Below are 144,179 nucleotides of genomic sequence, written 5' to 3'. Positions count from 1 at the left end.
CATCCTCTCTACCCCTTGTCTCTCCCCGCCCCCATCCCCTCAGGCCTTGCCACGCGCTGCATCTGGCAGCTCCAAGCAAGACCTTTCTCCATCCCTAATAAACCTGATATCCCAAGAGCAGCCTGCAGAGATCTCTCGTCTCCATTCATCTAAGCCGTCCTGGAGCTCAGCGTTCCCTACACTGCAGTTTGGCTGCTCAGGGTCTTCCAGTGTCTGACATTGTTATATATCAACTCAGTACACTTTGTACACTGCTTCATATTTTATAAGGCAGCTTCCACCCTGGTGTCTGTATCAAGCTACCCACACTTTAATTAAGTTACTGTAAAAACAAGTTAGAGAAAAATACAAAGTTTAAAATTGAGAGTAGAAATGTCAACAGTATTAAATTCAGTCAAATAGACAAAGCTGACTAGACAGAGCAAATCACTTTAAAATGATCCACAAGTGATTAACATTACTTTTGTTTGAATCAGGCTCTGTGTTTTTTAAATCCACATCCTTAATCTGTAAAGCATTTAGCTACACATGACAAAACAAGATGTCTTCTGTCTTTAGCTCTGCCTAAAGTTACTTGCCATCTTGAAAGCTTTTATAGAAAACACTGGTGAAGCATTAGTGCTTATTTTCAAAATGTGTCACCTAGAAGTAGATATTTCAGTATCAATAATTACATCTTATAAGTTAATAAATAGCAGCTCTTCTAGATGATTTCTAATTGTACTATAAACTGGAAATTCTATTCCTGTTTACTCAAATCACTTAGGATTAAAGACTTAAAGTGTTACATTAGTACCTTATTCTACAAATTATTTCACTGATTACTTGTAGATACATATTCCATGGAGTATGCTCATCAACATTGTTACTGAATCAGAGAAAAAAGGATTAGAAAGAGCTTAAAGGTCACTCATTCCATTTTCTTGTCTCAAGCCATGATCAACCATACTTAGAAAACTCTGATAGTTGAAGGAGCTTTTTCTCTCTGCAAAATCCCTTTCAGAAATGCTTATTTTAATACTTAGAAAATGTTTCCCTTATGTTTAAACTTAATTTTCTTCTACTTCAGTTTAAGTCCACCGCTTCTAATTGAGCAATGCTTGTAGATAAAGCTCATTTGTCTCTTTTCTTCTACTCATTTGTTGAAGACAAGTTATCATCCCTCCTATAAGGAATTTTTTTTTTTTTTTTTGCTAAAGAAAGCAGTCTGAGTGCCTTCAATAGATGAGGTTTTCTGGCCAGAACACAAATGTAGAACTCAGTAGGTCTGAATTTCTCTGAGCAACCTCATCAAGTCTCCAACCCTTGGCCCAGCACTATGGAAGTCTCGAGGCCAGTGCTTGCCGGGCATGGTGAGGGTGAGTGTGTGACCTGTCCCCTGCCCATCCTGATCTGTTCACTTGACTTCCCTGTTGACCTTGGACATTTTGTACTTGTATGATGCTTACCAAACTTTCACTGGGGAGTTTGACTGCACAGACCTAACCCTGCTTGAGTATTGCAGGTCAGCCAGGCCACCAACCTATGCCTGATATGATCACCTTTATGGCCAACTTGGCTTCCCTTGCTCTACAGTCCTACAGTCCTGTTCCTGCTACTTCTTTGTAGAAACATTTTGTTTCTCTCCCTTTAAAACTGTCTTGAATTTTTGGGTTTTCTTCTTTTTTTTTTTTTTTTTTTTTTTTTCATTTGTAAAAATCATTTTGTATTCTAGTCCTTCCCTCAAATCTTAGTGCAGCCCCTCCTGGCTTGGTGCTGATTAGTAATTAAATAAGTATACACTTCATGCTTTTGAAATAATTAAGGGAAATATCGAGTGGTGACAGACTGAAGACAGACCTTGTGAAATTCCACTTACAGCATATACTTCCAACTTGGCAGTGAACCTAATAGCTACTTTCCCCAGTATGATATCCTTCCCTTCCAGCTGTGCCACATTTCTTCAGCTGGTTTAAGAGAGACCTGAAGTTTAGCTGAAGTTTAGCCAAATTATTTCTGTTCCTTTTCTCTTCTTTTTTTCAGGAAAGCACTTAACTTCTCACAGAAGGAAGCTGAAATGACATTATTTGTTCTTGGCTGTTCTTCATCTCCTTATAACATGTACTAGCTGTATACATGCAGTTCAATTATTTATTCCAGTATTTTCACAGGAACTGAAGGTCAGCTGCTAGGTTGCTCCTTACATCCATTAAAAATATACAATACATTTTCCTTTTCCAGGCTTCTGAAGCCACAGTAGTCCTTAATAGTTCACAAAGTTGCTGACCCTGAGACTGTTTGAGTCAGTACCATAAAGTGATTTTCATCAAGTTCAGACAATTCTAACTTATCTACCTGCTCTCTAATTGGCTCATGTCACTGCTGTTCTGGCCTGAGATTTTACCCCTCATTGTTCACAGTGACGTAATGAGCTGCCTGATGAACACTGTTATTGTCAAGTGAAGGCTAAAGCAGAAAATGCAGTAAACGCTTTGACTCTTCTTTGTATCACCTGTCAATAGCTCTCTCCTTGGTTAGCATCAGATCAACTCTTTGCTTGATCTTCTTCCCTGGTAACATATTGCACTTACAGAGGATTCTTGTTTTCCTGTTGCCCTTGCTAGAACATTTACTACATTTTTTCTTGTTAAATGTAAGTTTCTAAATCTGCTTTTAGCTACCTAAAAGGAGAAGACTGGTTTTTTTCAAGGGTGCTAACTGGATTATTTGAGTATCTAAAGATTCTGTTCAGGTGCTGAAATGCAGATTTACATCTTCAACTTTAAACTTTGAAGTCTGAAGTTGCTGGCTTACGTAAAGTATCATATCCATTTACCTGCTTTCGCTAGCAAAATAGGAGATGGGGAAAAAGAAGTACTACATCCAATTTAAAGACAAATACTATATCCAATTTAGCAGACTTCCAGTCTTTTCAAAACTTGTTGTTTTCTGAATTCATTTAAAAAGCATAAGCTCTTTCTTTTAATGCTTTTGTTAATTCTTTGAATAAAACAGCAATTTCTTTTCCTTTCACACATGTCACAGTCAGAAGCTTATTTCTTGATTTAATATTAAAGCAATTACTTACAGCATTATTTCCTTCATAGAAAACCCTTAAAACTACCTCCCAGTTTAGAGTGCCTCAGTGATTTCTATAAAGTGGTTATCAATGGTTCCTAGCTTCATTTTTGCTGCAAAATAGAAGAATCTTGTTAATATTAACACATCCTACTCTTTCAGGCATTCTGAACATCTTAAAATTATTCCTTTCCCCTTTAAAATACTGAAAGAAATAATTATCTTATGCCTAGGGCTACAAACTAGGTTTCCAACAGAAATAACTCCACATGCCTACTGTTCATGAGCACTTCATGACCAGAAAAAATCAACTTCTGGCTTGTCCACACACACGTTTCTCTAAGCTGCCTAAATGCAAGAGTACTCTGTTAGAAGAGTTAATTAAGCAAATTACTGAATCCACAGACTGCAAACTCTATTGTGCATACATTATCCTATCCATCTGTGAAGACATTGGATTTGCTGTATGGGTAGTTTTTCATTATGTGTCAGTGTAGTAACAAGCTTAATGTCAAGGTCTTATTTAAGCCTTTTATATTACTTATACAAGGCAATCTTATCAGGATTTTTATTCTTGTATACATAACTTGTTTCCCTGGATTCAACTTTTCCCATTGATAGATAATGCCAGTTTGTTTCCTTCATCCTCTAGACCAGACAGACTGCACTGCTGTGTCACGTTGTGCCAGAGGGTTTCATGTAAAGGTAACTGTGACACAACATCTGGATGCAATCATCGAATGTCTTGCAATGTTATAAAAGATATGTGGAGTTTTTTTCTCCTCTTAACTCATGCTTCAGAGGTAAAAAGCTATTCTGCTTTATGTTCCAAACATACTGTCAGAAACAGTCACCCAGGCTTCTTAACTTCAGCCTGAAACGTAAAGTAAAGAAATGGATTAGAGAATTCTCTAATGAAATGCACTGGGATCAGCTCACATCCTTTTCTGATTCCTGCATAGGGTAATCTCTATATACAACTTCTTTCTTCCTATTATTCTGGGGGAACCAAAAAGAAAAGGAAGGAAAAAAAAAACCAACAAAAAAAGACCAACACAAAATCAGGTATAAAGAAGAAAAATACCTACCAATAAAGTAAAATATACTATCATGGCTAGAGTAGGTATGCATAATAAAACTGATATATATTTAACATACGAAAGGAATTGAGTCTCTCACATATATTTTAGCACACTAAAAATAATTGAGCATTTAATTGCAAGAATAAGACAGAAATTGTTCATTAAAAATATGTTTAAGGATTTGAAATTCTGTTTCTCAAACAGTAATCATTATACTGAAAGAAGAATTATTGTTCTGTGTATTGATATCTCACTAGTCAAATTTTTCCATTCTGGAGTTTAGGGTTGTTTGTGGATGGGAGGAGCTGAAAAAGTGATAATTCATTTTTTTTTTTTTAAGTTATTGCTTGAAGGCTTGTTGAATATTGCTTGAAGAATTATTGATATTGGCCATTTCTGACACTTTCCACTGGGATATTTCTACACTTTCAGGCAAAGGCATGATATTGCTTCTATTTCAGTCACACTAGTATTTCAGAATGAATAACATTCTCAACTTAGTATTCCTAAGCAATTTGAAATAGCCATGCTCTGGAGAGGAAGTGAGAAGCTACTGGGAGCTCTCACTGATGTGGCCCATTTTTTACCACTGTTGTGGGTGAGCCAATAGACTCAGGATGAGATGCACCTTCTCTTTCTATTTGTCAGTATTTACCTTCCACATAGACTCCCAGTAACACCAGTAACTCACTGAGTCCCATTCAGCCTACATGTTGGTTCTGCTTTGTACCTGACATGTTACAGATCAGGGGAAAAATTATTTCACAGGGAAGAAAGGAATTTTTGACAAGGTTGGGGATGAACTTCAGTCACTGTAAATAAGAGAGTCTGTAATGACTTTAATATCACATTATTGCTATGACTATGACAAAATCCATAAAGTGTTTCCAGAAGTTTCAGTATCTTATCCTTTCAATGACAATGGTGACAAAATATGTAGGTGAAGAAATGTTCCTATGCAGGAGATGCACGACAATTTATAAGCTCTCAGTGTCCTTCAGACAGACTCTAGATGCAATGTTTTCAACTTATAAGTATTCCAGAGTGCACCTGTAATAAATATATCCTGGCTTGTACAGCTTTTTGAACATGAAATTGTCTGGAAATCAATAGGTTTCTCTGTGATGAAAAAATGATCAGTATCAATAACAACTTCATTTCACCCACAAGCTTGCTGCTAGTTTAACTCAACATGGGTAGCCAGTCTTCAGGAGTTCATAATTCAGACACATGCACATCCTAATCTTCCTGCAGAGAAGACATCAATCCCACATAACTGAGTGTATGGAAGAATTAGGGACAGGCAGAAGGAAGAAATCCAAGTGTGCTTCACACCTGGAGTGTGGCAATCTCAGGAATCCTGAAATTTTAGAGCATGTACCATGGATCCAGATGGACCTATGCTCCCTTTTCAAGAAAGAGTTTGGAACACAAGGGGGTTCTTTCTGATCCTCACAACTCAGTGGAAGTGTTCTCCCTGACAATTTTGTCTGACTTTATTGTCTAATAATGAAACAATTAAGTGTTTCTTGTAATTGAATTTTGTTAAACCATTGCTGCATTTACCATCAAACCTTAAAATTGCTGGTTTATATAAATAAACATAGGAAGGGCATCACTCCATCCACAACACTTATTAATTTGTCATCCTACAAAATGTTGTTAAATGCACCATTTTCCCTAGAACCATTGGTTCGGAACCTGGCTTAAGGCATTTTCCAGTTGAACTGAAGCTGATCTTGCATACCAGCTTTTTGTCTTCTCCCTGAGTAGGTCCCTTAATGCCGAATTTAAGTTTCTATTCCACTAATATCCCAGCATCGGTAGCTCTGTGTGCTCTACCAGTGATAATAATTATTTATCCACATGCAGGAGAACTAGCAGTAAAAAAGCAGGTGGTGTTTTCTGACAATTTGGCAGGCAAATAAATCTTTGCAAAAGTGGAGATAAGAATTCCCACTTTCGTCTCTGACCCAACTCCTGGGGGCAGTGCTACTTTTCAGAGAAGGAAAATGTTTATTCCTGAAACACAAAACCCTTTCAAAAAGACAGATTATTCTCAGCATCTGATCTACAAATGAAGAAAGAACTGTCAGGGATAAAACCAAGGTGGAGATGTTCTCCATACATTCAGCTCCAAGGATTCAGTCCTCTGAGTATGTCAATGTCTTTTCCAATGCATCCTAATATCATTCCACTTTCTGTATCCCATACCATCACTTTGCTTGCTTTCACTGATAATACAGACATGTAAACCTTTTGCTACTTCTTTTCCTCCATTCCCTTTAACAGAAGAAATTGAACATTTTACCCTGTCCAGTGCAAGATTGTCCATTGACTAAGTAGCAAGTGGTGTTCCTCAAAGTTTGCTGCTGTATTCCAAAATTTTGGATGCTTTTAGAGATAGCCATGAGGGTGGCTAGACAGACTTTACTTGCTCTCTCAGGACTCAGTGTCCAGATAATACAGCTCCTTAAAGGGTGCATTCCAGGTTTTCTGAATGCATCTGTCTCTCTGCTGGGCTAGTAGAGAGGGCTGCATAAAATTATGCAGTTAGATGAGTGCATGAGTAAGGCTTAATTAAACAAATATTACAATAGAATTTATGCAGGGCTTTTCTGTGAGCTGGAAAGGGTTACTGACCACTTATGAATGCTTTCCTTTTTTCCAAACATTAAGTAGAAAGTGCAGGTCCTAAAAATTCATTCATTGTTTGTCCTCTCTGAAAAGATGGAAATAGATTTAAAAAGCAATGGCATTGATTCTTCATTAGACTGTAAGATTATGAGATCTTAGCCATGAATAGCTAAGGGTCATTTCAGCACATATTGGATTTATAGTCAATAAAATAATTATTTGATTCATCCTTAGGTACTAGGTCAATTAATTATATTTAAAAAATATGTCTGGCTTCAAGGATTGTTTTATTTATATTGCATAGCAAAGCAATGATATAATTAGGAAGAAATTATGACTCTGGCAATGTACATTTCCATTCAAATGAAAAGTAGAATGAATGTGTTTCAGTCAGGATCATTTATATACATTTTTGTGCACCAAGTCAAACTAATCAAGTCTATCTTCCCTATGTCTTAGGGAGAAAGGGAGAAATTCATATTGTCTAAATCAAATCAGGATCGAAGCAGTTAATTGAATTACTAATGGCATGTAATTAACTGGCAATCAGTGAACTATACATTCAGGATCAATATCAGGAAATCAACGCATAAACCATTGTCCTGGTTAGGGTATACTGCGCACCTACAAAATGTTAATATATGGAGAGTATTTTTTAAACATCCTTTTACAGCCAATTCAGAAGTGTATAATCACACACACACACATTTATTTACACAGTTATGCAGACAGTTCACTCACCCAGACACCTCATAAGCCATGCTGCTCCCACCATCCCTCTCTCTGGGGGAGTGCAATCGCTACTTGCATCCCCCTCTCATGGGAGATGGGGGTGCTCCAGCTGGATGTGTGCCTGTGCTCTCCATGCAAACCCTCATGGCCATGCAGGAACACCCCCTGTGAGACCACAGACACCCACTCGAGTCCCTGCTTCCCACCCCTGGCTGTTCCTCACTGGGGGTACCTTTTTCCCTGGAGTCACAGTGGAGGGAGGATGTTTAGCACGGTTTGGGCACGGGCCGCTGTTACATGGTGACTTCTGGCAACACCAAAAACCAGGGTCAAACCACTGCTCTGTTACAGTGACTCTTATTTTCATGCTAATGACTGTAGCATCAGCTCCAGGTAGATTCTATTTCCATTTACACATGGCAAGTCTGGTATATAAAGGTAAATGTTTAATTTTGTGCATTTCTGTGCTGTTGATGGAATGACAGGTCCTTCTATCCTTTCATTTATTTATTTATTGTTTATTTATTTATTCATTAAAAGACCAAACTTTCACACGTGTTCAAAAATATCTTATTCTGAAATTGTTCCTAGCTGTTTTCTCTGTTTCTTACAAAAAAATAAAAGTTCTTTGTCTACCTTATAGGTGTTTTTTAGTAAACCAAAGTAAAACTAGCTGCCTCAGCTTTGTTAAGGGCTGGCAAACTGCTTTCTAGCCTCAGCACTGACTGACATGGTGTGGATTTATCTTTGCAGACTAGCTTCAGGCTGACATTACCAGTCCCCTTAGTACAGCTTTCTGATGGAACTGAATGATAGAAATAGGAGACTTACATAGCAAGGAGTGAGGGACTTGAAAGAATTTGCCCTGCTTAACATCTTGAAACACATTGACTTTCACCTGAATTCTTCAGTAAAAATATATAAACTAGAAAATCTGGCACAGATTTTGGGATTCCCCTTTTATTAAGTTACACTGAAATAGCAATTTATAGCAAAGGCAACTTGCAAAACCAGGAATGTGAAAATTAAGGAAAAATAGCTATTGTTTTGCATACCATATATTATTAATTTTTATGTTTAAGAATGTATGGGCTTTGAATGAAGATTTTTCACCATGGCAGGCATCTCAGGTGGCTGTATTTTAAGAAGATTTTCTACTGTCTGAGAAAGAATAACAGCATCCTGAAGCATTTTTCTGAGTGGAAGCCTGTGAGAGATTTGTCTGCTCTACCTAGCTGCTATATTTAATTAAATTTGGAGCAAATTCATAGGTCTCAAATGTTTACTTTCCCTGTAGAACTCAATCAACAGGATTAAATTTCATAAAGGAATTGTAGGGACAGACAGGCAGACACATAGACACAAACTCTGTGATGATTTTTAAGATGTTAGCTTTAAAAAGAAAAGATAAAGGGGAAAATACTTTGAGGATTTTGCAAGTAGGCATTTTTTTTCCTCGTCATTGTTTGAAGACACAAAACAAAAATAAATCCAAATATAAAATTTGAATTGAAAAGTGTGGGAGTTAATCTTGGTTGGTGTTTTTATCAGAAACAGCCACATCAACACTATCTTTTAATGATCCAGAGCACTAAGTATTGGAGGATTTAAAGCATACTAAATTTTATTTAAAACTGTTCTGCAGATACCTTTTGTACTACCAGCATTTTAATTTCAGGCAATCTCCCATCATATTGAAAAAAATCCTGTGTGATTTGAAAGAAATAAAATTATGGTAGTTCTGTAATATGTAAATAGAGATTTAGATTAACTAACCCAAGACTGTGTAAAAATTAATGAAGAATATGAATATGAAGTTAAAATCCATAAATATGATATAGTAATATGTCTCTAGTAAGGCAAAAATATCATTATTAAAGGTCTGCAAGTGTTATGCATATGTATACGTTAAGAATAATTTTTCTATGGAATTTCATAGTTATTAGGAGAGGACAGCTAGAAAACACAGAATTCTTTTATAAAATATCTGCTTTCTCACAGTCTTCTTTTTATTTCCTCCCTTATCTCCTCTAAATTGGCAGCAATATTATTCTTAAGGACAGAGATATCTCCAGGTTGTAAAAATCTTCTTACTAAGTCAGTGGATACTAAGCTGCAGTTTGTTAGGTCTTCCCATGATTCAAAAAATAAACCAGTCACTCACCCATCTGAAATAATTAAGGAAGTAGTTCAGTGTTGTACCCGCACTTACAGCAGTGATACTACTTAGTTATCATTGGAAAATTACTTTTTTCTGTAGAGGCATAAAAGTTGATTGCTTAGGATAGACTTTTTTTTTCCAGACAAGCAGCATTCTGCTCTTTAGGCAGAATTTTTTCAGCTGTTTACTTCAAAAAATTAGGTTATTTTTTCCACTACTGGAACTGTTGTCATCAGCTAAAAGTCTATGTTATTCTATCCATTTGTTTCCAGATGATTTCAATGTATATTGCAGCACATTTGACTTGTACATTTCCTTCTCAGCAGCTTATTGACCCTTCCTTTTGCTGAGACATCAGAAATTATTTTAAACTCTTCACTTTGTGCAAGTGCCACTGAACCCAAAATGAAATAACACCAGTGAAATGTCAGAAATGGGTAGTGTCAAACTTTCAATCAGATGGAAATCATGACAACATTAATTCTAGCTAAACTCTAAGGATTACCTAGGAAGAATATTTCAGTGCTACAGCCCTTCAAATTTAGAAAAAAAATTCACAGACTTTTAGTGCTTTGTGTTAATTTGTATTTAATAATAACAATGTTATAATTTATGTAAATGTCAAATTTGGACAACTTTATTCATCGTGCCCTACGCAACTTAAAAGTCTGACAGAGATCATCAGATACCCAAGTTCCTAAATAATGTAGCAAATAGACAATCTTTTTCATGCCACGAAGAATGAAATTACAAAAAGGATGTCCAAACTGTGCTATCATCCTGTTAATGCTGAGTTCTGCTGAGCAGTCTGATTACTAGACTTTTTCTGATTCTTCTGGAACGTCTCACTAGTAAGAAGAAAGTGACTCAGCTAATCCAAAGCTGAAGGCACAGTTGAAAACTGGTTTTTGTTATGTCAGAAAGAGCTATACAGACCACAATTACACATGGACAGTGCAAAGCAATAAAGGATGAGTCTGGGCTGCTTGGGTCACTGCCAAGCATCTCTCATTGTCACCCTCAAAAATCTTAGGGCCCTTGGTGTCTGATTAGCTAAACAAGCCATTCTCTTCAGTTTCACTTTTTCTGCTCTGATCATTCCTCAAACTCTTCTTCACATTTTTTTTCACTGAGTTCTCACTTCTTGATAATGAGTAATACACAATCAGGCAAGGAAAATGCCTTGGCTGTGCTCTGCTTGAACACTTGCCTATCATACTAAATCTCCTTTTACTGATACAATATAAGTTTTCAGACTGATTATGCAAACAGGCCATCAACTAAAAGCATTGTCTTCACCCAAAAATGTTGTTCATGATGCTAATTCTTGTTAGTAGCAATTAAATTTCTCACAATATTTTTATATTATTAATTGTCTTAGCACAGACCTTATTTCACTGCATGCACTTAGTTTTGTTTCTGCTCATGTTTTGCACTACCTGTAATAATGCCATATGCTCAGTTAAACTGCACATTTTTATGCCAACAGCATTAAAGCAGATAACAGCTAAGTTTAATATCAAAACTTGAGTAAAACAAAAAACTTCACTTCTTTTATTTCTGAATAACCTCTATAATTTCCCCTTTAGTCTGTTTCCATTCCACCATTCAATTTCTACTACTCTAATCCAGTTTAACAAGTAGTCTATTATAGAGCGCCAATTTCCTATGCTTTGTCAAAAATATAAGGGACATTTTAAAATTTATTTCTCGAGAAAATCAATTACTTTTTACAAGCAAAAGTTGTCATGTCAGACTGCCAGTTCCTCTGCATTGCATTTCCCCCCTTTTTACATATCTCATTTTTTCTAATTATTATTTTCCACAAAACTTGCTAGTTTTCCAAGTGACCAAGGGTAGTTCAGCACCTTAGTACCAACCTGAATTACTGCCCTTTGTAAATATTTGTCATATATGTAGTTCTCAAATCAAGTGTTTATATTCTCAGTATAAGAAATATTGGTACAAATTTTACAATTTATCCAGTATACCACTTATTTCAGAATTCTGGTGTTTATCTATTTTACAATTCAAGCATGAGATTTAGTGATTCAGATTATTACCTTTTTACATATTTTTCTCAACTGTGCAACCTCTCTTACCTTTGTTTCATGTCTTCATTTTTAATGAAAAACAAGGTATTTGTTTAAGGTTTAGATAGTATATAATTTTTTAATTTTCTTTTTTCTTTTCTGCATATTTCAAAAATCTTTGTTAATCGTGTTCACATTCTGAACTCAGGGTGGACTAAGCTTTATTTTTGATAGCTTGCATTTTGCCCTTATTTTATCTGAATCACCTTCTGATTTGTAGGACTTTTGTGGTGTTAATTTGCCTTTTCACATTCAGAGTAGATGCTCAGTTAATGCCTAATAACTTTTGTTACATTATATTTATCTAAATATTTTATCTAAATCATTATATTTATCTAAATCCATATTCCTTCTCTGTTTTACTCCCTGATAATGGCCTGAAATTTTCATATTTTATTCCCCCTTTTATTTTTTTTAATTTTTTTTTTTTTTTAAAGATACTTAATGCTTCTGGTAAATTCCAGCCTTTGACCTTGTTTTGCTAACTGATGTTCTTGATTTTTTAAAAACTTACTGATTTGAAATAAGAAAGGGAAAAGAGAGGAAATATATTCACTGATTAAGAAAGGCTAAATTTATATCCAAGAAAGAGATTGTTTCACAAGTACAAATGTCCATGCCAATTCAAATCCAATAATGCTGAAGACAAGCTTAAGGCTATTTAAATACTATTTTCTACTTCATGTGTGTGAGGCTGTTTGTCTATCCCTCTTAGAACAGTTTGCAAAATTAATTGATTAAGAACCATAATTCCCTACAGGGTAGACAATTATTATCCTCAATTAGAGATGGGTAAACAAACATTCAGGTTAAGCAACACATCCACAGTTCATCTTTGGGGTGCAACTTCACATCCCTGAGTGATATTTGTATAGATTATGCTACATTCCCAGCCCATTTACTGTTATTTTGGGGAAAGAAGTCTCCAGGGACACCTCACTGGGACCTACCTCACTACCTATAGGGGGCTTGAAAAAAAGAGGGAGAGTGACATTTTACATGAGCAGATAGTAGTAGGACATGGGGAACGGTTTTAGTCTAGATGAGGAGATATATATTTACATGAGAATGAAAAAAATTTCAATGTCAGGGTGGTGAGGCACTAGAACAAGTTGCCCAAAGAATCTGTGGATGCCTGTGGATCCCTGAGATGTTCAGCCCCATGTTGGATGGGGCTTTGAGCATCCAGGGATAGTGGAAGGTTTCCCATAGCAGGGGAGTTGGAACTAAATAATGTTTACAGTCCCTTCCTGCCCAAGTCATTCTGTCATTTGCATGTATCTTTACTACTACCCACCTCTACCTATCATGCATTTAAATTTACCTGTTCCAAATGGACCCTGATCAACAATTATTATCACAACAATAGCATGAACTTTCAACAGAGACCTTTGCAAAGTCAACAAAGAAAGCTCCATGGTGACTGAAAATCAATAGGGCAGAGAAAAGAATAAAAATTATTTTTGTAATGACTCTTTTGAAATGAGTATTCGAGTTGCATGAGAACTCATGACTCAAATAGTGTTGCATGGTCTTATGAATAGTAATGAAATCAAATCCTAAACAGAGGTATTAGATTTTAATTGAGCTATTCTTTCAAAGATTTTTTTCACAGTGTCAAGGTCATATTCTCACAGATAAGTTTATTATACAAGAACAGTGATAATAGGCACTGGAGACACATTGAGTATATGCTGCATGCTACACAAAAAAAGAAAGAAAATATACTAAAAGCAGTAATTGAAGTATGCACAGAAGACATTCTCATTTATAGGTAGTTTAAATTTTTAGGCATACAAGAGGTTGCTAAGTAGAGCGTGTATATTTTTTCTTTTCCACATAACTTTTGTTCCTCTTCAAAACTTCTTTTAAAATGAAGTTTAAGTGCAATTTAATTTTTAAATACATTTTGAAATTTCTTTGAAGATGAAGGTGTTATTACAAATTCAATCCTAATGCATTATCTAAACTTGCATGTACAAGACCTTGATTTTCTTTAACTGGGAATCTGAATAGCACTGTTTTGAATAGGACAAACATCTTGTCTTGGATGACTTCCCAAGGCTTCTCTGGAATCTGCAAAGCCTATAAGTATGACCTAAACTTTAAATATATTAGTAATATCATCTCCTTAAGATGGTTTGAATAATTTACTACTGAAGCCAGTGAGATTTAAACAAGTGCATAAATATTTTTGTATTTGTCCATTTGCTTTCTTATTCCCTTACATGATACTTGGACTCATGTTGGTTTATGTCACCCCGTGGAGTACCTTAGACATTTAGTGACTACTATCTCCAGAATTTCCCCCCCATATAGCTGATATCATTAATATTGCATCTGATGACTTTTTAGGTTTCATAGGAGAACATTCTTTCAGTGTTATTGTTTGTCAGCCATTATAGTTCACGATGGTCCATTCCAGAGGGAAAATATCAAATCATATGGGTCTGTGACAAACAGTTTCTAAGTTAGCTGTGAAGCCTGCAGAAAAGTGCACAAAAATAGGGTTTTCTTTGTTAAACTGGCTATATCAAATGAGCAGATATTTTTTTTCCTGAAATGGAATCCATTTTTAACTTCTTCTTGAAAATCTTCCACCTGAATTCACACTAAAACACCTGACTCTCAATTTGCAATGCTTCAGAGATAATGTATTTTAAACAATGTGTGTGTCACAGTCCTTTCTGATTCACATTGCAGAGAGTGTGCCATTGTCTTTTAACCTTCTAATAATAATATTTTGTTTATTTCATCCATAAGCAGCACTAATAATTATAACACAATGTGACCATACAAAAAGAACAGATAATATTCATAGAACAAAATTAGAAAATAATCATGTGCCCATATGGCTCACAGAAATTGCTATCCCATTAGCTATTAGCTTTCTGTTAGTCAAAATTGGAGTCAATTTACTCCTGACATGTCCATGTACACAACCTAAGTTCTATAATAGCTTATCCATAATTTTCTATTCAGGAATAATTTCAAACACCAAGCATTACAAAATCTGTGTCAAGATTTCACTTCTTGCAGTCTCATGTCTTCCCTGTTGACATGCATTAGTAATCATAATTGACATCATCATTTGTAGAAAAACTGGTCTCATCTTATTGTGTGTCTCATTCCACTACTTGAAGAATTCTGCATGCATCTCCTGCATTTGTTTTAGCTCAGTAATAGATTTGGAACTCTATGTCAGTTTTCCATTAAAAGTTAAATATCAATACAGACACTTAACCCAGATCTATTTCTAGCATTCAAGCAGAAATCTCCTTCTCTGAATTCTGAGTTTTTCAGGAAGTATCAAACGTCCATGTTAGACCTTCAGAATAGTTTTTCCTCTTATATCTCACGTTTCATGTATTAATTATTTTAAAATGTGGATATTGAATTAATTCATTAGAATTAATTTGATAGAATTAAACAGAATCTAATTCCAAAGACATAAGTCTGATTACTTTTTTTTTCACACACTGGAATAGTTAGCTATTTAGATTACATATGGAATCCAAGCATTAATTCTTATCGTCTAAATACATTAGGATTAATATCCCTTTCTGTTTTTTTTTTTTCTATTTTCACTAAATATATAACTTCTTCTTGACAATCTGAATAGTTCAATAAATTCTGAAGCAATATAGATATTGTCAAAACATGCTGAAGCCCCAAATTTCATTTGCAAAGAGTTCTTATCTATTGCTTCATGGCTATGTAGGAATTATCTGAGCTATGAGACAAAGATAATCTCCAAAGAGTTCCTTCAAGTTCCATGGAATTTTAGGTGGCAGTCAGAAGGATTCCCATGTACATAATCCCCAGTGCATTGAAAAAATCTGATATTTATTTCAAACTGCAATTTTTAGCAGTTAGCATTAACTTTGGTAGGTTTTTTCACCTCCCATAGTCTATTGCAGCAGATTCAATTACCATGGGAGTGAGGAAACTTTACAAAACTTTTACAATTACATATTCAGTATTTGCTTTGAACTTAACCAGAGTTTCTAGTGGTTTAAATGTACTGCAACTGGAAATGCCACAGTTTAAACCTAGCCTAGAAGTGAATGTATGTCCACAATGCCTTATATACTATAAGGTATTAAGGACTAATTTTAAGTAAATACTATTTATTAAATGTTATTTCTTTTTTCCTACATTTTAGCCTGGGACACAATGTTATAATCTTACTGCTAAGGGATATTTTATTGTCACTGCTTGCAAAAGAACATTTTTTTTTCTCAGCAATGTTATTTATTCATGACCTATCATCCATCTTCTTTTATGCTTATTAATATGGTATGTTTAAAGTCACTGATGTTTGGATGGATGGAATTTATAGGAAATGTAGCATAGCCAGTTTTCACAGCAGGAAGAGTTTAAAACCCACAATGATCTATGTAGCAGAGGAAACATGACTGAAAGCATTTCTGCTTACACTAAACCAGGGAAAAACTTTGCTATTAAATATGAACCTGTTCATCTGAGTAAAGGTGTTCAGCATTGCATTTAGGCCAGATGATAGACAAATAATACACATTTCAATTAAAGTGGTTGACAACCATATAATGGCTTTGATAAAGGAAAATTTATATCCTTTATCGTATGTCTTTTCTAAATTCATTGAAGTTTTAGTAGATATATGAAAAACTTTGATTTGGTGTTCAGAAGACATAATAACTTGCATTTGATCTTAAAACCCAAACAAATTAAACCATGGAGTAATATTGCAAATAATGATATTCATATTTCAAAAACAAAATTTCTGGTTTTGTTGCTGAACACAGTCTATATGCCAAAAATGCTAATATATCCTCCAAGGTTTATTAAGAGAATCACTAGGACTTTTTTATGCATCTCTCACCCTTTTTTTCCCCTACAATTTTTAAAAATAAAGAGGATGCTTTCTAAAGTTACTATCAATCACCCTCCTGTGTGTTAAAAAGGAAACGTTTCTGAGGAGCAATTCTCTGACTTTCAATTTCATGACCCTTGTTTGAAGAAATTGTTACAGCACAGCAGATTATCTGTGTCCTAATTGCTCCCTGTAGTACTTGGAGAGTGAGAGGGTCTTTCAGAGAATGGTTCAGTTTGGGAACATAAGCTTTGTTCTTGTGAAAGGTTACCCAGCTCCACCATCTCAGAAGCTGCCCTGAATGCCAGCAGTCAAACCCCCAGGAGCAGGGGAAGAGATTGCAGACCTGCAGGAGCACTCAGAGCCCCAAGGCCACATCCATGTGATAGCCAGAAAGTTTGGAAAGGACACACCTGGTGTTGAACCCTCATGATTTCAGTGCTAAAGCACAGAGCTCACAGATTCATGGAATCATAGAATGATTTGGTTTGAAAGGCGCCGTAAAAGTCATCTACTTCCAGCCCCACTGCTTTTGATGCAGTTCAGGACACAGTTGGCTTTCAGGGCACACATTATCAGATCACAATGAGCTTCTTGTCAACCAACATCCTCAAGTCCTTCTTCTCAAGGGCTGCTCTCCATTCATTTTCCACCCGTTTGTATTTGGCTTGGGATTGCCTCAGCCATGCAGGCCTTTTTGAACTTCGTGGAGCTCACACGGTGCCACCTGTCAAATCTTTCCAGGCCCCTATGGATGGTATCCCTTCCCTCCAGCATGTCACCTGCACCACACAGCTTGGAGAGATGATATATTGCAAATGAAAGATGCTTTGCTTCCCACATCCCTTTGAGGTCAGAGGTAGGTTGTGTTCACATGCATATATAATGGAGTCTTCTGCATATGACATGCTGAGGTTTTACCTATATGCTTTTCATGTCTCCTGTCATCTGTTGAAGAATTGCAGGCAAATTAACTCTCAATCAACAAGATTGACAATATGCAGATATTACTTTGTTCTCTATGACAGAAAAAATAGGCTACAAATCAGTCATTCCCCTAAATGTTTTTTCCTTTAAAGCTATTGTCCATATAGGTGGTAGTCTTCATTTACATGGTTGTTGCAAACAAATGTCAAATGAACCTGTCGAATAAGGATTTTGCAAGAGCTGTTTGAGGCAAGCAGTCAACATTTGGCTTGTGTCATTTATTAACTACTCCAGGATTTTCAGAAATGATGAGAACTTAATGCTTAACAACCAGAAATGGGAATGAATTTTTAAAGTAACTAAGAACGATAAATAAAAGGTTTTCTACACTTTCACCCTTCTGAAAGCAATTCAGGATTTTAATGTCTGGACCTTATTTTGGACCAATTAATGGCCATTTTTTCCACAGCTTTCAGGTGCACTTACTGCTGCTATGATCCATTTCTGAAAAAAGATTGCAGCCTCTGCTATGTTTATACCACACTGAAAATTAGAGTTTCATTTAGGTACCTAAAGAGTCCCTGAGTGTGTTAAAACTGTGACCTTAAATGTGACATTTAGGGAATATTTATTGGAAGTTCAAGCCAGAGATCATTTCATTCCGGCAGTCCTGTAATAGAATTTTTATAAGACAGCAGAGATCTTAGTTTTTTGTACGATTAGTTGTCCAAGGCACACAGAAGAGATGGAGATTATAATTAGATGATAACCAGAACTATGAAAAAAGAAAGCACTGTAATTTTTTCCCTTTTTCCTTTTCTTTTTTATCTTTCTTGTTTCCTTTCTTTTTACTTTCCTCTTCATTTTTTTTCCTATTCTCTGTTCTCCCTTTTATTTTTTTTAACCTTACCTTTTAATGATATGTGCAAGAGCATTACCAAAATGTCTGATTCCATCCCTGAATGAATGAGAAAGGAATCAGGAGTTTTTAAATTTCATATTTTTCTTCATACATTTACTCAAAGTAATTGCATTAGAGTGCACTCAATTCTTTTTTTTTCTTCAAGTTGTCTTTCAACACTGTATTTTTATAGTGATTGAATGTATGTAAATATATGCAGTTGTATGAATAAATGTTATAAATGAACATTTTCCTTCACTGAAGGCTCTTTCTTGAGAAAATAAAGTAACATTTCCAGGAAATACATGGGCATTCTTGCAGTCATCCACTGCAGTCACCAAATAATACAACTGGGACAAATTTTTACCTCTTCACCTGTACTTTGCAGACCAGTCACAGCATTGCCAAGTCCACTACTAAACCATGGCCATCTACACATCTTTTAAATATCTACAGGGATGGTGATTCAACCACTTTTTGGGCAGCCTGTTACAATGTTTGACAAGCCTTTTAATGAGGAAATTTTTCTTAATACATAATCTAGAGTTGCCCTGATGCCACTTGAGACCTATTGTCTTATTGCTTGTTACTCTGAAGAAATAAACAACCTCCATCTCACTACAGCCTCCTTTCATGTAGTTGCAGGCAGCAATATGCAGCCTTCTGTTCTTCAGGCTAAACCCCAGCTCCCTCAGCTGCTCCTCATAGAATTTGTCTTTCAGACCTTTCACCAGCTTTGTTCCCTGGACTTGCTCCAGCAGCTCAATATTCTTGAAATGAGGGGCCCAGAACTGGACACACCACTCGAAATGCTTCCTCACCAGTATCTGTCCTGTTGACCCTCCCCCTGATTCTTACCCAAAAACATTCAACCCTCTTGTCACCATCATTAGCATCTGTGTGACCAAACCACTTTCTGACATGCAGAGCTACCCCACCATCTCTTCTTCCTTTTCCATCCCTTCTGAAGAGATCATAGCCTTCCACTGCAGAGCTGCAACCTCTTTTCCCTTTCATTTGATGACATAAGAACAGGGGATGTGTCTTAAATGCTCTTTTTCTTTTCTGGCTGTGCTCAGATACACAGACAAATAAGCATACTGATCCTCAGTTTTGAAGTATTACACGGTGAACATCCATGTTCATGCTGATAGTTGTTTTGCATATTGTCCTTTGCTTCCTCCACAACAGCTGCTCATTTTCCTGCAGGCTTTATGGAGAAAGACATACTTGCTATTTGTCTGCCAAAACACTCCTTCTTTCCTTTTCCAGTTCTCAGCCCACAGAAATCTTTCTTAAAGGTCATGCAGGCACATGTGATATCAATGTTTGCGTGAATACATGCTTGTATGAATATTCATAGGACTTTCACATTTGACAACTGTTCCAACAAACAGAATTTCTCTCATATGAATGCTTTAAAGAAAATAAATGTGGTCATAACTAACAAGAAAATATTCAACATGTATTTGGGGAGAAATATTTACAGTTACAAAAGTGTTTTTGCTGGGCAGCAACTAGTACAAGGGAATTTGTCATGTGGTGAAGTCTGAAGGCAATGAGCAAACAGTCCATGAAGCTTTACCAGCATATAGACCAGCCAAACATTCTTAGATTACTGAGCATATACTACATTTGGGATTAACCTTAAGAGAAGCATAATTTGCCTGTACAGCAGCTCAGATATTTCAAGCCTGTATCACTTCAGGTTTTTATTTGTGGTTTTTTTTTGGTTTTTTTTTTTTTTTTGGGGGGGGGGGGGTGTTTGTTTGTTTGGGTTTTTTTGTTGTTTTTTTTTTTTTAACCAGGAACAAAGTCTGCGATAAAATGTCATAAATCAAAATCCTTTTCAAAATTGATACCTCTATTGTTTTCCTTGTTTCCTTGAGGTTATGAGATGAAAATATAGAAAAAAATTATGCTTATGACATAAAACTTCCTTTTTAAATACAGTGTGTTACAGGAAATTACCATGGAAAAACATAGATCAACAGGAGGCAGAGAGAAAAAAACTGTTCAAAAGAGTTCAATTTCTTCCCTACAAGTATGTAAGATCCATAAGTCTTTAAGGTTAATTTCTCTGTAGGGTTCCATGGTCTTCAGACAAAGATACAGTGTGAATACCTGCAATTTCTGTTATTTTGTCATACTTTTGTAGAAACTAACTAGCATTGCACTTATGCTAGTATAGTCTGGCATATGAAATCTTCACAAATATTAATTACAATTTTATTAAAAAAAAAATAATAAGCTAGAGACTCAAATAACAGACATTTTTATTAGCCCACCAGAAAGTCTTTAAGAAAAGGCATAAGTTAAAAGCCAAGAGATAGATTTGGACATTTAGATGTTTTTCCATAGCAAAAACCAATGATTTCTCTATTGTCTTTTTTTTTCCCCTCTCACATTTGGTCTATAATTGCTTACGAGGGAAGTTTGCTGAACAATTGAATGGCATATTAGGGTCTAAGTCTCATTATGTAAATATTATGCAGATTTCTAAAGAACCAAATGCAGTTTCAAAGTAGAGAGAATGAATACAAGGTTAAATGACTGCTTTCAAATTATGGGAGCATCTGTACATCTTTATATGGTGATTTTTAAAGACAAGTTGGAAGATAAACTCTACAAGCTTTGCTTTTTGGAGTATATCTCTACCAATTAGTTTGTGGCTGAGAAGAAATTTCTTTCTTAATTACTAATTTTTTTCCAAATATTGTTTCCATAATTTCATTTTATTTACTCTTATCTTTCTCCTTCGGCTCTTTCTTCCACGCACAGCAGTCTCATCAGAGTCATAACTTTTTATTATGTTTTCTTTTCCAATATGACTAACTCACATTCTCCTTCTGAGAACATATTTATTACTCATTTATAACTGCAAAATACAAGCCAGTCTGTTGGATTTCAACAATTTAAATCAAGGGCAAAAGAGTCTTTAGTGTGCTCTCCTCTCAAACATATTTGAAAATGAACCATTTCACAAGTTAGAAGGTAAATTTCTCTACATTCTCAGATACCTTTTTGCAGGTGAATTTATTCCACAAAAGAAAATATTAAAACCTAATTTAAATTTAAAAGAGGAGCATTTTAACATTTACATTTATTAAGCAGCCAAAAAGATGAAACAAAAACTTCAATTTCATCATCATGGCCTGAGAAAAAAGAAATGGTCTTCATGAGTGAGGAAGACCATTTTACACTAACCTGGTAGAATGTTACAAGTGGCTACTTTTATTGCATTCAAAAGAATGACATGATGTGAAAGTTCTGGTAGCATAATATGAATGTACTAAATAATAGAGGTATTAGTATTCTTTTACTGTAATTTGTCTGTGCTGCAAGAAGCAATGAAGTAGCTGTCTTTAATCTAAGTACAGCTTTTCTCTTTCTCAAAGCTAAGTAAGACTTAATTAATCTTATGGACTCCATGAAAAACTCAAAACACTAATCTTTTCTGAGACAAGTCTGCCTTATTTTTGTATTTCTCTTCTCCTTTTTATAGCATGCAGTATTTGCATACTTCTCTCCCCAGGTGAAGGCTTCACCTTGAGTTGTGACAGCATCCGAATCTCATAGCAATCAAGGCTGAAGTCACCAACAGGAATTGAATTCCTTGTAATTAGTAAGCTGTTCTAATGCAGTGCTGTGAGGGCAGGGAAGAGATATCTGAAGAAAGCAACATTTCACAGACTCAGTGCTGGTAAGAATATTTACAAGGAAGATAAATTCTTCCATCGTAGACAGTTATATATATCAATCAGAATATGATTTTCTATAAAGCAACAGTTGCTTATTTAGGACCCAGTTAGCAAAATATTTAAGAGAGTGCTTAAATCAAATCCATTTCTTGAGTGAATGCTCTTTGTAAGTGCATGCTTAATTTATGTTTAATTAGCTGGCTTTTACTGATTTCTGATTTCAGTAAGTTTTCAAGGTCCTTTGACTGACACTGAAATAAACTGACATTGGGTGTATCTGCATTGATGAATGAAGAAACAAAAAGAAACAAATTTTTGTGCTCCTTGTCCACACAGACATGCACTTACTGAGCACATTTCAGCTCCATGTTTCAAGATAATCTGTGATTATCCTTGTAGGAAACAGTCAATGTAATGTGAATTATTGTGTGACTGAAAAGATAGTTTAGAACTCTCTTTTCATATGTGTCAATAACTTGTGAATTGTGCATGCAGGACCCATAGAATCCATACCACTATCTCTTGTTCTACTTTCCAGGTAAGTGTTAAAGGTGGGTATCTTGCAATTTTATTGACTAGATTTGATTGGTGCAGTGTTCTCTTGTAGTTTAACCAAAAGCTAGAGAGCAGACCAGTGTATTAGAACTACCAGAAACACCTCTGCATAAATGGAAGTGTCAGCAGCCATTTGAAGTCAAAATGTTGCCTCAAGGAATATTAGTCAGGACACAATGGCAGTGTAAACTTTTTCAAATAGAGTTGTTCCTTTTTAATATCCCTCCCACCCACATGGAAGCAGCTTGAACTGAATATCCAGACTTTTTCTGTTGGGATCACATTTATAATTATTTGAGTCAGTATTGAATTGAAGAACTGTCATCTCTTAGTTCTGTTCAACATGCACCTGTTGTATGTTGACATTATTTATTCAGATCACACTTCCTGGTTCCCAGGTTTCTTAGATGAAACAGCTCATTGCTGAAAATTGGGGTTTTCTGTCCATGTGGAATTGTTCAGTGCTACCCTTAAACAAAAGCATGTGTATTTTTTCAGTAGTACAATATTTGTTCATGTAGTGAAGAACGTGATTCCATCAAGTAAGCAAGAGGAATGAAATAGCTGAATGTGTAGAACATATAAACTTTAATACTGAAGAAGCAGAACATGAGTTTCTTTCACAATACTGTGGCCCACTTACTAGGCTTCTTTCTAGTTACAATAAAATAAATGTTTTCTGAAGGAAAGAAATATTTGTTGTGGACTCTGAAAATTGCCACACAAGATATTATTGTTCTAGCTCTCAGTTCTCAACATCTGTTGTACAGTTTAAGGACTATCACAATACATACCTAAAGCCATACCCTTTGTCAGAAAGGAGAAAAAGGTAAAAGTTTTTGTTCTCTTATGCTATGTTTTTATTAAAACACATTTAGCTTAGATAAAATGCTATTCAACAAATGCAAGGCGGTGATTTTGCTGCTTTGGCATATAATTTATTCAGCTCATTCTTGTAGTATTCAGACACCATGAACAGAATACATTATTCAACAAATACCAACAATTACTCCTTGAATAATTTAGTTGATGAATATTTTATTCTTGTGTTAAAACCAGATCCATGTGAGGGAACTAATACTTGTGCACAGCCTGCTGGACCTTTATGGAAAGTTGATAGAATCCCAATAGCTGATATAGAATTTGCCTTGTAGTTTGGGGGTACAGTGAAAGGTAAAACACATGATGGATTCTAAACCTTGCAGAAAAATAAGTGAATGGATATCCAGGCATTAATGTTTAATTACTGTCTGGATTTGATTGTAGTAAGCAATGAACAATCACAAAGTACAGAATGACTGACATCACATGTGTTAATTATGGCAGACAACTAAGGGAGAAACATGAGTAAAAATACAGCTCATTTGAAAAACAGATGAACTGAGGGGAAAAGACCTAAAATGAGAGCTCAAGAAATCTCAAAATGTCAGGACTTAATGGACTCAAGTTTTATGATTTCTTCTTAAATAAAATACATAAAGAACTCCATGATATAACTGCAGCTACATCTTCATCTATTCAGTGTGTGACTAGGTCTTCCTGCCTCTGTCCAGATATCCCCTTTCAAAAGACAGAAAATTCCTATGTACTCACATGAACAGTATTCTCTATATCTGACAAAACATTTGCTAGATGTAGATTAACAGCATGAACCACAATCAGCTGATGCATTTGCCTGTCCCAGAACAGCCAAAAAATTTTGTACTGCACCACATCAGAAGCATGTGTGCTTTTTAGGAGGATCCCTCTCACAGTGCAACCTCACTGGAACCACAGTCCCATCTGGGAGGATCTGGTACATCTGGAAACACACTTTCCAGACAGTAGGGCATATATTCATATAGGAATAAAATAATCAGGTACATCAGATGCTTTCAGCATGGTCTCCCCATGTTGTATGACCCACCAGATATAATCTCACTCCGTGGGTCTCTATGTCAGTGAAAGGCCAGCACACAAGTAATCTGGAAATTAATTAACCTAGAAATTAAAATAGAATTTTGTAAATCCCAATCCTATGGCATCATCACAAAAATCAATCCTTTTTTTCCCATGTACTACCATATGAATAGGTTACGTTCCTGCAAGACATTCTATATACAGCTGGCTTGTTATCTACTGATAGATAGCTTATCAGGTATCTTCCTTGAGAGTGCACTGACTGCTGCCTTAAAATGTTCACTAAATGCAGACCTTCATCAAGGTGAGGCTGTCTTCTGTTTAGATAAAATGATTATAAATGTTTGCTTTTGAGATCATAATATCTTCTGTATCAGTTCTCCTGCAAGTACATAATTAACCTGTCAGCCCACCCTGCAGTAATAAGTGTGATAGACGGGAAATATATTTGGGAAGAGCCCATGTGTGATATGCTTGCAAGCTTTACTTTCTCCTTCAAATATTTTTCCTGTAATTAGCACTCAGGTAAAGTCAGACCTTAATGAATTATCATATGACTATTATCAGTATACATTATGTTTTCATTCTGAACTGTTCACTCAGATGAGGTATAAAAGACCTCCTAAGGGTATACCAGGGCAGGGGAGCAGGGGTGTTGTGGGGTCAGAAAGCAACTTAAGATAGATTGATACTCTTTGAAAAGTCCTGAACTTACAGTATTTACAAAGCCTGTCTTGATAAATAAGATATAGCATGAACTGCTAAGTAAAAAATCCTGAAGGAGAAAAATTGACAAAAAACATTGTCTCAAAAATGATAACATGGGAAAAAGAAAATGCTTATGAAAGTGGCTATGTATATGGAAAATAAACAAAAGTTCTAGCTGTGACTTCAACTCTGTCACAATTACTGGGAGAAAAAACAAGTAAAACAAATATTAGGTGAAACTGATAATCTAAAGATATCTGAGTGATTTGGGAGTTTGTATCTCCTGCTTTTTTAAGCACTGCAGCAATCAATGTCAAATTTAGATTAGATATTAGGAAAAAGTTCTTTACTGTGAAGGTGATGAGCCACTGGAACAGGTTGCCCAAAGAAGTGTTTCTTGGGCTTTATTCCTCTCTCTTTTTATTACTACTATTATTATTATTATTATTATTATTATTATTATTATTATTATTATTATTGTTGTTGTTGTTGTTGTTGTTGTTGTTGTTTTGTTATTGTTATTGTTATTGTTATTGTTATTGTTATTACAGTTTTTCTTTCAACCCATGAGTTTTACCTCTTTTTTTGAATTTTCTTCATTTCATTGAGAAAAGGGTGTGAGTAAGCAGCTGCATAGTACTCAGTTGTTGGGTGGGGTTAAAACATGACATTTTCTAAAAAGGGATGCTCTCATCCAATTATTGGGAAAAAAATATGTAGTGAAAAAAACCCAGAGAATCAAATTTAAAATTTTAGTTTGTTATTGAGAGATCTTTATGTGTTGCTGTAGCCAGTGTCTTCTAGAGAAAGTGAGTATAATAGACATAAATAATGAGAGACAAGGTCAATTCTTGTGGGTGTTGAGCCACACTAGGATGGCTACACTACCATTGAATAATCCAGATGAATATACACAGTTCTACACACTGCATTGCAACAAAATGGACTTTTGTATCCAAAAAATATCTTTGTAAACTTTTACAGTGAATGTGGAAAATGTGTATTTCACTCTAATATCTCCTGATAGCATCATCAGCTTTACTTCTAGCAAAAAATTGTAATTTCCAGAGCAGTAATTGAAATTCTGGCCCTTCTAAAAGGAATGGTGGATGATCTTCTGGGTTGTTGTACATTTTAGTACACCAGCTGGAGTGACCATTCCTTGTGAGGCTGTGTTAGTTCTGCCATGCCAATCCAGGCTACCTTTTATTCTTTCACCTATATTTCAAAAAAGACAGTAATTGTTTATCTTTTCCTCTAATAAATAATAAAAAAATAAATAGTTATTATAAATACAGATGTTTTAGCTATTCCTGACAATATTTTCCTGATCAAGAAAAATAAATATATCTGAAGAGCTTTATATAGAATATATGTCATATTTTGGATCACTTACTTGGCCTTGGATAGACATTATAGTGTTTTTTGAACGAGATTTTATATTGTGATACTACATGATATTTCATCTACTTAAAAATTGTGCTAGGTAAAGAAGATATACCTAAAACCTTCATCTTCAACATGGTGTATGTTTAGCAGTAATTGTCATCTCTTTTCACATCTCCTTTCTAGACTGTAACTGGGAAGTTTCACTAAACTGGGAGGAAAATTATTAAAAAACTCTCCCTTCTGCACAGACCGTCATAACAGAGTCTGTCAGAGTAACACATCATTCACATCACACAGAGACTGAAAACCCTGAGACTGGAATTCATGGCTGGGTTCCCAGATGGAGCTGGGCAACATAGAGCAGTCTAGGCTTTCACAAGTCCTGTAAAAATGATCTTTGTAAATCTCAGCTGTGCTCTTATTGCAGTATAAGAAAAAGAGTCTGAGAAACGCCGAGAAAGTCAAAGGATGCTGAACAGGGACTTCACTGAAACCGTGCCTCCGCAAGGATTTCTCTTGGACTTACTCTTCACTTTATGTATCTCTGGAACAACAGAACCTGCTAAGTTCAAGGAGCTTTGAGGACAAAAAACCATTACCTAGAACCAATGTCTTAATCTTCTTCTCAAAGGGCTTGTCTTGAAGAATAATGATGAAAAGGAGATGAGCACCTCATGCATATTTGTCACAATTAAAAAATACTTGAATTACAGGAGACATAAATTTGGTATATTCTAATCAAAGCTACAAAGCAGAGAAGGAAGAAAATAATAGTTTATTTTTAGCTATTCCTATTATTAAAATTTGCATTTAAAATTACAGAAGGGGCAGTCAAGAGGTTGTCTTTTTAAGAGTTCCCCAGACATGACAGGCTACAGCAAATGGATGGATGACTCATGTGCCTTCATATGACACCCATTATTTTATACATAATGTTTGTCCTCCAAGGTGATTTTATTTTTCTTTTTATTAATCCTTATTAATATTAAAGAGAGAATAGTAAAACACTTTCTTTTTTTTTTTTTCTGGAATGCATAAATGCTATAGCTAATCATTTCCCCACAATTATCATAAAACAGCAGTGACATTTTCAGCTCTTCAAAATTATGCAAATTATTGAGTGGGTTAGTACAGTAGCTCTTTTCTCTATTAGAGCACTGCTGTTTAAAGTGGTATTGCATGTCAAGGAGGGCAAGGTGTGAGTAGTTTGATTAGAATTATCCAGCCTCAACCAGCATCTCTCTCTGCTTCACGTATCTGCACAGTACAGACACCCACTGTCCTTTATTAAATCACATTTGCATTTGCAAATTCATGGATATGGGCTAAAAAAGAAGAAACACCCAAAGGAAAGTGGGCAATCTAGATCTGCCTTGTTTTTTGTTCTGTAGCACCATCATTCAGCACACAGGTAGGCAATCTCCACACTACTTTGTGTAAGAAAAGAAAAAAAAATAGGAGATGAGGATTTGCATTTCTAAATATGGACTGGATTTTGAACCCTGACGTTCATTTTGTTCTTCAAAAGCCAAACTCTGTATCTTCTTGAAAGTTATATGTTCATGTAGTTACTCAGCTGAGGGGTGGTAGAACTGAATGAAAAAAACTAGAAAGAATGGATCACAGTCTTTTCTTGTTCAGTTCAGCTTTGAAATAGTGACAATTCATTTCTATTCACCTGGAGATCAGTTTCAAACATTACTGCTAAAAAGCATTTCCACTATATTCCAGCTTAGCAGGCTTAGTGCAGTAGTTCTTCCCAAATCCCTCAAAAAAGCAGTAACTTCCTTCCTGTGTTCTTTTCTGTAGTGCCTTCGTTACCCAGCCTATGAACACTCACAGCAGAGCTGCTGCTCTAGACTGCTCCACATCATCCCAGTAATGCTCACCCTGCTTGGGCTCTCCCATCTGTTTTCTGGAGTGTTTGTGTGTATGTTTGTTTGTTTAGAAACCATCTGCTGTCTCATACCTTCCTCCTCAGCTCCAGCCCTGGAGGAACACTGACGCTCGAGCTCACAGCACAGCTTTGGTGCTCCAGGCACTTGTGTGGACTCTGGTGCCCAAAGCCCTGCATGGACTGGTGTGCCCACAGAGAGAATGCAGCTTTCTTGAGAGGCTCCAGAATGAGGAACAGAAGTGGTGTTGGCATGAGGTTGTGCCTTAGGGAACAAGCCCTGCTCATTAGCAACACTCTTCATCTCAAGCCAGTCCAGTTCCTGGCTTTGGAGTTATTGAAGGATGTCTCACTGACATTCAGTATGCAACACAAACATACTTTTAAACTGTATATTATCAGAGATGGCATTTCTATCTTATTTTTTTTAATATAATCCACTACTATTGGTCCATTCAAGAGACATTTTACGTGGCTGTAAGTCTACATACAAGTAACAGCATGAAACCAAAGGAAGTCAAACATGAAAATGAGTTCTTCATTTTTAAAAAATTAAATACTGGTTGCTTTTCATGTCCTTCTAAGCCAGTTAAGTGGAAACCTGACTCCCCTTAACAATCTACAAGTGAAGGCTCAATGCACATTGCTACTCTCTTTCAATGTTTCACCAAGATTTTAAATTCTAATAGCTACACAGTCTCATTTCCTGTCTAGCATTTAGACAGAGGGGGTTTTTACAGGTTTTTAAATAAAAGAAATAAAACCAACCATATTCTTATCTCCTATTTTCAATTTAGCTTCAGAAATTAAAATTTCTACCATATAATTGGACCAAAATTATCTACAGCTTTCCAGCGCTTTTCATTCTGTATACCCATGCTTCAAATAGAAATTGAATGCTATAATCAAGTACAAATCACCTATTGTCATTGAATAGGGCATTATAAAATATTGATGTATTTCCTCTCTTTTAGCTGTTTTTCCAAATGGTTTCATGGTCACAATGGACACCAATGAAGTCAGCTTAGAAAAAAAAAAAAAAAAAAAGGAAAAAAAGGAAACATCTCTCCTTACAAAATGATGCTGTAGTATTCTTTGCCAGTTCTTTGCTAGTCCTAGTCACAAACACAAGCTGGACAGGGAATGAATTGAGATCAGACCTGGTGAAAACAGCTTGGGGATGATGAGTGATGAGAAGCTGAACATACCATGGTAATGTATGTTTGCAGCCTAGGAAGCCAACAGTGTCCTGAGCTGCATCAAAAGCAGATTGAGGGAGGTGACTCCACCCCTCTGCCCTCATGAGACTCCACCTGGAGCGCTACATCCATCTCTGGGATCCCCAGCAGGAGGGGGACATAGACCTGCTGGAGAGAATCCGGAAGAAGCCAGGAAGATGATCAGAGGGCTGGAGCACCTCTCCTATGGAGACAGGCTGAGAGAGCTGGGGTTGCTCAGGCTGGAGAAGAGAAAGTTCCAGAGAGACTTTTTAGCACCTAAAGGGCATATAAGAGAGCTGGAAAGGGACTTTTACCAGTACTGACAGGCAAGGGACAATGGCCACAAGCTGATAGAGAGCAGATTTAGATTGGACATGGAAGAAAACCTTTACTGTGAGGGTGGGGAGGCCCTGGCAAAGGCTGACCAAAGTCGTGGATGTCCCATCCTTGGAAGTGTTCAAGGCCAGCTCAGGATGCAGCCCTGCGGTATTTGATCTAGTGAAATCCCTTCCCATGGCAGGGGGCCTGGGACAGGATGACCTTTAAGGTAATTTCCAACCCAAGCTGATCTGTGAGTCATGCAAGTAGAATCCAATCTATAACATAAAACTCTTCTTGCATTAGAAAAAGTACTAGTTCATTCAGGAATAATTAATATAAAGAGAAAATGATTTTGTACATTTTTATAGAAATATACTGTACATTTTAAGAGTCTTGGGATGTTCTTTCCCTTCATTTTTCTTTCTTCTATGTTGAAAATTAAATTCTGTAATAGAACTGCCAAGCCAAACATTGATATATGCTTAAGGGAGAATATAGGAGCCTTATTTGCATCTTCTTTTGTGTGCCCTGTGTTATACTAATAATTTTCTGAAATAGTAGTTAATGGCTGCCTTGCAGCTATCTCCTAGCCTCCTCACCTCCAAAGCCTTGGCTGCAGAACTTGAGCTCGATAGTGAGATACAGAGGAGACAGAGAGCAACACCTGAAATCCACAGAAGAGCATCAAGGCAGGTTTACCTAAGTGAATGGAACAGTGCCAGGGCTCAGACACCAGGTGGTTCAGTCATCCATACTTTTAACTTATTACCCAGCTCTTGGCATGCTTTTGTCCAGGTCCAGGTTAGCACTATCCCATGGAGTTCTCAGGGGTGATCAGAGGGTCAGAAGTAAGCAATGGCAATCCCCATTAGACAGATGAGACACAACCTCTTCGCTTTAGAAGATGAGAGTTTAGTAGAATAGATGGGACTAAATGCTGCCAGTTGGCCTCAGGGTCAAAATAGTGTTGCCCTCACTATTCAATTTACTGGTATAGATTCTGCCTCAGGCTCCTGTCTATTTCCAGAGATGGAAATAAATTCTGTACAGGCTTGTCTTTTCCCTATGATAAGGACACAACACTGCTGTTGATGACATTTTTGTTATATGTGAAATTGGCAGGACGTAAACAAATTGGAAAACAACAGAAGGTATTGTCCAGGCTCCATCACTTGAACAGCTGGTTCAAAGAAAAAATGTTGCTGTGAATAAAGAACTTTTGAAACTGGTGATATGGAAGCTTGCCTACCCCTTGCAGCCTGTTCTTTGAGCCCCATGCAAGTGAAACTGCCATGTTTCAAACAATAAAAACAAATATATACCTTTTTTTCTCTTCCCTCCAGTCTCCATCACCAGTAGTATGTACTCCATGAAGCAGGCCAGGCATGGGATGCTTGTGCTTTCATCACACCCTGATGATCTTTCTCTGTCCATTGATTGTGCTGGAAGCAATGTTACATCAACTCTCTGTGCAGGCACCAACAAAGATAAAAAATGCAAGTAACATTGTTACTAATACCACACATGCTTTAAGACATCTTGGTACAGCTACAAAACTCTTTGATGAATGGAGGGTGAATAAAAAAGACCTAAAAATATATTTTTCACAAAATATTGAGTTAAGGGGCAAGAAAAAGTTCAAGACACAAACCGCAAACCTTTAAAGAGCAGTAAGTACCCTGGGGGAAGGAGGGGGTGGGGACTGCTAGGAATATTCTCTATGCTTAAGCAAAAGGCTATAATGGTTCTTTTGTGTCTTAGGACAAGAGCATTTATCCCATAAATATGCTGGTTCCGATTATTTTTGAAATAATTCAATTTTTCATGATTACTTAGAAATAGGCAGAAATGTTCTCACACTTTTAATTCTTTTTTGAGGGGGGTCAATATTCTCTGGAATTTACATCTAAATTCTCAATTTGAAAGGTAGTTGTGTTCTCTTCAGGAAAGCAGAGGAGAAAACAATAAAAGAAGAAATGTAGAAATTAAATTTACTTAAATTTATTAAATTGGTCTTACAAACCTAGACCCTCACTGATGTTCTAATAATGAACCTTCCCACCTGCTCTCCAACAGTGTGTGCCCTTGTAAGCACCCAAAATTTAACCACACATTCTCATCACCCCCTAGCTTTTCTTCAATTAATTTATGGGGAATTCATTTCCCACTGACATTGCAGCTGAAGTACCACCATATCTAGGTGTCTGGGTTACACACACTGCAGACAATAAGGAAAAATTCAATTTCTTGGGAATCATGTTCTAAGCCAACCCTCTGTTTTTGCTCCCAAAAGAACAGGGAAATAAAAGTACTTCACCAAATAATATTTTCACTAGATTCCTTTAGTCAGTTTTAGTTTCTGTTAGAAGCACATAAACTTCCAGAAGAAAAATCAAGGAAAACTCCAAACTCCATTCAGGGTTTTTCAAAAATGTTTATATTTTAAAAGTTCCATGATAAGGCCATTTGTATGGCCTTTCGTACAAATCACTTTTGACTGAAATGCTAATCACTATTTTTTTAAAAATCAAATTCTCCTCAGATTCAGTGAGTTAGAGAGTGAAATCTAAAAGCCTTGGAGAAAAATGTTGTAAATAAGAAATGGAAAAAAAGGTTAATATAATTTTCTGCGAGTCAAGTTTGTTTTACTGACTTTTCTTCCATACTGAATTTTTTAAACATGAGGAAAATAAAGTATTTGTCTTAAAATATAATGTTGCCTTGATAAAATTATTGGGATTTTTTTCTTTTTTTGTGATGTTCTACATGGCTTTAAATCATAGCCATCTTCAAACATGTTATCATTGGTTACATTTCTTCATGGCTTTGCAAACAGCTACAGCCTCTTGTGCAGACATTGTGCAGACTCTGTAAAAAGGATACAAAATCCTGCTCACCTGAGGGTATGTCCCAGCCCAGCACAGTGGCATTAACAGCAACCCAACATAGAAAGCTGGGGACAGGTAGGTTTTCTCTTCCTAATGAAGGACTGAAACATGATCATGCTCATTATACCATTATACCATTACAACTCAGTGGGCTTCAGTGGAAATCCTCCTGAATTATTTCAGATAGATTAAACTTAACTCTCTAAATGTTATATTTACTGAATAGCAGACATCCAGCAATTTTAAAGCACCTTGGGAACATTAGTTAAGCTCCAGAATCTCTCCTCCCATGGTTTCCCAACTGGAAAATAAATTAATATGGTTTATGGACATTTAAATCATTACCCAGGAATATTCCCCAAATTTGTGCAAAATCACACAGCAAATCACCATCCAGGTCAGATACAGAACCTGTTCTCTTGGGCTTTGCTACTACACATTTTACCCTCTTTTAGAACAATAGATTTAAACTCTTACAGATTATTACTTTTATCTTAAACACTCTCTTACTTCAAATGGCTGCTCAGTTCTCAGTAGGGCCATTTAACATAAGTGCCTGCTCTAGTTATTCAGTCCATTAAAATAGAAATCAGACTACATTACCCAGAACACACTTAAGCCTCCCACAGCCCTGCTCAGTCACAGAGGCAGTCTGCCAATAAATAAGTTCTCTACAGTGTCCCCTACTAAAATCATTTAGGAGCTCTATGTTAAAATATATGAATACATATGTTTATAAAAACCCAACAGCCAATATCTGAATTATAAGGTAATTTAGGTAGACAAGCACTTGCTTATGCATGTTGGGTTGGATATTTCATTAGCCATGACTAATTCCTGGGATGCTGTTACTCTGCTTTGAAAACACATATATTATTTTCTTTGGCTGTAGGATATTTGTGCTTTTTGAATTTATCTGGCCATGGGAAGCACAGGATGTTTTGTGTGTGTGTTTTTTTTGAACACATAAAGAGAGTTAAATCACACATGAGCAAGGTAGGCAATAACCTAAACTAATAGACAGGAGAAAAGACAAGTGAAAAAATCCCCAATGCCTGCTTTCCTAAATTCCTAAGAAGCTAGGTTGCTTTTTATCATTGCCACCACTGGAGAAAGTTCAGAGCTGTGAGAGGAAGCAGGTGGTGTGGGAAACTATGTGTTTAAAATTACATAGCTGGCTCCTCAAGGCAAAGTCACAGTTCTTCCTTCTCTGTGGAGGCAGCAGAACCAGCAAAACTGATTTTGAAGTTTTCTTCCCCATTTCTTCATTCCACCACTTTTGCTTCACCTGCTGCCATGGCAGAACATGACAGTCCCAGGTCTTTGTCTCCAGAGCAGCAAAATGAAGATTTGCCTGCTTTGCCTTGAAGTGACTAAGCACACCTTTGCTTAGTAAATTCAGGAGTCAGTCAGGTAACACATGTGAATTACTAGTCCACAGTCCTGCACAGTAATTGATTGCCCTCAACACTCATATGCAAAATGTGTGACTTTGCAAGACCTGAGCTCTATAAAAATAAACATAATCAAATTCAGACAGCATTTGCTTGCCAATTACTGGCAGATTTGTACCATTTATGGTCAGTCCATTATGACACAATTCTACAAATTGAATTTGATACAGAAAATGTTAAGAAGGAAGGATCCTTGGCTTCAATTTATCCAGAACAAATGGGCAAATGGCAAAAATCAAATCTGAATTTGTAGCTACAAGGCAATTTGGACAAATAGGCTATATTGTCCTATCTGTGGAGAAAAACATGATCCAAACAATCTCAATGCATTGAGATTATATAATTTGATGATAGCATCTAGAACTGTGGCAGCACAAGCAATCTGGCGTTCAGGACATTCCTGGATATTGGTTAAAAGCCTTTTCTTCTTTTTCGCTCAAATATATTTGTTGGTTTAGATTTTACATTTAAGGTGTAAAAATTAAACTGTCCTAGATGGAAGGAAAGATGCCTGTGGTATAATTGATTTGCCAATTGCCTGGATTACAGTAGAAATGTTCAGCACTTTTTCCTCCTCAGGGAGATTTTATCTTGAAAAACTATGCCAACAGACAGACACACTCATACAAGTTAATCTGCATTTTATAATCAATAGGATTTAAAAATGCCCTATGAAAAAGGTGGTGTTTGCACTGTATTGTCTCTGTCTAGATGCCAGGTACCCACCAAAGCCTCTCTGTCACTCTCCTCTGCAAATGAGCAGGAGACAGAAAATATTATGAAGGGTTCATGGGTTGAGATAAGGACAGGGAGAGAGACAATCCACCCATTAGCATACTGGGCAAAACAAGTTTGCCTTGGGAAAATCAGTTGAATTTGTTACCAACAAAATAAGAGCAGGATAATGAGAAGTAAATCTTAAAAAAACTCATACCCCTTCTTTCTTCCCAGCTCCACCTGTTTCCCCAGGGGCACAGGGAGATGGAATGAGGTTTAGGGTCAGTTCATCACTCATTGTTCGTGCTGCTGCTCCGGGAGGTGATCTTCCCTTGCTTCAGCATGGGGTCCCTCCCACAAATGCAGCTCTCATGAGCTTCTTCAGGGTATGTTCTTCTCATGGCCTACAGTTCTTTATGAACTGCTGCAGCATGGGTTCCTTTCTGCAGGGTGCAGTCCTTCCATAACCACCTGCTCCAGCCTGGATCCCCCACAGGGTCACAAGCCCTGACAAGAAATCTACTCCAACATGGGCTCCTCTCTCCACAGGTCTGCAGCTCCCTGCCCTGGGGTCACAGCCTCCTCTGGGCATCCATCTGCTCCAGGGTGGGGCCCTCCATGGAATGAAGGTGGATCTCTGCTCCCACATGGAGCTCCATAGGCTGAAGGGACACAGCTGCTGCACCATGGGCTGCAGGGGAATCTCTGCCTCAGCTCCTGTTCCTGCTTCTCCACTGACTTTGGTGTCTGCATAGCTGTTCCTCTCACATGTTCTTATTCCTCTCTTCTGAGCACAGTTACAGCAGCACAGTAACTTTTTTTGCCTTCTTAAATATGTTATCACAGAGGTGTTATCACCATCACTGATTGGCCCAGCCTTGGACAGAAGTGGGTCCAATTTGGAACCAGTTGGCATTGGCTCTGGAGGACAAGTGGGAAGTTTGTGGCAGCTGCTCACAGAAACCACCCCTGCAACCACCCCCACTCCAAAAACCTGGCCATGCAAACCAAATACACCTCAATATCAATTTAGAGGGAGAGGCTGTAGCTTTAAAATAGTTTCCCTTCTCTAGGTTTAAAAACACACCTCTTTCATCCTTTCCTCATTTGAGTGACACTCCAGACCCATTCGTTTTCTTCATGGCCCTTTGTTGGACTGTCTCCAGAAGTTCCATATCTTTCCATAGAGAAGCAGAAATTCACACAGCAAAAATACTGTTGGTTCTCATGAAGAGCACATACCACATTTGAAAACTGACATAGGTCTTCAGATCAACAGTAAAGACATCTTCACTGACAGTAGCTACTCAAGCAATCCTGTGGGAGTTTTTAGAATCATTGGAGAAAATCTGGCCGTTCTAGGATGTAATTTTTCTGGTATTTGCCAGGAAGTGACTCCTTCCTCCTTTAAAAGGACATTTTCACACTTTGTTGGAGAGATCCTGTTTCCTATTTCAACACCTGTAATGTGCATGGGAGCTTCCACTTTACAAAACCATGGCAGACTGCCTTTGTTCTTCACAGGGTTTGCTCAGCTGCATATTTCACAGGGGCTTGCAAAAGTCCAGCACCTGCTGCTCGATGCTGCAGTTTGAAAATCTTCTCCACTGAGTCTTTCCTAGTGAATTGTAGAAGGCTGTTGCCATCCTCTGGCACACACAGGAAGATGTCTCAAGGAAGGTCAGCTCCCAGTTCAAGTAGGGCAAGTCAAAGCAAGGTAAAGGAAGGTCATCCAAAGTAATGGAGACAACAACTGACTGGAAGTCAGCAGCTGTATAACCCTGCTCCAGTCAGTATTGTCTCTGTGCTGAAGAGCTTTAATGAGAAAAAAGGATTATTAACTTTCAAGTGTTGCAATGACAGCTTGTTTTTCCCCTGTGGATGCTCACATGGCATGGCACAGCACAGAACAATATACACTTAGCTAGGTGCTAACTACAACATCTTACAATTCACTTTACCCATATCCTGACTGAAGGGTGGGAAGAACAGAATGTTTCTAGCTAAAGTGAGCACAGTGTAAGGTCATCATTAACCCCTCTGTGCCTATTACTATGATTTACAGCAGTGGATAAGTACAGCATCAGCAAAACTTCCATGGACAAATTATAGTCCATAATAAAACTGTACAGAATAGAATCATTAGAATTCTGGGACTGGTTTCAAAATATTTAATTTTTAAAGTTTCTAAAGTTGACTTTGAAAATTTCCCTCTCCCCTTGCCATCCCTTCCTGTGATCAAACATTCTCAGTCATCACAAACTGCACACATCACATGCATTTTCTCACAACATCTCATATGAAAGACAAAATCACCTTGCAATTTTAACCTCAAATAAAACCAACCAAAAAAATTCTTATTTTCATTACCACCAAATTTAACTCTGAGAAGAGAAGCTGACAAAACAGGAAGACCCTTCAGACCTCCATTGTAATCGTTTACTTTCTGACCCTTTCCAGCTCTGTTTAGCTTTCACTTCCTTCATATCTTAGATATGATTTATCAGTCCTTTTTGTAGCAGCCTTGTCCTCTTCACAGCAGTGACATTTTCACAGAGTTGTCCTTCTGTGGGAGTAGGAATCCTTGTCACAGACCTGCAAATAACTTCACCACTTGATATTAAGAATTTCTGTTAAAGAGATACAAAATCTTTTTCTTTAGAGAGAATAGTTTTAATCTTGTTCAATTGTTTCTCACAGTATCACCCAACCTTTTCACAACTTGTGAAAAGTGATGTGATGGGGTGGGAAAAGGGACATCAATAAGCAAAATTTCCAGATGAGCACATTTCACAGTTTCCTTTTCAGTTGTAGCCACTGGTCTTCATCTCACCTGAGTTCTAGCATCCTGCTCATTATTTCCCCTGCCAGTCAGGAAGAAGGATACAAGTGCTATTTGCTTTCCCTGACAAGTGTGGAATAGACTCCAGTGGAGCATGCACCTGACAGGAGACTACAGATTTTGGGTTAGGTGAAGACATAATGGTACTGGATATCAGAATGTATTGTCAAGATTGGTCATTTGTTAGCTAAAGAGAAGTGTGTTATAGCTGTGGACATGTTCAGACACAAAAGGAAGGTAAGATGGGTGTGAAAGTTACCTTAACTTCATTTCCAGTGATAGTACTGGTGGGAAATGTCTTTCAGTATCCTTCATTGGTTTTTACAAATTCTGGTCCCTGCTACAATGACAGTGTCATGTGACTCACTCAGTGCTCTATTTCCACCAACTGAGAACCTCCCACTTTCTCCTTTCCTCCACAAAATTTACCACACAAAGATTCATATTTAAAACTTTTGTTAATTCTCACATTATTATCACAAAAAAAATTCAAGACCTGGATATACTCAGAGACATTCAAGAAATTCCTGTCTTTGTGACATTGGTACCATTGGGCAGATACAGAAAATGTAAAATATTTAAAAAGTATAAATAAATTTCACCTCCTCATGTTCAAAACTAGGGTCCTGCAAACATCCATTTGTCTTTTTCCTGTCTTCTAAAATATCTGAACCTACTAAACCTGTCTAAACCTACTCTAGTAAGTTTATTTCTGATGTCTTTACCTCACTGTGTCCAAAATCCAAATTACAAAGTTTCTTGCTTGTCCAGAGTAGGGACATTTCTGCCACGATTAAAAAAAAAATTTTAAAGTATTATTTTATAAATAGGAAGGACAAGGTTTCTATGTGCTGACCAGTTTTGCATGTTTAGTTTTTTCAGGGGGGCTGGTGTTTGATCTTTCTGTTTGTGTCACCTACTTTCCTCAAGATTAATAAGGTGGCCCAATTAATGCTTCATTCTCAGAACCAAACATCTTGAAGTTAAAAATATCAAGCTTTACAGTACTGTAACTGATCTCTTTAGGCTTACCCTACTTAAAATAGTCCAATTGTAATTTGCTAATATGAAACCAAGTTTTCAAACACCTCACCAATATTGGGGTTCATCAGCTGCAGGATGAAGGAAGACTTCATCAGGCCCAGTGTAACACTCTAGTTTGAAAAAAAAGTACTGCTTTTAATGAACACTAATTATAATTGGTGAAAGATAAGCTGTGGATTCAACAGAGGGGAAAAAGGCTAATGCTTTTAAAATGTAGCCTGATTAATGAGGCTGTCATAGAACTTATTTATAGGTATGCTGTACAAAGTATCATAGTCTCTGAAAAGATTTGCGGCAAATTAAAGCCATCAGAGTTTAGAAATCATAAAACTGATTTGACTCCAAAGGATATTCTGTACAGACCAATCAGAAGATTATAGCTGCTGCAGAGTAGATGTGAAGAGCAAGTGTTCTTAAACTGTTCTGGGGTGTGGGTCACATTTCAACCCCCTGACTCCTGCTTTCAGTCCCTTCTAAGTCATACATGGAATCACAACTAGATACTGGCCTTGTGTAACAGCAGCTGGTTTTAATGTAAGATAGCAGATGGAAATGCAGAGGATCCTGTGCTTTGCTAGGCAGTTCTCTATGGACCTCCAGCAAGTGCTTCATGAATCACTAATGGTGCATGGTCTGCAGTTGGGAGCTATTGATTTGAAGAAATCCCAAGTAAGTAAACAGATAGACCTTGTACTATATGGTGAAGGTCACTAAACATAAGAAACAAAATTTTCCCTACAGCAATGTGCATGGAGCATTTGGTATCCTGAAAGTAAAAGAAAAAAAAAGAAAACTAAAAAAAAACCCATATTTGGGATGTTATATTTAGAGTAAAGGAAGTACACTGACAGAAACAGGGGTTCAGGCATAGAGGTGCAAGACACAGATCATCTGGGAATTAACAGAGAAAGGAATCCAGGCTCCTTTTTTTTTAAGACTGACAAGTCCCTTCAATGTAAACAGTCTTTAAATCTTGACTCCAATTCATCCAAACTAAGAGAAATAGAGAGGGGGACAAATAAGGTTATTTTTGTTGAGATCTGCAATTCACACAATATCCTACAAATGTTAAAGCATACTTCTAAATTTTAAGGGGCAAAAAGTAAAAAAAAAAAGCCTAATATGGCAGGCTGGTACATGAAGCTGATTGTATGGATATGTTTCCAGACCTGAAAAGGGAGGAAAATCACCAATTATTACAAGCATTCTAAATTTAATACAAATTCAAAAGAGAAAACACTTAGAAATTATTGATTTATCAGCCTACCATAATGTCTTTGTACATCAATATATTGTTTGATGATACCAGTGTTTGCCTTTTGTTCCTCTTACAGCTCTATAGGTGTTAACTTGCAGGCAGCCTTGCTGGCACAAGAACATAATAGCATATAGGATTTTGGCTATACTGAGCACTGGATAATTTTGATGAATTATAAAATCCTTTAGCCTAGAAGTGCTTTATTTTCAAGCTCCACTATAATTAGTTACAAAGGCTATTTGAGTGAGATGTGAGGCAAGATGGGAAGGTTGTTGTTAAATGAAATCAATTTCACCTTCTTTGTCTCTTGCTGTAATATTTTCCTTTAAATCTATAGTGAAGAAACAGACTATTTCAGGCAGTCATTTACCAACAAGGACTTGTTCAGTAGTTTCATATTGCATTCAGGAACAATGAAGGGATTCAGCTGATACCAGCCTTTGGCTGAATAGTTCTCTATGTGTCTCTCAGGCTGTGTCTCCACTTACATTACACATTCCAAGCATGGCCAGCTTCTTCAGTTTGAAGGAAGGCACAGTTGACCTACATAAACTTCTCAGGCTTTAACTGAATTTTGAGCAAAGGCAGCACGTCCCACCAGCTCTGTTCAGACTCCCAGATCTGAACAGCCTCATACATTACTGATACTCCATAGTTTGCAAGATCAAAAGAATAGGGATGTACCTCCAGAAAACCTGGTCTGGTTTTATAGTCCATGAATTCTAAAACAAAGGTCACAAGAAGAAACCACAGTGTATCCCATGCTCTTAAGTAGGGTGGGCAGAAGAAGCATTCCAGCAGGAGAGTAACAGAGTCCAGGTTTAAGAACTGTGCCAAAGAACTGAAATTTGTTTAGGGATGACACAGATATTGTAGCTACTAACAGAGAAAAGGAATCTTCACCTACTTGCTCCCCTCTGACACACAATTCATGAATGTCACAAGTAGTCACACTTCAAATTCTGAAATTATTATGCTTTTCTGTTCATTTGCTTGAGTGAAACTTGACATATACAAAAAGACTCGACATGGAGTTATGTGACCATTTCATGCACATATACAGACAATGAGGAAATAACAGAAAAAAATTTAAATCTGAAAAATATGCCTTTAACAATTGCTTAAGTCCTGACTAAAGATAGCGGCTGAAAGCATATCAGTGATTAGTCTCCTGACCTTTCTTCAACTTGAAGTCATCAGCTATTGTTCATCACTGATAATAATAATAACCTTTATTTTATGAGGTGACTGACAGATAATCCTTAGAGACCACAGTCTTTCACAAGAGCAACCTGCTTAAAAAATAAGTACTATTTAGTAGGCTCAATAAAGTTAAATTAATTCAGAATATTTATATCAAATATTAGAAAAATGAAACACAGTCTATGCAAAAAAAAAAAAAGAAAAAAGAGGCATTCAAATGACTTTCAAAGGAAGAAGCTGTAGCACAAGTTTGGGGAGAAGAATGGCAGAATATTAAAATTTATTTCCCCTTTACCCCAATTTGTTTTTCAATAAGAAGGTAGAAAATGTCTCAAAGTGTTCTTTTCAGTTTTTCATTTTGAAAGGCTAAGAGGAGGGAAATCCAAGACTGTATGAACTGTCACCAGGCTATCTTTGACAATGGACAGTCCTGAATTCTCAGATATGAACACTATTATCCTTTATTTAGGAGGGGGTGTCTTCCTAATCACAGCCAGCAAGTCTCATGACCTGAAGCTGCAGTGGCTGCCCTCTTCACATTTTCGTACTTCCAAGTGTAATTGCATATGTTACTCTAGACCAGACTTGAATGAAAATCCTTTTCAGGAAAACCCCAGGAGGTGGAGCCAATAATAGGGTAGGTGGCTCTCATTCCTCAGAGTCATTATTGAACCAATTGGACAATGCAGTGTGAGGGGTCACAATGAGCAGTGCACTCTTCTGAACGAATTGTAAAGCCAAAGCCTTGAATAACTCTGGGTGTTAGATGGAGGTTTGTTTTTTTTCAAGAGTGAAGACCTTGCTCCATCAAGACCTAACCTGAATATTTTGTTTAGCCTGTGTCAGTAGTATAGAGGAGGTCTATGTGTGCTCCTACACCGTTCTCCTTCCTCACTGGAAGGAGCAGCAACTCACCAGTGAGATTTTCATTTGACAGAATAATTTAATCCAACCTGTTAAAAAATCACTATCATAATTTTCCTGGGGGGCTGCAGAGTATTTGTCCTTAAACTCTGCATGCTTTCCATGTTCACTGCATTTACCACCATTACCTGAAGAACAGAAGAGCCATCACGAGTACTGGGAAGGTCAGGAATTGTTTAGAGATTCATCTGAAGAAATGACTCCTTTTCCTAGCAATAACAGTATCTCAGGCAAAATGTTTTGAATTATATGAAGCCAGTAAGGAGCTAAAATGAAGTTATTAACTCTTGATGTTTTCTTACATATTAGTCAATTATCATGAAACATTCATTGAGGAAAGATAAGACCATAAAGGGATAGAAGAACCTGATAAATAAATCTCATTGGATTTTTAAAACTTTGAAAATCTCAGCCTAAATTTTTAATATACATTTGGGGTTGGGGGAAAATATATACCAGCTGAAAGGGCTCAACATGAGATAGCCATGTGTGGGTAGTATGAAATATATTAACATATGTGACCACTATAAAAATGTCAGCACTGTAATCCTAAATCCGCCAAGCCAGAGGAAGATTCAACAGCCAAATGCCCCACATCATGTGGCATATGTCAATCTCCTTAGACTATGACAGTTAAGGTGGTCGCTGGACAGATCATCACTACTCAAGGACTTCTGCCACTGGCTTTCTGCAAGCCAGTTCTTGGTGCCTTACTTTCTCTGTGCACAAAGATGGAGGCAGTATTTTTCTTGGAAGCTGTTTTGAGACCTACTAATGAAAGCAGTAGACAATTTTGTTGTTGTTGTTGATGTGATTTTGACTACAAGCTAAACAGAAACACTTTTCATTCATGTGTAATTTACTTTGAAGAGTCAGCCTCTGTTTCTAGTTATGGATGATACGATAATATCAGACATCCAGACTGTAACATTTTTTGCTGTAGAGAAAAATCCATTTAAAAAATCCATTTATAATATTGCTGAAATATAGTACTCTTTTTTTTCTCCCAACTCCTAAGCTTTGAATACACATGGGGACTTGAGAGATCAGATCTAAATTGAGTGGATCAGCAAAATGTGGTAGAGTCAATGAAGTTATGTGGGTTTACATTATCTAAGAGTATGGCCCAAAGCGATAAGGACTGGCAGGAGAAAAACTCCATATACTATCTCCCCCTTGAAACACATGCTTTTAAAACTGCTGAAAAATATTATTATTTCTGCTAAGTATGTAATATATGAATGATATGTCAACTTTTCATGCTTGTATAAAGATTATGCAGTTTTAAATGCCTTTTTCAGTCAGACCTAATCTACTCAGTCCAAAGACAAGCTGCTACAGTTTTATAATATACAGAACATTTTTGTGTTTCTCTCTGTGTGTATTTGCATGTATGTGAACAAGAGAGAAATGCACTTACAACTGTGAATAGCCACTAATTAAGCAAATTAAAGCACTATTTTTTTCATTAAAACTGCAGATATTTTCTTCCTGCTTTTTATTGTTTATTGGAAACAGTCTCTGACACTACCCACAATGGATTTTGCAAATTTTGTGGCTTATGTTGACTGTTTTGCAATTTATACTAGTGTGTAAAATATTCCCAGCACATACACTTAATCAAAACAAGCCCAATTAAGCTCAGTACTCCAGATTCCACCTCATTAGCTTTCTGTTCCTAAAATATAACAGATGTGATTGCTCCGGGCCATGAGTTAAAGACGAATTTTTCAGCTAAGCACTTGCAATACAACCTAAAGTTATATGAAGATTTAATTATTACTTTCATTTTCATGGCTAACTGTAAAAGCTCATTTTTCACTTAATAGCAATGGTATTCCACTCCTGCGTTTTATCCACTGTTATAGAGAAAAGTGGAAGAAGGAAGAAGGGAGAAGTCAGGGGTCTTATTTTTACTCTTGGCCTCACATATTGAATGTGTGACTTCACAAACTTGCAGGGCTTTTACCCATTCTAAACGACTGGAATTCAGAAAGGAGTCAGGATCTCAGCTTGCTGGATATCACTTCTACCTACAACCTCTGTGCGAGTGTGTGAATGATATTGTGGCATGTTTACTTGGCATGCTTCAAAAAGATAGAAAGGCTTAGCATACAGCAATAGATATCTAGCGCTCCCCTCAAGCAATTCTTGGTACTTCTTAGCTGTATTTTAACTTTTTAGAACTACAAGCTTCCATATAATATCCAATATAAGGAAAAATATTATCCCTTTTCAGTAGTCAAAAGGCCAAAGAGGATTATTACAAGACTGACAGCAGGATACGAAGAAAAGCTCTGCCAATTGTCAGTAGCTGTATTTCTTTGTCCATACCCCAGTGCCAAGCTGCAGAACATCTCCCACACTTTATCTTTGTTATGGAAACTCAAGCATCTGGTGGATCAAAAATAATCTAGCCAAACCGAAGCATATCCAAGAATAATCCAGATGGGACAATCTGACTTGTCCATGGCACAATTCACTATGAAGGTTTCCAAATGAGCTTTCACCTTCCAATAAATTGATCTTCTTTACAGATTCTGTATTGACACCATCCTCTCCTCTATTTCCCAGAATACTTGAGAGTCTTGTAGGTAAGACCTGCTTTCCAAGCTCTTCAATTTTTCAGCTACACCAGGTGACCAAGAAGGCAACAGTCTCAGGTTCTGTGCAGGGCAAGATCCTGTGATATGCCAACCGTGCATAAAATTGTGCACATAATACACATTCAGTCTTGCAAAAATGAACATAAACCAGTTGCATTAATATCAGTAGCAATATCACAGGCCCTAAAAAGGCCATTAGGTACCTTTTTTTTGCATAAATTATTGCATAAGGTACAAGGCCAGACTAATGATTAAAATTACGCAAATGATACAATTCACTACTCTTTCCGCATTTCTGTGTAGGATGATTTTTTTAAAAGTGTGTGGTTGCTCTCTCAGCAGGGTGGGTATCTGAGATAGCCTAATTTAAATCAATGGAGCTACACATTGGCATAAAACTAGTGTACCTAATAAGAGGTTAATGCTTAGAAGAAATGAGAAGCCAAGCTTTGTCCTGAAAGATTTTCTCATGGCTGAGATCTCCTCTGGTTTGTATATTCCCACTGCATTATTCTTTCTTTTCTTCTCAAAAGGTTCATAAAAACAACAACCAACCAAACAAGCAAACAAAAAAACCACACCATGTTCTCTTTGTGGTTTATACTGAAGACATATCTTTTCTGTTTGTTAAAATATGGGAAAGGGTAGATAATGAAAATTTCTAGTGATTAGTCCCTAAGGTCTTTATTTATGGATCCCTGGCACAAATACACTGCAGATAATAGTCCAATTTAATATTTATGATGTGCTAGGTTTCTCTGAATATATAAATTTGGCAATTATCATGGGAGTTATTCCTTATTTATCTCTTTTTGACTGTTAATTAGTAGGATTGCCATTTAATCATTAACAATCTTCTCTTCCAAAAAACACCCTACCTGCTAATTCCTTTATTAATGTGTCCCCATTGTCTCGCTATTTTCATTAGAAAATCTTTCTTGGTTATTCCATTGACAAGCTTTCATTTAAAAATACTAGATCTGCAGGTGTCTTGAAGTGAAATATCACTGGACATATTACCCTGCAACTGCTATCCTGTTATGTACCTGTCAGCCCTCAGCAGACCAGGCATTAGGGCACTCACTAAGGCGATCAATGGCCCCTCAAATCATAGCACCCTTTTCAAAAAACAAAGAAAAACACTATTTGTATGTGAGTGGATATGGGAGTACAAAGCCTGGCACAGTCTATTTAATTTAACATAATAATACTCAGTGTAAAGCTTATGCCTCTTTCTTTGACGATATAAAACTGTGGCACAGAAATTATACCTTTGTTAAAAAGTTCTAACATTAATCAAGTTGCTTCCATGGAGAGATGAAACGACAAGCTCTAACATGTTAACATTCAGCAATGTGTTACTAATAGCATCATTAACACGTACCATATATAGCTGCACAGAGTGCCTTAATCTGAGCTAGTGCCAAGTCCCAGTTTGTCAAGTTGGGACACGGGAATGGCAAAATAATTTCATTCACTCCACCACCTAATTAAGATGGAGCTAAAAGCATGGAAGTTGAGAGCCTTAGCAGGTCTGCTGTGCCATTCCTCCAGGGTGGCTTTGTAGGGAATAATAAAAATACTTAATATAGTCACTGTTGCATGTTAAATGATTGTTAGAGAAGTGGAAGCAGTACAGGTTGAATCAGTAAAGGGTGAACACTGCCATCATTGTGCAGAATGCACTCCTCCTCTCCACCTCATCTCTGCTCCCATGTTTGCCCATACTGCTATAAAAGAATTTTTTTTTTAATACTGGGATTCTTGGCATTTATATAAAAACAAGCTACCTTCCTATAGTGTGCTGTTATCTGGTGCATATTATATGACTTTGCCCTGAGAATGTGAAGGGAGAATTAGGACCTAGTTATCCATTTAGGTTTCCTAGCAATTTCTATTATGAAGGAATCTTGTGGTCTTCCCATTTGAGGAACATTTTTGCTACCCATCTTAGCAGCAGTTCATAGCAAAGCAATGAATGCACGGTCCAGCTTGTCACAAACTTGGCTCACTGGATTATTTTCTAACCTTAAATTGATGCAATTATTCTCTCCCAAAATCTGACCTGTAGAAACACATTTATAATACACTTTGACAAACAGCATGTTACTCTACTACCTGCAGCAAGCTTGTAATTACAGCAGCACTATTTAACTAGATCCCAGCCCTGCGTGCAAGCCCTTAGAGTGCTGGTGTCAGGAGTCAGCTGCAAAATATCCTGTATCCAGTCAGGAAGAGAGAAAACCAGGTCTGCATAGTGACAGTGTAGTTCACCCTGTACCAGGCACCATCAATCCTTTCATAAGTCTATACATGGTTGCCTCTCAGAATTCTGCCCCCAGTTAAGAAAATATTTGAGCCATTTGCTTTCTGATATTATCCCCTTAGTAGTGGCTTACTTGACAACGTGCTAATTAATCTGGTTTCAAAAAAGCTGAGGTATATATATGTTAAACTAATCACCAAAAAATAAACTCAATTCACAGTAAGACTCTTTCTTTCATATTCCCTTTATCCTTTGTATTTCATGTTATTCAGTTCTAAGTGGGTGGTTTTTATTTTTTTAATTAATGCAAGACTTGATGAATATTAACAAAAGTAAAATTTTTGAAGGATACCTTCATTCTGTTGGTATGATCCTTGTAGGCCAGTGGCACATCACACAACAGCAGGGAGACCTGGCTCTTTTCATCTGGTGTTGAGTCTCTCATTTTATTGTTTGAACAGTTTTGTTGCTCCTCCCACATCCTTCTCATTTATTCCCCCATTTCTAATTATGCATTTTTCTGGTTTAAATCCAGTAAAATCAGAACAAAAATTAAAGCTTAGTAAATAATGTTTATAGGCTAAACTTAAGAAGGCAAAGTACATGCTCAGTACCTTTTTTGATACTTTCGCTCCCATCAGAATTTCTGGTTAGTTTTGATGGTATCATTTCTCAGTGCAGTAGCTGACTAAGTCACTTGCCACTTTATTTTCTGTAGTCAGGAAATTGGAAAGTGTATTTTGAAACAGCAGCCATTAATGCCAAAGTCAGAGCTGGAAATATTTGAAAGCTTCTGCTCACCTATGTATCCTTAGGAATGTAAAAGAGAAAAAGAGATTTTCTGTAAATCCATTCCTAATTTGTGATGCTTATCATCAAAAAACATATGGCCAGGTCAAAAGGACAGATCCTAAGCTGGTGGAAACTGGCCAAGCAGCACTGTCAGCAGGGACACTGGATTTATATCAGCTGAGTATTTGGCCTATTTGTAGTTTAGTATAAGAGTTATCTGACTGATAGTATAGAAGTTATAACAAAAAACACCAAGTAATAGTCTTTCAGAAAGTCATCACACATTTTTCAGAAACTGAAAATTCACAAATTTGTTAGTGTCTTTGAACCAGTTCCTTTTTCAGTTCAGATTTCATATTACCCATATTTTAGTTCTTTATAAAAATGAAATGCACTTCATCTCTTTTTATACACCAAATAAAATAAATTTAACTGTCATTAAGTCAAAGAGAGTCATTCTGCTATAAAAGAGTAATCTGTCTCTCACTTTTTCAGACTTAAGAAGTATGAAAAGAAGCTGCATTTAAAAATAGGCCAGACAATGTTAAGAATATATTGTTGAGAACAATCGGGCAGTGGGAAAGGAGAGAATAGCCTGACCCATAAGTTTTCCTTCTATCCCCAGCTGTTATAATTCTCCAAGTGCCGAGAACACACAATTTAATAGTTTAGGTGTGGAAACTAGTTGCTTTGTTTTTTTGCCGTATCTCTAATGCAGCAGTATATATACACATATATTTGTATGCATGAGATTTACATCACAGACAGGCAAAAGCAACTAGAGGGTGGATTCTCACTAACAGAGGCACTGGTTGCACAGGAGGAGGTAACCTGTTGGATGGACATTGATGTGAAATAAAAGACTTGCATGAAGACAATGCAGATGATATGATTGTGGTTTAACAAAAAAGAGACTGGAAATGGTGGGAATGGAGAATACAGCTGCTTTTGGTACTGCAAAGGACTGGCAAGTGTTTAGATTTAGAAAGTGTCATTTTGACATTGTGGAAACTGAATAGGAAAAGTGACTCATACTACCAACCTTTGAATATCCTGATCAAGTAAGCCATAATTACTGCTGGAAAAGAATGATATAAAAAGGAATTGAAAATAACAATTTCCTGTAAGAAGGAGAAAGCAAACAAAGTATAACAATGTCACAAATTTGGATTATCTTCAGCACAGAAGCAGCAATAAAAAGTCTGAGAGTGAAAGACATCACAGACTGGATCCAATTTAATGCCTAAATGCCTAAAAGCTTCAACAGTGCAACCTCCAGTGCTAATGACATGGCTGTGTGACATCCAGCACTTCTGGTGGGCATGCAGATAGCCACTGCAGTGAATTGGGGCTCTCAGCAACCTCAAAATAATGACCTCTGTACAGAGGCAACACAAAGACACTCGCTCACCAGCCAGTTGGAAAATATCAGTTTCTGCTCCCAGGGCCAATCCTGTGACAAAATAAAGTGATGATTAGACACAAAAACATTCCAACACTCCAGCCTTCTTTCTCTGAAGCAGCACTACTGAGCACTGAGGTGCAGAGTTACACCACTATTCTCCTTCCCTTCTCAGGCCAGGGACCCTTGCAATCATTTATACACATAGACACAGCTTCAAAGAGGAAAGCAGAGCAAAAACTTCTTCACTTTTTTATGAACATAAAACATTTCACAGGTAATACCCTTTATCAAACAGAAAAAGAAATTGAACCTGGGTGACCCACTTAATGACTGAATGCTTTAAAAATACCAGGCTAGTAGCCAGCAGCAGATGGAGCACTGAACTGATTACAGGGGCTGGTCAGCAGGCGCAACACTTCTGCTTAAACAGAAATTGCTCACCTGGATGAACACCTGAAAGTACTGAGCCAGCTCATTTAAAGATGTATTGTTGAAGGAAGCCCAGATCCCTGAAACATACATAAATTGTCTCCATGGTATACGAAAAAGATATTAATATCTGCAATTCCACTTTGTGCAGGCCCAACCCTCTCAGAAGGTATTTTATAAAGAAGTGTTCTGCAGACAGTTGATGCATGGACATCAGAAGAGACAGACAGAAAAATTCAGTTTCTGGTGCACTCCATCTTGCTTACATGTGCACAAATGGAAGCACTTCAGATTTGCAGACCTCCAGTATACTGGGAATACAAAGAACCCAATCTGAAGTGTCTAAGGTTTAGGAGCTGGAGTTTAGGAGAATTTTTTCTGTCTTTACAGAGAGGAAGTAGGCAAGCATGAGGAGCAAGCATGCAGCTTCTTTCCTGAAGATCTCTTTGACACATTGCTGTGCCTCTGAAATGCAAAGAGCTGAGAAAATGAGAAGGAGCAAGAAGCTTTGTTAAAACTTTCCACCTCTTTCCAGTCTTCCCTTTCTCATCATCTTGTGCAGCTACAGGCACACTTCAGTGTTGAAAAAGAAACATAAAATTATATATAAAAACACAGGCTGTGTTTTATTCTTAGTGATGTTCTGGGAAAAGCTAGCAGGATAAATAGAACAGGTTGGAACTCCTCTGGAGTCACTCAGTCTGTTTGACTGACCACACTGACCTGGAGGCTAAAACCTGCAGCACATCTCCCGTTCTTACTAGAGAGTTGCCTAAAGGAATATAGATTGTGGGTAAATACAATTTAGTTTAAATTTAGAAGAGGAAGAAGAAAAAAAATTATCTGTCCTTACCTGAATCAATATAGATACTCAGGATATTTTTTCACAGCAAAGTAGCTTCATCAGCTACTTGTGCTAAAGGTTAATTAAGATGGTATTTTTCAATAGACAAATATGGGTATGTACATTTCTGGGGATACATAACAACAGTAATATTGCACATGTTATTAAGAATTACTGAAATGGGGCTCTGAATTGTTTGGGTGTATATTTCTTGACTCCTATTTCCATTTTGTACTAGAAAATGTGATGATTTATGAATCAAGATCACGTGAATTCTAAAAACATGCTGAAAGAATCTCAGTCCAACATTCACAGACATAAATGCAGTTGTCTCTAATTAATTTTATGAATCATGGCATGGAATATTTCAGATCCTTTACAGTGTAGAGCTTAATATAAAAATAAGAATTTCTTGCTGAAGTTGTACATATGGCAGAATAAACACAATGTTCCCTTTTTTGTCTAAAAATGTGGTATTTCCCATTCTTATTTCTGTGTGATACTCTAAAGTAAAACTGAAACTTGGGGATTATGAGTCCCAAAAATTAATTGGTAGGTAAGGGTTATTTTCTATATTAATATCTGAAGTGCTCCTGAAATTTCTTTAGGAGTCAATCAACCTATTGATAATAGAAAAATATAGAGAGGAAGAGTATATGCAGAATATACCACATAAACAATTTTGTCATTATTGCATTCTCTATTTGCAGGTACAGAAAGTAGAGAAACTCAACTCTCCAATAGATATACTAAATGAAAACAGCTTGAGTTTTATTTTACATAGGAAAATGGAATGGCCTGTTCTTTCTATTTATTTTTACGAAGTGCAGAATAAGACCCTACTTTTAACCTTATGACTAATATAAATCAATAAAGGATATGCAATGAAATAAACAAAACACAAAAGAACAGCAAAAAATGTGAAAGAGAATACTTTTCACAGCATGCTGGCATCCCTTGGAATTAACTTCAGCAGGAGATTATTAAGTCAAATATGAAAGATTTTTAAAGGGCTGAATAATTTTGTGAGTAATAACAAAAATATGAATGTTAAAGTAATCTATTGTTATGCTTCTGAGGGTAAATTGATAGCTGCAGAGGTCAAGAAGATATCCTCTTCTCTGCCTTCCTTTTCACACAACTAAGTTCATTAAGGGCTTTTCTTTAACCTCCCTTCAAGCACCAGACACTGGTCACTTCTGAAGGCAGCAAAAAACGAGACTCAAGAAAGGAGAAGGAATACAAAACTTGTCTGATTCAGTACAATAAATCCCATGTTCCTTCCCATCATCTTTATCTGAACATATTTTACCTCCAGCATCAAAGGGGATTGTTTCCTGTGTTCACCATCTCAATGGACACAGCATAGGTACTTGTAAACCTGTTGTTCCAAGTCCCTCATCATTTTAATTCTCACATCTCATCCACACTTTCAACTGGGAATTTAGCTAGAAATTTGCATTAATTTTATAAGCTTTGGCTCTGAAGGATGATGAAACGGGAAGGAAAAGAAAGGAAACAAAATTAAAAACCCCAAAATCTTCTTGATTTTATTTTTTCTGCTCCTATCACCACCAATTTTTTTCCAGATAAGGAGAATGACAATCTCTGTGATTCTATTCACACCCTGCTTTTGAGTTCTTCTTAGTGACTTGCAGAAATGCCAGGTGGAGATGCACAGGAATAAATCTGTATCCAGTGTGAAATCCTTTGACACAATTCCTCTCTCAGTTGAGGTTGCATTGATCTCAATAGTTGTCCTGCGATACATTTTGGAGACATTTTTAAACATTTCAGGCTTCCTTTATAAATGTTTTATATTACAATTCTGTGAATACTTCAAAAGGAATTAACAAAGAATTAGGATTTTTTTTGTTAAGCAAATAAACTCTTAACTACTTTTGAAGAGCAATCTGATATAACTTATATCTTTGGGTACTGCCCACCACAAACTTTTTGTGGAGTTTATGGTTTCATGTTATTGATCCTGAGACTTTTGATACCTACTGCGCCTGGACAATTTGGTAAAAAGTAATGATTCAAAGCACAAGAGCAAAATAATTTCCAGGAATTAATTGTCATTCCTATTATAAATTCCTAAGATCACAATAAAACATTGCAGTAATCTGTACAAATATCATATAAAATTATGTAATAATAAAAATTAAAAAATAAAATAAAATAAAGCAATAACAATAACAATAACAACAACAAACAACAACAATCAACAATAACAATAACAATAATAATAATAATAATAATAATAATAATAATAATAGTAATGGTGCCTGCTCCCTTGAAAACACTTCTTTGGTTTACTTTGATGAAGTAAGTCATCCAAAGTTCATATTCTATCTATGTAGGTTGCATTTAGTATAAGGTTATGTAGAACTCTTCTGACAAAGAGCCATCCATCTTGACTGCTCTGGGAACTAAAACAGACCTATCATGAGTTAGAAGAATGAGACATCAAAATAATTAGGAAACAAAATCTATCATTACAAGAGCTACTGAAAAGTATTAAATTCTTCAAAGTATATTCAGTATAGGAGAAACAGGCACTGAAACTACTTGTTTACTCTAGGCACACCTCTGTCACCTCATCATTCATATCTTGAACATTATTCTACCATTCAGTGTTGTTGTTAAGTATCATTTCCAAATTGCCAGAGGTGACTTTGCTCTGACCAGGAATACTTCTACTGCAAAAGTTGGAAAAAGGAGCAATATTTTTGTGGTTGTCTTGAGAGAATACCAGCTGCAGTTCTTTCTAGATCAGTAAATAAAATATATTCATCAAAAGCTGGACCAGTATTAGTTTTTAGGATGGAGCAAAAATGTAGTTCTGACACAAAACTCCAGAAACCACATCTATTGCATAGTTTCCATTTCAGAGATGATTTGGTACACATGAGTAAGTGCTCTGTCTTAGGAAACAGATATGGATGATCACTTTCAAATGTATGAAAATATGTTTCAACCCCTGATGAGGACATGAAGTCCCAAACACTAATCTTTCAGCCAGATTTGAACCGAAGTTTGTGAATATTTTTTCCAGTCTCAAATTAATATAATCCAATGTTTCTATGTCAGAAAATCATTGAATGGCTTGGGTTGGAAGAGATTTAAAGATCATCTAGTTCCAATCCCCCTGTCACAGGAAGACACACCTTCTACTAGCACAGGTTGCTCAAAGCCCCTTTCAACCTGGCCTTGTAACACTGTTGAGGCAGGACGGGAATGTAGAGATTGAGTTAAAAGGCTGCTGAGAGTAAAACTCCGATTTATTTAAAATGCATCACTCTTTATACAGAGCTTTGTCCAGGCTAATTCCATTGGTCCTGAAGTGAAAACAGCCCACACCATTGGCGCAGAGTACATGGCACACAGTGGTAGAACTTAACTATAAACAATGTGAACAACAAGAGATAAAAACCCTTATTTACATTCTTTTCCAACAGATTCCCAGGCTTCTGCCTGGTTAGAAACTTTCTGTTTCTCTCTTTGACTGAATCTGAGACCAACAGCCTTGAACATTTCTAGGGTTGGGGCATCCACAGGTTCTCTGCTGGAACCACATGATCCACATGTGGTCTGTGGTTTTAGTTGCTTTGATCCAGTGACCTTCTTTTGCACTATACTAGCTAAAATAGACATAGTCAACAGTATCTAAATGTCCTGCTCTTCAGCCTCCCACATCTCCAGGAGAAAGGAACATCAGCTGTGTGAATTAATAATCCAGCAAAAATTTCAGCAGAAACAGTCATCTTCCCTGCTACCAGCCACAGACCCAATTTGTTAATTCTCAGGCACCCACAACAAATACAAAGAGACTCATTGCTTGTTAAGCTTAACTGCATCTTTAATAAAAGAATAAAAATTAAGATTGTATAATTTGCAGCATTGTGGTCTACTCATATATCAGGGGACTGTCAAACAGCCTTGCTAATATTTTTGCTGTAATATTATTTCATATGTTTTCTATTGCCTATCACAAAAGAAGAAATAAACTATCTGTAAAATTATTTCTCTGGATATTTAACACTCAGTTTTAGTTCCTTGAGGGTAACAAGTGTATATTATCCCAAAACATCTGTTCAGACTCCAAAGGCAGTGCATGAGCTAATAATAAAATATATGGAAAATATTGAGTAGTCAGGTGTCTAAATTAGGTAAGAGGGAACTACAAGGAGAGAGAAGATGAATCCTAATGCTCATATCTTAAAAATAATTCCAAGCCATGCACAGCAGGAGCTTAAGATTCTTTACTTAGGTGAGACCCTTGATGGGTAGTGTACCTGTAAAACCTATGAGGGACATAATGCCATTTATCCAGCCCTGGAATAAGCAGCCAAAGATTGTTTTGTATACAAATCTTCTATAAACCTTCAGAAGTCTAGTGCAAGATAGAGCCTTTAGAGAAGATGGTCAGAGTGGGATTTTTATGTCAAATTGCTCAGTGTCACCTGAGTGAATTTACTCAGGTGATATGTTCTTAGAGGACTCTAAATGGGTCCTTAATTAGGGCTAGTCCCCTAAATGAGACTCAAAATTAAGACTCTGGCAGAGGTCCAGATGCATTCAAAGGAGGGACTTGCAGATTTCACAAAATCTGAAAAAGTGTTTGATAGTACCTAAAGAATTACTTTTCCTCAAATGTTGCCTGTACGCAGCCACATACATCTTTGAACTGTGAAAGTTCCATGTCATTTCCCACCAGATGACCTGCCCCGAAGAATCTGATTTCAATGACTGGTTTGATGTGGCCATGGTACAGAGATCTCATCTTTTAAAGCTGTTAATAGATTTCTGGGGTCACTAGATCTTTTGAACTCGTTCTTATTTTTGAGACTCCTGTGTCCTCAAAAATGGCAAAATTATGAAAAAAATGGATCATCCTTTTTCTAATTTCTTGGGATGTCTCAAGAACACATGGATTTTTTCTATGCCATTATGGGTGCTGTTTTTATGGGCTGAATCTATACCAGAGTGATGCACATTTCAGCTACAAAGTGAGACTGAGCTTAGATCCACCTTCTTTCAGCTGATGAAGGATTTTTAGATTTTTATCACAGATGTGCAAAAATCAGTTTTGCTGAGGGGTATTTGGAATCACCCCATTTTCTTTGTGAAGACCTCATTTCTTCATCTAATTGCATCTTAGAGAAATTACTGAGTTAGGAAGCAATTAGTGCTTAATACTATCATTTTTCAACTCTACCAAATCTAGCAATTGTGATTTTTTCAACCACTGAGTGCATATAAAATAATGCAGTTTGAACAGCACATTAAATTGCAATAGTTATAATACCATCATTATTGTTATTGTATGTAAAAAAAATAAAGGAAAGATATACTGCTTGGGGGGGTCTTTGTGTTTTTATCTTATATTTGTTAAAATGTTTTTGAAGGAGTGAACTTTTCTCAATACTTGTTTTTGAATGATGGCTTTTTCCACTTACAAAAAGGAACAAAAATGTTTCACATGGAACATGTTTTTAAATAAACAAGAAATTAGTTTAAAGACAGTTACACTTCCTGCTCTGTAAAATGAGAGCTTCATGCTGTTAAAGCGACACCTGTCAAATAAGGAGTTCAGAAAAGCAAATGGAGTAACACAGAACCAGCAACTTTGGCAGGACTGATCATACAACAAATTCTGTTTGAAGAATATTTTTTTAATTTGGTGAATCTGTAATGTTTGGTTACATATATAAAGCTCAGAATCCTAAACATTTTCTGCTTCCACTTCATGCTATGTAAAAACATCGTAATTGTACAGGAGTGCAGGACTAGAAAGGACCCACTGGCTTGGCAAAACACTTCTGGAAGGGTTATAGTCCCACCAACCTTAAAACTAGTTTGTTGTATTGTCTCTATTATCACCATCAAATTAAATTAGTATAAAAACTAGTAGAAAAGATGAGATAAAAAATCTGAAAATCATATCATTAAAATTTAGTTGGGATAAAGATTATGTGGAATGAGGCTTGTAAACTTAGTGGCAAATGATCCCCATTTTTATGATGGGATAGATTTGTATTATCATATGCATCCTGTAGTGAATTCCCATCTTAGCACTGTAATGCAAGGTGAAAAAAATATTGCAATAAGAACCTAAAGCTTTCTAGATCTGAACATTTTAAAATATTCAGAAGGAGAAGCAAGGCATTTAGCAAGAAATGTTCACTTTCCTTTTAAGACTTCCTGATTAAATGTGATAATTGCATGTTCTGAAGTAGTAAGAATAGAATTGTTGATTTCACATATTTTTCTTAGGTTCAACTAAAAAGTTAAGAGCTATAAAGGAGGAATATAGCTGAAACAAACTACTTCTGCCTGGAATAATTTATTAAAGAAAAGATTTATCACAAACTTTCCCCCAATGTATGGTATTAGAGACTAATTTTTGAACTATTCTAATTGAAGTCAATTTGGGGATACTGGTACTTCTCTAATTGTTTCTGAGACGTATGCATTAGCAACAGAGAATGTTTTGTTGTCATGGCAACAGGACTATGATAATGACTTCAGACATAGAATGGAATTATGTCACAAGGGTGGTTTGGGAACAGCTGCTTCTGTGCAAGTTTGGTTAGAAGGAACAGAGACGTGTTTTGGCTGCAAAGAAACACATGATGCACTACAGGTGTATATAAAGAGTCCACCCTGCTCTGTAGGTGTTTTGATGTTTGGCTACAGTAAAAGTTATTTTATTGTGGATATCTCATTCTAATTATTCTGCAATTTGTGTAATATCCTTTCCCAGACATTGAACTTGGTACTTCACTCAGTATTGTAAGGGTGAGGACCTCTGTCTGCTCTCCTTTTCCTATGCATGATCAATAAATTAAGGTAGATTAAGAAGCCCACTGTGATTCTGCCATATATTCAAGTACTAAAGCATAAACAAGACTTAAAAGCAGACTTATCATATTAAAATTCAGGACAATTATGTACTTCATCAGATGGGGTGGCCTGTTGAATAGATTGCCTCAGGATGTTCTGTATGAAGATATGCTCCATCTGCACTGAGCAAAATTCCTGACCTTAATTTTCTTTGTTCCCTTTTTGTTTTTTGTTTTTTTTTTTTTCCCTGAGTTTTGTTGGCTGTCCATTATGAATTCACAGTCTAGAAAAAAAGTTAACTCAGTGCAAGATAGAAGGATTTCCTGTTCATTAATTATATGCTATTAACTTGAAAACTTTGGCTGTGGCTTAGAAGGCAAATAGCTGTCCAGATTGCAACACTTAGGTTCACAGCATGGCACAGATCTCGTAAAGGTGATTCAGGATCGTTTATAGAAAACAGGACATCAATGGTAAAGTTAATCTCAAAAACAACTCCCTTAGTGCTAATGTAGGAAAGGCAACAGAATGTAAGTGTTCAGATACCTTAGAAGCCAAAAAATGCAAGGAAAACTTATTCTGGCTTCTACAGGTCCATATCCAGGTGTTGAGTATGAACCAAATATTTCTAAGTTTCTTGAGAAACAGAAAAAAAAACCAATGAGAATGTAAACACAGAAACGTAGTGTTAGGTGTTTTAAAAAATGTAATACAGTGAAATGTACAAGTGAAATATTTTTAAAGAAACTTTTTTTATCACAGACTGGAGTTCACTGTGACCCCTTTATTTGGCTTGGCCAGAGGAATCTGGTGAAATAAGGGATGGGAACGATGGTTCTGCCCAGAAAATAAAAACTTTAATAACAAAAATGACAAATGTGGAAACCACACAGTATGGTGGGCAGGATCCAAAGACCCATGGGTGTGGCAAACATAGCCAGGTACAGGAACATCCAAGGGCAAAGGTCCAATCACAAATGTGAACTCAGAACATGACCTTGTTTGTAATAGGTACCAAACCAACTGAGAACAAGAATCAGAAACTTGATCAAATATAGGATGGTTCTATTAGCAGACTACTAATTCCCATGACCCCACTCTTGCCATCATGGCCTGTCTCCCCTGGTGTCTCTCCTCAGTACACTGTTTCCCACAGCCTAAGGCTGATGCTTTCTTGTGGGATGTGCCCCTGGGGAGAACAGTTCAGGAATGCCATGGGAAACTGCATTTGTTTAAATAAGAACATTTCCCCAGAGTTCCCTGCTTCCCCATGCAGATGAGCACGTCTATGATCGGTCAGTTCATGCTTATCTTCTCCCCAGGTTCTAGAAAATTCCCTGTTCTCATTACTCCCATTGGTTCCCTCAGCAAACTACTCCTTCCCTTCTCCTTCATTGGTCCAGTTTATGTGACTCCATCCCTGCTCCTCCCCTGTACCCTTTTCCCATTGGATGGCTTGTACCCCAACCACTCCTAATCCCTTCCCAGTTAAATACCGTGGTCCCTCCGTTCCCAGTTGCTCTTGGAGCTGTTTCCCCCTGTGTGTGGTTGTTTCCCTGCTCCTGTTCCCACTTCCTTTGTCCTTCGACTTGTCCTCAACAAACCCACATAGATTTTGTCAGCACGAGAGTCCTCCTGTGTTTGGTGGAGCCCCGGTACACTGTCCAGGAACCTGTAGATCAGCCAGCAGCAGGTTGCCCTGCAGGACTTGGTCCAGGGCAGCTTTTACTTTCTGTAAGTGCTGCTGAGGCCAACATCCCAGCTAGATGCAATTCTGTAATTTTTAAATGTAGAAACAATATTTCCATGAACAAGTAACACCATATATTTTCATTTCCTATGGAGCTGTTTCCAGTGCTGTCTAGGAAGATATGACTTTGACATAAAATTTATCTGATGGTTGAAGTTTTAAATGCAGTCCTTCTATGTGTATTCCCTGCTGTTTGACAGGGGCTGAGGTCATACTGCAGACAGCTGTATGCTCTCTCTCAAGTATTTAGATGTTTTTTTTTCACAATATGTCTAGGAACAGAGCATCTTTGAAATTACTGTGTCTGTGTCAAAGTTCATTGAACTTGGTGGACAGGTTAAAAAATTATGGACAAGCAGAAGAAAGGGTGAGTTAGAAATACAATATAATCTCTTAGATTTTATTTCTCTAACAAATCTCACTGGTTAGGTCAAAACAAAGCAAACAAAAAGCCAGTAGTTTGCTGGAGATATCTGAGAAACCGTTAGAATTTTAAAAATCAAAGAACAAGATTGGATTAACATTTTGAGGTTAATTTTAAGTGAATGGCATAAATTCAAGCCTGTTCGTTTTTGTAATAGAAAGAAATAACATGTTTTAGCAACATACCACTTTTGATGACTTTATAGCACTGATGGCAGGACTGCAGCTTAGGAACACCACTGAGAGTTTGGCTTGAAGGGGTGAGACAATAATTTTTTTCTGGGTTGATAGACTACTGTTCTAAAGTATGTTTTCTGACACACTTTCAGATACCTCAATGTTCATCTGTCTGTACTGAAGTCTCTGGTGTGTTTTATAGAGAGGGATCTCCAATTCCTAACTTGACCTAGTGTATGGCATCTTTCCTCTTAAAGCACTAGTTTTGGTGGGGAAGCAGTGGCTCTCATACAGTCAATAAAGCAGTTGTATATATGATGAAGTTGTTTTGAAGATACTTTGGCAAATTTACAGTATTGTTACTCTCTAATTGTGACACAGGCCAAACAGACTGTGGATGAAGCAAAGCAGAAAATATCTCAATGCCCCAGTTATTTAAATTTATATATATTTTAATTCTTTATTTGAAGCAAATATGAGTTATTAAACCAGATGTCTGAAAGTAAAATTGTATAGGAATGGTTATGGTCATACACCACAATCTGGATTAGAACTTTGCTTGGGATATAGGAGATCCAGTCTCAAATTTACATTTCCCATTAAAATGAGGTATCCTATCTTTTTGAAATTGATAACAGATTTCCATATAATTCTCTTTCTATCATTACTTGTATCCAAAACACCACATTACAGTTTATCTCTGATAAAAAAATCTTCACAAAACAGAACTGAGATGAGAGAGGAAATGGGGAATGATGATGAATATTTTCAATTACTGCATATAGGTTTTGTGAATGCATCAGGCATATTTCTGTAGTGTGGAGTGTTTAGTTTGAAATACTTGAAAAATGCATCAAGTACAATCCATTTTTTGCTGTTAAAACAATCAAACTGTTTAGACCACTGATATCGTATTTGTCTGTCAGCAGCTGCCAACGTGTACAGCTAGTCAAATAAGCCCTGACAAAATAAAGTTACACAGAAACATGCAATTCATTGAGTCCAACTGTCTCATTTTAAACATCTTGGGTTTAACTGACTGCAGAGATGGGTTTCCAGGGAACCATTTTAACTCCTGGTATATGGGCCACAGGGACAGAGATCTCACAAACTGTGAAAAACTAAAATTGGATTAATACAGCTGTTCAAGAGCCAAATCCTCTGCCACCAACCAGTGGAGATGACAGTCTCATCATTTTAATGGCATGGATTATTTGGAAAATTGACAGGAACACCAATTGTCCTGAGCAGCTACAATATCCAATAGCTAACTCTAGATATATAGAGCAAAGATATGCTTTTGATTTAATGTGGATAGCAAACAAACTATAATTTCCCATACCTAAAAAAACTCTACTTGTGAGCAAGCATAACACTTAGATTTGACCTTGCTCCTTTCCCACCCCTCCCTAACATATTCTATGCCTGAGAGGAGTCATCCACAATGAGTATTCATGCAGGGATGTCCAAATGAGCCAAAGTTTTCCGTGCTGTTTCTATAATAATCAGTGCTTAAAACAGATTGCATTTCCAGAGTTATACTCACCACTTCCTCACCTTGATCTGAAGCATGACAAAGATCACACAGTACATCCTAATGGCAATTTCCAAAGTGTGGTCTGTACAGAATTCAGAAGAGCAATGTTTGTGGATTGTCATTGGTGTTGGTGCTCCAGTGTGAGCACCTTCCCCATGGGCTGTGGGTGGATCTCTGGATCCTCCATGGATCCCCATGGGCTTCAGGTGGATCTTTGCATTCCTCATGGACCTACGGGCTGCAGGGTTTCAGCTGTTTCACCATGGTCTCACCGTGGCCTGCAGAGGAATCTCAATTCTGGCACCTGGAGCACCTCCTGCCCCTCCTTCTTCACTGACCTTGGTGTCTCCATGTAGTTTCTTTTGCATATTCTCACCTCCTCTTCTTCTCTGGCTAGAGAAAATGCATACCCAACTTTTTTTTATTTTCTTCTTAAATATGTTATCACAGGGGAACTACCAAATGTCTCCAATAGTCCCAGGCTTGGCCAGCAGCATGTTCATCTTCAGAGCCATCAGGAATGGCCCTGCTGGACATGGCAGAAGCTTCCAGCACCTTCTCACAGAAAGTACCTCTGTGGCCCCTCTGCTACCAAAATCCAGGCCATGTCTTTAACCATATTGGGCCCATGAATACAAGTCTAAAAGCATACACAGAACTGGAAGTAGTGGTCTAGAAGTAAGAATTATAATATACTTTCAAATTCAGAAAATATTAAGATAAAACATGCTTAGAGTATCTCCAGCAAAAAATAATACTGTGAAATAAAATAACATTTAAAAGACACGTCAAAAATATCTGTTTTCCCAAAGTAGCTCAAGTATAGACCAACATTTGGCTTATTCCTGTCCCTTTAGTAGAATGGCATAGACCAGAAAGTCATTAGCTGAAGACACACAAGCAAAATGCAGCCAAAACCATGCCAATTATGGCAATGACAATGTCCTCTTAATGCAAAAGTTCTTTTTATGTGCATCAGAGTTCATACCTGTAGATTTAAAAGCATAAGCAACAACTAGTCATACTTTTTTAAAATGTAAAACCAATGCAGGTTTTTTTTGTCTGTTTCTCAGACCAGACATGAGTCAATTAAAAATAAAATGCACATTCTCAAAATAAAAATTGTAAACTAAGGTAATGCTCATAAAATAGGGAAAATTGGTTTCCTTTTGTGTTTTTTTATCCAATCTGTTTGTGTCAATATGTTGTATTTCATCTTATTCTTATATTTTTCATAGTAGAGGCAGGTTTGCTTCCTTATTGATCCACATACATTCAGCATCCAGCACAGTGGGGTTCCAGTTAACAATCAAAATTTTGAAGCACTATGATTAGACAAATACATCTAGAATAATATATGATGAGGCATCATTTATGAAAATGAAGTGAAGAGAGAATGAATAAGGTAATTACATAATTGAAAAGCACCATGGAAGGATTGATTTTACAACTATTTGTTAATAATCTTAATAAATTTGCTCTAATTCCATCCACATATCATGCTAAGTAATGGTACAGCTGGAAGAATAGTAAAAGTAAAGATCATGTTCTCTGATTTTATTTTCATTTACACTATAAGACAAAATTGATAAATGTGATCAGATGTGCCAGATTTAGAAGAGAATAAATAGATCTTTATAAAAACTAAGCTGCTTTCTTTTACATTGCAAAAATGTTGAACATGATTTGAATACTTCAAGAACAAAGAAGGTATGAGAAAAATGATCCTACAAAACTGCAAACCTTCAGTAGGTTTTGCAAAGACTATTTCATAGTGTATAATACAAGTAAATTTAAAAAATATTTGGAGTGATGTCTTGCTAAAATTGATTGTAAAGTTGCATGGAGATATATCTACTGTATCTGAAATATGAAATAAAATGCTGGATGAGCTAGCTATAAAGCTTATCAACAGCAAATCTTCAACAACACTTTGTCATACTCCCTCTTTCCTAAATGCCCATTCCCATTTACTGAAAAGCACAGATACAGAAAGAAAGAGATTTAATAACTAAATAAAGGAGAATTACTTCAATTTTTAAAATATGTGACAATTTTATTAGTATATTAAACAATGTTTAGTCCATATTTAATTTCATAAAGTATTGAAAATAATTGCACAAATATTGCAGAGATGATAGCAGATAACTGGGTCCTTCTTGGACAAGGGTAAAAAAACTCCCTGCAGTGCTTCAGGTTTGGGGCAAAGTGGAGAAGAGTAGAAGAAACAAGCAAAGGATTGGAGAAACATGATGACAGCAAGTTTGCAGATGACACCAAGCTGAGATGTGCAGTTGTCTCAACAGAATGAAGCAATGCCAGCCAGGTGACATGGACAAGCTCGATAAGCAGGACCCACATATACCTAAGGAGATTCAACAAGTCCTACATCCAGGCTGGTGCACCAGAGCTGGGGCTGTCCCAGGCATCAATAGAGACTGAGTAATGAACTCATTGAGATCACCCTGTGGAGAAGGATTTGGGAGATTCTGGTGGAGGAAATTCTGGGCATGACCTGGCAATGTGCAGCTGCAGACCAGGAGGCCAACTGCATCCAGGGCTGCATCAACAGCAGAGTGGCCACATATCAGGGAAGGGGATTCTGCCCCTCTGCTCTGCCCTTGTGAGACCCCAGCTGGAGCCCTCCAAAACAGAACAGACATGGATCTCTTAGAGCAGAGGCAGAGGAGGTCACAAAGGTGGTCAAAGGGCTGTAGCACCTCTCCTATGAAGACAACTGAGAAAGTTCATCCTGGAGAACAGAAGCTTGAGGATGTCTCATCACTTATAGTGAACTTAGGTGAACGATGGAGAATAACTTTTTGCACAGACAGATAGTGATAGGACAAGATGGAACAGTTTTAAAGTAAAAGAAGAGAGATTTAGGCTACAGGTTAGAAATAAATTCTTTACTGGGGGGGTGATGAATCACTGGAGGAGGTAGTGCAGAGAAGTCATAGCTGCACTATCCCAGGAAGTGCTTAAGGCCAGGTTGGATGTGGCCCTGAGCAAGCTGGTCTAGTGGGTGGCAATCTTGCCTATGGTGAGGGGTTGGAACTAGGTGATTTTTAAGGTCCCCTCCCAAGTCATTCTATTATATGCTTCTGTGAATGTTAGCATTGTGCCAGGTAATAACGAGTTCATATGTGAAAGGCTTCAGGTTGAAAAGAAGAGTGAAATAAAAGGTCGAAGAGCTCTCTAGGTGTTCTGGAAGAGAAACATACAATAGAAGTAAATTATGTGGGAAGACAAGTGAACTGAGAAGACCTTGAGTACTATTCCAAAGAGTAAATCTAGCAAGTGTGCAATATTAGACCAAGAGTTAAAGAAAATTCAAGGGAAAAGGTGTAGAAAATAGATTTAAGATTAAAAAAAAAAAAAAAAAAAAGAGACAAGCTAGAGAAGTGTGTTGTTGTTGTTGTTGTTGTTGTTGTTGTTGTTTTTGTTGTTTTTGTTGTTGTTGTTTTGTCTTGTTTTTACACAGATTTCTATTTGTTCATGAGACATTGAAGTAGCACAGAGGATAGGCAAAGTGCAAGTCCAAAAGATGAAGTACATAGTCAGTCATATTAAAGTACTTGCAAACAAGCTGTCTGGGGAACAGTCTGAATACAACTCTACAAATTTATCAGTGCAGTGTAAGATATAAAGACTACAGAAAGGAGAAAAATGTAATTTTAGACAAGATGAGGTCTTCTAAGATTACTAGACCATTAAAAGATTTCAATTTCTCTTTTTCAGTCAATTTTTAAAAATATCTAAATAGGTTCATTTTAAAGAAAGAAGGGTAAAGTGCCTCATCTTACTTTTTTCATATTACACTATTGACTTTAAAATAGAAGACTATTAAATATAGTCATTAATGTCAGAAACTTAAAAGTCCTTTGGAATTGAAAGTGTGTTATCATAGTACCAATTCTTTGTGATGCTTTGGCACTATGCAATATAGTTGCATTAGACAGTTGCATTAGAAACATGGAAAGCTGGACCTGTCATAAGCCAGTGCCTTTTACTCAATAAGTATTGCCAGGCACTTGAAAATACTGGACAATTAATTAATTAATTTTCCATATTCATCAATGCTCTGGTCTAATTTAGATTCACATTAAGATTATTTTTCTTGTGAAAATCTGTGTGGATTATAACTACTCCTTCATTCACAGTAGTAATTAGGAAAAATCATGACCAGATGAAACTGTGAACATAAGGATTTAATATAAATGTTTGTTACTTACTAGGTTTTCTGATAACATTGATAATAGCAGTAGGTAGTATATTAATATTTTTGAACAGAAAATATCCAGCTGCAACTTTCATATCTGCTAACCATGAGAATGTCATATCATAGTTTCTGTATTGTACCCACTCTATATCCTCACCACTGCTCAGAAGTGGAATTTCAGTGTGGTAGAAGACTGATTAAAATCACAGATTTTATCAAAGCAGTAAATATCTCCTGTATTTATCTCCAGATCTTTTTATTCCCTGTAGCTTCTGACTTCTACTCCTGTCTTCCACAGGGAAACTGTCTCATTCTAATTGCAGAGCTAATAGTTAAAATTTGGAAACATATCCCAGAATACCAATTGTGTTCTTAGCTGCTCAAGCCACAGCTTAGCTGCTACAGTCAGAGCCTGATTTTTCATAAAAATTGTTGTGGAAAATTGGCGTAATGGGAGATAGGAAGAACATTTCCAGTCACAATTAAGTTCAAATAAAAACAAATACCGCAAAATTTTGTAAATAGTAAAAACACCCAAAAACTCCTTAGGTAATTAGGAATGAAGCAAGACATGCTGACCTCAAGAGCAGTTTTCACAAGCAAACTGAGAATCAGCAGAATGTTGCTACCCAGTTATAAAATATTTTTATTCTATTTTCCTTAAAATGTCATCATGCAGATTCTTTGAAGGATGGAACATGCAGAAAATAAGCAATGTGTAAGGCGCAAACTATTTCCCAATCTTTTCCTATATACTCTTCCTGAAAATGTCACTACCATGCTGAGTCTACTAATAGGATCATTAGCTCATCAAATCAGGCTTAGAGTCTAAAACTTGAGAAGTGAGACACGCTCACAAACTATCTCTGAAGAAAAAGCTAATTAGGTGGAAGATGACATGGTGTGGGCTCTGAAAAAGGTCAAAGTAAAAGTAAGGCTTATAGAGCTGAATCTTAACAACCAAAATATATTTCTGAAATATGAGGAAACAGGAATGCAATGGCCTGATAGCCTCTCACATATAAAGTGGTACCTGAAGAACCAGATATGAAACAACATGGGAATTCTTACTCTCACCCAGTCTATCATATATCTCTCCAGGGGTGCTCTTCTCCATGTTGGAGTTACCTGCCTGGCATACAACTAACATTAAGCACTGTCTCTGAGGCCTTTTCCCAAACTTTATGATTTTGTGATAACTCCAGTTGCTGTCAAGTGGAGCTAAGAATACAAACATGAATTTCCTCCCTGGAAGCATGAGAAAAAAATCAAACAAATGAGACAAAGGGGAAGGGGAAGGAAATTTGGGGTAGTTAACAGAAAATGGACATTATACAGTGGGACTGGGAAAGTACATATTATCTTTAGGGTTAATTCTGGGCTAGAGTTAATCCTACACTATCCACCTTACCCTGTTTCCTGTTTCCAGTTGCAAATCATTTCAAATTTACACTGTATCTGTCTCTATACATATGTATATGCATAATACATTCAAGATAACAATACAGTCATGAAAATATTTGTTAATAAGGAATGAAATAAAATATTCCAAACATAGGAATTAATTCAGTACAGATGAGATGACATTTTCAATACACATGAGATGGGCTAGGAGATTCAAGGAGGCCTATTTTTACTCATCCTAAAATGGGTAGATGGGGATAGGAACCCAGCAGGAGGAAGGACTCATTTTCTTTTTAAAGCAAAGATGCAGAGGATATACAGGAAGCACTGAAGTTCAATTGTCTTCTCAAGGCTAAGATAAAGGAATAGGTGAATGATGGCTCCTGATCTTACCCATTTGTGAGAAATTCAAATAGGGTAAAAAAAGAAAGAGAGAAAGACAGGGGTGTCAGTAATATTAGTTTCCATAAGTCATTGAAATGAAGGACTGAGACCTGTGAGAGACTGAGACAAAAATGTGGACAGAAAGGTTCTTATGGGACACTTCCAAACTTCCAGAATTTAAAGAAGATATCTTTAACATGAATATTATCTCATTTTACTCTCATGTTTGTCAAATTTTAGAGTTGTATGGGTTGAGCAGGAATCCTAGAAGATACAAATGAAATTTTCACAGTCAAAAATGCGGACAATAAATTCTTGGAATTGCTAACTGAAAAGGGTAAAAATAATAAGTCAAAGCCTTATATGTTTGATATTCACCTACCCAAAGATAGCAGAAGATCCCATGCCTAATTTAAACTAAATAAAGTCTCAAACAGCAGAGGAGACCCTCATGCAACTAAACACATTTCCTCACTTACATGAATAAATGAGAAGAGACAGGAACACTGTGTGCATAAAAGAGCCCGAAACTGCCAGAAAACTTCCAATTCAATTCCATGCTGACATTAGCAAAAAGCAACAAACCCAAGTAGACAATGTAACAACCAGTTTACAATTGCACCTCTGTTGGAGCAGCTGGCAACAGAGCCACTGCAGTTAGTAGAAAAGCTGGAAAACGTCTAAGAATTGAAAAAGGCACAGGCACAATACTCACAGGCTCTCACACAAGTGGGAAACTTTAGGTAAATATAAAAAAGAATCTGCAAGGAAGTGGCAGGGCTTGCAAGCAGCAATTCACCTTGTCGTCAAAAGTAGTGATGAGTACCAGTGGCAGGACAGGTGAACTCCCAAAGCAAGCAGGAGACCTACATACATATAAATAACATCTGGCTACATTAATATGATTGCAAGTGATATGGTGTACTGGCAAAACAACAGCTTAGTAATGCTGTCTGTATTCCTAGAAAGAGAAGTCATTATATGCAATAAGTAGACTAATAACTGAATATCTGCAGAATAGGCACCCATTTCTGAATATATTTGCTGGACACGAAGAGTACTTGTAAGATTGATACAGTCTTATGAAAAAACAGACAACTCAAAATGGCCTTCATACCAACCTACAAATATATATTCCTTTCCTGAAAAGGCACCTTAAATTTAGTCCTTTTTAAACTGTCCTAAATTCTATGAAAGCCTGAGAAAAAAAACTTCCTAGAACACACTCAGTTGGCCAAACACAGTAGTCTGGTATCATCTGAGACCCTTGCAAGTGTACAATTAATGGAACCTAAACAGCTTTTAATCTCACCCAGAACATCTCCTGGCTGCTCACAGATGCAGCAGACAATCAGGTGGAGTTCTATGTCCTTTTACAGCTATGAGGGCTGGGCAGTGCCTAGTGGAAGATCTGGGGCTGGTCTGTGGGTAACCAAATCAAACTTACTGAGCACAAAAAACTTACAAATTATAACTGAACTCTGAAGACCTGGAGTTCAACTATTGTGGTATAATTATGTGTCCAAAACAGGTTGGACCCATCCAAATTACCTTGTATAAATAATGTCTGGTCTATGCTATGCTTCAAAACATGCCTGTGAATTATTCAGGTGAGGACTCTTGGAAATAATCTGAAACTAGATGAAGGACAATTTATTACTGTGAATGATTAAAATCCAAATCTGAGCCACCATCCTCTCTCTGTTTAATTTGCTCAGATAAATGTATCTAGAGGCAGCAGATAACAGGAGATTAAATATTAGTTCTCATTAAGATATACATACATATATATATACATACTTTGTGAAGAAATAGATTTAAATATCTTAATAAAAGTCTAATTTCATTGCATATATCATGTTAGCCCCTCCTATAACAGTTTCTAGATGAATTATTAAAAGAAAAAAAAGAAAAGAAGCAGCAAGCAAAATGCATATACATTTCCTCAATTTTGATAAGAAGAAGGAACACTGATGGTCATGATTACATGTCTTCATCATGCAAAAATGCTTCTGAACCAAAGAAATTAAGTGGGTTTTTGTTCTGGTTTTGGTTTTGGTTTGGTTTTGGGTTTGGTTTTGTTAAAAATGATGAACTATTATCTGATAGAATTTGACAATTTGGCAGAGCGTGTGACTTTGGGTGTCTCTCCTCACTTAATACACAATTTATCAAAAAAGGAACATCAATCAGTTGTCCTTACACATGAAATACTAGAAGTGGAGCTGCTGCTTGAGTGTAATTTAAAAGAAAGCTATTCCAGTAATGTGGAAAAGTTAATCTTTTCTTTGTTGAACAGAGAGTTCAATACACAAACAACAAACAGACACTTTTGAAGGGAAAACTGATTGCACTTAAATCCAGAGTACAAACCTGCCAGACAACATATACCAATAAAAACAGATTACATGAGTCAAAAAGATGCTTACAATAGCAAGTTCCTTTTCTAAGTTTTCACTTAAGAAACTAACATCAAAGGAATATTTGGAGTTCAAAAAACAACTTCAGCTGCCCATTGACTCTGAGATTACAATATCATCCACTTCTCAATCACAGCAAGTGCTGACGGTCTGAAAAGCACACAGCATTCCTTTGTGATGGGAGCCTATAAAAAAGTTTGATGATATGGAAGACAAATTGTTCTTGGAGATGATTCCTTATCAGATATCACATAACTGTTTAGAAATGCTGATGAGGCAACCTTGAAATAAAAATCACAGGTTTTGTAAAGCTTAAAAATCCGGAACTTTTAGTTAATGTGGTGAATTCAGAGCCAGATCACAATTAAAATGTGTTGGAGGATTAGTATATGAGAGAACCCACAAAAGTAACAGAGAGAAATGAGACTTGAGCAGACTCATTATTTCTAGAGACAGAACACAAAACCATTCTTGACAATTATACACCTATTTAGTGAGCCGCACTGAAAACAACAAATCATTCTTATTCTGAAAATCCAATTTTCCTTGATAACCAATTAAAATGAAAAATATTGAATACGTGGCAGCAACCTCATGAGTCTGCTGTAGCCTCCAATGACCACACAGTTCTGCAGCCTTTTTTAGATTGTGCATTTACAACATCCTGACATCTCAAGAAAAAGAGAAACTTAGGGGGGAAAAAAAACTTATGCAAACCATTAAAAAGATTTAATTTTATATCATCTCACCCTAATAGTACCCCAAAGTACATAATCATGTTGCTAATTTGATCCCTGTAAAAGTAAGACTCAACTTTCTTAAGTTTAGGTCTTGAAACGTAAACTTTAAGGAATTTAGAGATTTTAGAGGAGCTAAGATTTTAGTAGAAATAAGCCTTACTAGAGTTAATTAAAATAATAATAATAAATGAGTAGGCCTTGATGAAGTTAGGAGTTAGTAGTTAACTAATAATTGATTGCTTGTCAGCACAGTGTTTTGTTAGCTGGGTTTATAATAAAGAATATAGAAACTGACAAATAGCTTTTAGGAACATAAGACAATTGTGGGCCTCCTCTGTTCTGAAACCAATTGAAAACAAGGAATGCGAGTTCTACCAAGACTTCATTTGTCATATTTGCATTGAAAAGGTAGAAAGGTCAGAACGAGGAAGACTTCATTTACTTCCTCATTTTGGGACCACTCCCCATGAAAGGGACCACCAACCCATTTCAAGGGAAAAACTACACATGCTTAATAGCTTTTGGAGTGATTAGCGTACAAAGCGAGGAATGGGATGTACCAAAATTATGAATATATATTTGTATTTTGTGTATTCAATACTTGTATGGATAAAAAGACTCTGTAATCACCTGGAAGGTGTAGTGTGTATTTGGGAGCTATCCCGCACGCTGCCCGGCATAGAATAAACATACACTTTCTAACTTTAAACTGTTAAGAGAGTTTTTGTCCATCACAGTTGGATATCGGTACTAGATCAATATTCATATTTTTTTCAATAAATCAGTCTCTGAAGGCTGATCTTAAAATTAAAGTGTCTAAGCTCTATCTTGGAGAGATAAAAATTTATAGTAGATAATTTGTTCCAACCACTTTACAATGGGATGGGCTGACTTCTGATGGCATTTAATTCTTATTTTTCACCATGAAGAAAAGCCTGATGACCTGTTTAGACTAGATTCCAGGAGTATAAATTTGACCAGAAGGTGAATTTCATTCTTACATATTTGTAAAAGAAGATACATCATAAAACTTGATTTTTTATGATGCATTTTCTTGTCTTTATTTGGCAGAAAGAGCAAGAGTACTGTTTTCTTGAAAGCTGCTGCTCTTGGTGGTGCTGCCATATGCTCTCCAAGCATTACGCGGGTGGGTGGAAAACTTGCCCAGGAACAAGGAAACCTGAGCTTAGTCAGACATATCAGGATAGTGTGGAAAACAGCAGTTGTTCTGGATCATTGAACCTTTCCCCTCAGACTTTAAACATAGTCTAAACCCCCAGAATTCATGGGCCCAAAAGAACAAGCCATTTGTCATCTTTTTCTTGGAAAGTCTTTCTAAAGTAAAAATGTATAACCTAGACTTGGAAATTGGGACCAGAATCCTCTTTCTTTCTCTGATTTCACTATCACTGATTGTTGATGGATCACATCAACATTAGAATATTAGAATTCTGCATTTGTATTCTCCTTTTAAAAGGAAGCAATGTTTTTAAATATAATATTTAGATGAGCAGTGCTAATATTTCAGGGAATGTTCATGTGTCTGTGACAATATTCAAGAGCTTCTTCAAGTGGTGAATCGCTGTTTAGGCAAGTAGAGTGCAAAAGTGCTTCACTGGAGTTCTTGGGAAGCTTTCTCTTTGGTGAAATGATATCTAGTAATAACAAACAGAAAAGTAATCTTATTTCTCTTCTCTAAAAGTGTGAAATAAAGGTAAAGAGCAAGATGTGCATATTACGGAAAGAGACAGAAGAAACCTATCATTTCAAGTGTACAGCACACAGGAGGAGGAGAAGGAGAAGGAGAAGGAGAAGGAGAAGGAGAAGGAGAAGGAGAAGGAGAAGGAGAAGGAGAAGGAGAAGAGAAGGAGAAAATAAAAGAGAAAAGAGGAGAAAGAATTAAAAAAAGAATTCCCCTGCTTCTTTATTTTCTCAGGATTACAAGCAGTATCTTCAAGCTTGAGGGAAAAAAATAACAGTTTAGAAAGCATGGTAATTAGAGGTTTAACTGTATAGCTATAGAATTTGCTACAGAAACAAAATGCAAAACCTTTCTTGCCTTTCATCAGCAAAAGTTCCTGGAGGAATACTTCAATTAAATATCAATAAAAATATTTTCCTGGTGTTTTGCCCTTTGCCGAAAACATATTAGCTGTGTCAAAATATCATTGAACATAAAACATGATAACTTTAAAAATAACCTTTGAATCTATGTTTGAGAAAATTCATAAATTTTCAGTCCAGTGTCAGCAAATAAATGCAGTACAAAATCTAGAGTAACATTTGTGAGTTCAGTGTGTTTTGAAAAGAGGGATAGAACACAGCAATACTGAGTGTCTCAAATTACAGAAGGATTATGCTCAGGCTGAGTAACACATTTTAATTTGTTTAGTTAATTGTAATTACCATATTAAATTTCTTACCAAAATTTAAGAATCTTTATAGTAGAAGTCCACAAGAACAGTAATACAAAGAAAGAACCATAGTACTCTTTTCATATCCACAAAGATCTTGGCCTGGCAGAGCAAATGAGCAGCAGATGCTAAAGATAAATCTTGGGCAAAGTGACAAGGATGAGTGTTTATAACGTATTTCTATAATTCAATTCACAAGCTGCAATTTACATATTCATTTAAATCTATGGCCGTACCATGCACAAAATGTTGGGATAGCTAATTCTGTTTAAGGGATCTTATAGTACCTTAACTAAATCTGTGGTGTGAAAACAGCCTAGCCTGCACATGTCATTTCAAGATAAACACATTCTAAACCAGGAAATCGACATGTCAGATGAATTTATTAACTAAACAATTTAACAAAACTGAGGTATCTTTTTCAGTGTCAACGGCAAATTATCTCTCGTTTCATATCCAGCCAGCAAACCAAATTTCCATCCATCTCAGTTTCTCAGAAGAGCAAATTAGTGTGAGAGGACAGGCCCTTGCACTGGAACTCAGTCATCAGTATAGAGGATAAATACTGAAATTGCTTTAACACAAGACGACCAGAACTTTCAAATAACTTGAGAAGGCAGCCTGGGCCAGGAATCATTCTCATTAGGCACATTGCACGTGGCCACCCGATTTCAGAGGTTAAGAGAGATTAGTAAAATGAATGTGCTATAATTTTGCCATTTGGCTTTAAGGCCAGAAAGAAAACTTTGGCACTGCTTTGTAATCAAAATAAACATAACCACAAACCATAGCATTTTTTATTTATATGCCCACTCTTTTCACCACTACAAAGGCATCAGCCTCTATGACTTTTTAGCAAATACTATTCATCTCATTATGTCTAGACTGTAGAATAGCTCCACGTTAGAGAAGTGGGGTTTGAAAGCTTTCAAGGAACTCTGATGAGTGAAAAGCTATGGCATGTGTCATATCTTCTTGACATCAATATCAAATTAATTCAGAAAGGAAAAAAATCTGTTATGAAAGTTTTTTATGCATTATAAATTATGAGCTTGAATCTAATCTAATCCAGAGATAGTTTTTATAGTAGTTTCTCTTAGGAGGCATAGTCAGGTGGTTGGAGTGTAAAAGTACAAAAATTTGTATATCTATGGAAGACTCAAAGTCAGTCTTAAAATTATTACATGGCTGCTCAGAGAGTAAACGACTCCATCTGTTCTACTTTCAAAGATCCAAAGACCTAAGAGGTGATAGAAGAGTGTACCTTGTTATATGGCCTGGGAATACACAAGAAATGTCTTTTTTTTTTTTTTTAATGAAATGGTAAAAAAAAAAAAGGTAAAAAGCCATTAAACTGCCTTGCTTTCCTCAGACCCCAAAGGAAGATACACTAGTATTTGTATATCATGGAAAAACAGTCTTGTGGGTATGCAAGCAGATTTTCCTCAAGACATGAATTAAAGTTCACAGCTAAAGCAGTTTGTAAGTTTTAATTAGTCATTTCTGAGAGAAATCAATGCATGAACTTCTGCTGGTAAGAGGAAATCCTTTTTTGATAACACACATTTCTCTCCCTTTCTTATTAATATCAAGAGAGCAAAAGAGAGAAAAAAATCACTACGAATCAAGTTTGTGTGAGTCCTGACTCTAAGACAAAAACTTTGGCTAAAAATAGTGCTAGGCCACTGCAGACAAAATAGTGGGGAAAAAAAACTAACCAACCAACCAACCAACCAACCAATCAACAAACTCCCCCCACAAACAAAACAATCTAAAAGCTAAAAAACAAACAAAAAAACCCCACATACATCAAACCAAACCAAACTGAACCAAATGAAAATAAACAAAAAAACAAACCAAACAAAGAAACAAAAAATAACTCAAAACAGAACAACCCTAACAACCCTAACAACACAACCCCTTCCCCCCCAAATCAAACAAAAAAAACCCCTTCAAAATAATAATCTTACAATAAGAAAAATAATAGCAGTATTTAAAAAACCATAGTAAATGAAATAAAGTCATGAAAGGTTTTATAACAGAATATTAACTAATGCCACTGAAGCACGGTGCCACTTAGAGAACCTGATGAAATTCTCACCTCTGCCAAGAAAAGTAAAAGGATTTATTCGGGAGTTCTGGAGATGCTGCTTATGCTTTTATATCCTCAGAAAGAAATCTGATTTCTTTCCAAATTTTAAATAAAATTCAGGTTTTTTACTCCCTAGTGTCCCCAAATCCATTTTTGTAGCGTTATCTTGGTTACTTTTCTCAAATCCTCTATTCATATGTTAGATCATTCTCATTTGAGAATAGCATCTTGCACTTGTTCCTACCAAATGGTGCATTTTTTTTTCTGAGAGTTCTCTCTCCTGTATTAAGATAATTTTTGGCTTTATTTGCATATCCCAATATAGTGACATTGCCTTTGACCTCAGTTACTGACAGATTTAATACATCTACTCTTTATTCTAATGTTTATTCATAAAAATACTGATGAGTTCCACTCAAGATATATCTTGGCAGGGACTATTTTGGTGCACCCTAATGTTCTGCATATGAACTATTGAAAACTGTTCTTTATATTCAGCTTGCAAACATCGTTGCACCTATACTACCTAATAGTATGCAAATGATGTTTCCATATCAAACTTTTAAGAATGCAGCATGAGAAGAAATAAACCAAGACCAGTCCAAAAGATGAAAATATATGGCAATGGAATAATATGAATGTTAGCATGACTGCCTCTCCTCTTCCCATAAAATCTGTTACCCTGCTATGAAAAAATAAAAGCTAGACTTGCTTTAATACAAATTACATTGGCTGTTATTCACCACTTTGTTATTATCCAGGTAACTACAAATTGTCTCATTATCCTTGTGCAATATTTTTCTAGGAAATTAATAAAACTTATTGACTGATCTCCATTTCTACAGTTCCTCTTTATGTCCTTTTTAAATGCGGATATTCTTTTTTTTTCCCCAAGCCTTTCAGGATCTAACAGGATTCCATTGGCTTCCAAAAGTAACTGCTCAGAGACCTGAAATTCCATCACCATCTCCTTCTGTTATGCAATTGTTGTTTCAGAAATGTAAACAAACAGTGAGGCCATGTTAGGCAAACTAGACTGATGGACACTATGAACCTAGAGCATTATCTTCATGTAGAGAAAGAAAAGAGAAAAAAGAAGAGCTTTTAATCTGATTCAGACATTTAGGTTATATCTTGAAGGACATTTCAAGTGCATCCCTCAGACAATTTACAAGGACATTTTTCAATTTGTAAATTGCAAAGGCAATCAGAAGGCTGACTGCTCCCACTATTTTGGCATGGTAGGAAGATCCAGAAAAGAGTAACACTTGATGTTTTATTAAACTGATTGAAGGAACTCTTAAACTAACTCAACAAGAAGAAAAGAAAAAGCCAGGAATGTTGGACCTAACACCAGCAACAAAATCTGCAAACTGGAAAAGACTTGCAATTTGTTTAACATATACTTGACTGTGGAGTTGAAAGCAAGAGAGTTTCCCAAGTGAATTTTTATAAATATACATATATATATAGTTACATACATGCTTTTACATGGTTTTTATATAATATTGCTTATCTTCTAAATCACACAAGAAAATATGTTCAAGTTCACGAAGAAGAGGGATTAGAAAAATAGGCAGTCTTTAGATTTATTCTTGTTTAGTATTTTGAAAGGAGTGGAAAACTTGCAAACACTTGGAGTCCTTTTATTATTGTAATCTTATCCAGTAGATTGTCTACAATGTTAGAAGAACTTGAACCAAATTACCTGAATCCTAATGAGATTAATTTTTTCATTGTATGACACTGAATATTTCCCAGTATGTAAGAAAAGTTCAAAATATGGTCCAGGTGAATGTTTATGCAGATTATATTTAATGTCAATTTTTATTTTATTTCCAGAGGGTTCTTAGTATTAATTTTATTTTACAAGTAGAAATAAATATCAAAATCATCAGAAGAATGTTCAAATAAAACAAAACAAAGAATGCAATTCAAACACTTACAGTTCAATTTTTATGATACATAATATCCATATTCTTGTTAAAGTGCCTTGGGATAATTTAAGAGACCTCCTTAAAAAATAAAGGTCATTAAGCAAGCTAATATATTTTTGAGTGTGATACATAAGGTGGCATGATAACAGGAACTCACAAAACAAAATCTTACAATAAAGAACCAGAAAAACTTTTATCCTTGAAAATGTCTTCATTGCACATTATAATGAAAATTTCAGTGCATCATTCTTTAATATTCAAGCTAAGCAAAAAGATCATTAGAAATGTATTGAAGATTTTAGGTCACACCTGGCTGCAAAGTGAATGCTTAGGCAACTTATGAGCCTTGTAATGGAATGAGCAGAGAAGAGAAAGCTAGTTATAATTTGGATTTGTTTTTCTGTTTCTCTATATTAGAGCTGTGAATTAAACAAATACAGTTCCTAATATCCAAACTTGTCAACATCTCCACAGTCCTCTGTGTATTCTGAGGTGAAGTGGGTCATAAGAATAGTCTTTTCTATGCAACAAGATATTTCCTTTGAAAAAAACATAAATATGTTGCAAATTCTTGTGTGATTTTTTTGTGTTCTTTGAGAGGTGATAAGCCAGTAATTTCTGATTTCTTTTCAGTGTGTCATGTGTCTGAGAACATGACAATAAAAGTGGGTCTGTAACATTAGGACAAGCATGTCTAAATAGAGGCACTTAAAAGATTATTACAATCTCCTTTACACTTTTGCTGCTTTTACTTGTGTCTCCTATCTTCCTTATCTTGTTCCAAAAATAATGAATTCCTCAACTTGTTGAGACCAAGAGCAGCACTCAAAAGGAAACTGCTTGGATGGGGTACAAATTTGACAGAACCAAAGAGAAATTGGTGTCCTTCAAGAAACTTCTGAAATGTCGACAATCTTGGTAAGTACAATTCTGGGAAAGGAATGAGTAAGGGTCAGTTCTGGAGTCACCAAGATTTTTTTTTTCTGTTTTTTTATAGGAATTTAGAAAAGTTGGCTGGTTACCAGAACCAGATGTCTAGAGCATAATTGCCATTAAAGCAGTTCTTGCCTTGATGTGCTTACTAATGGTGCTTTTACTCTCTCACTGCACTGCCAATTTCAAAAGCTCCAAAATAACTAGGTTTTCCAGTTTGCTTTTCCTTTGGGGGAAGACTTTGGGTTTGGGGAAACGATGAAATTTTATCTTCCCCTCATTATGATCTTTCTCTGATGACCCTGTGAGTAGGAGTTTGATTAGATGAATTAAAGTTTGGCTAATAATCCCAAAGGTAGGAAGGTATTCATATCACCCCATTTACTGTGAAATTTCCCTCTTCTCAAGTTTTGGTGAACTCACCAATATGTCACCTCTACTCTAGGCCTGCCAATCACACATTCCCTGTACACACATGAGGAACTCCCATCTGTACATAACATTTCCCTCCTATCAGCTCCAAATAATGACTAATTCTCACCACTCCCCCTCTTCTCATTTCTCAGTCTGGGAAATAATGCCAAGAGTGACAACTGTTTGTTTTTTTTTCCCCAGGCTGATGTATCAGGAGTTGAAATTAAAGGGGGTTAGAAGACAACAGCACCTCTATGGAAACAATCATATCTCCCAATGATCACAGTGGGAAAATACTGATCTGAAAACAGTTGGTTCAAAACTTCAGAAAATCTGAGAAAAGATTGGTAAAATTTAGCTAAACTTCCAGCAAGGAGTCTAGCAAAGCAGGAGAACTCTGCTCTAAAGACACTTCATGCAGGAAATGTTAAAATTTTACTTAATAAGACAATAAATACTTTTAGTTTAATACTTGTACTGTTGAAGGAGGACAAAACTGAACTGAGTTTGAACATATAGGAGCGCGCACACATATATGTGCAAACATATGTTTATCTAATAACTGTGCTTCTGATGTTCCTTCTCTAAATTATTCCTAGTTTCAGTCTTATTTCTGTATTTGAATAAAAGTAAACCTTAAGACACAGGGTCCTCAGGTTAATTAGCTATGAAGTTGGTCATGCAGTCTTTAGTGCAAAACGTCACACATTTCTGAAAACTGAGAAGTCAATGAATGGAAAAATTCTTTCAATAATATGAAAATGGATTAAAAACTTGGAAAGACCTGGAGCAACTAAAGTACTAAAATATTATCCAATCACAGGGAAAGGGAGAACATGCTGAATTCTATTTAGACATTTATGTGGGTGGTAGAAGCTTTATTCTGTTCTTATTTGTTGAAACAACATATTTAATTAGTGTTCTCCCTTGGGATATTTTCAGTAGTTTATTTGGATCAACTAAACATACTCTATACAAAATGAAAGGGATTCTTTTGCCACTAAAACTAATGGAGAAATCTCTGTAAGGAAGAAGCTTTAGGTCTTTAACTCTGTAAGCTTTTGTGCTAATCTAGAACAATTTACTCTTCTAAGCAGCCTTCAATAGGTACTAACTTGCAGAAAGATGTTATTTTTATTCTCTTGTAAGGCAATATACTTCCTGGAAACAATACGCTATATGGGTGGGAAAATAACATTAATATCTTTTGGAATCAATGTGCTATTTAATTTTTTTGCTTTGCTTTAAGTCTCAGATGACTAATATAACTGGCTGTCTGATTACAAAAAAATTTTATGGCTTACATATTTTAGAGCATATTTTGGGCCAAGCAGAAGAAAAGAAAAAAAACCCTTAATTTTCAGCCATTAAAATTCAGTGTCTTTCTGGATGTGGTAAAGATTGATGTCTAGTGAAATAATTATCCTCTACTGAAAATCAGATTACACTCTAAAAATGAAGAATGCAAGGCTTTGGTTAAAATCCAGTCCCATCTTCAGGTTTCCACTGCATGAATGCTTTAGATGTTTTCTTTTGACTCTCTTCTCTAGATGCACAACTAAGCAGTGGTTTATTTCTGGTTTGTGCAAAAAAGATAAGAATTTTTATTAGCTATAAAAATTGAAATGCCAAATGGAATCTCCTCTGAGGCTTCCAATCGCTGATGAGATCACCTGGATCAGGAAAGAATAGCTGTGATAAATAGAACACACTTGAGCAACACTTTTTCTTTGACAGCAGCAGCGTATGTATTGCTCCTTTGGGTCAATCTAAAGCAGTTCCTTTTGTTCTGGAACCTGAAGGTTGCTGGTTCAGTGTCTCTTGTGAGTGTATGAGGTGGCTGGTGGGAAAGATCTGTAGCAGACACTGAATCTGTGCTCACAACATATGCTAGGAAAGGGAGCAAGAAGCCAACATGTACTGCAATTTCTTTGGTAACCATATATATATATTTTATATGTATATACACACCCCCAATATCTGTCTTTTATTATCTAGAATATTAAACTGGTATCTGTTGTTCATTAATTTTAATCCTCTGACTGTTCCTAATGTGTGGACTATGCTTTGACACTATAATAGTGTATGAGCACTTTTCAGCTCATCCTCGCTATTGTTACTATATCTTTTTAAAAATTGTGCATATAATTACCCAGTTTTGCTCTTTTCTTCCTACATGATTATGCTATTATAAAATCCAATAAAAAATGGGTGAACTGAAAAGGAAAGAGAAACCAATTTAAATTAAATTTCCAAATCAGATATCTAATACTGATAGATTAGCTTTTTTTAAAATATAACACTGAACAAAAGAAACAGTAAAAATGCAAATATTGTTTCTCTTTATAATGAGATTTCTTTGCACACTAGCATTTTGCCTAACCCTGGAGCTGCCGTAGGCATTGCCGTAGCTTACTTGCACTCCTTTCTTTCTTATTGCTTTCTTTATTAAGCAATGCTAAATGCTTTTGAATATTTAATGTTAAAATAGCTATATTATTTACCTCATTGGCTTTCAAGAGAATGAGGCATTTATTTAATGTGGTAATGATTTGCCATTTTACAAGACTAATTTCCAAAGTTTTCAAAGCACTTTGTATCAGTAAATTTAATATCTTTTCTACCGTTCCATCTTCATTAAGCACTATTAATTTAATGTATACATTAGGTAAACAAAAGCAGTGAAGCCTCCTGAAGCCATACTGGACACAGAAAGGATATGCTTATGTTAGGAAGTAATTTGGAGTGGTTCAAGGGTGTGCTTCGGGTAAAATTACTGTGGCCCCTTGATCCAAGTATACCCTCTGGATATTTCAAAGGTGTCTCACTGGCTGGATATTATTTCTTTCCTTCTGTTCTCCTTTAGGGGACAGCAAACTTTATTCACCCATGTGGACAGAAATTTCTCATTTATTGCCCTCTGGAAGAAGTCTGCTTTCTATGTACCAAAACAATTTTGCAAATGAAATCAAAACAAAGAAAATGGAGAAAGTTGAAATATTTCAAAACCGTGCCTTCACTCTGAAGAAGATCTCTAATATTGGTTTGGAAGCAGCTAGGATACATGTCCAAACCAGAACAGGACTAAAATACACCTGCCTAAAGCTGAGACAGAAGCTGGTGATTTCCAGTTTGCAGTTAGTGAATAGCAATGCAACAATTGGGAATTGGCTGTGATTACAGGTTGAAATTACAATGAATCAGCCAGAAAAATAAACTTCTAATGCAACTGAAGTGTTTTGAAGTTACCAGTAAGCACCTCTCTCCACTCTACCTTTAAACTTCTGTAAAAAAAAAGCCCAACACTTTTGCAGCAAAGTGTCCAACTGATATTTGTATGAATCATCTACTATTGCCTCTTTTCTCCTTAATCTTTTTATTACTGGCCTGTCCTCAACTTGAACTCCTTTAAATAGGATCTTCATCTGTCCTTCCTGAAAGCAAAGCACTTAACACATACAGTGTGCTACCATAAAGAAAATAACAAAATAGATGACATTTTGGATCTAGAGGCAGATATGGCTGTTGCCATTCATTCCACAGCCTGATTTATCGCTGCAATCTTTGTATTGCACAGTGCCATCAATGTTTTTTTTAATATACACAGAGGTGGCAGAGAACTTTCAGAAAGGACTTTCATTAATAATTGAATCAAGATTGGTTTGCTGTATTGCGTAAGGTCAGATGATTGATTAACATATGGACAGCAGCTGAAGAGGGGAAACATTTTCAAAACTTTCCAACATTTTCTCTGTAAATGACTATAACTCCCTTGTTGCTTTCCAATTATGGAAGTTTCTGTCACCTTCTTAGCAAACAGAAGAAGTGCCATGGTATTAAGATGACCCAGCTGCGCCATAAATGCCAGTTAGAGGAAGCAATCAATTTCCAGTTAGTTCAGTGTCTGAAAATGATTTATCCAACTTTCTGATGAACATAAGGAAGTTCCAAGCAACAATTGCTTGACAGAAGAAAAAGGAGATTTATCTCAACTGAATGGATAGGAAGAATTCAGTCAGCACTTAACATATTATTTGCAATCTAATTTGGTTTTCAAAATAAGTAATGTTTATTTAACACAGTAGCATTTTACTACATGCAGTGCTAATGGAGGTTAAATAAAAGACACAAGGGCAACAAAATCCTTCACTTACTTTTCACACAAGGACAAAACTCCTATGTGAGAGAAATGCAGATTAATTTCTCAATCCTCATAGCACTTTTTGACACCACTGGCTATGGGTTACCTCTTAAGGATTTGAAGATTTTACTAGAGCTGACTGATTTAGATTTGGATAGATTTAAATCATACTTGTCAGTGTGCTATTAATTTTTAACCACAGTCATTTTTCCCCAGACCTGTTAATATGCTAGGCAGTCCCAGGAAGCATAAAACTTTGACCCATGCTCTTCAGTATTTGCATATAGCACTTTCTGGAGGTGCTTTATTCTGTAATCAAAATTCTAACTACCTCCTCAACAGCATACAGATATGGGAATCCACAGACCCAGATAAAAGGCCCTTCAGACTTGTTGTATGATTATCAGACATACATTCTTTTATGCTAACTTGTCTTTTCCTCCACAATTTAGATGAAACACAGCTTCAGCTCACTACTAAACTTTGCAGAAAACACTCTCTCTGGAGGTGCAGTGTGGTGGAATATGGTTTTTCCTTACAACTTACCAATTATTTTCATGTCTTTTCTGGATCTTGAGATCTCTTTGGGAGCCAGGTTAGTCAGAAATAAAGCAAGGCTAAGATTACTGTTGCCTCAGCACAACAAAAAACTTTGTTTGAAGATTGTGTGACAACCCATTTGGGAATGAATGCAGTCCCATCTTTTCAGAATTTCAAAACAGATCACTACACAACCCCAAACTGTCTCAAGTTTTCAAGCTGAGACAACTTTGTAGAAATAATAGAAGCATTTCATTACCATTGGTCCAACATTGAATTTAATTTCTTAAAACTTGGTAAAATATACTTGCAGGCTTCAAAACTGGCAGTCTTTCATTTGAAAATTCCTGCATCTATATTATCTTCTCCAGAAACACTAAATTTTATTCCCTGCAGCAAATCAGTGATACAAGGTCTGTTGAAGACACCTTTTCTGAGCTCTGCAAGAGGTTGGTCAGTTTAAGACCTCAGCTCTAACATCTCTGTTGGAAGGAGAATTCTTTATTACTTGTGGGGACTTCAGTGGAATTTTGGTGGACTGACCTTGGCTGAACTCCAAGTGCCCACCTAGACACTTGTCTCTGGATAGGAAGAGAAAGATACAATGAAAGACTGGTGGATCAAGATAATGACAAGTAGATTATTCATCAATTATTGTCAATGGCAAAAAAGCCAGCGTAGACCTGGGGAAAGTAATTTTTTGTCATTGTCAAAGTAGGATAATGAGAAATAAAAACAATTCCTACTCTTCAGCTTCAGTCCCAAATTCTCTGCCTACTCCCCCTGAGGAAAAAGGAGGTGGCATTTGGAGATACAGTGTTAGTCTTCCCAAACCACCACATGTTGGAGCCCAGCTTTCCTGGGATTGGTTGAACACCTGCCTGACCATAGGAAGGGGTGAATGAATTCCCTGTTTTGCTTTCCTTGCAGACATGACTTTTCCTTTATCAATTAAAGCATAGTCTTTGTCTCAGTGCACAAGTTCTCACTTTTATCATCCTCTGCACCATCCCACCAGGACTGAGTAAGAGGCTCTGTGGGGCTGTGTTTCTGACCAGGATAAAACACTGAAAATCTGCTACACTGTTGACGACCCCAGAGAGCAAGGGAATCTCTGCTCTGATGCCTGGAGAACATCCTCCCACTTCTGAACTTGGTTTCTGGAGCGTCGTTTCACATATTCTCACTTCTCTGCAGCTGCTCATCTGCAGCTGTTTCCTTCTTAAACATGAAGTTCCAAAGGTGCTACCACCGGATGGTCACTGATGGTTCTGACCTTGGCCAGCAGCAGGTGGATCTCGGAGCTGGCTGGTGCTGGCTCTGGCAGGTACGTGGGAAGCTTCTGACACCGTCCCAGAGAAGTCACCCCTGTAGCTCCCTCACTGCCACAACCTTGCCACAAAAACCCATTAGAGCCCTGCAGCTGCCTCTGTCAGGTTTGCAGAAGAGAGACACGAATTCTGTGAAATATCTGTAACTCTGGACATATCATTGTACGTGTGCAGTCAAGACTGGTGAGAGTAAACTGCAACCTCAATCAAGACCTGCACCATCAATTTTTCAAAGTCACTTGGGAAACTATTATAGAAAAAGAAAGCAAGAAAGATTCCTGCATGGGAACTTCATTTCATCTGTGTAACTAAACATTTATCCTGGAATATCTGATCAGCATTTACACTCTCCATTTGCCTTTTTGTGACCTCTGCCCTCAGTTTTCCCTTTCCTCCATAAGTTCCTTGTTCTGGCAAAGAAATGCAATCACAGAACTATGAAGAATTTAAAGAAATATTTTTTTTAGACAGTGTCAATAATGCCCTTACCACTCAGCTGATTGTTTGATTTTTTGTTTAAAAATATATCTTAAAATAGATTCTATATAATTCCCCTGCAGTCTGACCTTGGCCACATTTGTACATTTTTTTCCTTTATTTGAACCTTTGAAAATTAGAAGTAACTTTTCTCTTTCTTAAAATTATTTTTTTTTTTTAATTGAAGAACTTGAATCCTTAATATTCTTTTTTCTATACTAAAAAAACTGCATTTTCTAAATAACTTTCTAAGCAAAATTTCATGCACTTTGGGCACCTATTTAATTAAAAATAAGAAAAAGTAAAACTGATTTTAAAAGTTGTTTTTTCCTTTATTTTACATAATTTTTAAAATTTACTTTAATTGCCTACTTCATTCTTTATCTCTGGCACTTATTATTTTAAGAATTCCTATACAGATTTGAAACATAATATATTATAAAATAAAGGAGTCACCTCATTGCTGTTCTAAGCACCAAACATATTCAAATAATTATTTACATGAGTAATAATCAAAATTATCAATAAAAGATATTACTTCAACCTTAAAAAACCACCCTTATTTTTCCTAGTACCACAATTATAAGATTCTACATCATTACATTTGCAATTAAAATTTAATATTTTGCCACCCAAATTTATATTATTCATTATTGAAGGTTCTATCTTTACAAAATTTTTAGTAGTTCTTTGATATTCATTGCACAAAGCTTTCTGTTGTTAAAATCAGAGAAACTTGTTTTCATTTCTTTCATTCTTTGGCTTTTTTTTGTTGCTTTTTTAAATTTAAACTCTATGGTGCCAGAACTCGCTTACTGTGTCTGTAAAGTAAATAGCAGAAGAATTAATCCCACTTGAAGATTAATCCCTCTATTCTTGTGTTTCCAGGCACATATATTTTAGCTGTAAAATTTCCAATAAAATTATTTCTTTTGTTACTGTCTGTAACATCTATTTCAGGAAAGAAAAAAGGAAAATAAAATCCGTCAAAAAGTAAAGGTTACTTGGTAACATGTTCTATAGTCAAAAACCAAAAGATTTATTCTGATAGAAGGCAAATGGTTTGGGGAAATAAGAAATTCATATGAAATATGGCTTGAAAGCTCTCCTGTGAGAGGCTAAAGAGGACACAAAGCTCTTTAAGTGTGTGGGGGGAGCACTTTCTGTGCCATTAGAGCTTGATTAGATATTATAACAGATAATCTAAGATAAAATTAGACTCTGACAAGAAGCAATTGAACCCTGAGTTTTGACAGTCATCTGTTGGACACTTTACCACTTTTATCATTAGGACCTCTTATATGACACATAAGTATTTTTTTTCCAGTGGATAATTGTCAGAAGTGCAAAGTGAAATGTTATGCCTTTTTGCAGAGATGCACAGGTTAGCCCTAAGCGCTGCCACAGGGGAGGATTTTGGGGGGCCTGATTTTGTATGCTGTACAGTACAGCAACTGTGGTCTTTGCTGGGCCACAGGAAAAATACAAAGGTCATAATATCAAGAGTCTGAAAAGCAGATTGGCCTTCAAATCTTGCCTGCTTGATTGGTAGACAGTTTTAAACTTTCTAGCATAGATTAGAAAGAATAGCTCTTGGGTTAGTCTTGTCTTCTATGGTAATCATTTTTTTGTTTGACTTATATCAGTGTCAAGGGTCAAGCAGCGTCTCATCATGAAGTGCTCTAAAATACCAAAGAGGATTCACTTTAGAGTTTAAAAAGAAAAACAAAATACTTTTGAGATTAGACTAAACATGATGTTTTTGTGGAAAGCAGAAATCTACCATGTTGCCTAGAAAATGTGAAATTCATGGCTTTGGTTGCAGTTTGAAGTGAACTTTCACCCAGGGTATCCCCTGATGGTACTGTGACATTCTGTCTAACAATCATTTCCAAATTACAGTAAAGTTGAAGGAGTCTCTTTCTCTAGTGATATACTCAGCTACCAGGTGTTCTGAAACAAAAGGACCTAAGATGATTTGAGTGTTAACCAGAATCTTGTGTGTGAGTTGTGCCTAGTATTCATACTTTCACGTTTGGAGTCCAGAAGTTGTCTAAAGCATAGATCTGTCTAGGATGTTATCATTCTGTCCAAAACAGCTTGGTATGAAAAATTTGAATTTCAAAAAATGAACTGATAAAGCTTTATGATATCAGTATCATTTTGGAGTTGTAGATATCATTAATATCACTGTGTTAAATCAAAATCCCAGGAAAATTTCAGTCTCACTTAAGGTTAAATTTCACTTAAGGCTAAATTTAATCTCTATGTACACACATTTGTTGAATTTTTCTGTCATCATAAAACAAAGGGGAACTATATAAAAATTGGTGCAATAATGAATTATTTCTAAATTGCACATTTCAAGGACTTTATCTGACTTTTTTGCTTATAATGGCTAGAGAAAAATTGTTACTATAACAAGACACCCAGTAGTTTGTTACTACAAGGACTATTATCTTAAAGGGGTTCAGAATAGTATTTTGGTGGTTTGGGTTTTTTCCTATTTTACTTTTTTTTTAAGCTATTTCTAAGTAAGAAGAGAGCCTTTGATACCAGGAATGTCTCTCTAATTTTCTGTCATGGAAGGAGGAATACGCACACAACTTTGGATGTGGCTTTCTGACTCTAAAACATAAACCGCACAGATTTGTCCACAACTGCAAATCCGCCAAGATTCAGGAAGACCCCACAGAGTGAGCTCAGGTTTGTAGTATTCAGTTTCACAGGTTGATAAACACTCCTGACCAGAGCATGAGTGGTTTACAAAACTCATATTAGTGTTCTGTGTAAAATAGAGTTAATTACTAATTAATTTAGTAACTTCCATATGATTTTTGTTTTGTATTCTGCCCAACACAAGTGTTTAGTAAAACAAAAGGTAAATTCATACAACAAAAAATAAATCACAGTGTAGTTTTGCAAGGTCAGAGTAATGGGAAAACTATTAGAGGTGAATTCATTGTTATTCATTTCACTTCAAAGTTAGATGTCAGTTCCCATGACCCAGTAAATGGAGTGTAATTACTGCATATATACAAGTATATAAATGATGTAACAGAAAAATCTGACTCCTGTAGATGTTCTTGGGAAAGGGTTTTTTTCATCATCTAGGTGATTAAAAAATTGAACTCCTCGACAGTAAGATCAGTCAAATTACTTTCCCATCTCCTGACAGAAAAAAATACAATTTGAAGGGTCTTATTAAGCAATTTATCTCTATTGAGCTCATTAAGTTCTGGACAGTTAATAAGAATATAATAGAATCTTGGATGTCCTCTATAACATAATCTGACAAGTTGAAGCTGCATTCCAACTTCATTTGGATGGGCAAACAATGAACCATATCATAGTTTAAATTCAGCTTAGCTTTCTTCTTGTTTTAGTAGGACTCATATGTTTGTATAGATAACTAAAATAAAGATCAGGGTTGCCAGTTCAGCTTCATTCTAACCTCTCCTCTTTCCTTGTGGATGCTAACTCTCACTCTTCATCTCACCTTTCACTCTACAAAAGACAGGAACCACTTCTGAACAATGCTTGTAAACACCTATGCACAAAAATCCATTTTAATATTTAGTCTGGGTTTAGTCTGACAAAATGTAGTTCTTAACTACCTATTCTTAAACAAAATATACTTTCACCTGACATGCTACATATTTCTATACTTACGTTAATGTCTCTCATTTACAAAATCCTACTACATGTAGTATATAGATTTACTCTGTTCTGCCCATTTTCTTCTTGTTTTTAGAATATGTGATGCTTTGATCTCTTGTTCTTTTCTTTTTCCTATTGGATGAGAGATCAATCCTGCTATATTTATCCCTTATTCTAGTACCAATCTACTTGGCAATAATGCTGTCAGAAACCAAACATGTAAGTCACCAGCCAGTCCACCTGAATGGCTAAGTCAGCTTTTCAGACACAGCAGCATTAATAGCCTGTGGCATTTAAGGGCAGGAAGCAAATAATGTTTGCAACCTGTAGTGACCTGTAGCTCCTTAGCACAAATGATCATATGCAAATTCACAGCAGTAAAAACTTCTCAGTTTGCAAGACAAGTCTGGAGAAGATTCAGATTCTCCCTTTACAAAGCAAGAGATTATTTTAAAAATTCTTCTGCTTTTCCTGGAGGGAAAGATCTCTCCCTGCTCCAAGTGTGTGCTGTGCATTTGACCTTTACTGACTGTTAAAATCGTGCTTCTCCTCCCATTTCCTCAGCAGCAGGTGCAAAGGCTGAGGCATGGAAAGCTTTTCCAAGCACTAGAACTGACTCTGGGTTTTCTCAGCTCATCCAAACAGCTCTGACGCGAGTGAGCTCAACTACGACACTGAGGCAGAAGCAGTGCAGAGAGGGCTACAGTCCTTGTGTTGCTGCAAGACTTCTGCTGCTATTTTAGTCACTTTCCTGATTAGATGCCTTGTATTGGCATCAGACCATCTGAATGTGCCTTTCTGAGATAACCTTTTGCACTGGCAATTAATTCTTGGGGTACCTAAAGGCATGAAATCCTAGATGGGTTGTAGCATGTTCAGAGAGAAACAATTTATAAAATCCTTCCAAATAAAAGTCATTCAGAAAAAAAAAAACCTCTCATCAGAACTCATCGAAGTTCCCAGTAATGTCAAGAGACTAATAATGAACTGAGAAGTTCTACAAATAGGACATAATTTTTAACAGAAATTTTAAAATTGAGTTTCATTTGACTGTAATAAGATGAGACTGGTATCCTGTTCAGGATTATATTTGTAGATTATTGGGACTGAATCAAGCTGAAAGAATCAAGTTTTATTATCATCATTGTGGTTGTTGTTTCCCAGAGTTATGGGACCTTCTGCAATACTACTCTGAACTCATCAGGCAGGCTGGATGCAAAAGGACAGAGGAAGGGAACTAGGTGCTACAACAGCTTTGTTGTATGTGCCTAAACTTGAATATCACCTGTAACATAAAACTTCCCCTTTTCCACAGTTGTCCTTCAGCCATATATTCCTACTCACCTATCCCATCAGCTACACAGTACTTGTTTTCTTAGAACAAAATTCACCTTTTCTAATGCCTCTAACCTGGGACCAAATTAGAAGGAAGCATCTGCCTGTATATCCCAGCAACCCAGAGAGCATGTCAGACCCCAGTGTGCATGGTCTGCTTATCCCACACCAAAGTCAGGAGCCAATATTACTCCCAGAGACAGAACCTACCTTTGTTGTTCTTTTATATCCTTGTTTATGTCTATTTATTTTGCTTTATGTGGGAGGAGATAGTAGCAGACTTTAACAGCAAGATTTCAAGTTTCATTAAATTCTCATTCTTTTCTCCCTTCAAAACAATAACAGAAAAACTGCAAATATGACCTTTGAATCCTCTTAACAGTATGTGTTCATTCCAGAGGTAATGAGAGGTAATACTTGTTTTCAGGCTTTACCAGCCAGATTAGTCTCTCTCTGCTCTATATGAGTGTCTATACTGGAGAACCACACTCAAATACTCTCCTTGGACTTGCCCATTCTTACTCACCCCTTTGGTATTCTGGAGACATACTCTGCCTCAGTTGCAGAGGATATTTGCACAGAGAATTTATATTTCATTGTTGGAGCTTATCTAGATCCCACTTTTTTTTTTCAACTGGGTTATTTGTTTGTTTGTTTGTTTGTTTGTTTGGGGTTTTGTGTGCATTGTTTTTATTGTTGTTTTGGTTTTTTAAATGAGATTACATAGAAGTCTCACATGAAGAAGATTAATGATAGAGTGTGAGGGCAGGTTTTTAGCATGGGTACCTGCTGAATTGAACAAAGTACACTGATACAGATGTCAACTACCATTCTTTCCCAGTTCATCACAAAAGATCCCAGATGTCCCACTGGGAGTTATCAGGCCTGTGTGCTGTATTCATGGCAGATTGTCAGCTCAGAAGAAAGCAGAACTCAGTTTTGCTAGTGAGCCCAGACAATCCCTTCAAGCAGGTCGTGTGAGATACATTTGTGTGTAGATAGGAAGAAATTAGAAACAAATTCAGCAAAAGATATGCAATGATGAGAATATAATCAATGTTGAAAGTAACAAGGAAGAATCATAGAATGGATTGGGTTGGAAGAGATCTCAAAGAGCACCTAGTTCCAAACCCCTGGCCTTGGGCAGGGATTTCTTCCACTAGATTTTATGTGGTGATCAGTTTTAGCGATAGCTCTGTAATAAATCAAACATAAAATGACGCTCCACAGCTGAACATTCATGAGGAGAATCATTAACTTTAACCAAATTATCTTTTTTTTCCCCTCAGTCTGCCTTCTATTCATTCTACATAATCTCCTGCCTAAGAATATGAGTATGAATCACTTTTTAGATTTTTTTGTTGTTGGTTTTTGTTCTTTCAGTGTTCATTTTGTTCTCCTTAGAGGGAAAAAAATATTTAGTCAAGCAGCAACTGATTCAAAAGCATCAATGAATCCCCCAATTCTACCCATTCATGCATACATATAGGGATATAGACATAGAATTGGTCATGCAAAACCTCCTCCTAACAGTGTGCTGCATCCAGTGAGGTGTGACTGGACATCATGAGCATCTCTGTATGATTTGACATGATGTATCACCCCAGCTCTGCTGTCTGCAGTACAAATCACAAAAGATTCAAGTGGCAAAAAAATAAACCACAAAGATAGAACTTGGCAGAAACAAAACAAAATGTTTTTATTACTTTGTGACTCCCTGAACTTAAGGGCATGGTTTGCTGAGAAATCAGAAGGCACATTTTCCTTTACTTGAAATGATGACATGAATCATGAATCATGCAGTGGTTTGTTTTACATGGCACAGTCTCCCATGGTCTCTTGGGAATGTCAGCAGGCTGAAGAAGACACTGGGATTCTCACTGGATACTTGCACTTCTGAGGAAAAAGAGCCTTACATCTGTTGTACCCAGAGCCCTCAACAGAGTTACTTGATCCTTAGTGATCCGGATGCCCAGAATATCTAGCAGCATTCCTCTCCCAGTTCAGACAAAAAGAAAAAAGAAAAAAAATCCAAAACAAAACAAAACAAAAAACCCTCTTGATCTCTTGTCTTGTCTTTCTTTCTTTACATACCTCAGGAGGATAACAGCTTTTAAAACCCATGTTTTACAATAGGCAAGATAATAACTGTCTGCTTTTGAAATAAGAGACGCTATGCCTTATGCAAGTTTGAGGAAAACTTGCAGTTTTGAAGGTTTATGCAGAATATATATAGCAGAGCCATGCTTTCAAGATCACCACTGTGAAAACAAGAAAAATAATGAACAGGAATTTCCAAGGGGTTCATCACCCTGATGACTGGCATTGTGCTGACCTATAGACTCTGATCACCTGATTTACAACCTGAATTTCTACTGCCATGTTAATAATTTTAAAAAGAAAAATTCCTATGCAATAATAAAATTATTCCAAAGGAAACATCATGTCTGCCTGAAACTTCAGAGTTTATTAATTGTATTAGAAGAAAGCATACACATGCATGTTACTGATATTTCAAAGTTTTGGTATTGTTGCAGAGATCTATATCAACTGAATTAGCATCCTTGTACATTATAAGATTAAGCTTGTATTGCCAAAGTACCTGGCATAGATAACTGCCACCTATAGATGTTTCTAACCATTGCAAATTAAATTCCTTCTTGTTGTTAAGTATGTTTAAAACCACATCATTAATTTGGTACATATAACTCCTCTTCACTGACCCCAAGAATCATACAGGCTTCTTTCTTTTTGAGAGTCTTGAAGCTTAATAATCTTATTATCTATTTATGACTATTTACATTTTAATTCCACACATTTGGGGAAAATTTGGTTTAAGACAGCCCCTCATACCTCTAGATAGCTTAATCAAAAACTCAATTCTACCCTTTTGGTCTAATGCAACCTGATCATCTGCTGTCAGGAGCTGTTCAACAGTTCATTTGATTCAGAAATAATACATTACAAGATCAAAAGGTGAACACTATGTTAGAACTGTCTTCCAAATGGAACTTCTTTGCGTGCAAAATTCAGGCATTAAATGTGCCTTCATTTCTAAAGGGGAACAGAAGTCAAAATCTAAGGTTTTCCTGTGAGGCTCAAAGTTTCAGAAAACTTTGTTTTAACTGCTCTGAAGCATTACATTTTGATAAGGTAAAAACTGTAGTTCTGATAAAGTTAAAAAAGTTGCTTCATCTTTTTTTACTTTTACTATATATTAAATGATAACATAAAATAAATGTCAAAATGAAATGTTTTGACCTTATCAAAATGTCTCATTTTGGTAATTTTCCCATCCAGGTTTTAAATTAAATTGGTAGATTCTTGAAATCATTTAGGTGTTTTTAAATTGGCATTTTCTTCTGGCAACCTGTTACACTGGAAAAATCTTCACTAGCTCCTGTCAACAGACTCTGCCAAATACGGCAGTTTTCTCCTGGAGATCTCTGTGTCTCTTTGTTCTGTTTCAAGCTCTCTTTGTGGGGCAGATTTGCCTTCCCTGAGTTAGCTGAGCTGAAATGATTTCTAAACCATGAGTGTGGAGAGGTGAAGTGTGGTTTGTGCTGCCTGTGGTTTCCATGTATCTCCCAAAGTTTCAGGTGTTCAGTGATGTGATGGTCGTGCTGGATGATTTTGGATCACTAATTTTGGATGGAAAGAAGCTTGTAGGAGCTGCAGCTTACAGCCAACTCTCTATCTAGCCCAGCTTCCTGTGATGGGTAGTCAATGCCACCTCTCCTCTCTCATATTTGTCCTTCCCTTGAGCTCTCTGAGCATGGCTCTTTATCACTCTGGTGGGCCTCTCCACCAGATGTATATAATGAAAACTCAAAATACATATTTATTGGTGAAGAAAAGAGTTATAGTCAAAGCGCTTATACCTAAGATTCTTTTCTAAGGACTCTATGTCCTGGACAATTAGATTTTCTTCCTAACAGTCTACTAATTTGATTTTGCATTCTTTTGTGTGGCCTAGAAAAAAAAAAAAAAAACAAGACAACTCACCAAAGTTGTGTAGAGGTAAAAGTATGCAAAATCATGATCAAGTACAGAAAATAGTGACATCAAATAAAAACATTGGCAATAACTGATGCATCTTTCAATGTTGGTAGGAAGCTGAAAAACTGTTAGCAGCTAATATTTACTTTACAAGACACTTTCACTATATTTCTGTTCATGTCTAACTTTTTCATTCTACTTCCTATCTAGATTAAAAGATTATCTTCCATCTTCACAGATATTTCAGTGGGAAAGTTAAAACTCCTTCTCCTGTGAGGACAAGATTTTCAGTTATATTAACTCATCTGTAAATACGAGCAGGGAAAACAGTAACGAAGGGAAGAATAGAAAAGGGACTTGAAGAAAACTCTTAAGTAACTTGTGTAGTGTTTTGTATCCTGTGAAAAACTCAGTAAATATATTTTGAGCAATATATTTTTTTTTAATTGTGTGCAGAAGGCTTTACAATCATATGCATTAATCCTACCTGGACTTCTTATAGAAAATAGTATTTTAAAATATAGAAATAATTCCCTTTCAAGGGAAATACTAAAACCAGTTTATTTTTTTCTTTCAGAATCTCTTGTTTGACTTCAATGGGACAATAATGTATTTGGGCCTCAGCACTGGCACTGAGGATGGGAATGAATGGCAATTTTATTCATAAGCTTACATTAGAGACAAACAGTGCATAATTTAGATTCTCTCTTGGCTTGTTGAATCTGCAGGCAGCCATGCTTTCTGTTGCATTAACATTTTGATTGAATGAGCTGGGTCAAAACCATCACTTTTCTCATCTAGGGAAGGAAAACTATTTTGAAGCCAATCATCAATCAATGTATGTAATCAGCCTGTTTAAAGTATCTTGGGCTTCACACATAACTGGTTCTCTGTCATAATAAAATACAAATATCAACATATTTTTTATTCAATAGTCATAATATATATACAATAAAGTGTTAGAAGGACAATAAGGACTTGAAATGTATTTTGCTATTAACAAAATTATTGCAATGGATTTATTCAAAAGGTTGCACCACTTCAACTCCATGATCTTTGGCATGATAATTAATTTGCATATAATTGTTTATGCAGTATTGTAAGGCATAATATAATCTTGCTACTTTATTCATTTTCTTGAAGTTAATGGCTTTTAAAATAAATCCAATAAAGTCAATGAAAATATCACTAATATCCACAAAGTATACCTTCTAGTATAATTTAATAGTCATTGACAATCTATAAGCCATAAAAGCACTATGCAACTCTCTTCTAACAAGATATTGTTTTTTTCACGATACACTGAAGGCACACAAAATTATGCTGGTGGCAAGTATCAGAGCAGTAAAGGTTGTTAATGATTACATAGCAACTTTCATTTGTCGTGTTTCACCAAGGATATCCAATTTGACACATGGGAAATGAAGACACTAATATTTAAACAACTTGACCAACTTTACATAGCGAATCAATGACTGAGCCACTTCCAGAGGGAGAAGCTCAGTTGTTTATCTCTGCACTCTCATCCCTTCAGTCCTACCACACTCAATGTGCAATTCTTTTAGAATACTTGTTCTACTGACTGGAAATTTTCTGGGACAGTATCTGGTTTTTCAGTGTGATTAATTCTGTCAAGTACATGACTCAGACTTGTAATAAGCACAATGCCATTACTTTGTTTTCTGAAGGGCAATAGGGAAGTTTATATGCTTTAAGCAACCCTATTATGATTATCAGAGTGTATTTGTTGTTAATATAGATATAAATGTAACACAATTTTGCCTTTACATGAATTTGTGCCCTAGCCACAATGAAAGCAACAACATTTTCAGTACCCTCAGGTGAGCACTGCATGCCTAATTTCAGACTTCAGTTTTCTTTATAATGCCTCCATTGGACCAAATCTCTGCTTCCTCTGTAAGCTTAAATAACAAATAAGACCTCACAGTTACAGGAAATGTTGGAAAACTAACTCAGGAAATCGTAAGACACACAAACAAAATGTGTGTGTCACATGCATGTCTGCTCAAGTGTAGCATATTCACTTTCACAGAATAGTGTAGGATCAAAATATCATGCAATAGTAAATTTGTGGAGTGTCCAACAGCCCAGGATAATTATAAGGTCTATGAACCTCATACAGTATTATGTCTTCTCTTTGAACTCACTGTGGAAAATGGTTCTAAAAATCAAACATAATGTTCTGTTCTCTGCCATAAATAACCTGATTGCTGAACAGAATGTCACTAGATGTATTTCTTACTGTAACTGAAAATTGAGAATTTGCTTCTGGTAGTCTCTAAATCTCTTGGACTTTTTCCAGGTCAAATGTCAGAAAGTAGACACCTGATGGTTTCTCTGCAGACTCTGGACCCCTATATAAACATTTACCATTTATAGCTCAAAATATCATAAATATTCTAATTAAAAGAACTTTAAACATACAGTAGCAAATACTAAGACCCTAGCCTATCACCGTTATCAGGTGAATATCTATATCTTTGGAAAGCTGACAGAGCCATTACTTGGCTATTCAAGATAGTAATCAGGTTTTCAATCAATCAGCAATCATGAAGTCAGAACATTTTATCATGAAGTCAGGAATACAGAGGGTTTTCATAAGCTAATCAGCAGGCATCAAATAGACAATCAATCTAATTAGTGGCTCAGATTTGCGTGGCAATCACAGCTGCCAAACCTAGACGACAAATTTCATTAGTAATGAAATCTGAGAACTATGATTTGTGAGACCTATCATCAGACAGGCATCATAGTTGTTTTAAAAGGAGAATCATTATGGTAGCTTGGGACATTTGAGAAATTTAATTTGCATGGTGGACTTCACAATCTCGTGTTTCCTTTTCGTTTTCAGGATTTCAGAAAATTAACATTTGATGACATTGTCTTTCATAGTAAACTAGAGTTTCAAACAAAGTTAGCATTCAATACTTAAACACTTCTTTTGTTTCCAGAATGGAACTGAACTTTTGCAGCCTCTGATTTACAAAAGAATTCTTTGAAAAGTACTAGGCCACAAGTAGTTATACCAAAGTAAAATCCTAGGAAAATTGAATGCTCCAGCCTTCAGATGATTTTTGTGGCCTCCTCTGAACTTGCCCTAAAAGGTTTATGTCCTTATGTTGGAGATCCCAGACCTGGATGCAGAACTCCAGGTGGGGTCTCATGGCAGTGGAGTACAGAGGAAGATAATCACCTCCCTCATCCTGCTGTCCATGTGGCTTTTGATGCAGCCCAGGACATATTTGACTTTCTGGGCAGTGAGTGTGCATTTCCAGGTCACACTGAGTTATCAGTCTGCCCCCACAAGCCCTTCTCCTCAGGGCTGCTCTCAATACACTCACTGCCCAACCTGTTTTTGTGTCTGGGATTGCTCCAACACAGATGAAGGACCTTGCACTTCACCTTGTTGAACTTCATGAGGTTTGCCCAGTCCCACCTCTCAAGCCTGTCCAGGTCCCTCTGGATGGCATCCCTTCCCTCCAGTGTGTTGGCCACACCACACAGCTCAATGTCATTGTCAGCCTTTCTGGGGGGCACTTGATCCCACTGTCCACATCACAGATAAGATATTAAACAGTGCCAGTCCCAGTCCGGATTCCTGGGGAATGCCACTCATCATTGGTCTGAACTTGGACATCAACCCATTGACTGCCACCATCCAGCCAATTCCTCATCCATTTAGTGATCCATCCATCAAATCGCTGTCTCTTCACTTGTGCCAAGTACTTCTACTGCGGAAAATATTTCTAGAGCTGAAAATTTAAGACACACACATATGTGCATATTCATTCATGAATTAACCATCTACAAAACAAAAATAAACAAGTGAACTAAAAGGAGAAAATGTTCCTGACATGAAATATACCACTTAATGAGAGAAAGAGGAGAGAGTACATCCATCAAGGAATTATCTTTTTTTCCCTTTAAATACAGATATTTGCTGGGTTAGTTTCCTTGGCTATATACCACGCCCTGGTCTTCAACAGATCATCAAGTGAAAGGAGTTGCTTTCATCTTGGAGTAAAAAGTTTTGTCTTATTTTACTAAGACTTCATACGGTAGCTCTGTGTTACTGTTCTGAGCTCACTCTCAACAGTTAATATACACTCATTCCCCTAATCAAGGAGTTGGAAATGTCTTGGGTCCCTGTAGTCTGAGAAATGGGAAGAAACACCTGGATTTTCAGATTATTAATGTCCTAGATGTTGCAGCTGTGGAATGTAAAAAGTGACAATGACCTTGAGGAGGATTCTATTATGATGCTGTTTATGTATTTAAGGTCTACTAACTCTGTATGATACAATGTCATCTTACAACCATATTCACACATAATTATGAAGCCTATTTTAATAGTGGTTCATCTTTTGGCATTATACTCACGGAATAATGAAGTAGTTGATATATACACAGAAGAGAGATACATATTTAGGCTACTCTGTAAAATGCAGTTGAAGCACCCTTATGAATCAGCATTGAATACTACTAGATCACTACCTCATTTGAATGTTCACTGATTTTGACTGGAACAATCTCAAATTTCATGACACAATACAGCTGCCTCTAACTACCACCAAAATTAAGACTGCAAGGAGCACTACACTAATCATCATCTTAAAATAAAGACAAAGCTTTTAGACCTTAGTTAAATTACATACTTATTGCTTAAATTTTAATTTTAATGCAAATTGTCAGATTTCTGTGTTATCCATAACAAAGCATTAAAATCAGATTTATGTTTAAATCAAATTTAAATGGTAGACATAGCCACAAGTCTCCAATGATTTGAGCTGATTTAAGCTTTCCTAGGAAGATTCAAGATGAACCTTCAATCATTAACTTTCATGCTTTCTCATCTTGTAGTTTAATATTTTGTGGCAGGAGGTTGTAATCCTGATTTTAACATCCCTTTCATACAAATACACAATGTTAAAAAAGATGGCAGAAATACAAAATATTAAGTAAAAGTTGCTGTAGAAGGGAATATATAAGCATGTTGCATTTTTTTTCTTTCAGACTAAGAATCACAGCATGAATTAGACTAAATGCCAAGAATAAAGTAACAGCTTAAAATGAACAGTTGAAATTAACAGGTGTTACAGCATATGCTAGATTTAACTGCCAAGTATTTCACACCTTCATTAAAACCTTTCATGCCAAATTTAAGGCAATGTTAAAATACAGACAAAAAAGCATATCTTAGAAATGAATAGCTAATTGTTAAGTTTCACAATCAGGATATATGGTGGTAGAGAAATTTGCAATTCTCTGTGCAAAAATGTATTTAACTGGGAAGATGCTCAAACAGAGTATATTACACTCAATTTTAATTAATTCAAGTGACTTTGTGTTTAACCTTTAGTAAGTAATGTAACCTACAAAGTGTTTCAGTGGGAGGTAATGGAACAACAATGCATTCCTGTTTCATGGGGGTATGAAAGAAACAAAACCCATCAAGAACAGTGAGATGCACAGACTGAATCCTGAAACACCTGGAAACCTGTATCCCAGAAATCTGGCACTGCTTTTGCTAATATCAGCCACAGGTTCTCCACTGAATTTACAAAGTTTCAGGACTTGTCAGGATAATGTTGTGTTGTTATGACAGTAAAGGCACATTTTTCATCTGACCAAGGGGCTATGCCTAATATGCTCTGGTTTGTTTTCATTATTGTATGATGGAATCATATTTTCATAATGTGAATAACAAGTAGTTTTTCTGTGCAACATAAGGTATTTCTGACTCTAATAATGTGGTAGAAAGGACTGCAGACCCATGATGATAGCAGAGACTCTGAGTAGTGGATAATAGATACAGGGGTAATTGCATATGTTTTGGCATTGGAAATCCCACTTCTATTAACAGCCCACTGACTGTCAATTAAAGAAATGCAGACCTGGAGGTAGACTATGTTGGTCTTAGGAGTAAAAGAAAGAAAAAAATACTATCTAGTTTACAGGAAAATCACCACAAATAATAAATTCAGTTGTAACATGGGATTACAGACCAATAAAGAAAAACCAAAGTGTACAAGGGTTTTAGTTAACTTGTAAAAATAACAGCAAGCAGATCCTGGTTACAGAGCTAAAAACCAAGCAGGGGATGGAAGGCTGATCATAACTCCAGGAAAAGTGGTAGAATCTGAGAAGTGTCTCCATAACAATATTAGCTTTATTATTACTGAGAGTTTTTTATCATTAAAGCCTTCTTTCTTTTTATATAATAATCTGAATTAAGACTAATTATTGATGAGGCCATTAAGATTTCATTCACACAATGAATAATTTCTTGGCTTTATGAATAAGGAGTGTCTCCTCTTTGCCCACGGAAACAATTTTGGTCATAACAAACATTGAGAAGGAACACTTAGACTTACTTTGTTTCCTTATCCATTACAAGACCTGTTTGAAAATTCCACATGAGTTTTGCTTCTGGTGAAATCATCACCAATTAATTTTTAAGGAAGCATTGTCTATATAGAAATATTCTCCCACAGGTTTTTATTTGTTTTGAGGGTTTTGTTCATTTTCAGAAAACCAAATTGTTAAAAATGTCTAAATCTCTGGGCAGTGCATGCCCACATTATTTATATCCTTTTATCTGCAGCTTGAAATCACAGGTAAAACATTGTAGACTTCTGTCACTGAGCCTGGAGTTGTTCTTATTCTAAGATTATTATTCTGAGAGAGAAATATAAATTTTATACTTTTCAAACATAGTTTTTATTTTTATTTTTTCCCCTGAAAAATGTGTAATAGGGAATATTATCATTTATTTGCACTCCAGTACAATAACATGTAGAAGATCAGTATTGATGGAGGTATTGTATGAATATATAACAAAAATATGACCACCAAAACATTATAATCTCAATTCAGGTAAAGAGACAGGATTCTTAATACAAATGCCACAGGCACATTGTAGAAGTGAGAATTCCATGGGTATGGGACCATGCATCACCAGTGAATGCTGATTGCTTAACCAGTCCAACTATTTTCAAATTTCAGAACTCTATTGTCCTTTAAAATTGTTAGGCGATAAATATTTGAAGTATGATTTCCTTGTCAGAAGGTTCTAAAGGAAATATTTGAATTCAGCACATAACTAAAGAAAGTGGCACCATACATTATGCTAATTATTTTCTGGTGTGTGCAGCTATGCCAAAGGATAATTCAGCTATGCCAAAAGACAATTCAGGAATATAAATTCAGGCATCTTCCAAAAAATAGGTAAATTAGGGAGTTTTTATTTCACCTCTGGAGGTTCCTCTAGAACTCAATTCCTTGGCTAGTTTTATAAACGCATTAGGATAATGTAATTTTAAAATATTTATTTTGTCTAATAGCTATTTCCTTTAGATGAACACAAATGGTGCTGAAGAGTGCTGTAAAGAAGAGAGTGGGGAATGGAACCAGAAAACAGAATCTTAATCTTTTTGTATTTTGAAAGAAAACAGAGGAATTTTTTTATTTTCTTCAGATGGATGTTTTTAAAATACACTGTCCTTAGCCATTGGTGAAATGTGAGGGGAATTCTTAGATATGTAGCCAAGCATGAATACATATCTCTACTGCTAATAGAGGAGCTTATTATTTTTTTAAATTTTGTTGAAATCATAACATTATAAGTTTTGAAAGGTGATTGAGCAAATTTTTCCACTTTTCTCTTTGACTGATCTTTTAAAGTAAACCTATGCTATGACACAGTCTTTATGTTCTGGGAGGGGATCTGTCTTTGTTTGCCCTTACGTTCCCTGATTTTACTAAGCTGCTGAACTGGACAGCAATTTCAGCTGATGGAGCAAATTGACATCTGAATAAAATCCAATAAAAATACACACATAGATCTAGAAATCTCTTGCATTAGTGGATTGCTGGGTGCATTTTTTTTTTTTTTTTTCTGGAAAAATAATCATTTTCTCAGTTTGGAAATGCTTTAATTTTTTTTTCTGTTTTCAATGAAGAGGTAAATAAAATAGTGATTTTCCCAGCCATTGCTTTTCATCATGTCCACTACTTTTCTTGTATTTTCATTGCACTTTTACAAATCAGAAATTATTTAAAAATTGAAATAACAAAGACATTTATAATAATTATTAAAAATAACACACATATATATACATACATACATATATATATTTAAATATATACAATATTTTATGTCTTTCCTTTTCCTATTTTTTCCAGAGGATTTTAGAAATCACATGGTGGCCTAATTTAGCCTTCAAGTAGAATACTTTTTGTGATGTTAAATAAAACATTAATTGGAAAGATTTGGCTCATAGTATCACCATTAATACAGATTTTTTAAAATTTCATTCAGTGTCCTGTATCTTCAACCACTGAGAGTATTGGTTACATTATGGTTGCATAGTAACCTAATTAAGACAAATTATTTGTCCCTGCCTACTAGACAAGGCATCATCAACCACCACATCACATCCACCACCTAATAAATACTTGTACAACGTGTACAAGAGCACAGCCACAGTGTCAGAGAAATCCATCCATCAAAAGGGCTCTTCATAATCAGGCTTATAAATGCTTATACCTTTGGAGATTTAAATTATCATTGCTGTTTTATCACATGTGACTAAACAAATAATCTTAGTTTCATAATTATATCTTTATCTTGTTTATTATCAGCACTGAATTCGCAGTGAAATTATTAATGAAGGAAAGACTCTCATCTCCGTGTTCTGCTGTTGGCTTTTTCAAGAGAAAATATCAGAGCTGTGGAGACAGACAACTCTGACAAGTTTGATAGACTTCAAAATGGGAGTCTGCATGGATGAAGATATAAAAATACAGACTGGAGCCTTCTGCTAAAATCTGAACAGTCTGGTTTCTTAGTCTCTTAAACAGAAATTAGACAGAAGACCTGACCACAATAAAACAGAACTTCAGAGCTTTACTGTCAATCTAAATTCATCATATGGAACCTATCATTCAAATCATATTCCTGAGAGAAACTAAATCAGAGCAGAAGGATTCCACATTTTCTAACAAACTCTATTGAGTGTTGTTCTGCATTTTAATTATATTTTTAAATTATTTTGTATGTGGCTTCTAAAAAACAAAAGGAGAGAAAAAGAAATAAAGAACCTTATAAAATCTAAAACAAAATTAAATTCATGCGTTCTAGCAGCATGGTTTGACTTTTAATAATTGTGGACAATTACAAAATATTTTTCCCTCTGAATGGAAAATGCATAGGACAAGCATCCTCTGTGTCGCAGGCTAGACAGCTTGATGTTGCTTTGTTTTTTTAGGAAAATTAAATTCTAGTTAGATATGGAAATTTAACCATTTTTAACCCTAACAATTTTTAACCCTACTTTTGTGTTTAAATTATATAAATTTCAAAATATAAGCATTTTCTATTTTGAGTTAGGATCAGTAACCTGTGCTTAGCACAGCAGGCAAACCTTGTGCTGTTAAGACCCAAAATATGCTTCAGGATGAAGCTTTCACCTTAAGGCCTCCAAAGAGCACTGATATTTCTGAAAGGACCAACCAGCACTTCACAGTCCAATGATTTCATCTTGGTCCTTTTGAGATACCTGAAAAGATTTTTCTTTTTTTCAGAGTACCTCTTAAATCAGCTCAATGAACTTTCTGATTAGTTCCTGAGTTCCCCTCTGCTGAGGGTCCGTGAAAAGATGTCCACACAGGCAGCTGCTAATTTAATTTACTGAAGGTCCCAGAAAGTGCTGGGTTTGACTGGGCTTGTGTTAATTTTCTTTATAGTAGCTTTTATTGGAATGTGGTTTGAATTTGTGCTGAAAACAGTGTTCATAATGCAGTTTTAATTATTGTAATTTAATATTATATTTTATATATTAAATTGATGTTTTAATTATTACTGAGCAGTATTTATGTCAAGCTCCTTTATACTCCTCAAATTACTCCACCAGAAGGAGGTTGAGGGAACACAAATAGCTGGGAGAGGACACAGCCTGACCCCAGCTGACCCCATTGATATCCCCAACCCTACGGCATCATGGTCAGCACACAGAGCTCAGGGAAGAAGGGAAAAGGGGACAGTCAGAATGTCTGTCTTCCCAAGTCACCGTTATATGAGATAGAGCCTGGCTTTTCTAGGCATGACTGTACACCTGCCTGCCCATGAGAAGAGGTGAATGGATTTCTTACTTTGTTTTTTCTTGAATGTGTGGTGTTTGTTTTGCCTATTAAATCCGTTTTATCTCAATGTATGTGCTTTTTCACCTGAATGCTGAGGTCTCACAGCCCTAAGATACACTCATGCTGGGGGAGGGAGAGGTTGGAATCCATTGCCAAGGCAAGTAACAAGTCCTCACAGCTTAAAAGCAAATATTAAGACCCCGTTTCATCTTTTCCATTATCTGACTTTTTGGGAAATAACTGACTCAATTCAAGAGGAAAAGTCAGCTGCTGGCTACCTGCAAACTTTGCTTTAAAAAATAAATTAATACTGGTCTAATTTGTTAATGTAAACACACATCCCTGTTGCTAATTTGTCCTCTCAGGGACTGAGATGATGACAAAGGAAGCAATCCTGGAAAGAATAGCATCCCTGCACAGACACATCTGCTTCCAAATCCCCAAGTGCTGCTATAAGCAATTGAGATGGCAGTTCATGTGCCTGGAATCCTTTACAGTTCCAACATGCAGAAGCACAGCTTGACCAGAAATAGCCCAGTGAGTATGGAAAGAAATGAGTTTATCTTCCCATCTTATGCTTTAAGCTTTGTCCTGGGGCCCATAGCAATTTCTCTGCTGTAGATTACATGGCTGGGTACCTTTGGGATCCCTTCCCAATTTAAAAAGGCCAAGGGAGAAGAGCATAAAAAAATGAACTCTTCCTGGAATCTGATTCAACACATTGTTTAGTCACATGTTCCTCATCTCTCTCCAACACAGAAAAATATACAGTTCCATAGAGTCTGTGAATATTTTTGCCATCAGCTGGAATTTTCCTGTTTCCTCTGATGATGAACTGATGGATGGTTTTGCCCACCCACCAGCTCCACCAGAAAATGCCATAGAAATATGGCTCCAACATAAAATGCCATAGAAATATGCTCACTTATATTGATTTGATTAATTTGATTCTGCTTCTGGTTTGCATGTATCATACCTTAGCACTGTTTTTTTTTTTGTCTGCTGATCACATCATTAATGCCCACTGATTGCTCCCTTTACTGTGAAACACTTCAGTGAAAGATCCTACTGTGGACATGAAGGCCTTGACCTGCAGATCAGCACCCATGTGGGATGTCAGGTGTGGGGAATTTCACAGATGTTGCATCCATACAAATGTACATGTGTGTCTCTGCATGTAAATCATATTTGCACACATCCAGTATTCAGTTTTGGTTACAGCTAGAGACAAGGTACAGGACTATAAAAGCTTATACAGGATTAGTTTGACTGAATAAAACATTTTTATTCATTTGTGGACACAACCCCCCTCCTGTAAAAATATTAAATTACTGCTTTTTAACTCCTGTTTCTTACTTATGCATTACCTATTTGTGCTGCTGGCCCTTGTGCAAAAGACAAAGCAGTGCCTTCTATGGGAAAGACATTTCAGTAGAAAGAGTTGAAAATTCTTAACTGATGAATATAAGTTGTGTGGTACTCTATTGCCCTTCCAAAAAACTGAAAATTAAGAAAAGAGGTGTCATTATACATTACACCTCTTAAGATAAGAGACAAACAGAGCTGTTTTTATGGATTTTTTCCTGTTTTTCCAGCAGCTTCTCTGCATATATCATACATTTTCTTAAATATCAGCATTTTCTATTTCAGGTTTGAGCTGATAACCTGTGTTTTTGATCAGTAGGAAAAGCCTCATGCTGTCACAAGTGACAGTGACAGAGCCTCACATTTCACTTCCCTTCATCCCAAGAAGCCCTTTGCTATTATGCCATTAGAGGTAGTGCAGAGCTTTGAATTGAAGCACCACAGACTCAGGTGATGCCTGCCAACCTCTCTGGCCCATGAACTGCCACCCTACAATGGGACCTGCCCAGCAGCACCAGCCCACACAGAGAGGAGATCATCAACTCTGCACAGGACAGGGTCCTGCTGTAACACCTTCCCCAGCTAAGGACTTGAAGGAGTCTTGTGGTCCCCATCTGAAAAGATAAAAATTAATGTGTTAAGATTGGAAAAATTACATATATATGCAACGTAAATACCCTTAGAAACCAAAATAAATAAAATAAACTGGCTTCAGGGTGGCAATGCATGTGTTCTGGGAATTGCTTGCATTTTGGAGTACAGAAGCTTAGGGGCAAAGGTGCTGCCATGGATTTCTCTTTACAGAGCTCAGAATGGCTGCACCTTCCATGGAAATGGGGTTGCAGAAATGCAGCCACTAAATCTTACAGCAGAGAATCAGTATTAAAATATTTTAAATATTTTATGAAAAAAGCACAGAAGATGGGGAAATAATCTATTTGTTATGTAAGTGTTCAAGGAGACTTTCATTTTAGCATCATCCATTATTCCCCTTTCTGTTAGCTGCAGAATGTTTTTATGGGGAAAATTCCCTGGTTGATAGTGTCTTTTTATACAGTATTAAGATGATATTAACTTCCCCTTTGGGAGAGAATAATAAAATGAAAAAGCAGCTGAGATGGCTAAAGCTGTACTTGTCTCTTTTATTGGAATCTGGGCCTGCTCCCTCGGAAATAAAACAGGACAAGCACATATGCAAAGGGAGTAGGGAAAATAGCCAAAAAAAAAAAAGAAAAACCCAAACAACTTCTATTTGTACTGTTGACTCTGACTTGTAACCTTGCTGCTGGAGAAAGACAAGCACAGCACAAAGTCTTATCAGCCCCTCCAAGGACCTGGCAGGCTTGAACTGGTGTCAAGCTTTTTAAGACATTGCTGTTAGCTACCTTGTTGTCACAGGGTTGACAACAATATAAACAACAATAGAAAACAAACAGGAAAAAATAAGCAAATAGAATAATAAATAAACAAATAAATAAATAGAGAGGTTTGGTCAAATGAAATCAGATTAAACAGAAAAAGGTAGAAAAGGAGAACTAAAGACAAGGTTGAGAGCTACACCAAGGGCACAAGGCCCATGCTGTAACCAGCCCCCAGGACCAAAGCTGGAGCCAAAAATGCTGCTGTTGCACTCTTCTTCTGTATCTCTCTTGTCCACTCTGCTTCTCTGTTTCCCTAATTTCTCAGGATCAGAAACACAGAAAAAGTGTCACCTCAAAACCCTAAAATATGGTGAGCCTGGCATCTGAAAATTGTTTTTCCTTTCTGTTTTATTGTCTTCCCAGCAGTACTGTCAAGCTATCCCTGCCAAGCATGGCAACTGGCATAATATCCCATCTTCACATTTTTTTATTCATCTGTTAAAGCTGGTTTTTTTACATGCCACTGTTGCTCCATTGCTTTCTCATCTTTGTTCTTCTAATTTACCAGGAAATTGGAAGCCTCATCTAAGCTATCAGGAGGCTTCCTTGTTTGGACAGATTTCACTATTTGCCTGTAACTTTTATTTACTTTTAGAAACAATGTTTTATAACATATTTTGTTGGTCTTTTTCTGTCTTGAATGATGGAGACCATAGACTGCTTTTCTGCAGCTGAGTGAAATAAAAAATTCCAATATGCTGCCCATGCAGTCCTGGTAGAATGCACCTGAAATCAGCTTCCCAGTTGACAAAAACTGGACCCTTGCAGTATTATGGGGAGGAAACTTACAGACCAATTCACATTTATTTCATCTACAAGAAGCCCAAAACCAAAATTTGATCTCTGTACTTGATCAACACCTGTATGAATTGCACAAGGTCTGCCAGGACATCTTTGTGAGACATTTGGGTTGACGTCTCTGTTTGCTCTTTCATATCCTGAACATATCAAGTATGCAGGAATGGAGAGGGTAGAACATCCTGGGATGCCAGCTGAGCATGGCCTGAGGACTTTGTGAATCCCTGTCCCTCTCTGTGAGGCAAATGTTGTATTTACATTTGAGAACAAGAAGTTTTACATTCAGCACCAGAAGAGTGTTTCTCCATGTTGCAGCAAGTCTATTTTCTTGACTTACTGCCCATATCTTCATTATTATCCCCTACTACTCTTCTCTTACACCTGCCAGAACCTATTTGTGTCCAATCCCTAAGGAACAAAAACAATTTTCTTCTAAATTTGGGTCAGGGTAACAATCTTGCTGAGGAAGTGACCCCACATGATATGAGTGCAAGCCCAAGACATGGCAGTAAGGTCTGACCACAGTTTCAGATAAGTCAGAGAAAATCAGAGAAATAAAGAATAAGGAAATAAGAAATAAGGAAAAGCACTGGCAATGCCCTTTGTATCAGCCCCGAGGGTGGCTGGCTGGGGTGGCTGCCTGCTCCCCCTTGTGCTTGGTGCTGATCTTCCCTGTCCCTGTGAGAAGAAGCATCACTTGAACACAGAGCCGGGGAGAAGGGGAGGTGGAACAGTGTCTACAAAAGGGGATTGCAATGGAGTCTATCTCTTCTGGTTCATGTCACACTTCAGCAGAGTTGTGTTTGATTTCTATCCCTGGAGAATGGTTCTGAGGGTAGGACAAACACAAAACCCATCAGGCTTTCGACCTTGTTCTGTACAGAGTTGTAACAAACTCTACAATAGGTTCTAGCTCTACAGTGTCAGAATAAACAAACAAAAATCCAACAGAAACATTAAAGAACCAGTTTTATATCACACTGGACACATAAATCACAGAGAGGAGTTTAGACAGTCTTGTGCCCAGCATCACACAATGAGTTTCAGATTAGGTTAATATATGGGATTTATGCACTGTTCCACTGAGATGCCACTGTCTACTGACTTTGGAAGTAGGCTTAGGCAGCCCAGATGATTTGTTGGGAGCTACTTAGCTGATTTTTTAGGGAAGTTATTGTCTAATGGATAGAGCAGTTCTCATTCTTCTTCTAAACTGATCTTCAGATATCCCCCAATTAGTTTCCACCATTCTCAGGGACTTGGTGACCTTCACATAATAAAAATTTTCTGTAAAAATTTAATCCCACTGTACTAAAACACAAGCCTGTCTGAAGATTTAGATGATTGTGTATTTCTTGCTTTACCTCTGTTACGGATAAAATCAAATTCTATTTTGGGCATTACAGTTAAAAAAATGCATTTCCAAATTTGTGCCAACCTATGCATAATTGTTACAGTTTTCCAGTCAAGTGCTTCAGTGAATCATTTTCCTAAAGTTTTTTAATCACTTTGTGATGTGCTATACTATTTAGTTATTTCTGATAAGTAATACTTGTAATATCTTTCCCCTTCTCATTTTTTCTTGTTCAAAAGAGAGTAATCATGATTCAAAATGGGTTTGTCATAATGTAAAAATAGTCTGGTTTTCTTAGGATTTTCAGCAGTTGTTTTCTTTCTTTCATAACCTACTTGGCAATAAGACAAGAGGAATTAAGTGAAAGCAGAAAGGCAGAAGTGGGTCTGGATCATGTGGTACATTTTGTGCTACTACAAAGGACCAGGATAAAAGTGACCATGGCATGTTGCCCTAGTATCTGCTTTAGAAGGCAGAGGGAGTCAGTACACAGGAATGGGTCAATACATTTATATACTTCTAGGGGTAGAAAGGAAGCTAAACAGAAGTGCAAATAATTGAACAGCTTTTTGATTTCTGGTTTACCTTGCTTGTCAGACCAACTTGCAGTTGCAGATTCAGCTGCACAAATAAAGAAGTCAAAATAAACATGAAGGAGTCACAAGAGGAAGGGGCAGTCAGCAGAGGGAGGGAAGGCCTGCTTGACACCCTCAGGACATTCAATCTATGATCTTCTCTCATTTCTGTCTAGGGGCTGTATTTTTAGGCTGGCTACATCCTATTATTTATATTTCTGCTAAGTACTGAGACTCATCTTTCAGTGGGCGCTTAAGTTTGGGGTTTTTTCAACAAAAATCTACAAAACATGTTATGTAAAAAGAAAAACTATATAAAAGCATAATGACTTGTTTCATTGCATATTTCAATATTTACCATTTTATTCTTCTTTATTTGGCATAATTATTTTAATAAATTTAAGCGTTTTGTTCAGGAAAGGTTCATATCCTCAGACTCCTTACTTGGTCAGAGTGATTCAGCTTTGGGATTTGCACATGTTTCAAGAACCTTTCCTCAGTCTGTGCAGGTTTGCTGAACTGAAATTACTTGCTGAGGGCCATGATCCAATTCCTGTTGAAGTCAATGGAAGTCACTCCAATTATTTCAATGGAGCAGGATCCAGTCCATAAGTCATTGACTGCTTGAAGTTGTTCTGCAAGTGCTGAATCTCTTTTAATGTAAAAAGCACATTCAGTAGAAGGAACAGGCTGTAACGGGGCCGAGAGAGTGCAGAGTGCATGTATACAGCACTTAATTAAACTCATCATTCTATACTGCCATAAGTATTTCCCACACTAAGTATTGTTCACATCTCATAGGAGATTTAAGGTTTTGAAAACCTCCACAAAATGTCCCAGCTGTTCTACAGACACTATCTTATGGTAGTTGTCACTGTGTGTAGGAAGGGTAATTAACCTAAAGAACATTATATTTCACTGCCAAATACTAAATGCCAGAATTATAAATTTCTTAATGTAAACAACACATTTAGGAATAGTAGGAGAGATAGAGATATTCATTGAAAAGGTATTTCATTAAGGGACTTGATGGCTGAGGCAACTGTCACAAGATTCCTTAAAGTCATCTTTTCCAATGCTATAGTGTCTAACAAATCAGTAGCATCTTGCTGTGATGGCAGGGTCTGAGGACTTAATGTGCTAGATATGGCTGCACACAGAAGCAGTTGTGTCTTTTCCTAGTCACATACTGTTATTCATAAAGAGTCTATTTCCTTGGTGAATGCTATGTTCTTGAAATGGTTGAAATATGTAATTTCTGTCCAGTGAGAATTTTCTTTTTTATTTTTATTTTTAATGTATCACAGTTAATAATGAAAAAAATAATATTTTGTCCTCTTAAGTAGTTTTCTGCCTTTTTTTTTTTTTTTTAATATGGTGTTTGGGTTTTGGGTTTTGTTTTGTTGTTTTTTTTCTTTGTTTTTATCTATTTTTACTTGTTTAAAATTTAATCAGCCTTCCATGATATTGCTCTCTAAAATCAACCTTGAACTTACACTTTTCAGCTATTCCCAGTCTCTCTCTTGTTCCAAAAGTGTTAAATGATCTTTCACAACTTTCAGAAGGCTTTGGCAAATTAAATAGACTTGGATATTTCAGAGTCAGGGAACACTCTTCTATAGGAAACCTACACCTCAAACAGAGCTACTTCAGACTCCAGACATCACTAATGCAGAGGCAGAAGAGCAGCTCAGGAACCTCTGCTCCAGCAAAAGCACTTTAGGCTTGAAGGCTCCTGACTCTGCAAAAGCTTGAGGGGAGTCCATTGACACAAGTTTGGTGCACCTGTCCCAAACATGTGGATTCTGTTCAACAAGAGCTAAACTAAGTTTTTAGACTCACAATTCACTTCCCTGAAAATGAAATTACTTAGAAATTAATTACACTGGGAAAATATCCACGCAATTCTGATATGTTTGTCCTGTCCTATTATGTGGTTTTTGCTAACTTAATAGGATCAAAGAATATAAATTGGCTTTTGACCTTAGACTGATCTTGCCTTATTTTCCAGTATCAGACTTATCAGAATTCAACTATGGAAGCACAGATAGCTTTTCTGAACAGGTTCTTTCTTTGAACTGAGCACCTCTGTCCAGTATCTCAGAGTGCTTTACCTAGAGGGCTAAGAACTCTGGGCAGAAAAAGATGACCAAGATGGAAGGGTAAGAATAAATGGAAGAAAGAAAGATAAGCATGGAAGAATAAGCAAGGTTCTGAAATAATTGGATCTGTCCAGAACAGTAGCAGCATCTATACAGAAAGAAATTCAACCTCATTTGGAAATGTCTGATGGAAAATTTGTCTTCTTTTCCAAGTCTGATGCTTTGATTAAATCATCTGCCTTCTGATTTTGAAATCTTCAAGCCAAAAAAGAACAGTAAAACACCCACTATGATGGAGACTATGTCCCGCTGCTTTCCATGTATATTTTGTTAATGACACTTGCAGGAGATAAGTGTCTAATGATTGCTTGCTCTGAAAATTCTCATTCCTATTGTTTCATGCAACTTTTGAGAAGCACCCTTAAGTCACAAGTCATCAGAATTTCCATTCAGTGGCATAAGAGCATGAACAATAAACCTTGGTTGGCAGTGATCTCTTTAAAACAAGGGAACAGTCAAAGGTTTGGGTTGGCATTTTGCATTTCTTTCTTTATTTTACTTCATTTGTTAAAATTCTCGCTGCAGTCAGGATTTTGAAATGGAGAATCCTGGCTACTGACAACATGTGCAATTATTGCTGTGACTTTTTCATGGAAAATATGCAGGTGTATTGTTTTGTATTTTTTCATCTGGAGAAAACCCTTTCCTCAGCATCATGGCAATTATTTACGAGATGAAAATTACTAAGTAGTTAATCTCATTTTTCTGGCTGTCAGTTCTCTTCACTGTCTTTTTCTCTTTGCAGAAAGTGAAAGTGTCCAATATGGTTTCCAGTTCTTTCCTTAAAAGGAAGCACTGAAGAAATTACTAAAAATCCTTTATCCAAGTCTGAAAATGTCTGAAACTGTCGATACAAGTTTATTTCATGAGATTCTTGTCATTACAAAATTTTCATATGAAAGATGCTCTAAAACAAACTTCATGTTGATACTACTGTATGTAAATAGCCTGCAGCATTTTTAACTGATTTTAAACAGGTTTTAAACAGATATTTCTGAAATTAGATGTTTTGATTACAGAGGCAATAGAGTACACCATAATGAAAAGATTGAGCTTTCCAGATTTATTAATTGCAAAACACTGGCAGGAAAACTGTACATTTAAAATGGATTATAAAATATGGTACAAAAAAAAATAGTAATGAAATTGAACTCTCTCTTTTAAATGCTAGTAGAATATCTATGAAAAGAATCTTTCATTCTGAAGAATGTGCTCCAATTACAATTTTCCCATGGAAAGCTAAACAATTTCTATACAAGTATAAAAGCTTTTGGTCCTTACTATAGTGTTACCTTGCAAATATTTGAATTGGCAAAATTTCTTGCCAAAGTTCTCATTATTTACTTACTGATAACATAGAACCAAATATTTACAATCATTAAAAGTCTGAATTTTCTTGTTTTGTTCTGGTTTGGTTTTTGGTTTTGTTTTGTTTCAAAAGCCATTCTTTGTAAAAGACATCAGGAAAAAATAGGAGAAACATAACTGATTCGTGCTCCTCTGGGAAATTTCAGAATGACAAATATGCATCAGTACATAAATACCCACACATTTGATGCTCACATGCATTTTCTGGTGGTCTTATTAAAACATAGCTCCTGATTGATGTAGGAACATAAAAGCTTGTCTAGCCACAGAGAAGTAATCATCTTCTCTATAATTAATGACAACTATCTTCAAAATTCCCTCTTTGTTTAAGAAAATGGTATCATATTTTGGGACAGAACCAGTTTTATCTGGCATATCTGTACTACTGCATAAAAATTACCAATGGAATTACACATTTCTGATTCCTTTAAAAGTCAGTGGATCTCTCTGGAAATCACTCAGGAGTTTGTTCACAGAGGATTTATGTCTCATTGTCATGGTTTATGGGAAGACTTGGATGCCTTCAGTATATATCACAGACATTGCCAAAAGGCAGCATGCACCCACTGATATGGTATATTGTCCTCGATGGTAGTATATGAGTGAGAGTTTTAAAGGTAGGCTGCAGAAATAGTTTTATGCTCTATCAACTGTTAAGTAGACATTGAGTCCATGATGTAAGTTGGGGTTTTTTTGTTTGTTTTTTTTTTTTTCTAAAACAATCTCAACATAAAGAACAAAACAACATAATAAAATATGACAAAGGGGATTTTTTTTTTTTTCAAGTTAGATAAATTAGTTATTCCTAAGTACATGTGTAACTTCACTCCTGTAAAGGAAACTTCTGGAAATTTTCTTAGGCTTAAGTTACCATAATAATCAACTAACAGCAAAGATAATAAGTATTAATACATTTTTGTCCAGAGAGTGACCCATTTATCAAAGAGAGTTTTCCCAGGTACATAGGTCACTGTGAAATACCTTCTCATTTTATTTCCCCTATATAATAAATTTTCTTTTCATCATAAGTAGACTTAATAATAACAAACTTACGCATCTGCTTAAATGCTTTACAAGACTGAGGATCTTTTCACACCACATTTAACCTGAAAGTAATTCAGGTAAATCTGAAATACTTAGAGAAAGAAAAGCTGTAATCAACAGGGTTCTTTGCTTTCGCACTCCATAAATTTATGCTGAAACATAGGCACTGACATTTCATTCTTAGCTGTTGTCACACAATACTGCATAGCAGATCAAATGCAGCAATTAAAAATGTTTTGAAACTGCAACTCCTACTCCATAAATTACCACAGTCTTTTGTTAGAGAACAACTGAGTCAACTTCCTGTTTGCACTTAAACTATTCACAGCTTCAGCCAATGTCCTGCAGTGTCTTTTCCAAAGGTCACACCACAGTTTTCGATTCACACATTTGATTAAAAATATAAGAATCAGTGTCCTGGGAATTGATCTGCAGTAAAAATAGATCAAGCTACCTGCTGTTTCCAGAATAAACCAAATTCCTGTGTCTTTCCCCCTTTCAGTTGCAAAAAGAGGAGGTTATATGCATGTTTTAAGAAATCATACTGCTAAACCAGGGAATTAAAAGTGAGATATTTGTTTTATTCTTTTTAATTTTTTTAGAGCACAGCTTCTGTAACTGTTAAAAATATGTTTGGTTTAAAATACCCTTAAGGCAAACCAAGGGACAGAAAACTGAGTACTTAGATTTTATGAGAACCAAGATGTCCTTTCATTCTCCTTCAACAGTTGCAACACACTTTTACACAATTGTCTTCAGACCATATTGTCATAACTTTCCTTACTATGAAGAATGTCCTCCCTGAAGTCCTATTTGCATTTAATGAAGTTGTTATGGAAGACACTATGCAGACTATGCCATCTTTTCTTTCTCTCAAGTTCATGTCGCTCTGTATGTGTGGTAGGATAATTAAATGTCTTTCTTTAATCCATAGTCCTAATATTTGGTACCCCAACCAGAAATTTTGAAACAGAATTTACAGCACCTGGTGCAAAATCCTGGTCCAAAGTGAGTTGACTATGGGAAGAAATGCCATGGTGAAATACATCTCTGTCAAATTACAAATGCCTTTGAGAATTCCATATTCAATGTGTATACTTCATTTTATGTCATTAGCTCAATCCATCTAATCTCATATAATCTAAAGTAAGGTTATGTTGTCCAAAGAGATATTCACAGCAAACCAGATGACAATTTTTTAACTTGAGCCTTTTGCTGTACTTTTAACTTCTTCCTGCATTGTCCAGGTAGACAGTAATGCAAAACCTTCTAAGGAGGAGTTCCCTAAGTGGGAGAGTAAGCATGTGGAGTGAGAGTGTATTTTCACAGCCCAAAGGCTGACCTGAAGAAGTTTAATAAGTTCAAGTGCCAAGTCCTGCATTTTGGCCACAATAAACCCCTGCAGCGTTATAGGCTGGGGATGGTGTGCTGGACAGTGCCCAGGCAGAAAGGGACCTGGGGGCACTGGGTGACAGCAGCTGAACACGAGCCAGCAGTGAGCCCTGGTGGCCAAGAAGGCCAGGGCCATCCTGGCCTGTGTCAGGAATGGTGTGGCCAGCAGGAGCAGGAAGTTCATCCTTCCCCTGTACTTGGCACTGGTGAGGCCACACCTCGAGTGCTGAGTCCAGTTCTGACCCCTCAGTTTGGGAAGGATCTTGAGATGCTCGAGCGCGTTCAGAGGAGGCAACAAGCCTGGAGAGGGGCTGGGAACACAAACCCTGTGAGGAACGGCTGAGGGAGCTGGGGGTGTTCAGCCTGGAGAAAAGGAGACTCAGGGGTGATCTTATCACTCTCTACAACTCCCTGAAGGGTGGCTGTGGTCAGGTGGGGGCTGGCCTCTTTCACCAGGCAACAACTGACAGAACAAGAGGACACAGTCTCAAGCTGCATCAAGGCAAATATAGGTTATTAGGCAAAAGTTTTTTACACAAAGGGTGATAAAGTACTGGAATTGCCTGCCTGGGGAGGTGGTGGAGTCACCATCCCTGGATGTGTTTAAAAAAAGACTGGATGTGGCATTCAGTGCCATGGTTTAGCTGAAGTGTCAAGGAACGGGTTGGACTTGATGACCTTGAAGGTCTTTTCCAACCTTGTGATTCTGTGATTCTGGGGAATTCTTCCTTTCCGCCTCTGCTTCCCAGAAGATTTGGGTACATGAACAATGGGTAAATCCTGACTAGACTTTACCCAGACCTTGTAGTTACATGAAGTAAAACATGGAATGTGGAGTTGAGACAATTTGTAACAGACTGGTGAGCATTATGAGTGGGAATGGGCTGAGTTTTAAGAGCAGATATAACACATGTTCTTTCAAATGTAAACTGGATTAAAAACTGTTCCATTTTACTTATTCTACTGCAAAATGACATTCCGGTTTATTAACAATGACTAAATTTTATCATGATTTTTATCTTAAGATTGACTCTATGGGGAACTTTATATTTCTTTGATGATTTTTATTATAGCTTTAGCTATATTTAAACTGAATTTTTATGTACACAGAACATCACATTCTTTTAAATACCAAGATATCAGGACAGACAGAAATAGCTCTGTTTGAGCTCTTGCTGTGACTATAGGCTTGGAGCATTGGAAAAGAAAACAGATCCATGTACAGGTAAATAAGTAGTGGCTTAGATCTAGCCAGCCCTGGTTTTGGAAACATATAACTGCCAATTTCTGATTCCAGTGATAATTTTCCCCCTTCAGTTACACATATCTGCTATGGGATCTGTCAGCACGGAACTCCACCAAATCTCCTTCATCAGACCTCCTTTTATGTGTGTTGGAGCTGAAACACACATTTTCATAATGAATAGTGTCGAGCTGATGGACGAGACGTTAACACAATCATTTACATGGGTACTCAGGGAAGCAAATGCAGTGATTTACTCTAATGGTTCCATTATGGTGCTGAACATTGGCAAACTATGCACTGTCCATTTCAGAATCTTTGCCTCAGAAGAAAAATAACTCTGACTATTGATATTCTAGACTAAATAACTGTTCTTATAAGTTATTCTTCTAAAAAGTACTTTTTTTCATTCCCATTAAATATATTTTCTTTGGTCAACATAAAGTCTCAAATTGCAATATTGGAAAAAAGAAGCCTTGCAAGCCTCTACTTTTATATTCTCACAACTTAAAAATAGCCACAGCAATCTTTTTTGTCACTATATTTTCTGAAACTATGTTGTATAACAACACTACATTGTTTTGATACCTCAAAATTGCAAGTATGCTTTCCTGATCCAATTTCAGCTTGATAGTTCTGCAATAGATCATATCAAAAAAGCATTGTAGTCAAAGAAAAGACTTAGCATAATTCCTATATTTAGGGTTCTGTCAACAGATATTGAAAATAAAAAGAAACTATATTGAAAAAAGAAGTCATGGCAACATGGACATTTGTCTATCAAAGCTGAAAATATGTCTGGCTACCTGGATTGCCAGCAATTGCATTCATTACTATCCTTGGACTGTAGCTGTAAATGCACCAAGATACAGTAATTCTGCCCAGAGAAATAAATCAATATGAAATTAACCTACTTCTTTCTTTGAAATTACCATTAATAACATTTTCCTTTTTCAAGATTAATGCACCTTAGCAGACAAAGATACAGTGAAACCAATTGCCTTGTCCATGTTCCAGCTTTCAGTCATGTTACTGTCTTTTTCTGCATTACTTATGCATGTATACATTTCTAAGCAAATTTAGAGCTCAGATGTTCAGTCTAGAAGACAGGGCAGATACAGATGAAGCAGCAGTAGCAAAGTAGCTTTCCTAATATTTATTTCTAAAGATAAAGGGAAACTTCTGTGATTAAGAGAATGTCTCTGTCTCCCCAAGGAAGACTAAAGATAATGGGATTTAATTTTCTTTTCCTGAGAAAGAATAGAAAAATACCAAATCATATGAAAAACACCAGCCCAGAACTTCATGTATTCAGTGGTTCTTTAATGAAGAGTGGGTGGGTTTTCTGATAGTTCTGGTTCCTGTTGTCCCACTACTGCAGTGTGCACTCCTAGGACACAAACTCGTAGCAGAAGGGTAAGGGCCCTGCCTCTAAGAAAGTCTCTTTTGTCAAGTAAAGCTCCATATATGACAGCACCTTCATTCTGAAGAGCAGTCACAAAAACAGACATTTTCTGGCCCAGTTTCCTACCTTAATGCCACTGAAATTTTCAGTACTTTTTAATATTTTTCAAATCTGCCTGCTCATCTACTTGAATTGCAAAAAACTATTTACATGAGCAGACCCCTGCCTGGAGTCTAGGTCAGCAGGTCCAGCAGTGAGGGACCCACAATGTCACAGAGCTCTGTCTGACTCCAAAGCTCACAGACCTAAAGCTGGAATTCATTGAGTTTTATTAGTTTTCAGCTCTACTGAAGCATTCCAAAACTTCCAGAATGCTTTTTTTTGAAACCAGGACTTGAGGACAAAGTACCTGGAACAAGCTCCCGTGATGGGATTCAGCAGAGCAAGAACAGAGTGATATTTCAGTTATCTAAAGGAAGGTGTCTAGAAGGACACTTGGGGCCTCACCTCCCCTTGTGCTTTATGGACCACTGCCCAATAGGTTTCAGCCCACTAGAAACTGAGAGAAAAGGTCAGTTGTATACATTCAGACCTGCAGGACTGTTGGAGATGTTCTGTGCTGTCCAAGACATCCTTATTCAGCTGACAGATACAACAGAGGACCTGCAGAAGATCCTGTGCAGAATCAGCCTGCTGCAAGATGGAAAGTCACATCTGTGACTGCAACAGGCACTGCCATGTGAGCGATTGAATTCACACCTATTTTAGAGGGATGTGAACTTACCTCCATGCTCCAGTAGCTGCACTGATTAGACTTCTGCTGGCTATAATTGGTGCCTTGGACCCTTGCATGTGATGGACACCTGTGTTTTAATGTTAACCCGTGTCTGCACAAAGACTTCTAAATTTATGTGTCTAAATCAGTGAGTTCACCCAATTGCTTTATCTAAACTAGCTACTTGAAGCTCTCTTACAGATAAGTCAGGAGACAGAAGCACTTTTAAAGTGAAATTTATACTATATTAGTGTGATAACTCAGCACTTAGATGGGCCTATTTATTTCCACTGACTTCTAGGGACCTTTGGGTAAATCTAGTGGTAGGCAGTTACATGGGGGACATAAAGGGAGAGATTCCATTCTCAAAACACATATTTGTCATTTTGTGCCCTGTGGCTTTCCCCCTTTATCTCTAGGTGTTTCAGTGGAAAAGCAAGAATCTTCCATGTCAAATCCTGAAGCCACTTGTGAAGGACAAAACAGTTTGAAATTTTTAACCCAATATGCCTTTTTTCTTCTTTCTTTTTTCCCCCCTGAATAAGAGAGTAACTTCCTGTCACCTTATTTAGACAGTTTTCTCAACACATGAATAAATGCCTTTTTGTTACACTGGCTGAAAACCAGCTCTTTTTCCAATGAGATGTAAAAGCCTCCATCACTCTCTTTTGTAGCTATTCAGCTTTTCCCAGTGAGGAACATATTTTTCACTGAACTTAAATTCAGCAAATTGGTCTCTACATTAAAAATTTATATGATATGAATATTTAAGCACTCTAGGTTTTCAGTAGAAATTACGTATGTTTCTGGTTCTTCACTGAGACCAGACACAACAAAACACTCCAGAAGGATAGCGTGATTTCTTACCTCTTCAGACACCAAAGCATACTCTGGCAACAGTAGTTTTGACATACTTGACTTTCATACACAGTAGAAAGGGTTACTTTTTGGCTTGCCCTGAAGGACTGCACAGAGCCAAGCTCTGTGTCTTCCTTGCCTTAGAGTTTTCTTATGCAGTCATGATCCCAGATTTATGTCCAGATTCAAAACCAAGTTTAGACTGTGGGCTTGCAAGATCTCTGCACTTGAAAAATAAAGTACAGATCTAGACTTAGTCTCCTGTTTCATTATGTCCTTACTAAAACTAAAATAAGAATGCTTCTTTGTATGCCTGCATTCATTTAGATTTATCACTGACTTACCCTCTTACTTGCATTTCTGGAGTCCTGTTATCCAACCCCTGAGGTCGTGGTTGCCTTTGAACCATATCACTGGTTATGAATTTGTTAACCTTAAGAGGTATCAGGGAGATACTACATAGAAAATGCAGAGAGACTGAGTGGGAGAACAGTGCCTAAAGCATGTAGGGACAGCTGTGCTGATCAGCAAATCACCAGAACTCACCTGGGATGTTCAATGACTCATAAATTTAATTTCCTTCCCTATTCAGACTGTCAGCACCACGACCATTTCAACATACTCCCTGCACACATAGATTTTCCTCCCTTGAGACCTTTCAGTGAATCAGATTATTTCAATGCTCATGCTGCTGTCTCTGCAAGCACTGGTCTTCTGTTTGCCTTCAGAATCTCATTGGGCTCATCCTTTATGTATCTTGTCATTTCTCCCTGTCAATGTGAGCACCACTGCAGCTGCAGAAGGACAGCAGAAAGCTCCAAGGCTGACTAAGTAAGAATGAGCACAAAAGGACACTTAACTTGACATTGTAGGTGACATTTCTAATTTCCAAAAGCATTTCAGACCTTGGAAAATGCAGAATGACAAAGTTTCTCTGAAAGACTGGCAGACCCATCTGCGTTGCTATAAATGCTAGCAAATTACATCTGTGATGAAGGTCAGACAAAGGCTAGGTACTATTTGTCAAAGAGGAAAGAACAAAACTTAAATGAAAGTTTTTTCTTCTACCAAGGACAAATCTTAGGGGGTCATTATCTCACTGGACCCTCCATGCCAATTGTCTCCCTGATTCCAGAAATCTTGCATTTAACTGAGTACGAGTCTTATCTACTGAGGTTAGGACTGTCTCCTGGAAAAGATAAGCTAGGGGTCTGTATCAGCTCATGTTGAGGTGAGCCTCAAATGTATTTTCTTTTGTTCAAATAAAGTTATTCTCATATGTATAGAAAACGTGGACACTGTGCTGTTTAGGTTTGGTATGATCTTTCTTGGAAAATTCAGTGGAGCCTTCCCATCCCCAGTTCCTGATACCAATGGTTTTTAAATAAGAAAAATATCTAGGTCTTATTTGGTTTATTTCTAAGAATACACTGGTGACTATGCTTAGACTCCTGGGAGAAATTAATGTTCTAAAATGGAGGTGTTGCTAGGTTTTCAGCTTTTGAGGATAGGCAGACCTAGATTTCAGCTTATCTGGACATCTAAATCCATTCTGGTTGCCACAATAGATAGTTTCCCAGAAAGTAGTGGAAAGATTTAGAGAACGTGAAATATGTGGAGGGAAGTTATATAGAGAATATTGTACCTTCTAAAGTTGTATGAAATCTAATTAAAAATCAAAAGCTATATTCTCCCATTTTTAAATTATATTGCTTTCCGCCAATACCTTCTCTATCTTGCCCAAATTCACATCTTTTTATTTTTAAGCATTTTAGGGGAAATACAATACAAATGTCTATATGAACATGAATTTTCACATCCTTTCAACATGAAAGACTTATCTATAAAATGTGATCACTTTCACTCAGCAAGGCAGATTCAATGTTTCTTCCACCTTCTTGGGATATGGCATCTAATTTTACTTGAAAGTATGCATACTTACTCCACTCAGATAAGCTTATATTGATGTCTGTAATAAAATACTGAAGAACTTGAATTGCTATCAGCTTTGCATTTCATTAGGAATGCTTTGTATGCCTCAGATAAGTATTTGCCAGTTTGGATTTTACCCAGACTTTTAGAGTCAATGCCTCTGATATCTCAAAAATATAAATGACTGTTGCTCTTTATCAATAACAGGTCTCCAGGCACAACATTTACATTTTATATAAGAGCTTTATGCTTCCAACAATATCATGCACTACAGAACAGTGTTGTGTCACTGATTTAGTGCCTGCTTTCCTCTGACTGTAGCACTGGTGAGCTGCTCTGCAGATCTGCTGTCTGCAGGTGTGATTCAGAGCTCCTTGTAAATACTAAGATTCTCATTGACTTCACCATTTATAATAACATTTATGATTTTTATAACTCATAAAGGCACCAGCCAAGACTGTCACCAGTTGTGCATCTCATCAGGAATTCTTCATGCACTCCTAGTGCCTGCTCTCAGGTGCTCTGGAGCTTGACAATACTACTAGCAAGAGGCATCTTTTCACTGAACAATTTATGTGTCAGTTGGATGAGACAAACAATCAGAGGCCTGAATTCTTCCCAGAATTGCCAGTTCTGGATACAAAACAAGAACAGTCTGCATTTGAAGCCAGTTCCTCAGTGCCTGACATACATGGCAGTCCCATGACTCTCACTCTCCTATTGTTCTTCACAGTAATGGCAATCTCCTCCCTCCTCTATGTACCCTGAGTCAGGTACTGCATAAATATGTGCAATATTGAAAGATCTGGAACTTTTATTTGTGGGGCCAGGCTTTAATGTGGCAAAGGATGAACTCTGTTTCACTTAATAGACATGATAATATTGTAAAATATATGTCTCTTTCACACCAGTAACATCAATTTTCTCTGTCAAGTGCATCGGTAATAGTACCAGAAAGGTGGATGCACTTGTTTCTAAATGCAAAATTAAAAGCATTATAGCAGTGATTCTGTAAATGGGCATGTCTAAAAGTCATGCCTATGTACAGATGTGTACAGATGCTTGCAGATTATTTCACACACCTCAGCTCTGGACACATACAGGAATTACAGATGGAACAGCTTAATATGAATTAACTCAAACTCATTAATTTGCAAAAAAATGGGGGGAAATCATGATATCAAGTAATTTTATAACTTGTCCAACTTCAAATATGAATCTTAGGTCATGATAGAGAATTTCTTTGTGTCATCAATTTTTAAAGTGCTACTTTAACTTAAAATGTTTTCAGAATCTGTTTAGAATGAGAATTTGAAAAAAAAAATCAGACATAAAAATTGTCTTAATAATGACAGTTTTCCAACCAATGCTATCTTATAATTTAACAGCTCTGCATGAAAAACAAAGAATCTTTTACATCCATAGCATTCAAATGAATGTTATTGCACTCAGCAATATCAGAATTCCTTACAACAGAATAACAATTGCTGAGTGCACATGAAATTTCAGCTGATAGATACAGATTGAAAAACAGTAAAAGCTCCAGGCAAATCTAAACCCATCATTATTTATTTGAAAGATGTGTAATCAGATTTATCAGGCTGATTAGTGATAGATAATCTAAGACCTGGCAAGGCATCCCCAGATTTTTGAAGATTCACATGTGGATTTAACTCTTTGCAGCTGATAGGAGTCACACAGACTAAATTACATGCATTGCTCTGAAAATGTAAGGAAACAGACACTGAAGGGGAAGTGGCTCAGACTTCTGTACAACATGATGTGTTGTCTGCATACGATTTTATTGAATTGCAGGCTCTGCACTAATTTCTAATGGGGGGAATTTATCACTGCAGAGGAAACCTGCCAAAGCAAAGATGAGGACTGACGGACTGTTTGACAGGTAGGAAAGAAGTGACCAACCAAAGCCTGTTCCATAAAAGGAGAACAACATGGAAGAACAGCACACAGATACTTGTGGGGAAACATGGGCATCAAGATGCCACTGCACAGGAATCAGTTTAGTGCTGTGGCAAAGGTGGGAGCAAACCACCAGGAATACACAGAACAGTGTGTCCCACTCTGATCAGAGTGAAAATGCAAAGACCACAATTTATATAATCCAACAAAAATATATGAGAGCTACAGAACAGACAAGTCTGAAGCAATGGAGGGGAACTTCTCATGCACTTCCTGCCACTTGCTGGGAAAGCTGAGCAGGAAGAACAGAAAGCCTCAATGTTGAGCAAACACTACTCAGTAATAGCTAAAAAAAGAAAAAAAAAAGAAAAAAAGAAAAAAAAAAAAGGTGTTTTATCAACACTGTTTTAGTCACAAAGCCAAAGCACAGGACTCTGTGCTTCTAGGAAGGAAATTAACTCCATCCCATGCAGACATCACATTGCTACAGACAGTCCCTCCAGCTGCCTATTGCTAGACACACTGCTTCTCCTGAGCAAGAAATTGCAATTCCAAGCTGGTCTGACAGGACTTGCCTTTTTCTGCCATCACCACACTTCACCCAGTTTGCACTCACACTGCACTTTGTTTGGCTTGAGAGAAGTCAGTGGACAGGTTTTGCTACTCAAAACTCACCCCGGTGTGAGCTTTTGTGCAGTATTGGTCAAGACAGGAACCAGGAAAAAACAGGAATGAGGAGGGAAAGAAAGGAAAAAGTCCAGCTTTAACACCCATTTGAAATGAGACAAAGAAAGCAAAATGATATTCTGAGTCAGAAGTAAAAAAATTGAGTAAAATAAGCCTTCCATTTAATTTTGACACCATTGAGTTGCAGGTTAGAAGAAAGTTAAAAGGAGATGTGAAAGTCACAGACTGAGAAGCATATGTAAAATATAACATACTTATTTGAACAGAGAGCAGGACCAGAAGCTGGAAAATAAATTTGTGAGTCAGTATCAAAAATATGGCAACAGAATGGTGTGACCTGGTGAGATAACAAAAACACAGAAGTGTAAAGAGAGTTATATATTCCTTTCCCTTTTTACAAATAGGGTTTCTAACTTGATATACTGCCTGCAAGAGTGCCATCTGCTGATCCACAGGTAGGTTGCAAAAATGACCTTCCCAGGTGTGCTGCCCTTAGAGCTAACAAAGAGATATTTCAGTTGCTCAACCCTCCGTTGCTTTCATGAGACCAATGCACTATTGTAGATATTGTACTGAGAAAATAAAAATCATTAGAACTCACAGGGGAAAAGGCTGGAACAAACATACTCAGCATTTGAATAAAATACAAGCAAATCTTTAGCAAACTTTGCATAGAAGGTATACATGCAAAATCCTATTTTTATTAATCCTATTTGTATTTTGAGCATGGAAAGGTGTTTTACATAAAAAGGAGAGTTTGGGGGAGTATTTACATAGGTTTTTAACATTCTAGTTAAATCGTCTCTCTAGACTATATAAAATGTTAGGTATTAAGCAGTAAAGGCAGTTTCAGTAAGGGTCATACTTTGTCTTTAGAGGTCTTTATAAATTTACTTTATTGTTGTTCAGTTTGTCTTTGTAACTAAAATTCACTAGCCCTTCCCCCTCTTACTGCCTGAGAAAAAAATCTCACTGTCAAAGCAACTAAAGTTGCTGTTTTCATTTTATCCAAAAATTGGGATGAAAATCTGAATTTGAATTTATGTTGATGATTTCTTCATTATCATGAGGTGAGGTCCCTGTATCAATCAATCTGGTGTTTATGTGACCTAGAGGACTTGTTTTGTGTAAGGAAAGAAATGCTTCATGCAGAAAACTGAAACAGAATCAACATATTGAGAATCTCCAGAAATGGTGTTAGAGGAAAATTGTCATAGGAGCTATATAAGGGAAAACCTCGTTCAACTCCTTTGTCTTGATAGTCACTCCATGTTTTCACCAAGCTTAGATTAAGGTTGGACAAAACTGGTAATATACCACCCTAAACAAAATGCATTCCATTTTAAGCTCTCCCCTGATGCAGGAACACCAGCTCTGAGCACGGGCAAGCTGTCCAGAAAGGGAGACAGAGGTCTCATACAAACCCTTCTCACCAGAGGGTTTGGCAGCTCATTGGTAAATAAGGTGAGCATGAGGGTGCTTGTAAGGGAACTGAGATATGGCAAGATAAAGTGACTTGCCAAATATCATACAGCAAGTCCTTACCAGAGCTGGCAACAGAGTCCACTTAAGCCTCCAGGTCTGAGCATTGTCTTTAATGTCAGACCAGCTGTCCTTGCAAAGTGGCCTTTGGTACCCCAAAGCAGAACCTGACCTGGGTTAGGAACTGCAAGCACTTGAAAAATAATTTCATAAACAACACTAATTGTCCACTTAATGATTCACATTTATATTCATTTAGATGTAAGTGAAGATTAAGTCTCTCCAGGGGGCAGGGAATAGCTGAAATAAACACAAAGTATTGTCTTCAGATACACTCACCACAAGCAGTTGCTCATTATAATCAGCTCTGTTGCAGAGGCTGGGAAGTAGTAAATGATGTACCTAGATCGAAAGAAGAATAGATTCTAGCAATTGCAGTCAGAATAGATTTTCCTGAGTACCTGGTAAAATAGCTGAACTACTAATTAAAGCTAGATAGAGTAACCAAACTGCACACATGAACAGCAGTTAGCAGGGATTAATACAGTTTGGAGAAAAGCAAGTTTTGCCCTATATATACTAGAATTCTTTTACTGCATTAACAAAAAAGTCAGTGAAGAAGAGCCAGTTAAAATAGTTTACTGCAACCTCCTGGAAGCCTTTGATGGTCTCTTACAATATGCTGTTAAAAAGACAAAAATTAACTCCACTGGGGCTGGGATTTTGCTCTCAGCAGCTGGAATGTGCTGTATTTTTAGAAAATGGCAAGACTGCAGAAAACCCAGTCAATGGATCAATCTGACATATAGTAAGAAGCTATCAATGAGAGACTGAGCTTCTAAGTTGGGTTCAATGCTGTTGAGTGATCTATGTGCAAAACCACTTAAACTCCTATCAGTAACAGATGCATTTAGGTATTTAGAGAAGACTTTGGAAAAAACATGAGGGTATCTAGTAATGATATAAAAATAGACATATGCACTAGGATTTTAGGTTTTAGATTAAGTAAAGCAACCAGCAAAATTAACTGCTTGACAACAAGGATAACTTCATTTCCCCAAAATAAATTGGACCTCAGGAAAAAATCAGATTCTTTTTCTTTTTTTCTTCATTGATGACCTGTTCCATCCTGTTTGAGTGCAGTGATACGTGGTTAGGACAACAAAAAATGTTCTTTATCTTTTTCAGTTGAATTTACAGCAAAGCATGGCTGGAAGACAACCTACATTAAGTGCAAGTGAAGAGATATCAACACTTTATCCATAGAACAACATGTATGCCATCAAGGAAAATCTTTTTTTAACACCTCAGAAACACTGTTAGGGATTCTCATTTTTGCCTCTGAGATCTTGATTGTCTACTTCACAACTTAGTGCTCACACATCTGAGTTATTGGAATGGACTGGTATAAAGCTATATAATTTCAGAGAGAAAATCCATAGTCTAAGCAAGTGACCTCAGTGTTGATAGAAGTTTTCTGAGAAACTTTGCCAGGTAAAATCCTCTGTGATTCAAGTTAAGTTTTAATTCTGCAGTAAAGAACTGGATAAATCTGAAAATAAATATTAACTCTGCTTAAGAATGGTTAATCTATTTTCAAAGACCAAATTAATATGACAGAAAAGATGGCCAAAAAAAAATTAAGACAGTTTATCAGGTAGCTTTATACACAAGTTGGTGTTTGCCCTGTTTTTTTATGCCTTCTGACAGAGCTGCAAGTCAGTTAGGACTCAAATCTTATTGCTAATACATCTAAAAAGACTTAAAGGTGAGACAGGAGCCATAGCTCAGAAATGCCAGCCTAGATATTATAAATATACACTCACAGTTTACAGTTTTTATAGATATATACACTATTCTTCTATTATTGATGAATACAAATGCACATGTTGCATGTGTATGTGTAGGGCAGCTGGGCAAAGGCTTCTTGCAGTTCCAGATGCAGTTCACCATGCTGACAATGCAACCATATGGCCATGTCATTATAAAGTGCTCAAATGGATGGCCTTTTTATTCCTGAAATTATGTGCACATCTTTCTAGAAATCCAGTCCTTGATCTTCTTCTCTATCATGAGAAACCAGTTTTAAAGAAGAATGAAAACTGCTTCAAAATGAATGAAAGGGAATTTCTATGCTGATAGTGGTACTGAATGATGGCCATAGCTAGCACTGTATCTTTTTATTTTCTTACTGCTCAAATCCTCAAAACGATAAGCCAAAATCTCCCCTGAGAGCCATTCACAAGGATTTTATTCTTTTATTGTTATTGCACTGTCCCTCAATCCCAGTAGCTCAAAACTACCATCACCCAAACTTAATTAGATCTCATTGTGCATGTTCTCCATCAAGATTGAGGTTCACATATTGTTCTCACAGTAAATGTTTAAAGATGAGTTCTCAAAATGTCTATTTGTATAAACATATATTTTCATTGCATAAAAGGTTATGTACCAAGGTTTGAACTATGCTTTACCACTCCTCATAGTGTCCTTCATTCACAATAGATAAATGATTCCTTAGTAGTTGAATATTAACTTCCCACTTTGCATTCATGTTCAGTGACAGCTTTTATTTCCTGCTGTAAAATTCTTTTTTTTTTTTTTTTTTTTGTCTTGTTAAAGGGACATCAACAGTTCTACAGCCAAAGTGGAGCTGTCAATAAGCCTTTGGAGAAGAGTTAGAAATTAAGTGAAGTATCAAGTGAAGGCTCAAGAAAATTTTTTGTGGGCACTGGAAATATATTTAAAAAAGTGGGCCTGTCTGAAAAAAAGGAATTTGAAAAAAAAATTTAAAAGTCTAACGTCTGAAATGAGGCTTTTTTCTAATAGAAAGTACATATGGGTAATTTTTTTTCACCCCCAATAATTAGAGCTGGGATATGAGAACTAAAAATCACAAACCACCCTTACCTTTACTACTCCTAACTTGGGATTTCACTGTCACTTTCATATCTGCCTCCTCCTTCATGACACACACTCGATAAACCCCCGGAGATCAAGGCATTTCCTTAAAATGCAGCCATTTCATCAAAAAAGAGAATAAATCATTATTTAACTTATCCTACATTTCAACTAAATTATTTGCTTCATTTTGTGCTTTTCACAGGAAAGGATGTCACCTATGATGTCTTATTCCAAGGTATCATCAATTCCAGGTAGCTAAGAACGCAGGGTCTTAAACAAGCATTTCCTGAGATGTTAAATCACTGAGTCAGGAAGAAGCAACAGCTACTGTCAAAAGTTTATGCTCACTAAGCAAAGTCAAAACAAACAGTAACCAGATTAATGTCTGCATGTGCTTAGTATCATAGCTAACATGAAAAACTCTTAGATTTTGGGTTACATCAATTGTATTAATATATATACACAAATATGTATAGTTTTCCAAAACTACTGCCATGAAAAATATTATTGAATTTCCCTGTGGAAAACATTCCAATAAGTACAAAACAAGTATGTATGGTGTAGGAAAAGGCAAATTCAGCTGCTGTCTGAGAGGAAGAGTACTGAACTATAAATCTTCCTGAAGAGAGAAATTCAAAGAAATCCTACTCATTATGCTTTGACTGTGTATTCCAGTCTTCCTCACAGAATTAAGTAAGAAAGAGAAGGTACATTGGCTGCCAGATAAGAATTTAGAGAGGTGGAGTCTGAACCGATAGAGAAAAATGAGACCTAGAAAATTATATTTGGGGAATCAGTTCAAATGAATTTTGATTTTTGAGCCTTTGTGGAGTGAACAGAAATTATCTTTTCAGACTTTCTCCAGAAGAACTGAAGACTCAAAAAAAACATGAGAAATAGGTTTATCTATGTACTTAAAAAGCTACAAAAAAGAAGCAGAAAAATATTAAATTACTTCTGCATAGGAAATTTACAACTGAACAGAGGCTATGCTGAGCAGTGAGGATTTAGTAAGTAAAGCACAAGACCATCCTAAATTTCAGAACCTACTTTAAAATATCTGGTCTGTTTGCACAAATCTTGCTTTTAAATTTGTCAAGGTCCAACCATTGAATGCTTGAAAGCCTAAAATAACAGAAAAAATATTTTTATTTTTCAAATTCAAAAATAAACTTTTAATAGTACTCTTATAGATTAAATATCAATTGACACCCTATTTTATAGCATTTTATCTAGGAATATCTCTCAAAATTTCTTTTAGCTTTGCTTGACATCTTTTTTTATCAGTGCAATTATGTTATGCATTTCTGACCATGTGTTCTTGAAATGAGCTTCTGCTCCCATCATTTCTGTAATTCTTGGTATGAAATTCAGAGGGCTAAATCCAGTGAAGCAAACAGCAGCATCAAAAGCAAACTCATCAGTATGTAATGCATAGTGGAATAAGCTCAAATTGAGAGACTATAGGAAAGGAATCAGAAATTTAATAGTATATCCACCGATTAACTGAAAAAAATACATGTAATTAGACTATTGCTTGAGAAAAAGAAAGTAAAGATTAGTGTCAAAACCCAGTTACCTCACCCCCGAGAGCAAGCAGGGAACGTGTCAATAACTGTGCTTGCATATATGTATCTGCACTATTTATGTATATCACTCAACCTGACTAGGCCATGCTGTAGGCTCCAGAGACTAAATCACATTAATTCTTTCCCTGAAAGCAGTTATGAATGTTATTGTAATACAAAGATATTTGAACAGGTTTGCAAAATCCTATTGTGTTTGGTGGTTTTTTTTTTTTTGTTTGTTTGTTTTTTTTTTTTTTTTGAGCCTGAATGACATTTACTATTAGCATCAAAATGTATCAGCTACATAACTATGATTTATTTTTTAAAAGTTTCAGCTTCTGGGTCATCAGAACAGGAACTAATTAGCGATTACAAATTTCTCAGTCTCTATCACAAGCTTCTCACAGCCATAATAACCTCAATTCTCATGCAGGTCCTTATTCTTTTTCAGAGCTGCAACCATGAACCAGGCACATCAGGACACATAAAGATGCTCATTGCAAAAGAACATTTGACACTGATCTAAAGTGTTGCTTTCGGGGGTCACTCGCTGCTGTCCCCCGTCCCTCCCCGGCCCCCCGGGACCCTCCGGCTAGCTGTCCCCTCCAGGGCCGGGGTTTGCCGCGGTCCCGCTGCCCTGGGCTCACCAGGCAGCGGCTGGGTCAGCACGGTCCGAGCTGCGGCGTTGCCTCGGTCGCCACAAGGGATGGAGATAAAGAGATGAAGAGAGGTCAATTGTGTGCAGTCCAGAGAGATTGTATTGCCTGAACGGTAGCAGGGACCAAAGGCCCTGGGCTATTGCCCAGATACAGTTTTATGCAGCAAAATTAAGAGATAAGGACTAAACAATAGAGACAGGGTTCAGCTAAGGCATATCAGAACCACCCCAGGGGTCAGGTCCAATGGGAACTGCTCAGGGGTGGGGAGAAGGGGGTCTACAGAGGAATGCTGAAGCGGGACTTTCCTGAAACAGTGGAGCATACATAAATGTATCTTTTACCTCAGTTTCTCATTCCCAAAGCCTTTCTAAAACAATGGGGCATACATGAATGTATCCTTTTCCTCAGTTTACCATTCCCAAGGCCTTTCTAAAACCTTCCTCCATGCTACCATGCCAGCATGATAGCTACACTAAAGCAGCATTTATGCAAGAAAAATGAAGGAGTTACAGGGTGATATCACGGGTCTGGCCTGTACCATCATCAAACAGAGCTCAGGGAGTGCAGCACAAGCAGAGCCCAGAGGCTCACTTCACATGAAATAATAAAATACCATACAATCACAGAATTTTTTGGTTGGAAAATACCTTTAATTATAGAATCATAGAGTAGTTTGTGTGGTAAGGGACCTTCACTAGACCAGGTTGCTCAAAGCCCAGTCCAACCTGCCCTTGATGGAGCCTCAGGTATAGGGCATCCACAACTTCTCCAGGCAATCTCTACCAGTGCCTCATCACCCTTACAGTAAAGAATTTCTTCCTAATTTTAGTCTAGACCTGCCCTCTTTCAGTTTAAAGCTATTCCCACTTGTCATTCATATTGATATGTGTGTGGACTTTGCAGATACAGGGCTGCAGTCATGGGGGAAGGTAGTGCTATACTTGTGTGTGATCCCACAGGATCACCACTGTTATTCTCGTCCTCAGAGCAAATCTGGGAATTGGTTGGATCTTTCCAAGTGTCTCAAGTTAATGAAAGGCAGTATGAGTCATCTTGCCTGCAATGTCTCTGCCTGGATATAAGCTAGTCATCCCAAATCCCTTTTATATCAAATGAGGACAAACAGCACTGTTAGAGGGTTATTCAAATGGTCTGTTGGAAAAGTCTACATTTGGCCAGAGGAAATGGTTGCAGTTGTGCAGAATTTAGGATGGGAATGTCACCCTGATTCTTAAGATTTTCTAAAGCCTTCTGAGTTTACATTCTGTTAGAAAACTTTCCCACAAAATTTCTATAAACAACATATTGTTTTGCATTCCTTCATGGGGATGGAGAAACTTGATGTACTGCTGGTTTGTCCAATGTCTTTGGAGAGGTGGCCCATTCACTCTCCAATCCACTGTCACCTTTGGAAAAGTATAAAATTTGGAGTCAGAAAATAAACTTTCTTGTTTACCTTGCAAATAGCAGGTGGCTCGCATCGTGCTTTCACGTGTCCTATAGTGACATGGGAAGACATCTCTCTCTCTGAGTTCAGCCTATATTATCTCCAGAGAGAACAGCTTTGGTCTGAAGTCTTCTATTACCTTTCCAATCTGATTTCTTGTATGCTAGAAATGGGAATCAAATCCTCTTTTACACCAAAAATCTAGAAATTCCTCAGCTACACAGCAGCAATGCCCTTTGTTATGTTTCTCATGGGAGACACAAAATCCTGTTGCACCATTCAACTTTTTCCCTTTCCAAGCTGAGATGGATCATTACGCTATTTCTTACCCATCCTCATGCACTTGCTTGCACAGCCTCAGACCTCTCTTTCATCCATGTCCTAGGAATCCTTCAGACAGTTTCTTCTGCCAGAAAACTCTGCCTTGGGCATACTGCACACAGGGAACAAAAGCTGAGGTAGGACTGAGTGCAGGCAAGGAGGTGTCTTGGCTCACAGACTGGCAACAGGCACTCCCAGGACATGAAATTTGCCTGTCAGAAAGTGCAGAGGTCTTTCTGAGACAGAACAAGGTGCTGCTGCTGCTACTGCTACTGATGTGCATTTGCTGGATGTGTCTGGTGCAATGAAAACAAGGATTTAAAATGTCAGATTTGAACCTCTGGGGAGTGGAGGCAGACTATCAGTTTCCATTATCAAAAAAAAAAAAAAAAAAAAAAAATTAGTAAAACTCCTTTGTTTCTCTTCCTATGGGGGAGATGCTGGTGGCACGATCCCTCCGATGGTCTCACTGTGGTTTACACGAGGGAGTAATTTTCACTGGAAGCTAATCTTTATTGTGTCAGAGTCTGAGTGTCAATTTTATCTGTGTTTCTTGCTGTCACTGCTATTTTCCTCAGCAGCAGTGCCACTAGCCTTGCTATTAGCCACAGCTGGGCTTTACCTCAGAAGAGTCCAATGTCTTTTTTGCTCAAAAAGTTACAGAAACGGGCAGCATTAATAACAGTAAAATGATGCTAAAGGCATTGCTGAAGGGTAACAGAGGTTAACTGGGCAAAGCTACGTTGGTCTGACCCAGGCAGTATCCCAATAGCAGGCTTAGAGTTCACTGATTTATATTCACATCCTAACCTCAGGTTTGCTGCTGGAGCCCATTTCCAAAGACCCATCTAAATAGGGGCAATCAGGAAAATGAACCTGACTTAACCAAAAGTGTGACTTGAAAGTGGATTAGCTGATGTGCATTTGTGAACACTCCTAGGAAGAATAAAAGTCAACTTGTTTCTATTTATTTTATTTCACTTTTTGCAGAGAGCTAATTAAAACTAATACATTTTTATTCAAAGAAAGGATGTTAGCTATTGAATTTAATGTAATTTAATGGAATCACTTTAAAATCTGAGTCATGTTAATGTTGGGGTTATTCAGTGTAATGAGATGTATTTTAAAAACTCTTGCCAGAAATTTAAATTCCCAGTATCTTCTCTGGATCCTGCTTCTGCAGCAACCACCAGTCATTTCCTCACATAAAGTTCTCTTGAAGGCTAGTGGCAGTGGGAAAATTTTCTAGCTAAATGCTAGCTGCAGCAAATGGAGGCTGGAGAAATTAAGCAATCTGATGGAATAATGAGTAGCAGTTTCGACAGCCGAATTCTGTTCCATAATAATATTCTCTGTACCCCAGGACATTGGGATATGTTACGTGCTGCTGTAGCTTGCAGCCAGCCTTGCTTGCTGTGGCCAAGCCTGCAGACACAAAGCACCAACAGCATAAAGACCACAAGGCTCTGTGGTTACACAATTGTTTGTCTGTGGGATCTGCATAAATTGCTTGTAATGATAATCCCAAAGGAAATGAGGTACAAGCAAATGCATCAATCCCTTTAAGAAATAGGAATATCCTTGCCTTGAAAGCCACAAGACCTCTTTTCTTTCATTTATTCTACCTCTAGTTTGATAAATAACATTCTTTTCCTTTTTTTTCTGATGCGTGAGTGTACGTGCTCTTGTCTTACTGAGCCATTATAACAGGACAGTTCAGAACAGCAAATGCTGTTTAATAAGCTACATTTGCAGTATCTACAGTACAGTAATTTTCCATAAGTAATTTGAATATAGAAAAATAGCAGCATGATTTAAAATATTCAATATTTTGCAAAACAAATAAATTTTTAACAAATTTTTAAAGAAAATATCAAAGCAGTTGCCCAGTAAAAGAAGGAAAATGCTTACCCACCTCAGTATAAGTCAGAGTAGTAACAATTTCATAAGACATATTCATCTTTAATCCCTTTCACAAGCTTCTGCAGGCTGGCAGAAGGCAGACTATTTCCCCCTCTCCCCGCTTTTTTGCTTCCTATTTAAAAATCGTTTGGATTCATCATAATCAACACAATATATGTATAATCATGAAAAATAGCCTGCAGCTCTGCTGGATGAAGTATATCAGCTTGTTCTCCAGTTTTAGAAAATTCTATTTTATGGCTATTGCAATTGCAATGAAGAGGCAGAGTTGCAAAGAGAAGTTGTTTGAAAAAACATACATAAGTATTTTGACAAAAAGACTAAAGGATGACAAAACAATGTCCTTATGAAATCATTAAAAAAATAAGAGGGAATAAAAAGGGAATTCACCAGTGCAGCACACAGGTGATATTGTTATCTATATTGTTTGAGACAGTATATTGACAAGTGAAAAAATAAAAATAATCTCTGATATGCATTCAAATCTCGAGTTCTTTCATGATGTAGAAGTTCATCATTGTCCCTGCAAAACCAAAATACAAGTAAATCTAGCAGCCAAGTCCTTACTTTTCGTCCCCTTATTTCAATCCTATGACTTGTAGATTTTCTGATCTATACTCATTCTGTGAAATTTTAGGTTAATGATACAAAAAATATTTGCCTTCATGATAAAGAGTTTTGAAGTTCTCCACTTCTGTTTTCAATGCCTCATTATCCTTATTTATAGCATCTAAAGTCTGCAACTTGACAAGACTCTATAATGCTTTACATTTTACAAGTCTGGAGACAAAGCATCCTACTTGTCCTCTACATGTTTAGTGCTGTCAAATCATGAAAGCTCTCCCAAGCATATCTCTCCTTGCCAAATTTGAGACCTTATTAAGATTTACAGGAGGAGTTTCAGATTGGTGAACAGCAGTAGCATATTTCCCAACTGAATTTGTACCAGACAGCCAGATCCAGGTCTCAGAAGTTTGTCTTGTTTTGCTGAAATTGTTGTGTCTTAGGACTCATAAATAATGATAAACAACAGTGACAAAAAATTAGCTGAGAATAACAAGAAAAACTAGAGAACAGTCTAGAAAGAAACCAAGCTGAAAAGTGCACTGGCCTGAATCTAACCTCACTGAGGAGAAAGATGTGTAAATCAAGTTCAAGAAGCTCCTCACCCAACCCTAGGATCAAACATGTGAGAGACCTTGGACCTTCCACTGACTGAATGGAACTCACAGACATTGAAAATCATGTCAGTCTTCACTAGAAATCCTTAGCACCTCCTGCCAGGTGGATCTAAAAATATCCCCCAACACTCTGAAAATGCAGGCTTCTATAATTTCCCCTGCTCCAGAGAATTACTTATATAGAACTGAAGATACAGTAGAGAAGCTCATCCAAGTCATACTACAAATAAAGATGTCACATGGAAAAAGAAAGCAATATCTACCTCCCTCTGCAACATCTGTAGTTTTCTTCTTTGATATCCTTAAAGAAACAAAAAATTAATGTTAAAATTGAGTGATTAATAGTTTCATAGAAATGATAGTGGATAGTAATTAGAGTGATGGAACTGGAAGAACTGAGATAAGATGCAGCTCTCCCTCCCAAAAGAAAGAGTAACAGTGATAGGTAAGGCCACGTACTTTAGAGTAGATGCTTGTGGTAAAAAGGGTTGAAACTTGCATTTCAGCATATGAGTTCATGGAAAGAAGGAACTGGAATTGAATCCTAGCAGATGCACCTCTGTGTGTGTGTGTGTGTGACAATTTTGAATTCTGTTTCTGTCCTTCATTGTTCTTACACCTTCTCCCACCTTTTTACCTCCACTCATTGCTACAGACAATGAAACACTGACTGCTGATCTCTGCTTACACTTTTAAAATAGATATTCTTCAAACATTTAGTAATTTATATTAGATTATATTTCTCCAGCTTACTTATAAGACTGGCATGTAGAAAAAAAAAAGCCTAAATGATGATGTTGAAACAGCAGAATTCTGTTGATTCTTTTCCCAATGTAGAGTGGGCTGAAGATGTGAGAAAAACATGGAGATAAATTTATGGCAGGAATACATTTTGCCAGAAGGAGAAATGAAAATCTCATGGTGAAATCAAAGAAACACACAAAGAAACTGACCATTCACAACAGTGCTTGATGATTCCAGGGTACACTGGAAGTTCATTTCATCCTGCTGCAAGATTCCTGTCTTAAGGCAAACCTGATTGCAGCATCTCATCTTAATATATATATTTTTAAAGGCAAAAATTCCCCTCTTTCCTTCCCCGATACCACAAGCCTCTTTAATTCCCTTGTATGCCCATTGAAACAAATGCCCTATACCTCAGCAGGTGGCAGAAAAAGCCATTTAGGGAGTAAATGATTAAAGTCCATTGGAAAGCATCTGTTCCTCTACCTGTCCCTCTAAGGGCTGAACCTTGGACTTTGTCACTTAGCCAGATATTTATTTTTTATGATGTTATATTCATACTTAGAGGGCCTTACTATCAGTCCCTTTTTACCTTCTCCCCTCCCCAGAACCATGAGGAAATCTGCTGCCCCTTCACCTTAGGTCCTTTTCTTGCAAGTGTCAGCTGTGTCAATCACAAAGAGATGATCCAGCTCATGAAAATGTGTCACAGCAGCCAGAGCTTCTGCTCTGACCTTCAGCTCTGCCCTCTGCTGTGACTAACAAGTTTCATTTGCCACTCAGAGAAATCTGGTTGTTTCCAGCAAAATAGAACTTCTTTCTTCCTAGGACAAAGAAAAAGACCACTAGCTGAGGAAATGTAATAATTTCCTGATTTTACTTCACTTTTTGTTCAGGTCTAGGAACAACTTCCTTATATACCAGAAAAAATCTATATGAGTCATTAAAATTTGAGCAAGAAATCTATCCTTTAATTAGTTTTCATCTCCTGTTTGCTAGGAGTGAGAGTTTTCATACAGAGAATGTACAGAGCAGAACAGGTTACTACCAGGAACAAAGAAATAGCTTTTTAAACAAAAATGGTACTATATTTTCTTTGATGCACTTGTTTAGGATCTTATTTTCCATCTACAAACACTTAAATTATATTTTTATTTTTTAAATGTTCTGTGTCTGAAGGTTGTTATTACTTGCAAGTACATAATTCCAGAATTCTTGCTGAAATCCGTGAGTTGGAGGATAATGGATGTGGATGGCTGTTATACAGCACTGCAGAATGAAAGCTTCAGTATCCAAAGGACTGAGTGGCTGAAGGTCTAAAGCCATCCCTAAATGGACTTGGGGCCCAGAACAGGGTTTGAGTTTACTGGAGACATTGGAAAACATGCGTGAAGATTTAAACACTTGGAGATAAATCTACATCCATGACTTTATCCTGAAGGGTTCCCTTTAGGCACTTGGTCCAATTCTGCACACATCTTGTGGCAAACACCCAGGAGCTTTTATGGCAACATAAACTGTCACAAAATACAGAAACAAAGAACATTATCTTAATATGGATTGGATAATGTAAATAGATAAGCAAGTACTTCTCTCCTTTTTGATTAATGTCTCTTTCTCACTGAGCTATCAGCCTCCAAAACTGTGCAATGTGCTTTTATTGATGTCAATTTTAATAGCTTTAAGGCAAAATTCTTTAGCCTCCATATAGGAAATACATTTACTAGTGTGTCTTGTATACACCTCCATTATGAAGACTTGCTGAATTACATAGTAAAACTTGAGTAGTTCACATATAACCACTGCATGTCGTGATTGCATAATCCATGATAACGCCATAAAACTGTTTTCTGAGTAACAGCCTATAGCTTCTTTTGAATTTCCTTGGATAAAACATGTTTTAAAGAAGTGTATAAATATCCACTGAGCACCCACAGACTTCTGTTTCATTGCTTCTGAATCCCAGCACCTAATCTTGCTTTTATGTCATGTACTATATTACAGGGAAATGAAATGCAATTCAGTAAATTATCCACTTCAAGTTGTGGCCATTTCAGTGGATAAAGAAAAAAAAAAGAAAAGAGCCCTTTATCTTCTATTTGTTTTAAATCCCACAAGGATGCTGGCTTTATATTTACTCTTAGCTTGGGCTTTACTGCAAATCTTCAAGAAAGCTCCTCAAGTAGAGATATAATGAGCAGAGATGTCTCAAACAAAAGTAATCTCTGACTCTTAACACAAACACTATTTATTGCACATCTAGTAGCAGTAGCACTGTATCTAATTCCTGACAGCCAAGTCTTTGACAACTAATAGTGGTGAATCCAACATTTCACTCTTCCTTTTAACAATTATCTAATCAGGACACTCCAGACAAGGCATCACCTTTAAACCAGGAAACAACAGCCTGCAATGTGTGAACAGCTGGACCCCAGCTGAGCCATGGTACAGCACATCATAGCAGAGTTTAGGCTACTTATCCAAATATTAACATACTGGATTACCTTTTAATCTGATTGTTTTAAGACTCCAGAACTGTTAGTGGTTATTTGATCTACCAGTTAATACCTATCACTGTGAGAGACACTGGGAGCACAGTGTTCCATATGGATGCACCATAGCCCCTGGTCTTTGACCTCTAATTCAAATGTAGATAGATCAGTACTTTTATTGCTGCAAGTCATTGATACTAGGCACCTAATCCTCTCCATAACTAATTCCACTAGTTCTGGTCTGATATTCAGAAGTGTAGAAATTTGCTTTTTGAGTAAACACACCCTTTCTTGAAACAAGTCTCTATTAGCTGAAATGACCAAACAAAACATCTAGAATGTAATTTTATAACCCAAGGTTTGAAAACTCTTTAGTTTTTCAGGAAAAGGGATACAGGTCATGTTCACAATAGACCCCATTCCAAGATAAACAATCCCTGACCAATGATAGCTTCTTGAAATACCTTCCTGAGAAATATAACATTAGAAAAAAATATTTGTATTCAGCTTCTCTGTGAATCCAGCCCTTAGCTGGTTAAATAATTAAATCCAAATGCATAACCACATACATGTATTAAAGGAAAAAACCCAGACCACACTGACTTTAAAAATTTGCTATCTACTTTCCCTCATCCATTTGACCTTGAAATTAAAGGCTTTTCTTTTTCCTGGTTTTACTCACCTGATATATTTCAGAACAGCAATATTACTGAAGTCAATAGAAGCATTGGTATGGGTAAGTGCAACTCAGGGTGAGGAAGACTTGCACTATCAAGCCCTAAAATTGTTTGCTTACCAACAGCCTATGGAGAGAATGATAATGGTTTACATGGAAAGGTGAACTGGGCTTGATATGAGAACTATAAATGTATCCTCTGATGAAAATGTTATTCTAATCTACTTTTTGAATAAAAATAGCTGGCAGCCTGAAGGGTTTGGTGGCAAAATTTCTGTTTGCTACATTTTAAAGAGAAAAGGGAAAATGCTTCTTTAGGAAAGCATGATATGTTCTCAGAAAACAGTAGCTCAAAATTAAATATTCTTGCATAGTTCACACCTGCAGCATATTAATAATTTGTACTATGACTATTTAACCCCTAGGAGAGAAAAGTAGTTTCTACTTTTAAACATTAGCAGACTCTATGCTAACCCAGATTTTTCTGACCAGGGCTGAACAAAGGGATTGTATTTTATACATTAACCAAGGAATACTTATACATATATATATATATATATATATATATATAATTCCTCTCTAGGAACACTGCTGCAAGTGGACTAGAAAATTAAGCTTTTCATATTTGCTTCCCAGTGGAAGCTATGCAAAACAGAATAATAAATGATTTTCACATTATTTCAGAACATAAAATTAATCTTAGAAAACAGAAAAGTCATGAACAATATTGCAGCAGTATTTCATGGTTCACTGGTTATTATCACTTGCCAACATTAAGGTCACAAAAGAACATTTCTCATTTGTTGCCTAGAGTATCTGTGACTATTCCTATTGTCAAACCTAACCTTTTGGAGAACCACAGAGAGGCAAAAAGGAGAGGAAAAAACTATTTTAAAGTATATTTTCTTTTTCAGCAGTATGTGGAAAAATAATAATAGAATTAAAAGTTTCAAGCTTTCTGGAGATAGAGCAGGTCACAAACTTTAAATATTTAGTCCCTGTTGTGAGTAAAGCATTAATCAACAAATTAGCAGCAACACCAGATGGGTTCCCTAGAGCCCAAAACCAGAATTTCCCAAACCATCAGTGGTAGCCAAGCCTTCAAATAATTTGAACTTTTGCTAAACTGGCAATATAGAGAATAAATTACTTTTGGGGTAGCAGAATAGATTATTTCTTGGTCAGTGATATGAAAGTAAATATGGATAGATATTGGTATGCACAAAAAAAAAAAAAAAATCTTCATGGTTCATCCAATATACAAATTCAAGACATTAATTTAAAGGAAGTGTTGTCTCTCCATCATTTATACAGAATTCCATCTTTCTGTGCCACTTGGATGGGGGACTGAAAAAAAATTAATTTTTTCAATCATATGTCTAATAGAAAAGTATCCACTATCACTAATTGGTCATATGAGAGTTTGGGAAGGAGATTCAGTACAGCAAAGAGCCTGTAAGAACTATGGCTCCATTCCTACTTGAATACTTTCTGGAAAGACATTTTCAGACTCTGTAAAAGGTTCTCAAATGGAGACATTAATGGCAACAGGATGCACTCAGTCTTGCAAAGTTTAGGAATTACACAGGTGACACAATACATAAAGAGACTAAATCTATGTGAGTAAAATTTAATTTTCTCCAGATCATTCACTTGACAAGAATTAGCCTGAGTCAATATTGTTAAACTGTCCTGTTCTTCAGAACAAAATGTTTGCACCCAGGCAACTGTTTGAGAATGGCCCTCAGCTCATGATAATTCTTAAAATAAGACCACAAAGTATTTGGTAGAGTGCCAGGTGACACAAGCTTCCAGAATGCCAGAAACCTTCCTGACTATTTAACAGCAGGCATAAATAAACTGCAGTGTCTGAGAAGGCAGCAGCATGCTTTTCTTTACTGACACTGTTGTAGCCAGAGTCTTCCAGACCTTCAGTAGGGTCCCTTAAAAGATCTTTTGAGAGTTTGGCTAAAGAAAAGCAAATACAAAACAAACAAACCCAGCTCACCTCCCAATAGAATCTACATCAAACTGAGAATTAATGGGCTAATCATTCATGGTCATTATATTTGATAGGAATAAGTAACCCTTCAAATATTAAAATATCAAATTTTGACATATAACATCTTTGGTTAAAAGACTCAAGTCAACCCTTCCAGTGCATCATATGAAGGGCAAATTCCTACATCATTTGCCTTTGTTACTGATTCAAATACAAGCTGTGAATAGACCAGTACACAGATTACACCATAGCTCAAGAAGTGGAAAAAAAAAATCCCTGTATACTACTAACAGACTCTTTATTTCATTTTATTTATTTTGTTAATAAGATTCAGTATTCTCCAAAGTGACATCCAGACCGAGACTCAGTGCTGGCGGGGTAAGGGAAACAAACAATTAGGCTTGTTACTATAAGCTATATTTTATTGTGAGGTTGTGAACTCTCTCCACCTGACTACCCTCACACTAAAATAAAGTGACTGGCTTAGATATAAAAGTGTTTGTGTTTTGACAGCTCTCCTGCTCTGCGTTTTCAGCCCGAGTATAATAGGCAAGCAGCAATGAGTTGGCAAAGCATTTCCAATTAAGCATATAGGGAGCCCCTTTGCCAGTCTCCAGCAAGTGATCCTACCTGCAACCCCCAAGTGTTTGCCTTGGCCAGAAACTGATTTTGAAAGCTAATTAATTCTTACATTAAGCCAAATTTTAGAACATCTTTTTTTCAATATAATACTGCTCATGCAGAGCAAGTATTCAGGAAGACCACATTATCAGCAATGATAATTTTCTGTATTTTTTACATTAAGGTTTTTATGTTGAGGGATCTCCAAGCACTTTATAATTATTAATCTATGGAAGCAAATGTCACCATCACTGGGATGAAGCGTGAAGTCTGGATGAGTACCAAAGATGTATATCTCACTGTCTGCCACACTCTCCATGTTATGTATTTTAAGCAACTCTCAGTTTGGGGAAATGCAAATAAATGAATAAATGCATTTATAGTGCACTATAAATAAAAATTTCTTAAGCCCAAGTGAATGAAGCATTACTTGTACGATGACATCCTCCTGTAGATACCTGGAAATTTCTGCAGCTTAACAGAAGAGGAATAAACATTTTTCCATTCCATCAGAGCAAGCATATATATTCATATCTGGTACTAGGATCTGTCTGGGAAATATTTTTTCCTGAACGTGTCATTAAAAAAATTATAACAATGAGTGATCTTTTTAATAACTAAACAAAAGGCCAGAGTATTTTCTTTCACTAAGATATTTCAGAAGTAGTTGTGCATAAGATTGGCTTTGCTGTGAATTCTAAAGTGAGGACATGCTCACTGATAGGTGTGTTCATGTTCACAAGGCCTTCCATAAACTCAAATTAGTCACTTCCAGGTGCCAGAGAAGGATAAAGACAGCATTTTGAACAAACCATGTGAAATACAGTTTCTGCACAGAAAGATTTTTATCTACATCAGGTGGGTTTTGTTTTGAAATTATCACAGAATCACATAATGGTTAAGGTTGGAAGGGACCACATCTGGTCCAACATTCCTGCTCAAGCAGAGTCATCCTAGACCTCATGGCACAGGATTGTGTCCAGATGGTTCTTGATTATATCCAGAGAGGGGGATTTCATTACTTTTCTGGGCAGTCAGTTCCAGTGCATGCTCACCTGCACTGTAAAGTTCTTATGTTCCAGCGAAATCCTGTGCATCACTCCTCTCTTCTTCAGGCTGAACAGACCCAGCTCCCTCAGTTTTGCCTTGTAAGAGTTGCTCCAGTCTCTCCTTTGTCACCCTCCACTGGACCCACCCATGTCTTTTTTGTACGTAGGAGCCCAGAACTGAATACAGCACTCCTGAATTGCCCCACCAGGGCTGAGTAGAGGGGCTCCCTGAACCTGCTGATTCTTTCTAATGTGAGCCAGAATTCCTTTGGCCTTCCTGGCCACCAGGGCACTGCTGGGTTATGGACAGCTTGCTGTTCTCTAGGACACACGGGTCCTTCTCCACAGAGCTGCTTTCCAGCAGGTCTGCCCCCATCTTGTGCTGGTGCATTTTGATTTTCTTTAACTGAAAATCAAAGTGAAAATCTTATCCTTCTCAAACTAAAAGGGAAGCAAAGGCCTTAAGTGCAAACCCACATAAAGTCACAACTGATTGCAATTATTTAAAACCATCTACAGTGAGAGGATTATTTGACAATTATCTATTACAGAGGGCACAGAAAGTGACAAAGATTCAAATACTTAGGGGCAGTGGGATTTTGGTCTTTCTTTGGCTAGTATTATACCAACAATGGTGTGGAAGGATTTTTCCCTACCAATTGAA

The 144,179-nt window shown here is 36.7% G+C and overlaps 1 long non-coding RNA gene across 1 annotated transcript; it reads right to left on the bottom strand.

Moving 5' to 3' along the window:
• Nucleotides 1–53,201: 53,201 nt before the first annotated feature.
• On the bottom strand, nt 53,202–134,828 carry LOC144246017 (uncharacterized). The gene is made up of 3 exons (XR_013339623.1): nt 134,743–134,828; nt 126,268–126,330; nt 53,202–53,236 (listed from the first exon to the last, which is right to left on the bottom strand). It is a non-coding gene; the product is annotated as an uncharacterized LOC144246017 (long non-coding RNA).
• Between the last annotated feature and the right edge of the window lie 9,351 nt (nt 134,829–144,179).

The sequence above is a fragment of the Lonchura striata genome, chromosome 3 (assembly GCF_046129695.1).
Source record: "Lonchura striata isolate bLonStr1 chromosome 3, bLonStr1.mat, whole genome shotgun sequence".
Taxonomy (NCBI): domain Eukaryota; kingdom Metazoa; phylum Chordata; class Aves; order Passeriformes; family Estrildidae; genus Lonchura; species Lonchura striata.
This window is presented reverse-complemented; position numbering and strand designations above follow the sequence as displayed.